This window comes from Podarcis bocagei (assembly GCF_964188305.1).
Source record: "Podarcis bocagei genome assembly, chromosome: 3".
NCBI classification, from domain to species: domain Eukaryota; kingdom Metazoa; phylum Chordata; class Lepidosauria; order Squamata; family Lacertidae; genus Podarcis; species Podarcis bocagei.
In genome coordinates, this window is record NC_138127.1 from 40,874,455 (window position 1) to 41,018,633 (window position 144,179).

Sequence of the window (144,179 nt, forward strand, 5' to 3'; positions counted from 1 at the left end):
ACTGGTCGTGGACTATCGCATTTTAAACAGTGTGACCAAGCCGTCGGACTTCCCCATGCCCCGAATCGACGACCTCCTGGCGAAGGTGCGGAAGGGAAAAGTGTTCACCAAATTAGACCTGCGAGGGGCGTACAACCTCATTCGCATGCGGGAGGGGGATGAGTGGAAGACGGCCATGTTCACGCCACTGGGTACCTACGAATACAGAGTTATGCCTTTTGGACTGCAAAATGGCTCCCACGTTTTTCAAGCTTTCATGCATCACGTGTTGGCGGGACTTCTCTACAAGACGTGCGTCTGTTTCTTAGATGACATCCTGATCTTTTCGGAATCGCAGCAGGAGCATGACAGGCACGTCAAGGAAGTGCTGACCAGACTAAAGCAACATAGGCTCTACGCCAAGCTGGAGAAGTGCCAATTCGACGTGACGGAGGTGGATTTTCTGGGCTACAAGTTGTCTGACAAGGGGCTCGCCATGGACAGCGCCAAGGTTCGAGCGGTATTGGACTGGAAGAGCCCACGCAACCGGAAAGAGGTCCAAAGGTTTGTCGGCTTTGCGAACTTCTATCGCAAGTTTATCAAGGGCTTCGCTATGCAGACAGCGGCCATCACAGACACGCTTAGCTCCAAGAAAAAGAAGTTCGTTTGGACGGAGGAGGCGGAGCAGTCCTTTCAGGCACTCAAGCGTCTCTTCGCGTCGGAAGAGCAGCTGCTTCACGTCAACCCCAGCAGGCCGATGAGGGTGGAGACAGACGCCTCGGACAGAGCCGTGGGGGCGGTCCTGCTGCAAAAGGACCAGCAGGGGGTGTGGCGACCGGGAGCGTTTTACTCCAGGAAGCTCAGCAAGTCCGAGCAGAACTACACCATCTGGGACAGGGAGTTGCTGGCCATTCATGCAGCGTTCAAAGCGTGGCGGCACTTCCTGATCGGCGCCAAGCACACGGTGCAGGTTTGCACGGACCACAAGAATCTGGAGCACTGGCGCACGGCACAGTTCCTAAACCAGAGGCAGATACGCTGGGCTGAGTTTTTTGCGAACTTCGACTTCCGCATAGAGTATGTCCCGGGGGACACTAACATCATGGCGGACGCCCTCTCCCGTAAGCCACAGTATCTGGAGGACGCAACGCCAGCGGCAGCCATGCACATCTTCGCACCAACAGTATGGGCGTGCGCCGCGGCCACCGTGGACCTGGAGGCGGTGCGACGAGCGTTGCAGGATGACTCCTTCGCGCAAGCAAAGATGGCAGAGGTGCAAAGGGGCAAGGCTGTGGCCGACGGTTTCCAGCTACGAGATGGATTGCTCATCCGTAAAGGGGCCATCTACGTGCCGGGAGACGACCTTCGCGCCAAGGTGCTGCAGCAGCTGCACGACGCGCCCACGGCCGGGCACTTTGGCAAGGAGAAGACGGTGGAATTAGTAGCCAGGGATTTCTGGTGGCCTGGAATGAGAGGGGAGGTCGCAGACTACGTGGCGAGGTGTGACACCTGCCAGAGGGCCAAACCAGTGCACAGACCGCCGGCCGGACTGTTGGAACCGCTGCAAACTCCAGTCGAACCTTGGGAAAGGGTGGCTCTGGACTTTGTCACAGATCTGCCCAGCTCGAGGGGCAAGACGGCAGTGCTGGTGGTGGTGGACCTGTTTTCCAAGATGGCCCATTTCATTCCGTGTGCTAAGGTGGCCACGGCGGAGCAAACCGCCAAACTGTTCATAGACCACGTGTTCAAGGTTCACGGTCTGCCACGGTCTATTCTGTCCGACCGCGGGCGGCAGTTCATCTCGAATTTCTGGCAGAAGCTGATGGGCTTCCTGAACGTCAAGATCAACCTGGCGTCGGCGAGACACCCGCAGACCAACGGGCAAGCGGAGCGGGTCAATGCCATCATGCAGCAGTACCTGAGATGCTATGCGAATCAACAGCCTGCGACGTGGGTGGATTACCTGCCGCTTGCCGAGTTTGCCTACAACAACACGAAGCACGTGTCCACGGGGGTCACGCCGTTCTTCGCCAACAACGGGAGGCACCCCAGAACCTTCCCGGGACTGGAAAGAATGGGGGAGGGGGAGCCGCAGACGGCAGATGCGTTCGCGTCGGAGCTGCAGGAAGTCCACGATCAGCTGAGGCGCCACCTGGAGCTGGCCAAACACGCATACAAGGTACAAGCGGACAGACACAGAAGGGTTGGCGAAGAGCTCCACGTGGGAGACTGGGTCTGGTTAGCAGCCCACGCAGTGCCGGCCAGGTCGTTGGCCAAGAAGAAACTAGGGCATAAACAACTGGGGCCCTACCAAGTCGAAGAGCAGGTCAACCCGGTAGCTTTCAGACTGGCACTTCCGGAGGGTTCCAGAATGCATCCGGTGTTCCACAGATCGGTGCTCACTCCCTACAAGGCACCGCACAGGTTCCAGGAACCCGGAACGGCGCCGAGTCCGGTCAGAGACAGAACAGGGCACGCGGGAGTGGCACAGAAGGAGCGCATCAACAAAGTCACGGAGATTTTGGACTCCAGATGGGGGGAAGAGGGGGTAGAATACTTTCTCGCCAAGGAGGGCACCCCGGCCAGTGCGAACAGCTGGGTGCCGGGCTACGCCTTGGACGAACCTCTACTCAAAGACGAGTTTCATGCCCTCTTCCCACATAGACCTATGCCAGCAGACTTTTTCGACGACTGGCTTTTCACGCCCACGCTTTCGGCCAGCACTTTCCGGGGGTTCGACTCGGAAGAGGACCCGACACAAGACGTCCGTTCCCCGGAGGGGTCACCCTCGGGATCTGCATCAGAACCCTCGTATTGGTGGGACGATAGACCAGAGGAGCAGTTCCGCAGAAGGTGGCTGGAAGGCCCAGGACGAGCAACGCCGCCAGGAGGAAGTGAGGGAGAAACGGACATGGACGTTTTCGGGGACGACCCTGGTTTCGAGCACGGCGGCACAGAGATGGAAGCGGAGGTGACCGTCGTCGACGAGAGCAGGGAGGAAGACCCGCGAGACTTCAGATGGAGGCCCGCCACGGGAAGCGAACGATATCCGACGTTCGTCCCTTTGCAACAGCAGCACCCAGCTCCAGCACCGGAAGGAGGGGAGGGGGGAATGGGGGGCTTCGAGGGGGGGATGGATGTCAGGGATTTAGGAGCAGAGGCAAGGCCAAGGGAGGAAACAGAGAGCGAAGGGGAGGAGGCAGAAGAAAAGATGAGTGATGACGACGACCCGAGATCTCCTAGTCTTTCCAGTGAATCAGAGGATTCACAGAAAGGAGCACCAGTGGCCAGGGCAAGGGGGGAGTCTAGGGGGGCACCCCAGGAAGATAGAGCCAGAGGGGACTCAGGGGAGAGCAGTTGGAAATCGGGACCAGCGTCACCGCCAGGGAGCAGGGAAGAAGAAGGGAGCCAGGGGGCAAGCGCTGGCAGCTCACCACAGGAGGGAGGGCATGAGTCAGGAGTGGCCACACCTCCATCGGGGAGCGAAGAAACGGTTAAGAGGAAAGTGGAAGGTTGGGCGCGCGCGCCAAGTTCAAATGCAGAGGAAGGCGGCGCAGTAAGCAGCCCGGAAAGGGAACCAGGTCCTAAAGCCCGGCGCAAGGAGGCAGGAGGGTCCGGGTCAGCGTCAGAAGAATCCAGGAAGGAAGAAACCCCGGGGGGTAGAGGGACCCAGAGGAGGACAGTCAGGCGGAAAAGGTGGAGCAGGGCTAGGATATTAAGTTGGTGCACAAGGGGCGGAGACTCAGACGGAGCTTCGCCGATCTAGCTACTAGACGTAGAGTTGCGCGCAGCAGCGTGAGAATGGAAACTGCAATTCAATAAAGACTTTTACTTAATGATCGCTGGCTAGCGTGATCCTCTGTGAGCTAGGATCTTCAAGCAGCTCTGACAATAACTTTTCCTCTTTACAGGAAATTTAACTCTTTCGGCACTTCAGTGCAAGGAAAAAAATCCACCAAAATAAGAGGCTGTATTAAAAGACTTTATTCACAATAGATTTTTTTTGTTTTGTTTTACAAATATAGTTCTTAAAAAGTAAGCATTTTGTTCTCTTATAACTTCAGAGATTTCTATAAAGGTGGAAGAAAACTAAGTGGGATATGCAGAAATAATAATTAAAAAAATACACAATATGACCACACAAGTTTACTGAATCAACAAGGTGTCACTGGGTATCATAGAGCTGTCATATAAACAAACATGGACTTTAAATTCGCATTTCAGGATTTAATATATATTTAAACAACTGCAGTGTGATATGCTGAAGAGCAATGTAAATTTAGACACTGTTGAGACAGGAAGAGACACTTTAAAAAAATTAAAAATTGCCTTAATTTACACATACAGTGGTCAGCATTAGCTCAGTCACCCATAGTTACTCCTACTGAATGTAAACACAGTGTTATTTCCAGCTTGATTGTGTGACAAATTCTAGGAAATACTAAAAGTTAATTCTGAAGCTATTTACACCACTGTAAATAATTTCAGGACTGTAGCTACAACTTTTTAAATGGTGATCACTCTGAAGTTTTATACTTTGGTGTTTTGTGTTAACATAAATTACTGCTTTGAAGATATAAAAACATGTTTCTCTTACACTTTGCAGTTCTACAGGGAGATACAATCTTCTTGTCTACTTACATCACTTTACAAAAAAGGTACATTATAGTGCAGCTTGTACATACAACCTGATTACTGTAAGTTATAGAAACATTGTGCTCTTTCAAATAATAAGACCAATGAACAAAAAACTACCATAATCACAACTTCCCATAAAGAGAAATATGTAACTGATCAAAACACTTGTGTCAAATACATTAGGGAAAATAAACCTGGTGAAATAATCACTAAAATGCCTGCAAGAGGAAAATAAGAAATATCCAGTACAATTCCTGCTGCATTTATAAATTTCTATTTCCACTCTGTTTATAGTGACTGACAAAATAAAGTTTCACAGAAGCACAGTAACCATTTCACACATTTGGCCAGATTCCTCCAAAATGGCACCAGTGGGTTTTGATGAGGTCCACACTGGAAGATTGGCAACAAATAGGGGAGAAATCTATGCATTAGGCCAGGCATAGCCAAACTTGGCCCTCCAGATGTTTTGGGACTACAACTCCCACCATCCCTTGCTAACAGGACCAGTGGTCAGGGATGATGGGAGTTGTAGTCCCAAAACAACTGGAGGGCCGAGTTTGCCTATGCCTGCATTAGGCAATAAAAGATGTCAACTGGACCTGAGCCACTGACAAAATACTACTGTTAAGAGAGTGTTGGAAAAATGATTCCCTTTAAAGGCTTCTATCAGGACATTTTTGAGAAACAGGATGCTTAAGGTGTGATGTATCCTGCCTAGAATATGGGGTTGGACTGAAAATTATTTTTAACAATTCACTACATATGGCATTACACAGTTTGAGGGCTATAGGGTTTACTGAGCTTTGCTTAACAACAAAGCTTTGCTTTGCTTACTTCTATGTATGAGCATCTGCTGAAAGCCCAGAAGAGCAAGTTACAAAGGGCTACTTATGTTCAATGATGCCATCTCTTGGAATGTTTAAAAGCCTGTTAAACTGAACAGAAAATACTATCTGGATTGTGGCCTTTGAAAATCAGGACAATTTGTCTTAGCTATACATAGCAGATTATATCTCTACAGAACATTTTTTAAACAAAATGTTCCAGATTTATACGTGAAGAGAAGCAATCGATTGGCACAAAAAAGGGTGTGGTAATTCTACAAGGCAGCCTGTTAAAAATGGAGCCTGGCAGGACTTCAGTCAGAAGGCAGAAATGGAATACTATATTAGAAAACTGAAAACCATACAAGGTAATCCAAGATCACTGCCATTTTTATTGGCTCAGTCTTAGAAGATGCCCTCTGCTTTTGGTTCTAACTTTTATTCCTCATATAGGATCTCAAATGGGATAATTCACATTCTACTACGATGCCTCTGTGGGAGAACTTGCTCAGAAGATGGATTCCCCCCACTGACACTAGTTTCCACAGAAAGTAAGAGGGGTTCTTTCGTTGAAGCTGTAACTTAAGCTTGGGAAATCATTTAAAAATAAAAAAACTTATACAGCTAGCAACTTTCAAAAATTTGGTGACTCTGCAGCCCTACATTTAATTGGTGTCTTGCATTTGCTTTTCCATTTTAGGTTTTGAAGAACCAATTAACCTTAAAAACAGAGGTCTGCCAGTCAACACCAGCAGACTTACATCATTCCAAGTTACCAGATGAGAATACCTGTATGGCTGAGTATATTTTGATCCTGTCCTCTCGCTTGTGTGTTGCATATATTTTCTTTATATGACAGAAGCCACCACTATTTGCTTAAAAAATTAGAGAATTTAATTCCATTCTGCATTTAGACTTTGAATATACACACAAAAGTGCTTTGGGTGATACAATAGGATGTTCTTTGTAGTTTGAAAAATGCATTATAGCCTGTGAGCTAGAAATAAACCAGAAGCTTCTTTCCCCTTCATTCCTTCAAGGGGGGGGGGGAGGATAAAATATGAAGTTTCTCATAACAGAAAGTAAAGGAATGTTTAGATTTACCACAGTATTGATTTTCTATACATCAGGCTATCCAACTATTTTCAAATAAAAATGTTTAAAGTGAATAACATCTGAATTAATGTTTCACATAAATGAGTAAAGAATGGAGCACACAGACACATAGCAGAAGAGCATAGCATATGAAAGGCTTCTTTTAATTTGTCTAACTGATTTTCTGGACTGTAAAGATGTTAGCAGAAGTCCAGAATCAGAAATGTGACACCGATTCTAGTTAAATAAAGAAAAAAAATGCTTGTATTTTCATTATTATACTTTATTATAGTGGTTCTTGTGATGGCTTAAAAATCCATATACCAACACCATATCCAATTACCTGAACATCAGTCTTGAATAATAATCAAGTTTTAGTTTAAGAAAATTTGCTAGGCAACTCATTTGTAATAACCAGAGATTCATGTGTGCCAGCAACTCGCATGGTTTCCTTTGATTCTTCAGCTGCCATGCCTGATCTTAGAATAATTTTTTTTTAAAAAAAATTGGGATGGGTGAGTAGGGAATGAATGTAGCACGGAGAGGCACAGAAAGAGGAATAATACATAAATTTGGGGGGGAATTATTGCTTGTGTTCTCTCACTATTCTACCAGATCGAAATATAAGAGATTTCATTCCTATGGCCTTCACAAATGCTGTGGCATAGCCCTGGGTAAGTCTATTATATTGAAAGTTAGAATTGTGTAAAGCTGTTCATCAGCACAGAAACTGATGCAGATCATCACCAGGTTTTTTTAAAAATCTGTGGATCACTCATTTTATGCACCATTCCAAAAAGTCCTTCAGCTACCAAGGAGTTACCTGTGTTGAATCAAATCTGTGGTTCTCATATTTCTTAGCATAAAAAGGTTTGTAATAGATTAGAATAACAGTGTGTGCCTGTTAAATCACAGGCACCTATGTGGCCAAGTAGCTTTACTATATTAATCACTAATTAAAGGCTATTCTGCTCAGAAAGGCATCCCAACTGGTAAACTGGAAAAAGCGGTGCTGTTTCATCCTCTGATTAGACTACTAACCACAGTTATTGAAAAAAATTGGGCTGTCTCAACCAACATTCAATTTCTGTCACTTTGATTAACACTGATTAATATGAGTACAGAGTAGAATCTTTTTTAAAGCAAAGCATTTAAAGCAGTAGTGGTTTTTTTCCATCTCTCAAATGTGAATGAAAGCTGAAATGTGGATTTCTAAAGCATAGCACCTTCTCTTCCTACTTCCACAGCATTGTTCCTGGTATCTACCAAGTGTCACACAGTGGAATGTCTGAAATGGCAATCAACATACTTGCAATACTAGCCAGTCCTAGTCTCTAAATGGGCAAAGGCTTAACACAAAGGATTTCACAGATCAACCCATTTCTCATAAGAAATTACAAGTTTCAGGAGAAACCAGGTTGTGCCTTCAAATGCAAATCATGCTGAAACTTTGCACTAACAGAAGGTTTTGAGATTTGCAAATTGTTGTAGATAAGGGTAAGTTCAGATGGCAGCTGCTATGCTCTTGGGTGTTGTGGCTGCTTGTGAAACCAAATACAGGAAAAGAAAAAAAGGGCCCTAAATTTACTTGTATTTAAGTTGATTTGCAGTTATGTTCTAAAATTGTTATTAGATAAGGGTTTCAACACCTGGACTTTGCCTATCAAGAAAAGCCACAGTTTAACATAATAGTGCACACAGATGAGATGAAACTATTCTTATGAACAGAACACCTTCTAAAGTATTCAAATTACCAATTAATGAGAGACCCGCATAAGAAGAGGCTGTCACAGTCAGATTTGTCTCTAGTAATAGACAAACCACATTAACATATATTAAAAAAGAAAAAGCTCTTCATACTTAATTCTTTATGGCTTTTTGCAACACAGCAAAGTATTACAGCTTAAAGCAGACATCTCCTCACAGAGGAGGAAAAGATTTTGCAGTCAAAAACAAAATGGAAAACAAGTAACATGCTGACCTCTGTATTCTATTTGGCCAGATGCACACTGCAGCCTAACAAAATCTAGAGATGACAAGTTACAATTCCTGTCAAAACATAAATTTGTTTAATTATAATTAATTACTTTAGGTCACTTGTTAAATATTGTACGGGTAGACACCAGACTGCAAATAATTGGTTCAAAACTAAAAAATGATGGAATTTTAATTACTACGTTGTGTGCCCCAAACAGAATTCAGCATTATTTTATTGGCTTTTTCTTTTTTCCTCCTCTTCTTTTTTCAGAACTGGTAGAGGGTGTGCCTCAGTGTTAAAGACCCAATGTTCAAACGGTAGAAGATCATCTTCAGAAAATAATAAATATAGATACCTGGCAAAAAAAAAGAGGATATTAACAAACTACAAAACTGGAAGGCTCACATAGGAATAATAATGGAATCATTTGTATCTCTCAAAACACCTAGATCAATAAAAGTACAATATATCTTCAATGTGGCATAGTGGTTAGTGTTGAACTAGGACCTGGGAGAACAGGGTTCAAGCTTATTATGTGACGTTGGGCCAGTCTGTGCCTAAACTACCCTACCGGGTTGTTGCGAGGATAAAATGGGGCAAGGAAAACCCATGTCTGCCACCTGAGCTCCTTGGACGAAAGGTGGGATATAAATAAAACAAAATATAAAGGAATAGCTAGGAAAATACCTGACTGCATCTAAATTTTAGTTCCTTTTCTAAGTTCACATTTGTGTGTGCGTGCAAAGCAGCTTAGCACTCAAAATGACACATAGGGAAAGAAGAGATTTCCTCGAAGGAAACATGGAAATGCAGCTATGGGACTTTTTTGCTCTTCAATATACAGATGCTCCAGAAGCTTAAATGGGGCTTAGAAAGCCCCTGTTGCCTCTGGAAGGGATGATATACAGAAGATCAGCCCTGATGGATCAGACCAAAGGCCCATCTAGTTTTCATAGTTTTCACGCAGATGCCAGATGATACTCAGTTGCTCAAGAGCCTCCCCTTTGAGAGCACACAGCCCTCTTCTGTCCCTTCACAAATTATCTATTGGGAACATAGTATTTGTAATAAAGTATTTGTCCAGGTAGTGTTAACTATTCGTTTTAGGTGGATAGCTTGCCAAATCCACTGCTCAATTTGTGCTGTAACACAGAAAGGAATGACTCCTTCATAAATCAAACCATGCTCAACTATGAAAACTAGATTACTTTGCTGCACAGAACTACATTTCAGATAGTATTTAAGAATTAATGCTTAGGTGTTCAAGCTTGCTTCGAGAGACTTTTGAAAGGGTCTCGCCTACCTGATTTGGAAGCACCTTTACTTCCTTAACATTTCCTTGAGAAGTTCAGACTTCTGGAGAAAAGCAACTGAAACAACTGCATGTAACTAAAGTTTGCCAACCTTCTCTTTCCATCAGCCCCCTCCATCTGCCTGGGCAACTGCTCCCTGCCAGGCTCCACAGATACTAAAGCTTATACAGTGGTACCTTGGGTTACATACACTTCAGGTTACATACGCTTCAGGTTACAGACTCCGCTAACCCAAAAATAGTGCTTCAGGTTAAGAACTTTGCTTCAGGATGAGAACAGAAATTGTGTTCTGGTGGCGTGGCAGCAGCAGGAGGACCCATTAGCTAAAGTGGTGCTTCAGGTTAAGAACAGTTTCAGGTTAAGAACGGACCTCCGGAACGAATTAAGTACTTAACCCGAGGTACCACTGTATAGCACATAGCCAGAGTTCAAAACACTTCATAAATTCTCACTAATAGTATTTATTATTCCCATGTTACAGAAAGTAGGGTTGGGTCAGAAAATGGAGAATTCAAGGTAACTAAGCAAATTTCTATATGATATGCAATGAATCACAGGACTTTCTAGAGACCTGCTCTGCCAGTATTTGTTTATATCTTGACTTTCTTTCAGTGAGCTCATAGCAGCATAAATGCTTCTCTCCTCCAGTCTATTCTCATAAAACACTGGGGGTAAGTGGAGAAACAGGGATGGGTTCAATGCTCAAGGTTGAGTGGGAATTTGACCATGGTTCTCCTAAGTCCTAGGTCCGACACTACCCACAGGTCAGTTTTCAGAGGCACAGAACCAAATGACTGCAGTCTCACCCTTACTTGGAACCAATCTGCCTGATCACAGCCCTGGCGTTCCTGGTCACAGTTACATTTCTTTGTCCTTGTCTGAACTGACATGCTTGCTGAAGACAACAGCAGTACCCCCTGAAGCCCCCTGCTTCTATTCTGGCCCCGAACAGCATTTCCACGCAATTCTTTGCCAAAAAAAGCAGAACTTGTTTTCTCTACCACACACCAAGATTATGTGCAAAACTCCCATCTGTTAAAATACTATGGAACTTCAGTAAACAGACCATCTTGTCTTTGAAAGACCACTAGAGATAACCTGCTTGCTTCTCCTGGTTCTGACTCCCCATATTCCCATACCCCTTTTTTGTTCTGCTGCCCTGTACGCCAGCCCATACAAAGATTAATGACTCTTAGCTCTTCAACTTTTAAACTGAAGGGTTTCAGCTGCTTACTTGAGTGTTTCTGAAAGGAAGAAACTCTGCTGCACATCATCATGGGTTTGACGGTTGCTGTAAACATCCCTAACACCAGAATAGCCGCCATCTACTCTGCAGTATTTTTCCAATGCCTGAATTCAAAGAAAGGAAAAGAGGAGTTTGATATTTTATAACTTACACCCTGCGCTTTAATGTAAAACATCTTCAGGGCACCTAATAGCACAAAGTTAAAAATTTAAACAATATAAAATAGCACAATTAAACACCAGCATCACAACAAATGTAAAACAACTGCCCAACTGAAGCCAACAAGACCAGTTAATGATTGCTATTTAAAGTCTCATTGATTTTGAGCCATTTAACACACAACTTCAAAATGGAGTTCTCAAATTCCCTACGCTGTAGTTTTTTCAAACAGATACAGTTCCTGAACTCAAAGGACATGCAGAGTAGAAAAACTACCATCTTTATTCCACACCTAGACAAAGCTCCTGTTGTACTGATGTGTTTCCCAGCTCACCAACCATTCTGATGGAAGTCGAAGATACTGAAAGATACTGGGCACAGTATGACTTGGGACCTAAATACTTGAAGTTATCCTGGTATCTGCTGATGGGGCCCTACTGGGAAGTGCACCAGTGAGTGATTGCAGCTGCTGTTACTATTATGGTTTTACCATTTCAATATTTGTCTGATGTTCATGTTTTGATATTTATGATTACAGTTGCATTGAAGTTTATATTTGGCTGTGGTATTTGCTCTGTAATTACTATATATTGCTTTGGGATCACTTTTGACATGACCGGCAGCCAATAAATCCAAGGAATTGGACACTGAATATATTCATGTTAAAATAGTTAGGTACTGATGGATACTAAAAAAGAATTAATAGTTATTTTTTCACACAAAAGGAAATAGGAGATTTGTGGAGAACTGTCTGGGATATTTTGTGGGAAACTGCAGTCAAACATAACTATGCATGAGTGCTGGTTAGTACATGAAGGGGTTAAGAACAGAGAAGTTTGTTCCTAGACTAAGGTCACACTTCTGTGATGTGGGAGGAGTGAAGCCTTCTCTTCCTGTTCCCTTTCTCTGAGCCATGTAACTGGTCAAGAAGATTTGTCTAAGCAAGCGCCAAGCTTAGAGCATGTGTTTGATGCTTTCTGTATTTTCTACCCAAGAGTGTTCTGCCAGTGTTCTCCTTGCTGCTGCTTGGACAAATGCATGAATCTTTGGAACCTCTGGAACATTTTGTAAATAAAGTATTTTAAACGTACTTACCAGTGTGTAGTCAGTTCATTGCAAGAGTGGTAGAAAAAGAGGAACACTGTAAAAGGGTCTACCAACCTATATTCCTATTGATATTGCTGCTAGACTTTTGTGTGTTTAAACTCTGCTATTGGGGGCTCTCTTCTGCTACAGAGTATGCAAAGCTCCACGTTTTGAATCTGGGCACCTAGCGGATTCTTTTGTTATTTACCCCCCACATTTGGGTCACAAGGATTAATATTTTCCTCCCGTATGTTTAAGACTCATAAACTGAGTATTTATCAGTATTTCCAGCTAATGCACAAGGTGGGAGGGCACTAAGGAACTAAAATCAAGGAGTTAGAAGGAATGAATAAGGACACTGTTAATGAGGAATTATTTAAGGAACTGGGTAATTATAAAATTCACATGAGGCAGAAAAATCATTAATTTTTACTAGGCAAGCTTATTTTGAGTGAAAATAAAACACATTATTCAAATTTAAGCCTTTAAAGAAACAAACAAATATATTACCTCTACAGCTTCCCAGCCCCACTGCCGGTACTTTGGATCATGAGTGAATCTCCACATATACATGTAGGTTTCGATAACTTCAGGCCGTAAGATGTAGTATTTTTCATTCTGTCTAGTAGCAATTGCCTCAACTCCACCATCAAACCTGAAGGCTTCTGGTCCCAGCTTCATGCCTACACAAACAATGTGCAATATCCAATTGAGTTGGCACATGAAAAACTTTCAACTCTGCTTGTGTCATTAATGCATGACATTTTAGTGTGGAGGGCACAAATATTTTGAAAACATCCCAATAAAACTTATAAAAACACACCTCTTCTATGACATTTATTGATATCCCTGTCCCTTCCAGGAAATAATGCAGAATAAAAAGGGCAAAATGGGGAAACAAAACTAGAAGAATGAATCTGCTTAAAAATTGTAGGCAACAATATTTCCAAGCTGAAAGTTGGGTCAAAGATAATGTTGGACTATGAATAGGCCTTATGTATGAACCACTCTAAGTTTTCTAGCCATATTGCTTTCTCTCACTCCAGGTTTTATTGGAAAAGGAAACATGTCCTTGATGAAACTTTAGCTTGAATATTTAAAATCTTATTATTTTTTGAGTACATAATGCCAATTGGTTGAAAGGGTTTATATGCCAACAGTTTAGCCTGTTTTAAATAGGCTCAACTGATCTCAACTAGAAGTCAGGTCAGGGAACACTCCTTCAGCCGAGATTCAGCAAGCACCCTCACTTTTGACTCTTAGGTGTCTCTTCAATATCTTTTTATACTGACAAGTCTTGCATTGGTTTGAGTTCTTTTAGTCTGGCCCGCCATTTTAATTATTGTTTTGTACTGTTTTTAATTATTTTTGTGTTTTATTGAAGTATGCCGCCAGAGACTGTAGCATATAAATACTTTAATAAATATTGATCTGTGCTTGTTTCAAGTTCTAGGCAATTCAAAATTAAGCTCTTGCATGCATTGATCATACTTTGCAGCCAAAGTTGATACAAAAGTCTGCTACTTTTCCCTTTACTGGACAGTTTGGTGTAACTTGGAAGTTCACAAGACAAGTGCCCGTTCCTCTGGAAGCAGAAGCAACTATTAACACGCTACTGAAATCTACAAAGTAGTCGTTAGTAAAGGCAGTTAAGTCCAAGACATAGGAATACATTTAAATCTGCTGGGAACATGTTGCATCTTTTTAGCTTTTTAAAAATACCTGTAAAAACAAACCCTTTAGAAGTTTTCCCATTGATGTACATGGATATTGGACAACTGTGTACATTATCTACTGAATGTGTTTTAACAGAGGCAAAATGATACATAATGCATGTGTGCTGAAATGGGGAAGCTTCCAAGTAAACTGAGTGGAACTGATTTCTAGCACAGGCTTCTCCAATGTAGCGCCCTCCAGATGTTTTGGACTATGTCTTCCATCACCCCATAACACTGGCCATGCTAGCTGGGGCTGATGAGGAGTTGGAAGTCAACAACATCTTGAAGGCACCAGGTTGGAAAAGCTAGTCTAGCTTTTTACACGTCTGTCAAACTAACACAGGCACTCACTGGCTGATAGCCCACTACAAAACTTGCTACCAGTGTTAAAAGAGAGAGCGAGAAACACTCTTTAGTCAATAAGAAAATAGATTACAGGTAGTGTCATCCTGTACCAATCATAGTTTCAGTGGTGTTGTCTAACTACTCCAAGGACAGAAGGTGGTTGTCAAAAGCAGTTCTACAGCTTATCTTTGAATGCATGAATATACCACTCTGGGTCTTAATATCAAGGGGAAACTCCCCCTCAAAAAACTTCCCTCCAAACAACATACAGTGGTACCTCGGTTTATGAACTTAATCCGTTCCGGAAGTCCGTTCTTAAACCGAAACCGTTTTTAAACCGAGGCATGCTTTCCCTCATGAGGCCTCCCGCCACCGGTGCCCTTTCACCATTCGGATTCCATTCCTAGACCAAGGTAAAGTTCTCAAACTTCTTCCAGTTTTGCGGAGTTTGTAATCGTTCGTAAGCAGGGCTGTTCTTAAACTGAGATACCACTGTACTCTGCTGACTGTAATTTATTTTAACTGTTTTTAATACTAAATTTTAAATTGCTGTAATATGTCATGTGACAAAGGTATTTGAGAGCAGAAGCAGTAAGGGAAGCAGTAAAGGAGTCTAGAAATGTTGTGAAGTGCTGAAAAGCTGCAGAATCACTTAGCATGCTGAATCACTGTGACTCATATTGAGGGTGACTCATTCTCTGTATACGTATTGTATCTGTCTGCAGGCAGACTCAGTCAGTCAGTCAGTCAGTCAGTGTGTGTGTCTGTGTGTATGGAGTCTGACTCAGAAGTGAAGCCTGTACTCTGTGTATGCTCTGAAGCTAGTTTAAATCTTCTGTTCACTATGCTGTTTATTTGCAAACAAGTTTTAACACGGTAAAGCTTTTATTCTTTTACTGAAGAAGACTCTGCATTATTAATTTATGCTGCACGTCAATCTGCTCTGGGATCTGGTGGTGAAGGGCATGTCAAAATAATAGATGACCCTCGTGGACCCTTCCAACTCTACAAGTCTGCGATTCTGTGGTGACAAGTAACACAAATTCAATGCAGAAAAAGTAAAATGTATTAACTATGTTGGGGTGGGGGAAAGCAAAATGCACAGCACTAACCATCAATATAGAATTGGGCAAGTTTTTTTTTTTTGGGGGGGGAACCCTCTGGAAAAGAGCTACTCCACAAAGTTTAATGCTTACTTGTGCGATCATAAGACTCGTGACATGTGCGAGCAATTTCAGCACCAAGTTCAATGTGACGTCCAGTTTTATCAGCAGGTGCTCCATCTGCACCCAGAACGAACATCCCTCCAGCAAAGCAAGTGAGGTGGCCCATTTTGTGTTCAAGCAGCCCACCCTTCCACTCAGCAATGTACATCAAACCAGTGCTAGATTTTCGGAGCAGATGGGTTTCGATAGACTAGAAAGATGCAAAAATATTTCTGTATTAGAAATAGACGCTCAGCTGGAAGGCATACTGCAGATCAGAAAGGGTACCAGAGGATGTTGTCATAGTTAACAAGAAGAATCAAGGAAGTTGTTTTGAGACAGGAAGGCTTCCCTCAGAAACTAGAAGCGTTGCCCAAATTAGAACAATATGAAAAACAAATTTGTACCAAAATGCTAGCAGACGGTAATGGTTGTAAAAAGGAAGCATGTTGCTAAAAACATTAAGACAAACAATAAAATAGTCTTTAAATACATCAGAAGCAGGAAACCAGCTAGGCAGGTGGCTGCATCAATAGAAAGCAGGGGAGGAAAAGGAGTGTACAAAGGAGCTGAATACATTTGTTGTGTCTGTCTTTACTGCCTGAAGTGACATTTTCCGGGAGCGACGTGAAGAACCGAGGCAAATAGTGACAAAGGACAAAATTCTAGGCCTTACTGACATATTTAAAATAAACAACTTGCCAGATCCAGATAGTATCTACTCTAGCATTCTTGAACTCTAATGTGAAAAGATTTAGAGGCTTCTTAGTCTGCCTGGCAGCAGTCCCCCTCCCCATAAGCGACTTCCATAGGTTGGTATAGTATTTCATGAAGAATGAGCAGCTGTCATGGCAAGGGCAGATTTCGGCACACACAGTATGTTACTAGTGTTTCACATATGCAGTGGCCTCTGTACAGCATAGGCTTAGTTGACATATCTGATTAAACTTTTTAAAAAGATGGAAACCCAACTTATTATGCTTCCCTTTACCTGAGTGAAAGGGCTACATTTAGTACAGGACTGCTTTTAAAAACCCACCATCTTTGAACAGTCACAAAGATACATTTTAGTCACAACAGCCAGTGAGGGCTTCATTCAGAAATAACAGATTTTCAATATTTAGTTATTGCTGTTCCTTGTAGCCATTGGGGGGGGGGGGGAAATCCTGCAAGGCCACTACATACATTCCGTCAACTAATGTTGTCAACATAAAAGCTATTGAAAAATGTGCTGTCATAATGTTTTGAAACAGAATTGACACATGTTTAATAACCATGTAGGTCTGGTTCAAGAGATGTTTTGTGTGAGCAGTCCTGCTTCCCTCATGCCCTATCACACACCATTCTGAAAGGACCCTCGATCCTGGGAGCAGCCTCTGAGGGGAGGAGTTTGGGAAATCATTGGCATGCGAGCAGAGTCTGTCTATGGGTCAAACCCATTACATTTACAAAAATTTTCTACTGCCAAGCATGGAGTAAATTATATGCTTTGTTAGTACTGTACCTCTTTTCACAGATAAATAGGCTTCGGCTAATCTTAAAACTAGAGGGAAACTGGGAATCTGACCACCAGACACAGGTACATAATCAGTACGATGTGAAGACAGATGTAGGAGGAAATCACGGTCTATTCATAAATTAGGAACAATGACATTCATGTAAAGTAGATGAATATACTTAAAAGTTTTGTTTAAAGGAATACATATTCAATCAAAATTTATTGTTGAAAACATTTAAACAATCCAGACACTTAACATATGCTGCAAAGCCCCTTTCTTTAGAAGGTGTTTCATATTAGAAAATCTTAAGTAGATTTATATATTTCATTTACCTGAACAGCATCATAATACATCTGCATGCCTTCTTCATCTGTCTTGTCTGACATTAGCCATGCCTTCAGCAAATATTCATAAAAGCTATCTCCAAGCCCTCCAATTGACACATGATCTGAAAAGAAACAAACAGAAAAGCACTCTAAACTAATTTCACCTTCAATTTAAGTGTCTGTACACTCCCCACCTAATTTTAAAGATGAACTGCAAAATAACTCTTTGCACAGTAAAGCCGGAAACCCAAGAACTTATTTTAATTTGTAACCCTGCGCACACTTATCTAGGTGTAATTGCCATTGAACAAAGTGAGGCTGACTTCCAAGTAGATATGCAAAGGATTGGGCTGCAAGCCATTATTCAGAATAAAAGTGCTCTACAAACAACACTTTTTGATAAGCTGATTATATATAAATCCAATCACTCTGTATTGTATTACTTCAAAATATAGTGCTCTGCGAGCATGAAAGAATGTCAAGCATTCGGCATATTTAGCTGAACTCTACCCCTAACAAAGTTAAAAAGTCCTCCCATTCAACCTGATTTGATGAACTCATTCTATTCTTTCTATTCTATAAGTGGGACTGACACATGGTTCAAATGCAATGCATACCGTCATCTGGGTTTAAAAAGGTGAACCAGTCTAATTTTAAGCTGACTCTTTAGGTTTGATTTTAAGTCATGTTGTTTGATTTTGCAAGTTGATTCTCCTTTAGGTTAAATAGGAGGCAATGCTACACTTAAGAGTTTTATTGAACCTTTTAAATGAATATTTCTAGGATGATGAGATACATTTTATGCTTTCTTTCTTTTTCCAGATCATAGTGCATCTACCTCTTCTAAGATGGCTAAATACTGTGCTGCTGCATGTAAATTAGTCACCAGGGACTAACTGTAGCAAACATCATTTTGTTTTCCATGTCTGGTGCTTTTATAGTATGATACAGTTACAGTGGTACCTCGGGTTACAGACGCATCAGGTTACAGACTCCGCTAACCCAGAAATAGTACCTCGGGTTAAGAACTTTGCTTCAGGATGAGAACAGAAATCGCGCAGCAGCAGTGCGGTGGTAGCGGGAGGCCCCATTAGCTAAAGTGGTGCTTCAGGTTAAGAACAGTTTCCAGTTTCCAGAACGAATTAAGTTCTTAACCCAAGGTACCACTGTACTAGTGATTTTATTGTTAGGGGTCTTTATTTTGTTTTCCTTGATATTTTATATATTTGCAAAAAAATTCTGGTCATTGACCATAATGGCAGATTTCCTAAATGTCAGTCATTGCTATGACTTCAATCACAGCAAAACAGTGAAAGGAAGAATAAAGTAAGTGTTTCACATAGCTAATGAGCAGAATACTGCTGGAGCAATGTGCCCCGTATGGACCAGAAATTTATTTATATTAAATGAAATCTGGAAAATTGAGGAGTATGTCTATTCTGGGAGGGATGGGGGGGGGCAGCTTTCCCTTTCCCACCTATACCAAATATCCTGAAAAGAAGTCTATTTAACTTCATGAAGTTCTTCCTTTCCAAATTATGCCTTCAAAATTGAAAGGACAGACATGCTTGTTTACTCTTTAAGGCTTAAAACCAAACAAGTAATATGGCCTACTTTTTCCTGTTAAAGGTTTCACCTTTACAGTGTGCATCTTTAACTATCAGCCTGTGACCTGGTATTTAGTTTTCTGAAATGTTACCTTTGCTCTCCATTTCCAAAGAATTGTTCTGTGATGGCAAGATAGAATTACGAAGAACTAACAAAACAGAACACTTTTTTAAAAGTAAAGAAATACCTCATTAATTACACGAGTGTCCACAATACAAAGAAGAAAGAAGCTTTTCTCAGAAGAATGAGTGCACTCTCTGTGATGGAAGGTTGATCTCTGAATAGCAGCATTTAAATGACCTTTGCAGTTTCCTAAATGAATTACCTCAGAAACTCTTGACATTTGCAGACTAAATAGCACAAGTAGAGTCTCATCAATAATAAGTCCTGCTATTATATCCATTATTGCTAGAGACAAATCTAATTGACCCATGACGCTGGAAATCACTTTCAATTTGCAACTGAAGTAAAAAAGGCTAAATAAATGTACAGGAACAATAGCAATAAAATAGTTCCAACATTCGGAACTATAGTACTGCTGGTCTAATTGTAGTAGAAAATATTTTGCCTCACAGTGGCTATTGTTGCAGTCTCAATATTCTCTAAGGCCCAGTGTCAACATTTTGGTGGTATTTAGTAAAAGGTAGGGTGTGCACCAGATTCAGCCAAAGCCCAAAGTCCAAACAGAATCAGGTTGATTTGTGTCCTGCCTAGAGTGGGTAGAAGCAGCAAATGGGCTTGTCCCAAATGGGCTTGTCCCAAAAATATTTGTACAGATCTAGGCCAATCTGTAGCTCCAAACAGTCTCACAGAAAGCCAGGCCAATGTTTCAATTATTAATTACAATACCATATAAGAATTCTAGTGTGGAGAGAAGGGGATCTGGAGGAAGGGTAGCATGATCTCCTCCTACCAAACATGTGCTAATCACAGGCTTACAGGGATGAGCTGGACTTTGCTTCATGCATGCTGCGGGGCTACCTAGAAGGCTTGTGGTGTGTATGAGAAGTCTTAAAATGAGAAACACTTTTGGAAGTCCTGTCTCTTATAAAGCGTTTGATGTGTTTGGTTGCATTTCTTCAGCTTGTGTTTGTTTGCTCTCATTTGTCAAACAACCCCAGTTCCCTCGTTTGTTTGTTTTGAAATGTTTGCTGTTTTATTTTTTATTTTATTATCTTCTCATTGCTAAGAATATTGCATTTTGATTATCCATTGCCAACCACAAACTACAAGAAGGATCTAGCTTGTGTTTTGTAGCTTAGAGGTGTTTTACCTTTTTATCTCTACAGTGGTACCTTGGTTCTCAAACGCCTTGGTTCTCAAACGCTGAAAACCTGGAAGTAAGTGTTCCTGTTTTCGAATGTTTTTCAGAAGCTGAATGTCTGATGCGGCTGTCAGCTATTGTTTCTGGTGCACCTGTACCAATCAGAAGCTGTGTCTTGGTTTTCGAACATTTCGAAAGTCAAATGGACTTTCGGAATGGATTAAATTTGGTTTTTTTTTGTTTTTGCTATTTATTTTGTGTTTTTGTTTTTAAGGCTTTTTCGGTTAATTTGTTTTTGTGACTGTGTGGAACCCAGTTCAGCTACTGATTGATTGTGTGACTGCGGAATGACTATAATCAGTGCAGGTAAGATTTTTTTAAATTTTTTTTTATCATCTACAATACTGTCTTATTTATTTTATAGTACAGTACATTGATTATTGCTTTCATTTTATAGATCAATGGTCTCGTTAGATAGTAAAATTCATGTTAAATTGCTGTTTTAGGGGTCGCTTTTAAAAGTCTGGAACAGATCAATCCGTTTTGCATTACTTTCTATGGGAAAGAGCACCTTGGTTTTGTAACGCTTTGGTTTTGTAAAGGACTTCCGGAACGGATTAAGTTGGAGAACCAAGGTACCACTGTATTTGCCATCCAGCCAAACCTTGTGGCCACAGCCTACTGAATGCAATATTATCATAATTTATCAGCAAACACAGGAGCGTGAGAAATGACATGATTGAGCACTGAGTCTATTTTTTTAAATTACTTTTTTTGAAAAGCAAATTTTAAAGGTGTACAGCACAAAAAGACCTACAGCTCTCTATCTACAACTAGGCAGTTACCCCCCTCTAGAGAGGTTACCATGCCCCCAAGTTTGCATGTTTCTATGTCAAAAAAGCAAGTTATTATAGCTTTTATTCTGCAATGCCTGTCAATGTGATTTTTGGAAATTTGTAAAATAAGACAGAGCCTGATCCAGATTTACAACCAGAGCAACAAATCAAATAAACGTGTCTGCAATAACACTTTATGAATTTTGAAATTTTGTATCGGTAAATCTTTTGTTAAATATTTATAATTAACAAGTAAAATAGATACATGTGCTCTCAAGATGACTGCTGCATTTGTAATGAACTGTGTCCAAAAGAATTGTCCCATTCACAAAACGAGTCCCACCTGCACAAGATAATTTCCCCCTTCTCTTCTCCCCCATGCAACCCCCATTCTTTTCTGAGTGTTCCCAAATCCCTCCAGAGGAGATGGGAGAGGGAGGGGAGACTTACTGTGCTTGCATGAACAGGACAACTTTGCTATGACCACTTATAAATCATGAAAATGCATTTCTATTTCCTGAAAACAAAACTATCACAATTATTTTGGTTCAGAGTATATTTAGTGTACATTTTATAAACAAACACAAATAATGAAGGGACAAAGAAAAGCCACATTGACAATATAGTTCAAGTAGCTTTTTAAGAAGTCTTTTAAACGTTTTGTTTTTAAACAAAATAACTGAAATGTGTGCATACCGCCAGTGAAAATGATATACTTACGTTGACCCCACTGACCACTACTCGGATTTAGGTAATTAGGATAAAGACCTTCTGGCTTATCCAATCGTTTTAAAACTTTTCTAATGTTCATAACCTATGTCAAATAACAAAAACAATTATGGTGTTTCATATGCACATTTTTTTGGTGTATTTTACATAAAGAATTTATTCTTTGCAAAAAGAAAAGAAATGTATGACTATTCAAACTTAAGGGAAGCAACTCTTTCAAGAGTACTGGATTATATTCTAGCTAAACTTCTGCTGACAGTCTCATGAGCAGAATTTTGCTTTTGGGACACATTCCACAGTGAAAAGGAAGGAGGAAAGAGGAAATGCTTTTTGCCTATCTTTCCTTCCCACTGCTGCCCCTTGAAAATCTGCTGGAAAATCATGAGAAGCAACAAAATGGGAAGAGGAGATTGACAAAAATGCTGCCCCGCCCGTACTCCAACCAGACCTTCTGCAGGATTCCAGTTGCCTATATAAACAGAAGCAACTCTTCCATTTACAGATGAGTTGTTAGGATTCAAGCCATCATTTTATACTGGCTTGCACTCTCCCCCTGTCCCACTCTCACACACAGCCCATACTGGGATGGACATCGTCCAGAGCTATTTTGTGTAGCTAATTAATGACTTCTTGCTAGATTAGTGTTGAACATTAGCTGAAAAGTAATCTGGTTCCATAACTCCTCAATATATGTTTGAGAACCTATGGCTGCATTTGAACTTGGGTATTCAGTAACTATAGTTAAAAAACGCAAATAACCTGTGCACAAGCTGCTTGCTGTCCTAGCAATCCTGTTTTGCTGCTCCTTGAGTTGAGCAAGGAAACAAACCACAAACTGGTTGGCTTAGCATTATATCCAAACCAGCCGTTTCTTTCACTCTCTAAACCCGAAGCCAAGGTTTGTTCTTAGTTGCAGATTGTGGTTTGGAGAGAGAGAGGGAGAGGGAGAGAGAGAGAGAGAAGCAAACCAAGAGTGCTGCTTTGGACTAAGCAGCCCTGTGTGGTTTGTTTCCTTGATCCTGAAGTGGAAGAGCCTGGGCTGGACAAACAGGCTAATTTGTTAACTGCTTATCATTATATACGAATGAAGCATAAGAATGCAGAATGTATTAGGGGCAATTTTGGGTTGTGTTCTATGTTGGGCTATTACAAATATTTCATCTGAGCAACTATATCAGCTTGCCAGGCGGAAGGGTGTCCATCCCCCCATGTGCTACTCTAGGGGATCATCCAACCACTTCAGAGCCAATTTCATGGGTGCAGGGGGCACACAAGGGGAGGCCTTACTGCAAAAGCAGCTACACAGGGCTTCCTCTGATGGGGTGAAATATACCTAATAAGCCCTATGTTTTTAATCCCACACTCAGGTTAGCTGGAAAACATTTCTTTTGAATCAGCACCCAAAACAGACTGTTGTGCCATAACAGGCAAGCACAACATGATTTAGGGATGATTACTACCTGTGAAACTACTAATAAGCTGGATACAAAAAAAACCTAATGCAGAGAAAATCCACACACACTTTCTCTCCCTTGTTTGCAGTACAAGGTCAACCTAAGATACTTAAAATGTGTACACTTCTACCATCCTACTATCATAAAACATTTGAAAGAAGTGCCGGAAACCAAATCATTTGTACTCAGAAAATAAGTTCAGAGGATCCAAAGAACAAAAATAGAGATATTCCCGACAACTGGCAATTGTCACACTTCCAAAAGTGTGATGCAACTACTGGCAAAAACTCTTAACTGACCTTTTCAGCAAACACTGGATTTCCAGATAAGTGGCTTAGATGCATAAATTCCAAATGCAGAGTTCCAAATTCCGCCAAAATACTGCTTCCTCCTGAAGCCCAGGGCCAGTTGCGACCAATGCCACTAAAAAGGGGAAAAAAGTGATGTGAGATTGAGAAATAAAAGTTACAACATCATAAACTACGTAGTAGCTTGACAAGAAACATAAAAGCCGCGAATACTAAATGCTAAACGCAATAAAAAGCCCCTAATACGGTCTCTTAGTTAATCACATTTGCATCTCTTCAATGTTCACATGTACTTTGCTTTTATTTCCTGTTAATGCTGTTAAGCAGTCAGAGCAGCACTTCCTTTGGAGTATGCCTAGTTCACAATACTTAGAAGAGCTGCATTACCAAATCATTTTTATGTGAACCTGAATACCCTCCAAAGAGTGCTGTTCACCTAAATTAGCTATTTGTAACTATAGGATGGAGCCAAAATAAAATGTATTATTCAGTTCCTTTTCAATATTAGCACATTTAACCTATCTGCACTGCTTTGGTACTATTGCAAGTTGAGAGGATGCCCAATTTAGCAATAAGCTTGTTATACACAGACCATGAAGGAGAAGGCTTAGGGATACTAGCCCTTCCCAAGCAGATCTTCTTTCCTCCAGAGTACCATACATTACTGTCACATGTTTCCTTGAGTGAACTTCTCTAACAGCCTCAATCCGATGAAATAAGCCCAAATTACAGTGGTGCCTCGCAAGACGAAATTAATCCGTTCTATGAGTCTCTTCGTCTAGCGGTTTTTTCGTCTTGCGAAGCAACCTTATTAGCGGCTTAGCGCTATTAGCGGTTTAGCGGCTATTAGCAGTTTAGCGGCTATTAAAGGCTTAGCGGATTAGCGGCTAAAAGGCTATTAGCGGCTTAGAAAAAGGGGGGGAGCGAAAAAAAATCGGAACACTTGCAAGACGTTTTCATCTTGCAAAGCAAGCCCATAGGGAAAATCGTCTTGCGAAGCAGCTCAAAAACGGAAAACCCTTTCGTCTAGCGGGTTTTTCGTCTTGCGAGGCATTCGTCTTGCGGGGCACCACTGTAGTTCAAAGGTGCTTATGCCCAATGGACATTGACTACTTGTCACACTTGGCCAGCTTTATTGTGATGAAAACTGAACCAGCATCCATCCTTGGTATTCTCTTCCAGCTCTTGCATGGAACTTACTAGTCTGTCATCTCAGGCTAGTTATGCTCATGAATCAGTTATCCACATGAGTGAACTCTTGACGTGACTATAACTGATGCGAAACCTGTATTTCTTTTCTTCAAAGGTGTCTAAAACCATTATGGCAAAAAATCCATGTAGTTTATTTTCAAAATAGAAAGTTGTATAAAAATGGAATCTCTTTTCAAAACTTTAAACTAGGATATTATACTTCATGCTATACCTGATACAAAGCATGGGCTGTTAAACAAAGCATTGACCTTCCAGTGAAATAGAAACCAAATATTACATTAAGCTTTCTGTGTGAATCTTCTGTTACTTATTTTACATTGTGGTTAACAATAAGAACTTCCAAAATAGAAAGCACCAAGGATTTCTAGGTCCACAAGTTCAATACACGATGCATTTACTTTGAAATTTCTGATGAAAGCAATAAGGCAACCTCTTTCAAGAATCAGCTGAACAAAATGGAATTCAGTTTTTGAGGCCTTGGGCAAAACTTGATATAAAAATGATCCTGGCCAAGACACTATTTTGCAACAAAACAAATATTCTCAATATGCTTATATTATTATGTACATCCTTGTATGAAAGTAAATCAGACCTGGCTATGGCAATGGACTCTATATGGGGGTACCTTTGCAGACTGCAGGAAGCTTCAACCAGTCCAAAATGGAGCAGCAAGAATGTTAGTGGGAGCTCACCCCTGGATCAGGCTACACCTATCCTGTGACAACTGCACTGGTTACATATTTATTTTCATGTACAAGTCAAAATATCAGAGATGGTTTTTAAAACCCCAAATGGCTCTGGCTTAAGATATCTGATGGAATGCCTTCGCCTGTGTGTTGCTAAGCTATGGGAGAGACTCCCATCCATCAGGGAGACTTATTTTACTGTGGAGATAGCAAGGCCTTCTCAGTGGGCAGCCCCCACATTGTGCAACATGTTGTCTGCTGAAGCCTAGGTTGTTCATTCTCTTGTTTTCCATGGGTTTGTGAAGATGCTTTTCTTTCAGCTGGCTTTTGCTGATGGACTATCTGAAGAGACAGTTTTATCTCTGCTTCCTGTTTCTTTTCAGCTGTTCTTGAATGCATTTTGCCTTTACTGGGGCTTTAATGTGAATCTGATCTATTTGTTGTAAACCATCTTAAATTATGTGTATAAGTGTTTTTAAAAATCTTATCTAAATAAATATAAATTACAGTAGAAGAACTGGTAGCAAGAGATTTAGTCTGCAATCCTGTGCATGTTTCCTAAGACTATGGCCCACTGAATACAGTAGGACAGCTAGGTAAAATATGCATGGGACTGAACTTTTAGCTATGTATATTTTCATAGCTGCTTATGATTTATTATTCTCTCTCAACAAAATGGAGATACATCAACACCGCTCAGTGCCTACTTGGAAACCCGAAGAAAAATGTGCAGCACTTCATGTCTGGGATTTATTTTACTTTCATCACCATGAGATAAGTTCAAGAAACTAATAACTATTTTTTATGCATAGGTTGAAATAAAGATAGCAAACTCAACTGTCAAAGAGATGAAAATACCAGAGGGACAGAAACAAAGATCTGCACTTTCTTCCTGCCAGAGGGGCATTCATTAAAATTCTTCAGGTATTTATGCTTTCAAAGTATGTGGGCTTAAATTCAGGGATTTTTTGTAACAAATTACAGGAATAGTGCTGCTGAAGAGTTTCAGATAATCAGTTGGAGCCAAGGTGTATGAAGCACGTCAAATGTGGGGCAGGCATGGGTAATTTCAGCCAGTAGCAGAAATATGCATTTAAAAAAATAAATAATACTGTATTTACATACATTTCATAAACATTTAGCTACTTTGGTGAAACAACTGAATGGAAAAGAATAATTATGGAGTTTCTCCAACATGGCTTTATTTGAATATTTCACCTGCAGTTGTAGGCAAATCTGCAGGAATCAACAGAAACTATAAGTTATTTCTTGCCCTACATATACATTTAGGTTGCAATTAAATGCACATTTACCTCAAGTAAGTTCCACTGAACTCAGTAAATGAGAACATCCAATCTTTGTTCCATGCATGAATGAGGAAATGCAGTAGTGGCAGTGGGGGGCGGGGGGAAGGAAGAGTGTAGCCCTGGGTACAAATTTCTGAGGGGGTGCAACCAGGCACCATCACCACCAGCTCCCTCATCAAGGCCAGAGCTGTGGGGAGGCAAACCGTGCACAGGGCGGGGCTTCAGGGCTGGGGCAGCACCTCCTTTTCCTCATGGCTGGCAAAAGGACACTTGTGCATGCTCCGCCCCTGGGATGGCCAAGAGGGAGGGATGAAGAAAGCACTGCCAGAGCCATGTGCGTTGCCCAGAGCACCTCGCTGCAGGGACAGGAGGACAAGGTTACACAGTGAAGCTCCTGGCTTCACGTTTCTCTGCCTTATCTCTGCCCTCAGGTTGGGGCTAGTTTGCAAGGAGAGATTCCCTTGATTGGATGCTGGCCGGCGAAGGGACTGACTGCTGCCCAGTCCACTAGGGGGCACAACACTTGCCCCGCCCAAGGCACCGGCAACCCATGCTACACCCCTGAAGAAATGTGCATGTGTTTGAGAAAGATAGGAGGAGCAAACCATAGCTTTTCCAATCTTTCTCATACACTTGCCCCAACACATCCCTTCAGTAAAAAGCCGTAAGCTGTTTGGTCTCTTACTGTGGCGTGAACCCAACTACCTCAGATGTACAGATGGCTGATTTAGATCTTTATAGTCATCCTTGGCTTACTGTTTTGTGTGTAATGCATCTGTTTATATATGAATGAATAAACATGTCGGACAAAAAAATGCTGCTTTTAAATATGATTAGTCAGTCTTTTCCTAGATTAGCACAATAGTCATTCCATTCAAGAAGCAGGTACATGAAGGCAATTTAATTATTGAAAAATCCAGATCCCAGTGCATTTTAAGTACGTACATACTTCTTTAGGTATTGAGTTTATAGCTTAGTTCCTCATTAGGAAGTACATTCCAGCTCCTGTAAATCTCAAACATACTTTTTATCATCTTTCAGAATACACTTATGTAGCACTGATTAATAAAGGCAAACAATACAAGTTTCCCATTGCTTTATGTGCTAAGGGTTTGATTAATCATTCTTCCTGGAGTTTCACACATAGCAGGGGGGAATAAAATATAAGAAAGCTGTAAGATTATATGTAACAGTGAGAGCCAGCCTTAAAGCAGTTCCCTAAAGCAAAAGCAAGCTGAACACTAAATCAGAGAACCATGAATATGAATCTATTATTCTATGAGCCATGTGATGATAATAAATTATCTCTGAAAAAGAAATCTGTTAGATCTAAATCCCCCTACAACAGCATCTTGTATAATAGGGAGATTCAGTACCAGAACCACTCCAAAGCCGCAGGGAAGTCAAATAGATTAAAAGGCAATTCATTCAACATAGCTGTTGGCATTGGGAAGACAGGTCAGTAACACAGCCCTACTGACTTCTACTGTCAACAGTTTGTACAACCCTTCCAAGTAGCAAAGAAACCTGAAAACAGACTGAATATAAGGGTGATCCCTAACAAAGTCACAGTGTGTAGTGTGTTCCCATTCAGTATTCCTGCTAGTGATTTCCTTTTCAGCATAAGCCATTCAATTCCCCTTCCTGTTTTGAATTCTACCCTCCACCCCTCAGTCAGTCACCATTCTGTGCCCTCTGAGCATCTCACTGAGTGGTTTGTGTTCTCTTCTGAAGGTTTTTTCTTAAAACAATAAATAAAAACAAATCTGGTACTTCAACAAGCCTTGAGTTCCCTCAAGTCTGTCTATTTTCGCCATGTCACACACTTTGAGAAGGAGGGTGCAATTAGTATATATTGATTTTAAAATTGCAATAAAAAGAAGAGTAAATATTTGCACTGTCCTTGCATCAAAAGCTGACTCTCATGCAGGTCACCTTTTTGTCTTTTGTACAATTTGCTATTGTATGATAGAATAAAAAGATGACCAACATAAGAGCATGGGTGTGCATAAAAAAATATACACTAGTTAGTTAGTTAATTTACCATTTGCCAGTTGAAGTAAATTAAGAAAGGAATTGAAATAATTAAGTTACACCAATTTTAGAAAGTCTCAATGTGAAATTCAGGCATATTAACTTTAAACTTAGAATACTGTGGCTTCACTACCTCCTTACAAATATCCAGAGTAGACTTTGAGAAGACTGGACTTCTATTCAACTGAGACCACAAAAGTTGTTTCAGTTTGCAGAATGTCTGCAAATTGCAACAAATGAGGAAAATGAGAGAGCAATTATGTGTCATCTCATGTTATGTATTCACGTAAGCCAGGAGCCTAAAAGGTAAGATAATACAGAAAATTGTCACCTGATTGTCCATCCCAATAAATAAAGGGCAAACAGAAGCTATTCCTTGTTTTTACCTTTTGATATTTAACAATGCCCAAGGAATTCCTGTTGGCGTGTTAAAGGCTGGAAGCAGTTTCTCTCCTAGTTCTACTGCTTTCTTCCGAAATACCTGCAAAATTAAAATCAGCAATAGTCAGACAAATCAAGAAACAATAAACTCTAATTCACCTGGAGCTGTGGAACTCTCCCAGGTCAGAGTCCAACACATGGTAAGTAGGATTTGGAATACTTCATGGACACTTTCCCATAACAAAATGAGTTAGAAGCTTTGTTCTAATTTTTAAGTGAAAGCTGAACATTTTTGGAAAGGATCCTGGAAAATCCATTCATTTATGAGACTTGTGGTCCCCAGAACAGATTACATATATGAAAAACAAAATAGAATAAAAACTGAACATAAAAAATCCATAACTCCAACAAAGAAAAAATAATTTCACACTTCCTCTTTTCATCAAGCCATAAAATTTATGTCTAACATACAACTCTATTCTTCATTCAGACAATCATGCATTTTATTATTTAGTTCCCAATTTATAAACCCACCCTTCACATAGTGATCCCTGGGAGGCATACAACATAAAATCAAACTTAATCAAGCTAATGTGATTTACCACTAATGATTCACACATTTATTTGCATGTGCTCTAGTGGCCATCCTTCAAACCCATCCAATAGACAAGTGGCAGTCTATCACCACATCAGGGTACTGGTTCTAGACAAGACTTGCCAATTTCATTCATGTGCACAGGTAGGTTTTTCAAGAATGCTGGTAACTAAACTGAGTGGATCTGACAGTTCACCCACTTGAATCCGTTGCCTCTAATCTATGCCTCTGTTCACCAGCACTTAAAGATGAAAGGAGAACAATGAATAACATTGGCACAAAGCAGAGTTAGGAACAGAAAACACTTCATATGTCCAGATTTTGCTCGCATTACAAAAAATGACTATTGCAATTTGCTAATTAGGTTTTGTTATCTTATGAAAAGAGGAGAAAAAACGCAGTGGAAAAAAGTTTAATTCAGCTAACAGTAAAACTTCTGTTAGCAGAATGGGGAAGGAAACACTTTTCAGCTACTCCCTCTCTCTCTGCAATCCACCATGCCTCCCTAAATCTGCTCTGAAGGACTGGGAGGACAATCTGGAGTAAATTTAGAGAGAGGCTGATGAAAGGGGGAATAGCTGAAAACTGCTTCCTTCCCCATTATGCTAACAGACGCCTTACCTATCTGAATGACACAAACGGATTATAAACCTAAGGAAAGATTTTTTTTTTTTTAATGTAACTAAAATTCCCTGTAAAAATACAGAGAAGAAAAATGAAAAATGTAGACAGGGCACAGAGTTTGCAGATAACTCAATGCACATGAAAGTCATTGCTCTAAATAAAATTCTTATCTCCTCAGTCTGGAGGAGACACTGAAAGTTCCAGGAAGTGCCCTGTAAGTTTTCCTACTCGGTTACATACACAATCTTTTGCCTGATCAACCTTTAATCTCTTAGCAGAACAAAACTCTACATCTAATTGGTCAATACTTGTTTTGTTGGCTTTAGAACATCAGGGACTGCAATCTTTAGCTGATCTAAGGTCAATTCATGACAAACAGAAAAACATTTATTCCAACGAAACAAAAATGCAGGTTCAGTGTCACAAAAATTGAATTATCTAGGACTGCACAAACAATTGACAAATCCTGAATCAAGAACCGAAGCAGAGTCACTTCAAGAAGGTTTGTCTGAAGTGGATCTCTACAAAGCACTATGGGAATTCAGATGTTTAATCACAGCAAACTGAGTCTCCAAAAAATTCTCCTCTAGTTTGTCGTAGAAGAAAAATGCCAGAGCTGGGAGAGGGACATGTCTTTTGTGACAGACAGGTCTAGCTTTTAATCAGAGGACATCATTTTACCAGGGCTCCCAATCACACTGCTTTGGGAGACGGGATGCTGAATACATCACCTAGTTTTTGTCGTTTCTGTGCTTTGTCAATTCTTTGTGCTCTGCCAGTGGTGACTGCTTGGAAAACACTGAACATTAAAGCCCTTCTGCCTTTGTGCCACATGCCAAAAATATCCACTCCTATCAAATCAGCTTTGTGCTTAGTTTCTGTGACTTTTGGTGCCAACTGAGCACAACACAAGCCTGAAGCTGTTTCTTTCATTCATCATAACTCCCTAGCCACGGCACTCAACGTCCTGAAATTTTGCAAGTTACTTTCCTAGGGAAACCTCTACAATGTACAACATCTTCATAATAAAATTGTTGCCCTACAGTAAAGTGCCCGCCAGCTCAGGTGTAACACCCACCCACCAAGAATATAGCTGTGGTTAATCCAACAGGCTATATGGGTGAATACCCAGGCGATGGTGATGCCCCAAAGTGGTATCAGACGCAAAGTCTGGCAAATCACTTCAATCTCTTCTCCCAAAGCAGTAGAAGACAGAAGGGAAGGGGGAAAGGGAACACACAATAGGGATTCACACACACGCCAGGCAAAGGAAAAGCGGGCAAGAAAGGAAAGGAACAAGCCAGCAGTAAAGATGGTGGACAGGGAAACCAAACAAAATGGTGACTGGTAAAAGACAAAGCTGAGGAGGAAAAAACAACAACCAGCCCTCAATCATACCAACCAAACAGACAAAAACACTCTGGAAAACACATCATGCCACACGCCACTCATATAAAGAATAATTAGAAAAAATGAGCTTTAAAGAGACAGAGGAAACACCTGAGGAGAAATCAGTAACAGGAGCCAGAGAAGATGTGTACAGCTTTCGCCGAAGGCATATTGGGCACGATCTACATCCCAATATGTTGTCCTGCCTTTCAACCACTAGGTGGGGCCATAGACCCAACCCAATAGCCTTGTTACCACAATGTGAAATCTGTAAAGGCTGTCTTGCAGAACTGCTACAGCTTTCCTTCTGAAATTTTGCAGGGTTCATCCACTTAGAAGGGATCAAATGTTGCTCTTTTCCAAACCAATGAAGTGGGGTCCAAACCGAATTTTGTGGTTTATACACACCCCTAGCATTTTCTTCAGTTTCAATAAGCTAGTATTGACCTTAAGTAAATAATGTCCAAATTCAATGCTCTGAACTGTTGCATCTTTTAAGTAGCAATCCAATTTTGTATGCAGGTGTTAAAAGTTAATTGGAATGTCATTTTCCTACTGTTTTATCTATTAAGTAGTTGAAGTAATTTATTCTTTCAGGGAGACACATGAAAAGGTCTCCATTCTTATAAGCCAAATTACATTTAGGATAAGTCAAATTACTTCGCAATCTCAGAGATCCTAATAAAATATGGCTATAATACTGATAACCACAAAATGGTGTAATGTATGGGACAGAAGCAAAGTTTGCTGTGGGACCAGAAAACTGTGGATGTAAAGCGGAGGCTATCAGACAAAGTTGCCTGATGGTGTAAAGTTGGTGTAAGTGTTACCACAAGTAAGATGGAGTCTACAGCACAGTATCAAGAAAGAAATTCAGAGAAACTGAACACCACATTTGCTGCATGGGAAGATTTCCTCTCTCCTGTTGTGTGCTGTTCCATTGGTTCTCCCAAGTCCCCACCGAGCAAATTTTGGAGGTGGGGAGCAGTGTGGGGAGTTGACCAGGGAGAAGCCCCATTGTGCAAATAGAAGTCTTTGCACAAGGTCTCTGCTGACAGGACTCATAAGCTGAATCCTGCTGTCAGTGTCTCTCTGCTGCCACCCTACACTTAAGTAAAGGTAAAGGGACCCCTGACCATTAGGTCCAGTCGTGGCCGACTCTGGGGTTGCGGCGCACATCTCGCTTTATTGGCCGAGAGAGCCGGCGTACAGCTTCCGGGTCATGTGGCCAGCATGACTAAGCTGCTTCTGGCGAACCAGAGCAGCGCACGGAAATGCCGTTTACCTTCCCACCGGAGCGGTACCTATTTATCTACTTGCACTTTGACGTGCTTTCGAACTGCTAGGTTGGCAGGAGCTGGGACTGAGCAACGGGAGCTCACCCCGTCGCGGGGATTCGAACCGCCGACCTTCTGATCAGCAAGTCCTAGGCTCTGCGGTCTAACCCACAGCGCCACCCACATCAGGCACCCTAAGAACTATGTCCCAAGACTTCTCAAAGAAAAGCAAAAGAATTCACATTTTTGTTTTTTCAACTACTGTGTATGTAAGAAAGAAAAAGGGGACACCCACCTTTCCAGACTCTCAAAGTTATTTGCACACTTGTTATGGGGGATGAACTCCTCATTTGGAGTATGTACATACAGGGTAGTTTACAGGAAGTTTGGGAGTGAGAGTCTGGGAGTGGCACAGACTCCCACAAGAGATGATGAACTCTCCTTCCTTGGAGGTTTTTAAGCAGAGGTTGGATGGTCATCTGTCATGGATGCTTTAGCTGAAGTTCCTGCATTGAGGGGTTGGACTAGATGTCCCTTGGGTCCCTTCCAACTCTATGATTCTATGACTCTCTTGAAGAGCTCAGCGATTAGGTCTTCCCATTCTTGAGACATCCCAGACCCAAGTTGTTAATGGCTTTGAACCCAGCCTGGTAGTGTATGAGGAGGTAGTGCAAGCTTTTGAGCACTAGAGTTATGTGCTTGCAGCATTTCTCCAATTAGCCAGTCCCTGGTGTGTTGTTGGCTAACTTCCAGTACCCTAAGCCAAACTTTGGGCTTTAACCTGTTACTCAGTATTATAGATTTAGAGCTACTATTGAAGAACATAAATGATCTTACCTCTTCTCCAGAAAGGTAGTATGCTGAAAGCAGCCCACCAACAAAGCGAATGTTCACTTCAAAAACGGAAACTTCTGCATTCTATGAATACAAATACAATACATTTTTAGGTAAATTATAGTGAATTTTCAACATGAAAAGGAAATACAATGTCTGCAGTAGTCTCCAGTTGTTTCTAGGGTCTGGTTTGCATGACATGGTAAGCCAATTTTGGCAGGCACCTCGAGAGGAGCTTGCAGCTGCTTTGCTCCTCCTGGTGCTTTTAACTCCTGTGCTGCACTGAGCTAAGTCAAGGTTTGGCTGAGCACGTTGTTTGAACCCAAGCTCACGGTGAGGTTCTCTCCTCACTAAACACAAAATGTATCCATGATTTTTTACAAACTTGGCTCCATATCACAGACAGGGAAGTCACTATGAACTCTTTGCCTCCAGGAGGATACACTATCCAAAGATTTAAGCATAATTCTTGCCCAATTTGCATTCAGTGTTTATGCCAGTTTTAAGCTTCAAAATGCAGTATGAAAAAGTTTATATCCAGAAGCAGAAATAAAACGATGCCTCACAAAGACAGAAACATCAGTTAAATTCTAAGAAAATGTATTTGTTTCCACAATGAAGGAAATAGTTCACCTAAGGAAGAGTTTAACAGACTACTAAAATCATTTGAACCTCACACCCTTACCATGTCCACAGCACTACGTTGTTTTTTTTAAAAACCTCCTAAGAATAGGATTATTGGCAAAAGCTCTTTGGGAATCATATCTCTATGGGACAAACACATTTTCAGGATGTTGTTATTATTCCCTGTCTTTCCAGAGAAGACAGTTCTTCCTAGATTCTTTATGCCCATTTCTTTGTTGCAAATATTTACACCATTTTACAACAATTAATACTGTATATCATGTATCGCTTGTTATTCACATGATCTTGATCTTGACTGGGACTCTGCAGTGGTTTCTCATCCAAATTCCCCCATCTCCTATTTGCCTCTGAATGGACTGTCTGCTATAAACAGCACTGCCAGGAGCAGGAGCAGCCACAGAATAACTTCTTGGTGGAGAACTAGCAGCTGTAGGCGATTCTTCTGTTTAGTACTCTATGGAGCTGATTTTCATCCAGAAATCAAAATTAAGCACTTAAAAACAACAGCCTGTGCTTAACATGTAGTTAGGCCATTAATTACTGCCTAGCTTATGCCAATTTTTTTATAACAAGGCAAAAACTTTGCATACAGCTACAGCTCTCTTTATTAGCATATTAATTCCATAACATGATAAATTTTGTTTTAAATGTGGAGAAAAGAGATATCACAAAAACTTAAAACTTTTTATCATATATTACTCAACTTTCTCTCATACAATCTAAGGATACTATCATTTTAAATTATAGCCCTAAATAAACCTTGCAGATTTGCTGAAGCTAACAACTGTACAAACCATAGCATTTCTAGAGTACGTTACACAATCCACTGAGGCATGTGGAACAAATGAAGCAAGAGATTGTAGTCAACGTAGACATGAAAGCTCTGTATTTAATAGGAGAGCTATCCTTAAGCTCATTATGGCAAGCTAGCATCACCCTGGGAAAACATGTGGATGAGAGAGATTTGAAGAGAAGCTGAAGAGGCTTTACTTAACTTCTAGGAAACCAGTCTGCATTTGAATGGGAATGTGGGGGAGAAGACAATGAGGAGTCTTATTCAAGCCTGTATCAGATTTCCCTATGAGCAGATAATGAAGTCTCAAATCAAAGATGGTGGGGGGCACTTAAAATATTCTCTCCCCTCTCGCAAGCTTCAGAAAACTATCAAGATATATCATGTGTAAATGTAAGAAATAAAATATCTGATGAATGCAGTTGAAAATCAGTATGCCATATGTGATGATGAAGATGAAAAATGTAACACAGGGATCATGGATTTTAACACTAATTGTCTGTCAGCAACCTATTTCTATAGCAAGTATACCATAAAGGTCAGGAAAGAGAAATAATGCACTGTATTCTTCCATGTATAACACGCCTCCATGTATAAGATGCCCCCTATTTTGGGAGACTCCAAAATGAGAAAGTGGTGGTGGGGATATTGTATCCGTGTACAAGATGGCCCACAATTTTGAACATGATTTTTGAACATAATTTGTATAAAAGTTGGGAGGAGCAGATCTAGAATCAGGAAGTGGCAGGGGAATATGAAGACCTCCTTCCAATATGTCTTTTTAGTGGGGGAAGGGGGAAGAATATGTACTTGCTCACTGAACTGTAAAGTTGCAGAGCAAGCCTTTTCTAAAAGTTGCTGGGTCAGATGTGGATTTTCAACTCCAGTCAAGTCAGCACTGGCTATTACCAGGGTCAGATTTGGTAATATGGCCCCCTGATTGAATAGTTGCCCAGATGTTGGCAAACTACCAGCTGTAAGGTCTGTTTATGCTATACTAAGATCACCTTTGTTCTTTTAAAATCAGATAATTCAGGAGTGAACTTATTTACTCTCTACCTTCTGCAGAACTCTAAGTTCAGAATTTGAAAGCTCTGCCATCACACATTCTTCATCTCCCTTAATCAGGCTTCCTCAACCTCAGCCCTCCAGATATTTTGAGACTACAATTCCCATCATCCCTGACCACTGGTCTTGCTAGCTAGGGATCATGGGAGTTGTAGGCCAAAAACATCTGGGGGACCGAGTTTGAGGAAGCCTGTCCTTAATCATTGGATTCTTCCACCCATTTGTCTATTTTGTTGTTCATTAGAAGTTTCTTTCTTTGAGTAAGCCCATTTACTATCATTATTATCAATTACATTTATTAGATGCTATTTGTTGCCGCAGGCGACTCAAAGTAACCTTACATAAAAAAGAAATAATAAATTTAAAGTTTATCACAAAGGAAGTTAGAATTCTATGTCCCAAACTGCATCACTTTGTGTTTACACAGAACTACATTTTCCCTGGTACTGCTTTTGGAGCTCTTCATGGTCTGCATGGAATTTTCTATCCTGTATACTGTCTTCCACAAGTTTTGCTATCTCACCAATTACCCTTGTCTCCAGTTTTCACACTAAATGCTGTTAGTCTTAGTACAGAACATTGAAGCACTCAATTTTTATGACTTTATTCCATTTTTAGCTATCCTCTGGTTCCTGTTTATTAACTAGTTGATCCCTATTTATAACATAGGCATGCCACTGTTTGTGAATTAATTTCATTAAATCTTGCATGAAATTACTCCCATTTATTAGGAAGGATTAAAACTAAAAATGTATTTAGTTAGATATTCCTTTGGTAACATCATCACAATATGCAGCAAAGGCTAGATTTAAATACATAAAGACTTCTGGGAAACATCAAGGTGATTATAAATACCAATTCCACAGTGACCTGACAAACAATACCTTGGCAGAAAGATTTTTATTTCAGTGAGACATGGAGGAAACAGATAAATGGAAAGGTGATGCTGCTTATAATTTTGTGTTTGAACGGGATTTCCTGAAATTTTAATTGCTATATGCTGAGAAAAATTGAGGTGAGACAGCCTCTTTTCAACTTTAAGAATAGGGGGCAGATCATTAATTGCTGCCTAGGTCTAACAAAATATTGTTCACATTCTAGCATTACATTCAGATCCTCTCTAGAACAGCCCCATGGGGTGGGAAAACACAATTACTACAGAAATATGACACCCAGGTTTGCAGCTCTTGGGACAGAGGTACTTATGAAGGTCTTTTAAAGTAACTGTCTACCTAACATATGTTTTCTAAGTAAGAACACAGTTTAACTAGCATTTAAATTTTATTTTATAATATACACCTCCCACAATTACCTTTTAAAAAGATTCTTACTAAAGGATTTTACATTTTAAATAGGTAGTAAAGCAAAATGACATACTGGAAGTCCCATTTGAATTGTGCTAATTAGCTAAAGATTTAAAGTTTAAAGCTCTGTCTCATTTGAAGAGAAAAAGAACTGTCATAAGGGTGAGATAAGTAACTTGCTTAGAATGAAACTTGCCTAGGCCTGTTCTGGGTTTGAAACCCATGTTGGGCAAAAGATTCCTGGACTGCAAGGGGCTGGACTAGATGACCCTTGTGGTCTCCTCCATCTCTACAGTACTATGATTCTCTTCTGAAGACTGCTAAAAAAAACCAGTATCTCTGAACATTATTTAAGTCAGGGTTGTTGCTATGTGTGCAAGCAGTAGAAAAAGAACACAATACTCACCACATTGAAATCTAGATTTTTCTCTACCCATTCTTTAGCTTCTTTAAATTCATCTTTCATTTCCATGATGTACAGTGTATCCAAGGCATCGACAATTGTTGCTCCTTGAATATTACCTGAAAAGGGCCAGCATTGTAATTAATGATAAGCTTTTTTTGCTGCTCTATCAATACAGTAAATATTTATAAAGCAGACAAAGATCGTAATAACTTTCATGGATCTCAGTCTACACGAACTACAGTAGAGTTGCAGATATTATGAAGGGAAAATCCTTACAGTAACTGGATTTTTAAATTTGCTTTAGTGTCCTATTCTATGGCACTGAAAATCTGATGCACACTTGTGCACTATGGTCTAGTTGTCTGCATTTGTGAAACTGAGTTTCTTGTCAACAGGCCTACAAATCAAATATCAGTCCATAAATAATAAAATACTTCATTTTGTAGAAAGCTTATGATTGAAACAGAATACCTTGAATAATAACTATGATCCCTGCATTAAGAGCACTATTTGGGATTCTTTCCTATCCTGCTATACTACCTGAACACCACCCTTTTGTTCGCACAGCCCCCTGCAAGCATGCAACATTTCTTCACACTCCATATTCCTCCAATAATACATTTTGGATTCTGTGCCTCAGTTCTATTATCCTCCAGACCCTGTCTATAAGATGCTCTTATTCTGTTACAGAATATAATGATATTGCATCTCACCTTGATGAGAAGGTTGGGTGCAAGAAAGGTGGTAGTTTGTTAGGTTTTTATTTTTTTTAAAAATCTCAGCATTTCTATTCTGAATCACATCATTTTAGCTATTTCTCCTCTACCTGACCCCTCAGTTAACACAAGTCTTTCTTGTAACAGTGCATTTGTTATTCATTAACTATTGAAATGTTATAGCTGTGTACAACGACAAATATTTTACAGAAAAAATATGAGATATCTTGCAAACAATGCAAGAACATTAGCATGTAAAGAAAATGTAAGCAATTCTTTTGGCGAACAACTTCTGAATGGGCCTCAACTGGCAATTGCAAAATCATATAAGTGTCTTGAAACAACACACATCAGTGCGAATGTCCTTTCTGTAAAACCAGCAATAAAAGCACAAATAATAAGCTGAACCACACGTCCCACACCAACATATGACTCTCCATTCACTAAGAACAGTAAGAGAAAGTGAAAGGCATACCTCATCTTTTAAAAGGTTTGAATACATGAACTTGAAAACTGGCTGAATTCTCAAGTGCTCAATTCTAAACTAGAAAGAAAGCATAACACTTGCCTACAGGGAGATTGCATGCTCTGATTCATGAGTCAACCAATGTGGCACCAGGAAGCACCCATAGAGGCCTTCCCTGCCACCTGCAGCATCCCTGCCCCACTGCTGAAATTTGGCTTGAAAGAATATGCTGCTCTATGATGAAGCTGGAAACAACTGCTGATCTGAATTGTCTGCTTTCAGCATAACGTTAGTTGTATCTTCATGGCCATCAAAGAAAATGCAGTGAATTTCACCCATCTAACAAAGAACATCAAATTCCTGAGCCAGGGATTTCAGAACTTTTTCTTAGGCCCTCTTGACTGCAAGTCTCTTTTCTTCAGTGATCAAGCTGGCATCCATAAAGGCAGCCGTAGCAAGCAGGCCAATACCATATCTGATGCTCTGCATACCAACATTATGCATTTCTATTATGTTGCACTCTGCCTTTTTATTAGAAGTGGAAGGTGTATTTGGTTTTTCTAACGTCAATTCATAACTTCCATCATTTCCATCTTGGTCATCATCTATGTGTTATTCATTTTCATCAGCACAGAAAATTATTTCGTTTGATGGTATTGAATCATCCAATCTACCGTATTTTTCGCCCTATAGGACACACTTTTTCGCCTCCAAAAATGAAGGGGAAATGTGTGTGCGTCCTATGGGGCGAATGCAGGCTTTCGCTGAAGCCTGGAGAGCTAGAGGGGTCGGTGCGCACCGACCCCTCTCACTCTCCAGGCTTCAGGAAGCTATCTGCAAGCCTTGCAAGCCCGGCGGGAGGTCCCGCGGGTGTCGCAAGGCTTGCGGGCAGCAGCCTGCAGCCCACAAGCTCGGGGGACAATGGGGAGGCGCAGCGCCGCCACTTCGCTATTCCCCGACCTGGTTTGGAGGCGGGCGGTAGGGAGAAGCAAGCTTGCTTCTTCCCATCGCCAGCCCCACAAGCTCTGGGGACAGCGGGGAGGCGGAGCGCCGCCACCCCGCTATTCCCGGACCTGGTCTGGAGGCTGGCGGGGGGGATAAGCAAGCTTGCTTCTCCCCATTGCCAGCCCCACAAGCTGGGGGACAGCGGGGCAAGCCGCTGCCCCACGGAGGCTAGAGAGGCTGTCCCTGAAGGCAGAAGAGGGAGACGGAGCGCTCCGTCTCCCTCTTCTAGCTTGGGGATGGTTGTGCAAAGCCTCTGCAGTGTAGTGCCCTTGATATAAGGAAGGAGGGCCATGCCATTGTTTTCTTCTGTGTCTTGCTTTTTGGGGGGTGTTTCTTTTTGGATTAGCTTCGTAACCTTGTTTTGCTGGTATCCGTTGGATACAAACAGATAGAAGGAGCACCTATGGGATCACCCCTCTCACCGGTCATCGCAAATCTGTACATGGAACACTTTGAAACCAATGCTTTAGACAAGTCAGAACACAAACCCAAACTTTGGCTCAGGTATGTTGACGACACCTTTGTAATTTGGCCACACGGGAAGAAAAAACTAGATAGCTTCCTCACACATCTCAACAGCCTACACCCCAAAATACAATTCACTATGGAAATAGAAGCCAACAACCAACTTCCCTTCCTTGACGTCCTAATCTACAAAAAACCTGATGGCTCCCTAGGACACACTATCTACCGGAAAAAAACACACACCAACCGCTACTTACATGCACAATCACACCACCACCCTGCACAAATAAACTCCGTAGCCAAGACTCTCATCTCCAGAACCAAACGCCTGGCTGACAAAGACCACTTGACAACTGAGTTACAGAATCTTTCAAATGTGTTAATCGCCAACGGATACCAGCAAAACAGGGTTACGAAGCTAATCCAAAAAGAAACACCCCCCAAAAAGCAAGACACAGAAGAAAACAATGGCATGGCCCTCCTTCCTTATATCAAGGGCACTACAGATAAAATTAGCAAAATCCTCCATAAACACAATATCAAAACAGCCTTTTGCACCAACCAAAAAATAGCCAATATCCTCAGAAACCCCAAAGATAAAATCCAGTTAGAAAACCAAGGGGTCTATGAAATACCCTGCAAAGTCTGCCCAGCCACGTACATTGGACAAACAAACAGACGAATAAATGCACGTATCGCAGAACACAAGAATGCCGTCAAAAAAGAAGAAAAAACTTCCTCTCTTTACCAACACATGAAAGAAACAGGACACGAAATTAATTTTTCAGATTCCAAATTGCTCTTTAACATGGAACACCACCACAAGAGAATAATCATGGAAGCCATCGAGATAGAGAAACACCCTCACAACATGAACAAGCGTGACGATACGTCCCGCCTGCCAGACATCTGGAAAATAGCCCTCCCCACAAAAACCGACACCAGAACCAGAGGCACACAGAACGCCATCTCCAATCAACCACACCAGACCCAAACCCAGACCCTCTCCACAGATAAATTACAGACACCATCCAGTAGCCAAACCATAGTGGCACCTCCGGATGCTGCACCCCCCTGCAATCCCTACACAGATCTGGCTGGCACAGGGCACAAAACCACAGCTCGCCCCTATACACGAAGCCAAGCCAGAGCACAACTAAGTGCAGTACAGCCATCTTCTCAGAAAAAACTCTTCACAAGCTCAAGAGGTCAAGACACGAAAGCTTTAGCAACTAATCCACACCTAATGACCCTCCTAAGTGGTACTCAGAATATCACTCAAGAAATCACTCAAGATATCCCTCAAGTAATTAATGAACAAAAGAAGAAAAGGCACAATAACCTGGGAACTTCCTCTCTGCCCAGAACGTTGGAGGCTATACACCACACCCCCTCAACAGTATTTATAGGAACTCAAACACTGAGATCCTGCTCTGTTCTAGTAACAAGAAGCCGAAAGCACCAGCCTGAAGATGACGAGTGAGACCTCGTCGAAACGTCGCCTAGACACCCCAACTCTTACACGGGAAGACACCCGAAGACACCAAAACCTGCATTCCTGTACCCGTGAAAATCTACGAAAGCATATATATATATATATATATATATATGAATACGAGCTTAGCCTTTGAAATAAGTATGTTGTAAGTAGTCATCCTGCCTCATTCCTGACTAGCTGCCACTACAACGTCCTGTAAACACTTCCCTGAATTCTGGAAGACATGAACTTGTACTTGCCTGGCTGCATGTGAACTACACACAAAGGAGCTTAGCTGAAATGAAAGAAAGAGAAGGGACAACACCAGCAAAACAAAGTACTGCACAATATAATGAAGCAGGTAGACATCAAGGGGAGGGGAGGGTAGGTTAGCATTCCTCACAAGGATGTTTGCCTGACCTGTGATTTGCAACAGACTAGCAACAAAATGTCAGAGTAAAAGCATTACATTTCATGGCATTATAGGAAGGTACTAAGAGATAGGCTGTATTCAATGCCTGCAGCTTGAGCCTCCAATATAAAAAGAACTTTAATCTAAATTCTCAAATCTGCTTATATTTCAGAAAGAACTTCTTTGTTGCTGCCTTTTTTTCTGCTATTGTTTTATATCCAGTACCTCATCACTTAAGCCATTAGGACCTGAAACAAATTAGCTCAGACAGGGTCTGCTATACATTTGCTACTTACTATAACCCAAACTAAACTTGTAAAAAAATGTTTGTTCATACCAGTGGTACTAGATTTACCTATACAGTCATACCTTGGTTTTCGAACAGAATGCATTCCGGAAGTCCGCCGGACGTTCAGCTTCCAAGGCAAAGTTCGCAAACCAGAACACCTACTTCTGGCTTTGCGACATTCGAGTTCCAAGTTGTTCGTGAACTAAGCTGTTCGAAAACCAAGGTACGACAGTAGTTTTTTTCTTTGTATGAAGAAGTTGTATGCAATGTGAACTAAGGCTAAGTTTAAAACTTTGTTTTTCAAGAGCAGACAGTCTCACAGAGTGCATTGCAGTGATCTTCATGTCTGCATGCACACAGAAGTAAATCAATTTATACATATACCACATGTAGATCTAAACTGTAATAAAAATTAAGGTTATAAAAAGAGAAAGACCAGCAAAAATAAGTTTAGAAGTAAAAATATCATAGTCATATCTCGTAACTCTGACAAAGGATTTAAAAATTCTCATCTGCTTGCTATTTCATTGTTCTATACACTGTGCCCACTCATGTTTGAACCTGTTCATTCTGTAACTTGTTGAACCCAGATACACCAAGTAATTTTACTCAAAACTGTTTTTTCCTATGATTTACCGTATTTTTCGCCCTATAGGACGCACCGGCCCATAGGACGCACTTATTTTTTTGGGGGGGGGGGGAAATAAAGGGGGAAAAATTATTTCCCCCCTGAGCCCCAAAGAGCAAAGAAGACATGACAGCAAGTGGGATGGATCCCGCTCGCTGTCCTGGCTTCGTTTTTAGCCTCAGGGCTGGGGGTCCGGGAGCGAAGGCGAGGTTGCGCAACCTCATCATCGCTCCCGGAGCTTGCGGGGCTGGGGGCAGGGGAAGCCCGAACTTCCCCGACCCCAGCCCCCAGAACAGGTCCGAGAGCGATGGCGAAGTTGTGCAACCTCGCCATCGCTCCCGGAGCTTGCTTGCGGGGTGGGGGGCTGGGGGCCCCGAGACTAGTAATGGTCAAGATAATCTGCGTCATACAAGAGTGAATGTACTTGAACTGTCACTACCTTCTCTCAAGAACCTTCCCCAAAATGGGGGTATTGATGATTTATCCCAATTATCATTGGATCAAGGATTTAACAGATGCTCCTAAAGGTGATGGTGACGTATACACCCATTACCATACCCTACAGATAACACAGCCACTATGACCGCTGTGGTGCTCACAACGTAACAGAGCCTCTTCAATTACACCAGGCTAAACCATTGAGTCAGCAAGAATGTGGTGTTACACCTGCTCTCTGTGCTATTAGACCTTTCCTTGACAGTATTTGTTTAGTTTGCAATCTATGTTGCCAGAAGTGAATAATTATTAACATGTGCCAAGGTCAATATATGTAAAGCCCCATAGAAAAGCTGTTATTTCCTTTCCAACCTTGGCATTTTAGACCACAATTTTAAAAGAAGCAGCAACAAACTTGAACTGTTAATCAAAAGAGCCAGCTACAAAGATTGCTCTCCACTATATTTAACTATTCTTCCAAGAGTGGAAATATAAATTTAATGGCCTTTTGGTTGAAGAAAAAAGTGTCAGTAAAGAGTATATTCTAAGTACTGTGGCATAAAAAATATTCAGCTTCTCATAACATTTGCCATAATGCACATGGGTGTACACTATGGCAGCTAAGACATAATCTATACAACAAGTCTTTCATCTAGATTTTTCCCAGAGTAGAAAACTTCATGCAGAATTGCAGCAAGCAAAAGGTTGTCACTAAGAACAACCTCATATTTCATTTTCTCCATCTCATTCCTATGTGAGGTAATATTTAACAGATTTCCCCCTCTCTCATCATGAATGAAGTGGAACACGTTGCCTTGATACAGTGTTATAGAAGGCAATAAATAATTCCATGATCATAGTAAAAAGAGCATGAACTGGGAAATCTGGATGGTGATTGCATGTACTGTTCCCTCAACATTATAGGGAAGGAGATACAGGGCTGCTGTTTTTGATGGCAGCTATGACTTTCATATTTTGCCTTTCCTCCAAGGAGCTCAAAGGTAGTCCTGCCCCCCTTCCATTTCATATCACAACCCTGTGATTTTAGCTAGGCTCCAAGTGCACAAGGCCACTTAGTAAACTTTATATTCTAGTGGGAATTTGAACCTGGTGTCCCTGCCCTTAGTCTGACTCTCTAAGCACTACTGCACTTTAGGCTCTTTTACTTCACTACTGAGCAGCTAAAGAGAAATTTCCAAACATGAGATGGAGATTACCATGAACATGCAACCCCAAAGACAACTGAATTTATCACTTTAGAGTTCTGGCTGGCTAAAGCACATTAAATGAAACAAAAGCTTGGATTCCACTATTTTAAGCACAAAATAGAAGCAGCTAAAGGAGAAAAGATCTACAGGACAAGGAGGCTATTTTTGTTGCTGTTATGGAAGTTCTTAAACTAAGAAACAAGGCTCCCTCAAATATTCCAGAAATATTCCTATTGTAACTATAATCTATTAATAAAGGATATAGATGTTCCAAGCTGATAATACAACAAGAAAAAACTGAATGATTCTAATTGCCATTTTATGTAGTTAGCATGCCTATTTTGAAGAGTGCTTAAAATCTTTATCAGTTTGGCCAGGTTCCATGGTCAACATATGATAACCTTACCATTTAAAATTATTATTTTTTTATACTTGAAGCCACTCAAGGGCCCTATGGAGTCATGCTGGTGGGCTAAAAATCCCCATATAAGGAGTGCAACACTGTAGTATACCTTGTATGATCTTCCTTGTAAGTGGGGAACAAACTAATAAGACAATGCTGCTTTGGTTATTTTCAATAATCAACCATTTACAGATAACCAGCTGTTGTGACATGTGCTAAGAGCCCACATGCTTCTAATGTAATCTCTAACTTCAGAGCAGTAAATCAGATGATGTCACTAAGTACAAAAGCACATATTACTTACCAAATAAATTGCTTGAGTGTCCTTGTTTCGATATGGGTTTCAGTTCATTTAATCCCCATGCGTAATGTTTATAATTATCCCAGGCATGTTTCATCATCTGGTGGGAAATGAAAGCAGGATTATAATGTTGATTTAGCAAGAAACCATTGCAGTAAATGCTAGCAGAAAATATACTGTACACTGAGAATCAATGTGTTGAATTCAGTGGTTAATTAAATCCATATTGTATTGTAGACATACCACTTTAACATAAAGCATTATTAACATTAAGTTGCTGTTGTGGTGTTTTAGTTATAGTAGGGAGTCTTTTATTCAATTCCATTCTCTATTGTTAATTAGGAATTTGTAATGCGCACCCATTAATTCTCATTAAGAAGTTTAGCTAAAAGACTATTAATCCAATTAAGAATTTCCCTCTAAGACAACAGTCTTCTGAAGCTGGGAACTACAGAAAAGATATTTTATTCCCCCACAACATATGCTTAAAAAGTTATGAAAGATAAATCATATGTCTGGTAGAAACTGCAGTTTGGTTACAAGCTAGCAGACTGAAACAACTTGAAAGAAAACAAAACAAAACAAAACAAAAGAAAAGAAAAGAGAAAACAAAAGAATGTACCAAATCAATGACGGCAGAATACATTCTAGCAAGCAGTGGAGTTTTATGGAATACAGCAAGACGAATGCCTCACAAGACGAAAAACCCGCTAGACGAAAGGGTTTTCCGTTTTTCGATGCGCTTCGCAAGACGAATTTCCCTATGGGCTTGCTTCGCAAAACGAAAAAGTCTTGCGAGTCTTGTGATTTTTTTCGCTCCCCCCCTTTTTCTAAGCCGCTAAGCCGCTAATAGCCTTTTAGCCACTAAGCCTTTAATAGCCGCTAAACCGCTAATAGTGCTAATCCGCTAAGAGGGTTGCTTCGCAAGACGAAAAAACCGCTAGACGAAGGGACTCGCGGAACGGATTATTTTCGTCTTGCAAGGCACCACTGTATGCTAAATGATCAAATCCTGTAATAGGAGTAGCAAAGAACTAGATGCTTTCCCATATTTACTAGATGAAAGACTGGTGTTCTAATATTTCACAGGACTCCCACAGCAGCACAGTCTTTGTTCCATCCCCATGCCATGGTTGCCACTAAGCAACAGCTGAGTAAACACAGTGGTACCTTGGTTTAAGAACATCTTAGTTTATGAACAACTTGGATTAAGAACTCTGGAAACCTGGAAGAAAGTGTTTTGATTTGTGAACCTTGCCTTGGAAGCAGAACATGTTTCGCTTCCTGTTGAGTGTGTTCCATTTGTAAATTGAGTCCCCCGCTGCTATGGGAAAGAACGCTTTGGTTTAAGAACGGACTTCCGGAACGGATTAAGTACGTAAACCAAGGTACGACTGTAACTTCCATTCAAATAGACTTCCTAAAAGTTTAGGCAGCTTTTCTTAAACGATTCAAGAAGACAACTTCACAGAAAATGACTCTTCCTTCACATGATTGGTCTAATTGCCACTGATCACATCAAACAAAAATGTCAAGAATATAATTTATAAAGCTACAGTGGTGCCTCGCAAGACGAAAAGAATCCGTTCTGTGATTCTCTTCGTCTAGCGGTTTTTTCGTCTTGCGAAGCAAGCCCACTGAAGGATTAGCGGATTAGCGCTATTAGCGGCTTATCTGCTGATCGGATCAGCTGATAAGCGGCATAGAAAAAGGGGGGGAGGAAAAAAACCCAGCAGGAACTCGCAAGACATTGTCGTCTTGCGAAGCAAGCCCATAGGAAATTCGTTTTGCGAAGCACCTCCAAAACGGAAAACTCTTTCGTCTAGCGAGTTTTCCGTCTTGCGAGGCATTCGTCTTGTGGGGCACCACTGTACTACATTTTGGTTGGTGTATATACTTGTATCACAGCCCAGTTTTTGAAAGCAATACAATAGCCAATCCATATGTTGAGGGAGAGAGCAGACAGATCTTTGGGGAGGAAGCATTATTCTTGACATTTTTGTTTGATGTGATCAGTGGTGCTTAGACCAATCATGTGAAGGAAAGGTTATAAAAGGAGGAAAGGCAGTAGAATTAGAAATAGATTTCCTACTTTCCTCTGCCCCTTGATATTTTTAAATGTGGATGTTCCTTGGTATGGCTAATTTTAACACTATGAGTGCCATCTTATGAAAATAGTGGAACATATGCTTCTAATATGTCTGGTCTGACAAATCTGATAATGGGGAAGGCAGGAACAACTGTGTGTTCCCTCAGACTGTGCTCACATTCCCATTTACAGTGCACTCAATGCATTTCTAGTGCTGCGTTTTTCATCCCTGTTCATTTGATGTTATCCAAAATGCAGATCAAGTCTGTACTTTGCTATAATATACTACAGCCTGATGAGTTGTTAGAAAACAATGGCATGGCCCTCCTTCCTTATATCAAGGGCACCACAGATAAAATTAGCAAAATCCTCCATAAACACAATATCAAAACAGCCTTTTGCACCAACCAAAAAATAGCCAATATCCTCAGAAACCCAAAAGATAAAATCCAGTTAGAAAACCAAGGGGTCTATGAAATACCCTGCAAAGTCTGCCCAGCCACGTACATTGGACAAACAAACAGACGAATAAATGCACGTATCGCAGAACACAAGAATGCCGTCAAAAAAGAAGAAAAAACTTCCTCTCTTTACCAACACATGAAAGAAACAGGACACGAAATTAATTTTGCAGATTCCAAATTGCTCTTTAACATGGAACATCACCACAAGAGAATAATCATGGAAGCCATCGAGATAGAGAAACACCCTCACAACATGAACAAGCGTGACGACACGTCCCGCCTGCCAGACATCTGGAAATTAGCCCTCCCCACAAAAACCGACACCAGAACCAGAGGCACACAGAACGCCATCTCCAATCAACCACACCAGACCCAAACCCAGACCCTCTCCACAGATAAATTACAGATACCATCCAGTAGCCAAACCATAGGCGGCATAGAAAATATATAATATAATCAGTAATTTTAAAACATAGTAGTGTTGCTCCTCATCTTGGTTGAGATTTCATATTTCAAGTGTTCTGACTATTTAGGGTTCTCTCATCTCAGAATTGTATGTCAGTAAAACACCTGAAATACTTTAATAAAGTGCTGCTAATCTACAGTACACATTCCAATGCCGATCTTCCATCATAAGCCCTTGAAACAAAACCCAAAACTGGACCTGGACCACATGTGAGGTGAGCACCCCCATGTTAACAGAATTATTGGTCCTTATTAGTGTACCAGCTGTTCATAGCCAAGTGCCAAATTTATACCTGTCAAACATGAAACAACCGGCTTTCCACATATGCTAATAGTCAAGTACTAGATAGTAAGAAGAGAAACCATTCTGGTGTGTGTTTTATAGATTATGATGTGATCCACAAACCAATTAAACTTTGACCTAAGTCTATTCTCCATTTTCAAGATAAGCACAAATACAACCAGGGTTGCTCAACTGTACTGAGGAAAGTTCACATGTACACACACTCACACTCTTCTTATATATACACATACATACACTCTTCTATATTGCATTTATAGTCTGATCTGCAATCCCAGGAGGCAAGACAGTAGTGTTTCACCTGCATCAGTCTGAGAGTTTCCTTCTTGGTGTGATTCCTGCCTGCAAGAGGTTTTTTTGGCTGACAGCAGAGTGCAGTGTTGTTTGGTTGCTGACTGACTAGATGAGCTGGGATGTGACCCAGAGCACATCTTATCACAAAGGCAAATCGTGCTGTGGGCAGCAGGATTAACACCAAAGGGGATTTCCACTTGCAGGAGGTATAGGAGTATGGGTGCGTCAGGATACAGAATTTTAGGCCAAGTACAGTGGGTGACAGGCCTCTGAGACCCTGGGAGAGGGGAAGTTTGGTTTGGTGTTGTTTCCCTTGAGTGAGAAACAGGGGAACAAATGCTGTAGTTGTGTTCTGACTGACAACGTGGGATTTGTCCACTACTGGGCCTTACTTAGTCTACTATCTGTGGCCCTATCAACTACAGTGGTACCTCGGGTTACATACGCTTCAGGTTACAGACTCTGCTAACCCAGAAATAGTACCTCGGATTAAGAACTTTGCTTCAGGATGAGAACAGAAATCGTGCTCTGGCAGCGTGGCGGCAGCAGGAGGCCCCATTAGCTAAAGTGGTGCTTCAGGTTAAGAACGGACTTCTGGAACGAATTAAGTACTTAACCTGAGGTACCACTGTATATGATGATGGTGCTAAGATGTGTCTAGGTGAGCAGGTAGCAGCGAGTTAAGAAGATGCTACCTTGATGTCAGTGTTAGTGAGTAGGGTAAGGTACAGTCTGAATGGAGGAGCTGACCATCTGGGGCAGAGGTCTAGAATGCATACCCCATCTCCCATTTCAGCCCTCCCACTTTTCCAGAAGTTACGGGTAGATTATCCACTGAGTCTTCTGGTCTGACCTACCATGTATTACTGAAACTTGGACGCGTAAGCTGGGTGGACCTAACCTAACTCAGCTGTGCCTCTCTCTTCTTCACCACAAAACCTCTTGATGTTGGGATAAACTTCAAGAGTCTGCCCCTGGTATTTGGACAGAGAGACAGATTGAGGATGTTCCTCCTCTATCAAATACACTGTTGTCCAGCAGTGGCTATTCTGTTTCGGCATTTTATTTCTGTGTCTTGCTATCACCACATAATAAAGCTGCTCCTGCAACTTCTACCTACTTGAAGAAAGTGCATTTATTTCAGAACAGCACTGCATGGCCCCAACACTTTCCATATCTTTACTGAACAACCCATACTCACAACCCTTAATGCTTCTTTTTCTGCATGTTCACACACACACTTTTTTTCCAGCTCTGCAAGTCCATCTGGTAAAACCACAAACTCTTTCAGCTGTGCTACTGCAGTGGTGTGAAACCCTACACTAAGACCATAAATATAAACATACTCAGGTCTTTTTGCAATAATTTCTTGAATATCCCAGCAATAAGTTGAATTCTAGCTAGAAAAATCAAAAAGGAAAAAAAATCACAACCATGGTCTGAATTATAATTAGGACTGCACTATATGCAAGCAAACATTCTTTTTTAAAGAAAGGGGAACTTGAGGTCCACTCCCAAATGTTCCTAAAGATACAATTTCAAATTCCTGCCTTTTCCAAGTCATTTTTGGGATGTCTTTGCAGCCCAGGTAGGCTGATGCAATTACACCATTTAATAATGCCTCCCCAGGCATTATTAAAGTCAGCAAGTTATCAAAATTATTAAAGTCAGCAAGTTATCAAAACTAGCTCAAATGTGAATGCAGTACTTTATTAAGATGGAAAACATCCTGGGAACTATATTTACCTCTCACAGAGCTACAATTCTGGCCGAACTACTGAACACAGCTATGAGAATACTGGTTTGGGAGTAGACCTATGATATAATAGGAAACATATGGAGGTCGTCTATAGCTGAGAAAGCAACCAATAATGTAATAGAGATGAAAGGAAGGAGGGGTGAACTGACTCCTTTTATGCTATTTGATGGTTGTTTATTTTGTATACGAATGAAGTTTACAAAATACATTATCAGCCACATCACTACAAATTTGGATGTTGTGACCATCTATACTTGTTGATACTTTAAGTTGGAGAAGATGACATTGTAAGCGATTGTGTTTCTATAGAACCCTGATGGAATAACATAAGTCCTGTAGAATAACTAAATAAAAAAATATTAAATATCCTCTATGCACCTCCTTTTTAAATCTTGCCACATGCAATTTTGTTTATGTTTAGATTTTTTGTATATTATTTTGATAAGGCACAAAGATCAATAGCAATTCCATGCTCATATCCAAATGGGAAGAATATTTTTGTGGAGCGAGACATGAGTAAACTGAGTAGTCAGCATCTTGGGATCATCAGATTTTGCACTGTCACAGGTAGAAGAAAGGACATATGGGTAGTTTCCCCACAAGCAGCAAAAGACATGCCTTGTGGAAGAAAGTGAATAGGTTCCAGGTGTCCTTCACAAAGTTTATTAAAAACAATTATGACTAAAAAAACCCACATTTTAAAAACTAAATTTTGTTATAGTATAGTAACCATGGATTTATTTTATGTGAAAAACTAAAGCTCTGTCAGCATAGTTATGTCATGCATTTGACTTGGGAGATTTCTGCTAAGTTCCAATGATAGTACTCTTACTGAAACTTTAGTTGGTCCAGCACAATTTGCAAACTATTCATAATTACTTTAGCAGGTGCAAATAGATCTAAGTTTCAAAGATGGAACATGTTTTACCAAGAGAAATCTATTAATTATAATGTCAAACTAACAGTGATATTCATAGTGAAACTTTTACTTTTAATCTTGAAAGGCTACATATGGAGTGCATTTCTCAGAGCTACAGATGGGTGGAGAACGAGAACCACATAAGCCAGCCGTACTCTTCTTTTTATACAACAGAACTAGCAAAGCTATATTTTAATAATTATTCAGCAATTATCAAAGGTAGAGCTAAAAAAGCAGTGTCAGGAAAGTTTAATCACATGTCTCCATGTGAATTTTAGTCAGTGAAATACTAAACCACTGTCAATTGCCTCCAATGCAAAGTTTTGCTTTCTTTAATTAAGGGCCCTAAGGCTGCTAGATTCAAGGTAAGATACAGTTCTTATGCCTTACATAAATAGTTTAACACTTTTATTCAACCCTTAAAGACACTAGACCTCTGTCCTAAACTGTGTTGCAATTTTGGACCATACAACTTATTTATTGTTTGGAGGGGGTAAACAAACAATCTTGAGAACACATAAAATTCAGGAAACAAGTACAGTTCATTCCTATGCTTACCTACTCAAAAGTAAGTCCCTGCAAGTACAATGGAACTTGCTTCCAATGAACTGTAATAGGATTTTAGTCTTGTTCTATAAGAGCCGTGATATTCCTCAACGCTAATGAGATTAAAAGCAATGTGAAGTGTTTAGATATTATTCCTGGTGATCTGCAATGGGCCATTGTTGTTGGAACAGCCTAACCAAAATATAATTTATCTTACAGGTTACGATACCAAACCTACTCAAACAACACTGAATCCATTTTGCTCTGATCACAACACATCAGCTCTCATTACAAAGTTAGGAGAGCTGTGTTATTGTTGCTCAAATTCCATTTACTTTTATTTCCTCTAGAATAAGCTACAATTTACTTCCATTTGTAATTCCAAGCACATTAAATGAACAGCCCATTAAAATCAAGTTGTGAGTTGCCAAAACTGTAATCCTTAAAAAGCAAGTTTAAAAAGATTTGCTTTGCTGTTATGAAGCAGCTGCATGCACCACATACATATGGCATTAACACACATTACTTGTGGAAGCCAGCCTACCAACCTCACTAAGACTTTCCATCAGCATTTATCAGTGTGTTTGCCATACATGTAACCAAAGAATACTTGTCTAGTAAGTTTTGCTGCCAACACCACTTATCTATTATTTCAATGGTGCAATTTACAACACTGCACTTTGGCTACATTCTAACACACTTACAAGGAAGACCCATTGAAATCCATGAGTATTGCCAAGCAAACACAGACAAAGTAAGGCTGTCATGATACTTTCATTTTGGCTTGAGTCAAGATATAGTTTCAAGTGCTAACACCATGTATTTGGGAAAGTAGCAGTCGTCACCAACAAAGTCAATATATAGCAGCACTAGTAGATGCAACTATATGTACACAAATTTCATACCACTGAATCATAAAACCAGTTTGCAATATTCAAAAGAAAGGTGAAAAGTTGCAGATGTCCACGTCAGCCTGCATGAATCGTGCATCATGCCCGACCAGGGTTTTGCCTGCAGCACACTATACAAATCCCAGAAACTTATGTAATTCTTGGACAGATATAAATCCAACAAAGCATCTTAATATTGTAGTAGGCACAAGAGAAAAGCTTTAATACATTAACAGCCAGGTTCTAAAAAGAAAGGAAAAAATGAATCTGAAGGCCTCCTCTGCAAATATGATGTTAGCTTTGAGGCAACAGGAAGGGGTTATACAGGATACAAAAATAGAGTTTCCTGTTTCTAGATAAGAGGACTGTGATGCACGTAAATATGAACAGTTGATAATAACCAATGAAAGAAATTCTAATGAGGGGAACTGCAGTTTACTAGACTAACAAGACAATGCTACTTATGATTGCTGCAAGTAAGATACACACAAAAATTCAGCCTAGGCAGATATACTTAGAAATATTCCATTGAACTCAGTATGACTGAACTTGAAGCCTTCTGAATCCAAAACATGATCCCTTTCCATACATAGCCCTTACTTTCAGACTTAGGACTGACCAATAAAGAAGTTCTCCTGTGGAAGCAGCCGACTATGTACCATAGCCTACCCTACACGTGACAGAATCCTTGTTTTACATTTACTAGGAAGCCTCATTGAAATTCAGTGGTGATTGACCTGAAAAGGTGCATAGAACATTGTAAGCTGAACTACCTAAGAAAGCTAGCAGGCAAATTAACTGCTTTCCCAGGTAGCGTACACCTGGGAAGCTACTGTCACTTTAAAAGGACAGACATGGTTCTGTCACAATCCATGGTCAACAATGTGATTTTGTACCACTGCTGCCTTTCTCCCTACTGTTTTTCACTTACTGCAAATATGACAATGACCATACCACTTGCCCACACAGTATCTAATTGAATACATGATCCTAGTAGTTCCTGGGAAAATGCTTGATAAAGAAATATTACAGTAGCTTCTTAAGATGCAGGCCAGAGCATCAAAAGATTTGTTAACACATTCCTAAGATGGTGATGGCTTGTTTTGCTTAACTGCCATCTGTTCATAAGATTTAGTGTAAAAGGTGTACAAAACTTTAAACAGAAACCAAGGGAACCACAACAGATATGACAATGTATCACTGTGTGTCCCCTTTTTATTGAAACAAAAAACTTCTGAAACAAACTTAAGCTTATTTCACCAAACATTTGATATAGGAACTTGAACTACCACTTTGCCCTTATCATAGAAACACGCAGCACAGGTAAAAATCACAGACCCACAAAATCAGACTCCTGTAATTACAAGCCTGATGTGTCAGCCAAATAGTCACTGATAACAGTAGCAGCTTTGATCTTAAATTTAATTAGATGATTTACTGAGTAATTCAACCTGGAATTTAGACTGGGAATTCAAGCAATTCAACATTGTAAAAAAAATAATTCTTAGCAGGCATACACACAATTACAGTTGGTCTGTAGCAATCAGTATTGGTACAGCCATCAGAACATTTTCAGAGTTGTCTATTTCAAAAGTCTCATACTGCACCAAGTCAAAAGCAATGTACATAGCCACTCATTAGCAATCAGTTACTGTATTGATGTTAGGTATGCCTACCCAAGATTTTCACCCAAGTCTTCTCTGATACCAGCTTTTTATTATTGGTAGTAGCAGTAGCAGTAGTACTACTAAGACTTTCACCAGGAATAGGGCAGTTACTTAAAAGCACACATGGACACACACTTAGTAACTTAGGTGTTCAATAAAGTGTCTGTGTATGTGGGTTTTTTAAACTTGTTTGTGCACTAATCAAAAGTTTGGGCAAGAACATGAAAGACATAATGTGGGCCACTTCACATATTAAACAGTTCTTATGGGCAAGTTAGTCCCATGAAGAATTAGGGTGCAAGAAAATGTATGCCATTTTGCCCACAGGGTATGCATAGGATTGCTACATCTCTGTGTGTTTCATGATTAATAGAAGTGCCTCACAAGCAGGACCACTTTTCAACTGTTACTATGTTTTAAAAGTTTAACAAGATCCAAGTGAACAATGAAGTATATTATCCATAAAGCATGATGTTTAAGAAGTGGTATCAATATAATCCTATAATTTCTCCAACATATGGCCTCAATTACAGTAATAGTACAATTCCTCCCAACTTTCCCCAAATAGTAGGAAAATATTGCACATGTGGAAAACTTCCAGTAACACTGACAAAGCAGACGAGCAGGGAGAAAACTGAACATTGTAAAATCGGCAGATGGATGAAGACAAAATTGCACATTTAACCAGGCTATCACTAATATATTGACAGTTAAGGACGTCCATCAGTCATTAAAACGCTTTATGACAGTTACTTCTGCTACTAAGCAAAATACTGGAGTTAACTTTTAAGCCCTCTTAGCAATCTGACTTGAAAAGTTAGACAAATTTAGTTGAGGAAGTTACGTAACACAGATGTATTTAGTTTAGAAAATTACATAATATCGTCAGGATTTGTTATGTTGTCCAGCACGCCTGCTAGATTTTTCTTTTGAACGCTGAAATCTCAAGTAGCACTTAAGCAGAAATGTACTCTGGCACAAAATACACCCCTACAAGCAAACACACACACACACACACACACACACACACACACACCTCGAGACAAGACATAAGATTCAAGCCAACACAAGAGAAAGCTGAGCTTCAGATAAGATCGGAGAGCTGACGTAGCCTATTTAAATCATCATCCCGTGAGCTCGAAGGAAACCAGAAGCGCTTAAACTATTTTGAATGAAACGTGTCTTTTCCCCATTAGAAGTTCCTCCTCACGTCAAAAGCCCTCCTCCTCCTCCTCACACAGGACCGTGCCCGACAACGACAACAGTGGAATTATTGCAGGAAAGAATGGGAGGGAGGGTCGCCAAGGTGGCGGCAAGAGTACTCAAGAAGAACACAAGACCGAGCCACACAAAAGCGAGAGGGTGACTTTTCGGGAAGTTAATTTCTGTATTATCATTGTTATTATTTGCGGGGGGGGGGAGCTGCTTTGAAGGAGTCACCTACCTCTTTGATCTTCTCCCTTTTCTTCCGGATGGCGGGGTCTGTCGGTTCCCCTCCCACGGCCCCGACGGGTTTGCGGAACGGCAAGTCCGGCAGCCCGGCGGCCCCCGCCTCCCTCCTGCCCAACTTGTCCTGCAGCAGAAACTTCGCCTTGTCCTGGTGGATGTCCCTGCGGATCTCGTCGGGCAGCTTCTGGAGGGTTTCTTTCGCCTCCCGCAAAGCTCGCTCGTGGTCCTCGCGGATCTTGGCCAAGTTCTCCGCGGCTTCCTCTGCAACAGCAGCGGCGGCGCCGGCCCCATAGCCGCTGCTACTACTCCCGGCTCCGGGCGGCTGCGGCGGGCGCTGGTGTTCCCCGTGCGCCGGTGGCGGCGGCGGCTGCTGCTGGAGGTTGCTGCTGGAGTGGAAGAAGACGCCGCTGAGCAGCTTGGGGGAGTCCGGCAGGAAGAAGATGGCCCCGAAGCAGAGCGTGATGAAGGCGCTGAAGACCAGCAGCAGCACGAACTTCTCAGTCAGGCGGAACGCGCCGCTGGGGCCGGGGGCTTTCCTGCCTCCGGGCCCGCCCAAGGGACCTCCGCCCAGAGGGCCGCCCAGGGCGCCCGGGCCGGCGGGGCTGCCGAAGAGCGGCAACAGGCTGACGGCGGGCATCGCGCGGGGCTCCGGGACTCAGCGCCCCCTGTAGGCCGGCGGCGCCCGCGGGGCAACCCGTCGTCACCAAACCGCCACAGCCGCGGCGGGCGCCGTCACAGCCAGAGCGGGCCGGCGGGACCAGCCCGCGCTTCCTGCCCTCGGCTGCCGGCGGCAACTTTCTTCGTCCTCTTCGGCGGCAGGAAGTTTTGCTCGGCCGCCTCCTCCTCCGCGAGTTCTCCCCTCACGGGAAGCGGCTGCCTTTTGCCCGGCGAGGGAAGTTCGGACCCGAGGTGTGTTTGCGGCTCTGTCAGCTCCTGCCGCCGCCGCCCCCTCGGCTGGTGCGGCTGCTGTCGCCGCTGCCCATTTGACGCCGGCGCTGCCGCCTGCCCTCAGGTATCCGGCGAGAGGAAGGCGGAGCGGCGCTGCTGTTATCGCTGTGGCCGCCCAGCCAATTCATAGGAATGATGACACTTCGCTCCCTCTCTCCCCTCCTCCCTCCCTCCCTCTCTCCCCTCAGAGGCGGCGGCGGCGGCGCCTGGCACTCGGAAGCGGAGGACAACTGCTTACTCGAGCACGGAGCGCGGAACTGAGGCAGCCGCGAGAGGGAGGCCCCTGCTTCTCGGCGAAGGAGCGCGCTGGACCAATCACAGAGTAGGCGGGGCTGGGTGGTGGCGGGCGAGAGGAGGAGGCGGTTACGGGAAGAGAAGGGGCGGGGCATTCCAAGGAGCGAGGGGCGTGGCGTGTGGGTTTGTGGTTTTTTTACAGTTGAGAAATAGAGCGTCCCGGGCGGAGGGGGGCGTTGCCCGTGCAGCGCGCATGGGGTGCCAGAGCCGCTGGTTGCAAACGTGCGCGGGCGGGCGCGCGATCACACTCGCACACAAACACACAGACAGATGATGACTTGGCTTGCTATGCATCGTCGTCGCCTTCACCTGCTCGGGCGTACGTGACGCCACGCAGGAGGTTAGGCGAAATCCTCGTGCCTGGCCCACCTCCCTGCCTAGGGATCATTAACCCCGGGTCCGTTCATGCATGCACACGTGCAGTAGTAGTTGCGTTTCTTGATCAATCAGTCCTGCTGCAATAAGTGGGGCTTTGATTCTAGCGCGAGGTTGCAGCGTGACGCGCACCGTCCCGTCCCCCCACTACAAAACTCAAGTTTTAACACTTGTTGACAAAGGATCTTCCTATGGACGGCCGGCTGCGTGCATTTTTTGTTTGTTTGTTTTGTTTACTTATTATGTGGCGACAGTTTATGGGAAGGGAGGAATTGAGGCCGAAATCTGACACCGGCTGTAAATATACAGACCGATCGATACATTGCTAAGGCAATAACGGGCGCGCTGGGCTTCCTGTGCCGCTTACTTGATTGACTAAGCGAGACTGGGTAAACGTGCACAGCCTCCCCCCGAACTTTTCTGGAATTAAACAATGCATTGGCTGAAGTGACCAACTGGGTTTTCCACCACAATAATCCAGCGGGGCTTCCAGACTCTGCTGCCCATGCACAAAAGTTTTGCACGGTGTCCTGAGGACAACCTGATCAAATGGAGCTGTCAACTTTTTCCTTTTCTTGCGAGGAGTCTTATTCGGAATAAGGGAATTTCCCTTAAAAAAAGGGGAAGGTTGACAGTTATGACTCCGATTTAAATCACGTTGCCTCCCCCAAAGAATGCTGGAAACTGTAGTTTGTTAAAGGTTCTGGGACTAATAGCTCTGTGGAGGGTAAGATACTGTTCCCAGGATTCTTTGGGGGAAGCCATGTGCTTTAAATGTACTATGTTGATGGTGCACGACTGTGGTAATGTAGCTGGAGTCTGGCTGTTGTTTATTTACTGGACTTGTAGCCTGCCCTGTCCCAAAGACTTGGGACTGTTAGCAGTGTACTAATTATTCTGCCTTATACTCCACACCACTCCATCCGTGCAACCAAAAACATCCACAGTAGACTTCCATCCCTACAACCTTGGGCAAGTCTTCTTAAGAAAGTAATTCTAGAGTTTAGGTGCAGCCACCCATGACACTTGTTTATATTCCCTTGCAGGCATTATTTGGTTCATAGTGGTGGTATGCTTAAACGTTATGATAGACATGCTCTCATAGCTACAGGGTAGTTCATAGCCACCAGTAGCTTGAATTCAGCTTGGAAGGTAATGCAGGGTCAGTGCAAATACTGGGAGAATAATGGTGAGTCACTATTAGAAGGTGGGTTGCAATATTTTGCATTGGCTAATACTTGTGAATTATTGCCAAGGAGAGCCTTGCATAAAGATTTGGCTATCCTTATTTAGCAACATAAAGGCTCACCTGGGCCTCTGCATGTTATACTTTGCTGCACAGCTGTTGTGTTGCTGTGGTGCACTCGACAGATAAAACATATGCTCATTTAGGGTCCATGGTACTCTGGGAGCTCTAGGTGGGAATTGTGCTAGGCAAAAGGGTTTGTGTGTGGTTGTGAAGGGGATTGAAAATGGTGATTGTGGACTTTCACCAGAACATTCTTAAATTCAGAATAATACTGTATACAACATCAAAGTCTCACATTGAACAAAATGATCCATAGAAAGTACTTTACGATCTGAAAATAGAAACGATGTATGTACTTTTGTAACCCCAGAAAATCTTTAATAAAAACAATTAAAAAGAAGAAGGGGGGGTGGCCTTCCTGGGTAGAAAAAGTTTGCAAGTGCTTGAAGTAAAGGGAAAACAATCATCTGATAGGTTGCAAAAGAAAAATAAATTGAATGTTTTGTTTAATTAAAAGTTTGCAATGAACAATGACTCAACGCTTTACCAAACTTACAAAGCTAATTTTTTCTATAAGAAGTTATGTAAAGCTACACATTTATTGTACATGGCTCTATGCCCAAAGCCCTTGCCAAGCAGTAAATTATACAGTGGTGTTGTAATGAACATAGAAATGAAAGGAACAGCTATAAAATGGTTTAACAATAGCCTGTGAAGTCTTTGACATTAAAAAGCACATTTATAGTATGTACAGTACCCCAGAGCATCTCCAGTGACCATGCAGCTACACTTCACCTTATGGTTAAGAAAAATGTGGTGAAGAAACAAACCAAATCAGTACCCTATAATTACCATCTTTTTATTTATTTTTTAAGGGAAGGGATTGGAATTTTTCATGGAAGATTTATTTTACTTGTGACTATAATTTTAGCAGACAACAGAAAATCTTTGTCAACTCTTAACACAATCATTTATGTGACTATATTCCTCTTAGGCTAGTGCAACATTGTACTGCAGACCACTGCTTTAGTTTGTTCGTTCTTTGTGCACCAGCACATTGTATTATGTTATGGCCACAACATAAGAGGCTGCTAGAAATTGAATTAAAACTCAGTTTGTTGGCACTCAAATGCAACTGGGGATATGAAGTGAAGAGAAAGGGAAAGTATTGCATGGTTGGATTGCACGTGCTCAGTTCCTCTTGAGTTGGGATGGAGGAGAAATTCAAGTCTGTTTGTATTTAAAGGCAGATTTATCAAATTTTCACTTCTATCCTTTGCAATTCATACTTATCTGAATTTTGTGATGCAACTCTCTTACCAACCAATGATAACAAAAATGCATATATTATGTAAAATGTGCAGACGAATGAATGTATTAGTGAACATAACGTGAGAAAGGCATTCTGTTAGGAGAAAATGCTTACAAAATGAAACTTGCACTAAAACGCAGAAGTGTTTTTTTAATCACAAATTGCTGCAGAAATGTGGAGAACCGAATTGAAGGTTGGAAAAATAAGAAAGTGGGAGAACTTAAACTGACAGATCCTTACATTGCAATCTGTAAAGCGCTATGTATGTCTTAGGTTCAAACTATATGAAAGACCGTGTTCCTCTGGTTTTGAGATCTTTGGGGGAGGCCTCTCAGTCCCACCACCCTCAGAGGCACACTTGGTGGGATGTGGGAAAGGGCTTTTTTAGTACCTGCTCCCAGACTGGAACTCCCTCCCCGGAGAAGATAGACTGGTTCCCTCCTTGTCCTTTTGCCAGCAGGTGAAGATCTTCTTGTTCCAGCAGGTTTTGGGGAGCTGACTGCTTTTAATAAAAGGGATGGTGCAGTGCTGCTTTTATTGCAATTATTTGTATGTTTGAAACACACACACACACACACACACACACACACACACACACACATATTTGTTGCTTTTAATAAAGAAACAATGAGAAACTGAGTGTTAATTCATCATTTATCACTGCTTGGTCTGGAAAGGCCTTCAGTACTTTGCTGTGTTATTTCTTCGTGTCCATGGAACTTTACCTGCAAACACCCTGTGGACCACAAGCAGTCCTTACACCACAGTTTAGGAATTACTGCCAAGGATATTTAGGAAATTAAGATGACTACGTTTTAAAGATATTCAAGCTAACCACAATTGTGTTAATTATACTATCTGCAGGAGGTGTACTGTATTATGTCTTGTGAAAGGTTATGTGGATATTGCCTAAGTTTTAACAATCTTGTGCCCTCAATTATCCCTTTGTTGTTATTGCCCATTTCCTTCCTTCTCTTAGCAAATATGCAGTGTATGCCTGATGTTTTTTCTTTTTTGATGATTCCCAATATGGCTCCACCAATTAAACACTATGGAAATTGCTTGCTGAGGGTTCAGATGATCTTATCCTCACCAACTGGAAGGGCATTTACAGATCATAATTTCTGTTGCTAGCTGCAATGCTTTAAATTCAAATGCCATTGCTGCACGGAATACAGCTATGTACATATTTTGGTGCATTCATTTATGATATATGGTTTTAAAGGGCCTGATGAAACTTGTAGTGACAGAGTTCTGTAATGGAGGCTCTAAGCAGTTTGCAAAATATGGAAATTAGTTACACAAGACAGACATGATTAAAATACACAATAGTTAAAAGAAAACTGTAATTAAAATAAAAAAAAATAAAATACCCAATCATGTTAAAACATTACAATATAAAATGTACAATAAAAGAATCCAATTAAAAGTGATAAAAAACGAGTCTTGTGTCAAGAGATCAAGGGAATGCCTTTGTGAACAGGTGCATCTTCAAGAACTGGCGGGATGCCAGTATAGATGGGGCCTCATATTTCTGCAGGAAATGCCTACCACAACACCAGTACTACCAGTGAAAAACCCCACCTCTGTCTCACCATAAATCATCAGGCTATCATAGGACTAACCAGGTTCCTGTTGTAGATATCAATGCCCTTACTGAGCAATGGGGTGGAGAGTTGATCTTCCATGTATTCTTATTCTTCTTATTCATTTCATGTTTATACCACTTTATATTTTTATTTTAAAAAATCCTCAAAGCGGTTAATAAGACATAAAAACATCAAAGTATGCATTTAAGGCAACATAATTGACAGGAAACTAAAATATTAAAGATTTCAAAATAAAACATTGCAAAGGAGGTCAACTACAGAATGCACATTTAACACAGCAAAATTAACAAAAAAATCATATCAAAACAAAGCCTTACTATAGGAAGTCAAGTATAAAAATGCACATTTAAAAGAGCGTAGTTAGCAAGAGAATAAAATATTATCATAAGCATAGAACATCTGCTGGGCAGTGGCTGTGGAAGCTCAGGTTCAATGACCCGGATCTGCACTAGAGACAGCCAAGACAGCTCCCTTAGCTTTTGTAGCTGGAGTGATTCCTGGGCCCCATCCTCCCAGGCCAGTGGAAAAAGGCCTGTAAGGCAGGAAACAGGTCTTCCAGGACTTACAGCCAAGATGACAACCTGCTCTAGAGTTGCTTAGGGCTTTATATGTAAGAATACTGTAAAACTGGCTCAGTGGCTCATAGGCAGTCATCCCTTCGCACTGGTTTTGCACTTTCTCCATACCAAGCTTTTAGTACTTAAGGCAGTCTTCCCATTTCTTCCTTCTCATCTTTTCCTGCATTCTTCATTCTGTACCAACTCATCTGCTATTAATGCTTTTCTTTTCCAACTCCTGTCTCAGTGGCTTCTGATAGAATTCTTCCTATGGTGTGGCATCCTCCCCTTCTCTGTTCATGAAGGTGCTTGCCTTTCTTATTCTATACATGACATTGTGGCTGAATCAAAACAAATCTCTAGACTTCACAGCCCTGTTCACAGACATTGAAAAACCCCTCTCCATGGGTGATGGTTCGGGGAGGGTAGTAGCAGGTCTGATGATTGTTGCCCATCTTATATTGTAAGCTGCAACATTTGTACGCACACTGCCCTTTTCCACCACTCATTATGTGTTCCTTCCCACTCATCCATGCAGTGTGAAGCAACTGAGTAAAAGAATGACCCCCACAATGAATTAGCTATGTTTGTAATATTGCGACAATGTGAAATCTGATTGGCAGTATGGAATTGTAACATACAGTAATCACATTCACCATGTGATCCCTGATTGGCTAGTTAATACAGTGTGCAAAATAAGGAGAAGTGGAATAAAAAAAGTGCCTAAACGGCTGTCCAAAGTGAAAATGAACATGGGCAAACGGCTGTGTGAAAAAGTCAACATTTGATGGTCTTTGGAGAGACATTTTTGGACATCCCACCTCTCATTACACCCCTCATTTCATATCAAAAATGTTCACTCCTGAATATTCATTGCAACCTTACACAAAATCCATTTCTTCAGCAAAGCCTCTACCTGCAACTTTACTTTTAACAGTGGACTCTGTATCCTTTCCCCGTTGTTCATTCATCACACTGTGACCTCTCCCTATACTCCCCCTGTGCTTACTTATTTTCTGTCCAGTGCCTAAGAAACTGTTGACAATAAAACATGTTAAATGGTAGTGGTACCCGATGCAGCAAGATTCTAAAAGTAGAGTTTTAGTAGTGCCTTCTACCTTTGTGATTTATCCGAGTTGTAAGAACTATTTCCCAACAACCTCCTGTAATGTTCTTCAACAATACCAAGTTGCACTCTCATACTCTGTGTGGTAGTGATCTGAAAGCATTGCAGTCTTTACACCTATTGCAGCTTTTATACTTGGATGCACACACAATTCACTCTCTTTCTTTGATCTCTGGCCTTTAATCATTGTAGGTCCCCCCCTTTCAAATCTTGGTGCTGCATTTCAGAATAGATTCAACTTCATAGGCAAATAAAAGCACAATAAGAGGGAACAGTAGTAGTAAATGTGTTAGATTTCTTTCTAGTCCAATAAGGAAATATGACATTAGGGTATATTTCCAGATTACAACTCAACATTGATGCCTATAAATAAAACATTAAGATACTAGGTTTGGTTAACAATTTCTCTGTTTTCCTTCTGTTGTGTTCCTTAAAAAATAACTTTAAAACTTATGCTGCAAGCCCTTTTTATATTTCTTTTATATCAATAAAAATGCTATCCAGAAAGTAAGTGGAAATATTTATTTATTTACTTATTTTGTGTCTTATGTTTCCTCCACCATTTAGAGTACTTATTCTGTTCTTTGAACATAAGATTTTGGGAAGAGAAAAAAAAAAGATACCTTGAAAAAAATAAAGTAAAGGGCCAGATTAGCCCATTGGCAATGCCTCGAGACATACCTCAATTTCTTTTTAGCATGTGTCATCTGAACAGGCACACTGTTCCCATGGGCAAGTAATATAATGGTGGAGAAAAGGGTTTTCTAATATGAATCAACACTGTACTTTTAAAGAATGGTTGGTGCCTGTTGACCACTGCTGCCCAAGTGCTTATATTTGATGGCTTTAATTTTATTGTCCGTAATGGTTGTATTCTAAGACTTTAATTATTATGCCTTCCCAATGATTTAGAAAGCCTTCATTTTAAGAGCCCTTGCAACCTGTCTCACTTTTGCTGCTGTGTTATAACAGGCCAGTTTTGTTCCGCCATTCTCAGCTTAGCCCCATGAATTTCATTTCGTGCAATCACTCAGAAGATGGCAGTTCTCAGGGGGATGGACTGCCATGTGTTGATTAATGCAGCTGGGATGCCTGTGTTCAGGCCATACCACTATGAATATTTGTCTTTTTCCAAATGAAATCAAGGACTTTCTCCTTAGTTTTCTAGCCTTAGGGTGCTTATTCCATTGATTTACTCGGTTGGCTTACTTTTTAATAGGGGAAAGACTAATCAGGAACAAAAATCCAAACTTGTCTGCTCTCCAGACTTCTTCTGGGTTATCTGGTATAGCTAAGCCCAAACTTTGGAAAAGGGGTAGTTGTGTTAGTGTGTTGTAGCAAAAACAACCATGATTTATTTGGCACTTAGAAGATGGACAGATTTATGGTGGTATATATTTCCATTGGCCAGAGAGACCATTTTGTCAGTTCATAATCACCTAAGTGCATAGTAGGTACACATATATAACCATAGAGAGAAGTGTTATTTATTGTCGAGGGCCTGAGCACCGAGTCGTCGCTTACATGGTGACCAGGATGGCTACAAAGCCGAGTGCTAGTGAGACCCCAGACACTCACCCTCTTAATTTCCCCAGAGATGTTTGTTACATTTTGCTAAGCATCAGTTTTTGCCAGTAGATTTTGGGTGGGGAGAGAGCCCAAATCATGTGCCATGTACTGGGCAGAGAAAATCCTCTTGGTACCACTTAGCTCAGCGAAATACCTGACAGCTAGATTTTTGGTGGTGGGTGGGGAGAGGGTCCTCTTTCTCTGTAAGTCAGCCTAAATTTGCATCTATACAACTTAGTTAGAATATACAAATGTTACATCAATATGTATCACGGGCCTCTGCCCTTTTAGATATCTATCAATGCCCCTTTTTGCTGTCATTGGTTTTAACAAAGTAGACCAAAAGGGCATGCACTGTAAGAGGATGCAGCATGTGTTTCACACTGCTATGCAAACAGGTGATTTGGTTGATTTACAGGGCCTGTGATCTCAGTTTCTCTGTGTTTATGGCATTGGTTGTGATGCATCCTGGGAAAAGACAGATACCTCTTGGACACTCCTCAAGGGGTGCAGAGCCCAGGCTGGTCTTGTGCCTGTACACTCCAGACATACCAACAGATAAGGACCAGGACAACCACTCCGAAACATGCATGTAAGAAACCTAACACAACAATTCTAGGCATGTTTACTCAGAAGTAAGTCCTATTCCAATAAGACTAATCCCAAACTTGCCTGGACATCAGTGGGGTGTGTAGAAGTGGCATAGCCATTGCTGCATCTGCAGCCTTGCCATTCACGCCAGCAGGGACACAAGGCAGGCAAAATCCTGCTCGGTGTTACGCCAGCCTGGAGCTGATATAGCAACTTAGCCTAGATCAGGCTCACTATCTTCAAATGATGGCAGTCAGCCTGGCTTGGAAACTAGTGTACAGTGGTACCTCGGGTTACAGAAGCTTCAGGTTACAGACGCTTCAAGTTACAAACTCCACTAACCAGGAAGTGGTTGCTCCAGGTTAAGAACTTTGCCGCAGGATAAGAATAGAAATCGCGCGGCAGCAGCAGGAGGCCCATTAGCGAAAGCACGCCTCGGGTTAAGAACCGTTTCAGGTTAAGAATGGACCTCTGGAACAAATTAAGTTCTTAACCTGAGGTACCACTGTATTTCAGGTCTGTGCAGCCCTTCTCTGCACCTGGAATGCTTTGTTTGGGAGTTTTCCATGGGCTACTGCTGGTGGGATTCCTGCTGCCAGTAATTTTTCCAGGCAGAATGGGGAGCTCTGCAATGGAGAAGAGATGTCAGCATCAGTCTATGGACAGAGACTAGTGGTACTGCTTTAGGATGCGCACAGAGAGAGACACCTGCCCCATCCAACACCTCCTTCCCCAGTATTTCAAATTGTGGGGTTTAGATTGCAGCCTTATTTTCTAAGGCACGTTCAGAATTGTAGATTAAATCTGAAGCTTTTAAGAGGACACTGTACCCAGGGAGTTAGGCTACAAAATGGCACAAAGCAGATTTATTTAAAGTAATAATACACTGTTAAAATATATTTTGAAATATGAAGCACCTGTTAAATGCAATGTGCATATTGGTGCAAGATATTCAGACTGAAAGAGCTTAAGGTATTCAGTTCAGGTCTCTAGCAATGCAGAAGTAATTAAATGCACATATATCACTTTACGAACACATACCGGGAAAATTGTCAATATACAACTTTCAACATCCATTGGTAAAATGCAGCCCCAGCAGTGAACATCACCTTAATGAAAATCTGTGAAATACACAACTGTACAGTGCTCGGCAATAGATAACAAATTGGAAATAAGGGAAATATTATGGAGACACAAAAATGGAACATTGTATTTAATTTATGCTTTATATTTCAAAGGGTATTTTAATAATATGTTGTAACTTTTAATAAGCCTCTTCTGTGCAATTTTGTGCTCTAACTTTTGAGTGTAGCAGAGAACTTTTTCTTAGAATTTATTACCCTTCCCTTTTGTATGTGAGGGTCTTGTACAGCCTTTAAGAGGATTGCAGTGTAGGATCATTTGAATCACGGGGGACCTTGAGCTGCACAAATATGAGGCTCCCTACCAACAATTGATTGAGTGAGGGTTTAATAGCCATTTATGCTAAAACATCTGCAGTGGGAATAATTTTACTCAAGTGTACAATATGCTAATATGACAGCATAGGATCAAAGTACCGTAACAATTCCTTCATTGAAACTTCCTTGGTAGCAACTGCAGGGAACGCTCTCTAAAAGGCCTTTATTGGTCTTTGGTATCTTCAGTGCTGAACAAGCAGGGTCCCGTGGACACTGGGAAATGTAGTTCTTCTGGTTGCATGAGTTTTGAATATAGATAGCAGGCAACCTGGAATTTCTTTATTGTTGTTGTTGTGGTTGCTGCTGTTGTTCTATAATTGCTCCCCTCCCCAAATGAAACTAACTCACACCATTTACAATGGATTCATGTTACATTGAAGGCATTAAAGACAGGTATACATTGAATGACTATATTGTAGAAAGGTAAAGGCACTTTATAAAGAAAAGTAATAGAGGTACAGAGATATAGAAATTTGACTGGGGGCATTACAGGTCTCTTATGAATGAAGAACAGACGGGACACAGAACATACCTACATCATAAAAAAATCCAAGTTATTAATATGTGTAGTGTAGGACCTACTCTAAGGAAAATTGCATAGCATTTCAGTCTGTTGTATTTCATGGAATCTAGAGCAGCATTTTAGCCCCATGACAACTCTGTGAGCTAGTTCAGGCTTAGAGAGAGTGGCTTGTTCAGTGAGCAAATATCTGAATTGGGATTTGAACCTTGTTTCCCACATCCAAATATTGCATTGCCGCAACAGATTACATTCCAGCCACCTCTCAGTTTCTCAATTTCTCTAGAGGCATCTACTAACTTCCCTAGTAGTACTAACTTCACTTAGATTGAGAGACAAAACTTCATCCCAACACAGTGTTGATGAGCAACTATAATGGAAGTTAATCATTAATTGTACATGGACTCAGAAAGACTATTTTAACTGGAGCAGAACCAGGGATTGCACTGTTGTTCTTAATAAGGATGCCCATTAAATCCTAGATTTACCTTTTCATCTATCCATGGAATAAATGCACTCTGAAGATCTTGCTATAAAAGTGATTTGCATACTTACTTTTCTTCTGAAGTTTTTTTTTTAAAGACACTTTATTTGTGAGAGGCCATATGGTGTATCTTATCTTTTTTTGCTCACTAGGTAGAACAATAAATCTATTGTGCCTGATGCATAACAATAGGAATCTGTAAGACCTTGCTGTCCTATCATTTGGATGATGATTCAGTTTATATTTACATCCCATCCTTCTTCCCAAAGAAGCTTAGGATGGCATGCCTTTGTTGGTAATGTGCAAGAAAATATAGAAAGTTTTTATTTTCAACTTGGCCAAGAAGATGGGATGCTCTGTAGCCTGTCCCAAACATATCCTGTTCTCTCTATGAAAATGTTGTGTTTCTCTACAGTTTGCCATTCTTTTGGTGTTTCCCATTGCTTTGGAGAAACATCAGCTGCCTTACAAATCCTTCCTATTCAGACACATTTAAAAGAAGAAAACATGCATCAAAAGCATTCAAAAAGTAACTGAAGTGCATTGTACAAGCAAGACAGAAGTATCAAAGTATAATAGAATCAAATCATAGAATCACAGAATTGTAGAGTTGTAAGGGACCCTGAGGATCATCTAGTCCAACTCCCTGCAATGCAGGAATATGCAGCTATCCCATAGGGGTATCGAACCTGCAACCTTGGCTATATCAGCACCACACTCTAACCAACTGAGCATTGCTAGCTTGCTACATTTCCCTCTGACTTGCAACAAGTTAGACAAGATAAATACAATAAATCCATAGGTTACTCTACTGACAATAAGACTGCCGTCAGTGGAACATGGAGTGAAGTAATATTTGGCAATACACTTTATCTCATTCAGCTCCTGCCTCAAATCTGCTCCAGAGTATTGTACAAGTCATATATTGTCAAATGAAGTTATATGGCCATTGATCATTTATATTTATTTATTTTTCTGCCATACCAGATAGTCTCCCATTGATTGAAATTGTATTTCCATTTGCTCATCATATACTAGAGATGTGATAATATAGAATTGGCTGAAATTTACACGAAGCTTTGTTGATAGAATTTGTTGATAACCACAATAAGGTACAGTATTAGGAGATTGGGAATGGAATTATTAGAGGATTCTGAATTCCAAAATCTTGTTTGAGATAGGAAGGCTATTGATATGGAAATGTTGTGTTAAGGAATGGAAACTGCCAAGCAGCATCCTTAATATTCCAGAGCACAATCCACTAAGAACTTGGATTGCATATACTCAACATAATTCCCACTGGAACGGGTGGAAAATATGTGGCAACAGTCCTTATGGAGCATACCTCTTTCCCTTGTGAGAAAGATTTGTTTTCAGAATCGGGGAATCTGACTTGAGCTGTCAGTAATGAACATAATTCACTATGGAATCTGAAACAATGTCCATGCTAGAGAATTTGAGGTATTCCCCAGTTGCAGATGAAATAAAATATTCACCACAGAAAATATAATGAAAAGGCTGCATAATTTTACATAATCATAGCACAAAAAATAATACAAACTTGCCTAATTCACGAAGTTTTGCTATTTCTTCTACATGAACATTGCCATTTAATTGCAAATTCTTTTTTTTTTTTGCCGTGTAATTTTTATTGCCTTGTCTAGGTAAGTGTCTCTTGAGCCTGAAGCTGGCCAGTAGCTCACATCTCTCACTTGCAACATCTGTGCAACCAGACAGAAACAATGAGTCCTGCTAAATAATTCCCATGGGGATAGGGGACAACCACAGCAAACCTTGCTTGTATGAAATATTTACCCAGCATGTTCTTTCTATAGAGGAGCAAAGAGGTTCTTGTTAAGTTAATACCCTTTGTGTGTGTGTGTGGGGGGGGATGATTTACTGATTTCAAAAGGCTTCCTCTACAAATGTTTGTTGATCACACTGACAACCTTTCCAGTATGTAATGTTGACTGCCCATGTCCCTTTATCACCTTTTGCCAGACCTGGGTCCAGGAATGGAACAAGGCACTGAACAGGATAACCCCAAGGTGGACCTCTTGTTCAGTGATGGAGGCTGCACTGGAGCCCTAATGTATATCAAAGATTGCTCTTCTGGATATCCCATCATAATAAATTATATGTCATTATGCAGTGCCAGAGGAGGAAGGCTCCTATGTAGCTCAGTGGTAGAGCATCTGCTTTGCATGCAGAAGGTCTCAGGTTCAGTCCACAGCATCTCTGGGTAGGACTGGGAGGGAACCCAACCTGAAATCCTAGAGGGCTGCTGCTAGTCCATATAAACTATTCTGAGCTGGATGGACCAGTGGTCTGACTCAGTAGGAGGAAGCATCCTACGTGTCTAGAAAAGGGCCTTCTCTGGGATGGTGCTCCATTTATGAGGTGTGTCTGGTGCCTACTTTGGGTTTTGTTTGTTTCAGTGCCAACTTAAAATATACCAATTTGTCCAGGCATATGTGAGGAGGCTAACTAAGGTCACAGTCCTCACTTGCCTGGCAGTAAGTTGCAATGGATTCAACAGAACTGAATAGAAATGATGAGGATTGTACTGCTAGTTCAGTGCTGGAAGGATGGAGCCAGCTGCAGTATTACAGGTTGTTTCAGAGTGCACTTATGGCTGTTATTTAAATTACTTTTTAATTGCTTTTGTTTGTTTGCATTGTCTTTTGTTGATATTTTGTTTTCTATAATCTGCCCTGGGATCAATACTGATGAAGAATGGGCTAAAATTTTTCAAAACAAATAAACACAATTGCCTAGCATAGTTGTATTGGGTTAATTTACATACCTATAATATTTTTTTTAAAAAAATGTTTATTTTCTTTCAGCATGTGTGGACAGCTGCCTAGCTATAGTCAAAGGCTCAGTCCAATACGAAAGTAACAACAGAATGAACGATTGAGCGCTAAGAGCATAGTGACAACTTATGAGAAACTCCTCTCCTTATTCTGTCACTCAGAGCTGGCGCCACCCTCTTCAGGACTTCTTATTTAGCCTTCCTGATAACATCTTGTGCACTGGAATATGGAGGTAGCCTGAGCTTTGGGGACATAAATGGACAAAACATTGTTGTCAAGAGGAGACAAAGGAGAAACTCCACTGGTGGGCAGTTCAAAGCTCCTGATTGTTCTATTGTCATTGAAATGTATTGTTTTAAGGAGCTCCAAAGAACGCACAAGTCTGGACTTATTTCTGCAGGCGCAGAAGGGAACAAATTTGCTTTTTCCAGTTGGCATAAATAGTCTGCTGCCATCCACCTGATTTTGCTTTCCACCCAGCTCCCTCAGTGGTTAAAATGCCAGCACAGTACATTTTCCTAATGTGTTTTGTCAAAGTAGCAATTTTCTAATAGTGTCGTATGAAAAGTAGAAAATGACACAAAATGTTTGTGTTTTCTATTGATCTTTAAAATGACCCCGCTCCTTTTCAGCATAAGTGACTGACAATTACTTGGCAGATAACCCATGCAGACACCGACCTTGAAGAATTAGAGGAAATCTGTTCCACGGATGAAGTGTTCTTGAACAATTTCTCTGAAGGATTGCACACAAAAGTGCTTTCCTCCGGCATCATTCATGCATGCCCTCTTGTTCCACTCTCTGACTGTGGTACAAACGTGATGCTGTAGTCAATGTAAGGAAGAAGAAGAAGAAAAATAAACAAACTACCTTACACCTCAGTTCCCACCCACATCATTTTATAGAATGCTACAGTATAATGTACACACAAGTTGGATGCGGGTGGTGCTGTGCTCTAAACCAATGAGCCTCTTGGGCTTGCTGATTGGAAGGTTGGCGGTTCGAATCCCTGCGACGGAATGAGCTCCCATTGCTCTGTTCCAGCTCCTGCCAATCTAGCAGTTTGAAAGCACACCAGTGCAAGTAGATGAATAGGCATTGCTGTGGCGGGAAGGTAAATGACGTTTCCATGCGCTCTGGCTTCTATTACTGTGTTCTGTTGTGCCAGAAGCAGCTTAGTCATGCTGGCCACATGACCTGGAACGCTGTCTGTGGGCAAATGCCAGCTCCCTTGGCCTGAAAGTGAGATGAGCACTGCAACCCCATAGCTGCTTTTGAGTGGACTTAACCGTCCAGGGTTCCTTTACCTTTACCTTTCCACAAGTGCACCTGTCTTTAATTCTTATTTTGTTCAAGCTTTACGACAACACCAAATTGCAGACCACGTAGCCATGCATCATGGCCTTGCAAGTGCTTGACAACCCACTTCCCACGTGTTTGCAAAGCTAAGTTAGCATTTAGCCCCTACACAGCACAAAAGTGCTTCACGCAGATGACCTGGTGAGGAGTATTATCCCCATAACATAGGTCAAGGGCTAAGACCAAGAGGCCTGCTTGGGGTTGCCTAGTGAGCTGTGTGGCAGAAGCAAAACTCAAAGCAGCTATTGTGTTTTTATTTTCCCTAGGTCTCTGTTGCTATGCTACACCAGCTCTCTGAAGCAGCTGGGCAACAAAGGCAGGAGTTTTATTGAGCCCTGGTGGGCTAAATAAAATTCGGAGGCTATCTACCTGGCAGCGTAGTTGACAAGATCTTCACATCCATGCTCATCAGTGAAATGAGCAGGCTACAGGTGCAGTGCTGGGCATCTTTGCATGGTTTGGAGTAGCAGTAATGTCATCTTCATGCAAGCTAGCAGGTCAGCAATCAGTGTGTTTCCCTCCACAACACCAACAAGCAAGGGAACAATAGACCTTTTTGCAGGTTGGGAAGGTGTACGATGACACAGAGGAGCTGCCAGAGAACCGCAGAAAATATGCCCCATTTAAAATATCTTTTTATTTTATTTATTTATTTATTTACGGCTATTAGCCCATAAAATATGTACAAACATAAAAAAGCACAAAGGTTTAAAAACCAAAATATCTGACAACAGAAGGTGAACACTGCGATGCAAGGGTGGGTCATTGGGCAGAGCCAAATAACAGGATGTGGCCCGGAGAGCTCCAAGAAAAGTTCACAGAAAAAGGAAAACTGAAGACGAGATCCGACATGCACTCTCATCATAACTGTCCGATTAGATTTTGATGTTGTTGTTGTTTTTTGGTGGTTTTTGCGTGTGAGATAACCGCATTCAGGAATCTCGCCACCTGCAGAGTAACAGAAGGATCTGTATCCTGCAAAAGCAGTGCGACGTGTGACTCAACAGGCCTGCTAACCAAGCGCAGTAAAGCAGGGCCCAGGAATTTAGTCCTGGCTATGCTATGTAGGGGACAGTTGAACATTATATGTGGAAGAGATTCAACAGTTTTCCCATCACACACGCATAGCGGAGACACCAAACCCTTGGAAAATCTGTGGCTCAGCAGGTTCGATGGAAGGACATTGAACCTTGCACGAATAAATGCAAGTCGGTGTGGTACTGATGAAAGAGATGACATGTATGATGGAAGGTCAAGTGGTGGGGTTATTCCGTGATACCTGGGGGAGCAGACACCCCCACCTCTGGCAAGGTTGTGTTGATTTTCAATGTCTGCTAATCTTTGCTCAATGAGGCTTTTAGCTGAGCGTAAGTTCATCTTTAGGGAGTCCGCTGGGGAAATTCCGATGCTCAGAAGTTTGGCATGGATTTTTCCTACCCACGGATTAACAAATTCGTCCCGCCAGAGGCACTGAAAAAGGTAATGGTCGGGAAGCCTATGCCAGCTGGACAGCCAATAGCTAAAGACTCGCTTCCAGATGACAGTCTCCAATGTTGCAATCCTTAACTCCAGACGTATGGCTGCGTTGCTCACACACATGGGGAGTTTCAGGAGGCGACGGAGAAACTGATTCTGCAATGTCTCCAGCGATGTTAAATTGGACCCAGGGGCCCAGAGTGGGGCAGCATAGCAGAGGGTGGAAACCACTTTTGCGTGGTATACCTTCAATGCAGAGGGGATGTGGGAGGCTCCGTCAGCCACAAAAAATTGGAGTAGAGCGTAAAGTATTGTTTTCCCTTTGTTTAGTAAATACTCTATCTGTGGCTTCCAGCTTAGGTTGTAGTGAAAAAAGACTCCCAGGTATTTAAACTTGAAAACCTGTTCTAATTGGACTCCATCTAACTTCCAGCTGTAAGTTTTCCGAGACCTGGTAAAGACCAGGACTTTAGATTTCCCATGATTAATTGTCAGATGGTTGAGTTTGCAATAAGCCGCAAAAATCTTTAGAGCTCTGCATAAACCGACTCTAGAGTAGGAAAGGATTGCTGCATCATCGGCGTATAGGAGCAAAGGGCAGCGAAAATCGGCTAGGCGGGGGGCATGAATGTTGGCTTGAGACTCATTCAGAAAGAGCTTCATATCGCTAATAAACAGGTTGAAGAGGAGTGGAGCCAAAATGCAGCCTTGGCGCACACCTCTATTTATTGGGACCTCGTTGGATAGGTTTCCCGCAGGTGTGAGTCTCACTCTAGCCGACGACCCGTGGTGTAATTGGGTTATAAGCCATAACAGTCTTCTATCTATGCCCCATCTCTCTAGTTTCTTCCATAGACAGTTTCTTGGGATACTGTCGAAGGCGGCCTTTAGGTCTATGAAAGCGACGCATAGGCGCCCCCGCCTCGGGGCAGAATATTTTCTGGCAAGATGATACATAATTACCATATGGTCAGAGGTCGAGTAATTGTTCCTAAAGCCCGCTTGCTCATGGCCAATCAGATTTGAGTCGTTTGCCCAATGAGACAGCTTAGACAGCAAAAATTTTGCATAGATTTTCCCGATGATAGACAGAAGGCTGATGTTCCGATAGTTCTCCGGGTCAGCAGGGGGACCCTTTTTATGGACTGGCACGATCACGGCCTCCTTCCATGACCTAGGGATAAGCCCCGTAGAATTAATTGCGTCAAAGACTTTGGCCAGAATTTCAGCCCACCACCTCGGTTGCGCAACAATAGCCTCAGCAGGGACTAGATCCGGCCCGGGGGCTTTGCCCGTTTTCAGATCTAATATCAAGTCCATTATCAGGTCTGGGTCGGTAGAGGGCCACAAAGGTAGATGGTCGGCTCGGAATTCCGTGGATGAGTTGGATTCCTCTGCCAAGGAGAAGTATTTACTCAAGAATTTTTCCCATGTGGGCGCAGGGATAATCGTCAGTGGGTACTTCCTTCCTCTTATGTTTATCAGAGCCCAAAATTCCTGTGGTCTGCGGGATCTAGAGGCCGCTATCAAGGCTCGCCAACGCTTTTGATGCCACTCGCGTTTGGCCAGCTTTAAAGTCTGTTTGTATGCTCTTTTGGCTTGTAAATAGGAGGATGGTAGAGCTTGGGCATTAGAGTTTTTGTGTTCATTATAGATGGAGCGAAGAAGGGATCTTGCTTGTTTGCAAGAGGTGTTAAACCAAGGGGCCCCAGCACTGCAATGCACCACTTTCGCCTTTTGAGGAGGTGATGTAAAAAAAGTGGTAAGGTTTGTTGTAAGAAGGTTAAAAAGTTTCAAAACCGAATTGGAATCTTGTAAATCAGTAGTTATTTGAGGTAGATAGGCAGTGATTTCCCTATGGAAAAAATCCTGGTATTTTTGGGCCACAGCCTCCGACCATTTGATCCCTCTTATTTGGACCGATGATGAGGTTTCCAGAAGGACTGAGTGTTTGTAGTCCTTCTGGTGCCGGAACAATGACAAAGTGGTCACTACTGGGAGGTGATCACTGAAATGTTGATTTTCTACTTGGAAGGAAAGTACATTAACGGCCAAATTTGCGGAGATCAAGACGTAATCGATAACACTGTTAGATGTTGGTCCCAGGTGAGTGAACTCCCCCGGTATATCGGGGGGGAAGGTGCCGTTCAAGAATACTAGATTCAAACGAATGGCCATTTGGTAAAGGGTCACTCCTGCTTTGTTTACTCTGTTGTCCTTTGAAGTTCTAATTCTGGTATGTTCCAAGTCAAAGTTGTCCAAACATGGGGGAGTCCACCATTTGGACTTGGTTAGTAGGTCCCAATTAGTGGCAATACGAGCATTAAAATCTCCCCCTATTAAGGAATACGAATTAGGGCATTTGGTATGACATGATAATAGGTGATTTTCAAATGATTCCCATCTCCAATCAAGATCAGGTGCTGAGCCTTCGGGGGGGAGATAAACATTAGTAATTAGTAATGAGGACTTCCCTTCTGTGATCAGTCCAGATAGAGCAAAAGGCGGGGAAGCCCGTACCAGAGTGAATTTGGCACGGAGTTGGAGTGAGATCCCAATCAAAAGACCCCCTTTGGGGCGACCTCCTTTCAAGGAAGGGGAGGCCGGAAGTGTTAGAAGATCGAAGCCATCTATGATAATCTCTTCCTCATCCCACGTTTCTTGGAATAGAATGATATTAAATGAGTTTATGTACTTCCTGAATTCGGGGTCTGATTTTTTGGTTCTCCAACCAGCGATGTTCCAGCTAAGTATTGATAATGTCGGGTCCTTGTGCTGTCCCGGTAATTGTCACTTTGAGTTGTTTAATGGGTTCTTGGAGGTAGAACGAGGACCTATAAGAAAATCGGTAATTTTAGTTTGTGTGGGTAAGGTCTTCTTCTGTGTTGATTGAATCCATGATTTGGTAACATTAACAGGCAGGAAGGGTTTTGCCGGGGAGGAAGAATTAGGCAAAGTTGGTGAGGTTGGATGCTGTTCATTGAGGTGAGTAGTAGCAAGTCTTTGATGGGCTATACTAGTAGATCCGTCGGAGTTGTCAGTCTTAACCAGGGTAGCGCTAATAGGTGTTCCAGCCATCACTTGTAGTTGCTGCGCAAATGGGGAAGAATTATCACGCAGATGTATAGAAGGGCGTGAACGTGGGGATGGTGCATGCGTAGTCATTTCCTGGTGATCTTCAGGCAGGGATGATTCTAGCTCAGGCATTGAGGCAAAGGAATCATCAACCTCCATATTTTGATTGGACATAAGGTCTGAAACGGGAGTATTGAGTTTATCAACTTCCTCCACGATAGAATGGTGCTGTTGTTCAACAGGTGACTGCTGATTCAGATCAGTAGGGGATAACAAAGTAACAGGTTGAGAGATTATCAAGGTATTTGATGGAGACGCCTTGTGGGACGTGGAGCACCTGCTCTCCTCTCTCATCGGCATAGAGGGGTCCCCTTGCGATAGGAGTCTTAGTTTGAGTAGATCCAATCTATCGAGAATAGCCTGCTGTTCTTCCGAAGGGAGTTTTCCATAAGAGGAGATAAGATTTCTCTCTTCAGGGATATTCCAATCTCCGCTTGCAATTGGATCACTCCTCAGCTTAGCTAGATGGTCACTTGCGGTCGCAGGTGGAACAGGGGGTACCCGGCTAGGTGTTTTTCCCTTTATTATAGGGACAGAGGAAGGAAACAGGCATTCATTGCCTGTTAAAATGTTGGGAAAAAGAGGTTTAACACTCGCGTCCTTAAAGACTCTTGTTGTTACAATCTCCCAGGGTGCCAGCCGATCTTTTTGTCTTGCAAGAAGATGTGGGATCCTTGCAGACTGGAAGGAGAGCATAAATTTCCTTGGCCAGGGCGTGGCATTTAGGGGTACTACAGATAGAAGATCTATCCGGGAAAAAGGAATATTTAACAAATCACGTAGGTACCCTTTAGCCATCATCAGGTTATTCCACCTAAGTCTGGGGGCGTCACGGGAAAAAAGGGATAGACATATTTTATTAGGTTGAAAAATCAAGGATTGCTTATTCCTTTGGGGCAGTGGTAGCCTGCATCTTGAGCCCTTAAGGAGAGATTTCTGGTCAAGTTGTCTCTTTAAGGTACTCACAAGCTGCACAGGAGATTGATGCAAATTAGATAGCTCAGTAGAGGAAGGTAGATGAGCTAGAAAGGCCCGTGTAAGTTTATTCAATGACGAAGAAATCCCCTCCAATTTCTTGAAGATGAAGCTTAAAGTCCTGATTACCAGTTGTATTTGATCAGGTACTAATTCATGGGCAGTTTGCCCTAATGCTTCCCGTTTCAGTGACGGAGGTGTAATTAAGGTATCAGGGAGGAGGGTTTCCCTATGGCTTCCATCCCCCGCTGGATCAGCTAGCTTTTCCAACTCTCCTTGATCATGCAGAGGCCAAAAGCGGTTGTATGTTTCGACCGCAGAAACAGTTACTTGCTCCGTTTTGCTGTTATTGTTAGTAGATGGTGGGGGAGATTCAAACTTTGGCTGCTTTACTCTTGGAGATGAACAACTTTTCTCAGCAGATCTTGGTCGCTTGCCATGACCCATTTGTCGCTGACTCACTGACTACGAAGGTTCAAAGTAGAGGTAAACGGAGATAAAAGAGATAAAAGAGAACTTATCTTTGTGGACGCAACTCCTCTGCTACTCCTCGTCCACTGCTCAATATAACCCAGTCTTCAAGGCGGCGTTACTAATCAGCAGCAGGCTTTCTCAGCAGGGGGTTTGAATATCCTTGTTGATACGTATATGGCCCCGACAGGCCAACCATAGAAGTAAAACGATTAAAAACTTCCAACAGAGGTAAAATAATTTAAAAGTCAAATAAAAACAGCTATAAAGACGGCTGTAAAAGGCTATAAAAGGCAATAAAAGGTTTGTAATCCGGAGGGTTCACGAAGGAGAAGTTGTTACAGCCGCCATCTTCTTTGGCTCCTCCCCAAAAGTCCAATCTATTATTTCTTTAGCTCCTCTCTTAGCCTCTGCCTGTTTTTGCATCTCCCCAATGGTAAGAGAATTGGTAGTAACAGACCTTGGAGGCCACAAAAAGTGTCAGTATTGCAACCAGCTATTCACAGAGAAGGTGGAGAGGGGGGACAGAACATTTATTAAGTGAAATAAATGGTGGCTTGCTTGAACATTTATGAACCTGGTCTTGATTTAGGCTGTGTGCACAGGATACCCTTAAAACACATTCGAAACACATTCTTTCACACAAGGAATTCTGGCCACCTTGGTCTGTCTCTCACAGAGTTACAATTCCCAAGAACCCTTAATAAACTACAGTACCCAGAATTCTTTGAGGGAAAGAATGTGTTCCAGATGTGCTATAAATATTTAGTGTGCATGCAGCCTTACTCAACAAACCATAGTTGATGTAGAGCAGAGGTAGGGAACCTTTCTCAGCTCATGGACCAGGTTCCTTCCTCAGCAACCTTGTAGCTGGTGATGGGTGGAGCCAAAAGCAAAAGTGGTTAGAGCAACCACTTTGTTGCTTTGGCCTTTGTACAGCAGGCTTCTTTCTGCACACACTTGCACAACCCTCTCTATCCTCCATCCAGGTAAGAAAGAAGCCTCATCAGTCAGGCAAAAAAGAAAAGAAAGAAAACAAAAGAAAAACTTTCAAGGAGGGTGCACAGCAGGGCTGATGAGGGATGTTGTCTGAGGAAGAAGGGGCGTGGCCTGGAAAGAATCCTGAGGGTCAAAGAGAGAAGGGCCCCATTCAAACCTCAGAGCTCAGGTTCCTCATCCCTGGTTTGGTGCTACATCTGAACCACTCCAATGGGCTTACAGAGACATGGAAAACCACACACACAAGATGACCAAGTTGGACAACTGCACTTCTTTGGGCATTCATAATGACTGAAAATAGTGATTTCTAAAATGCCGCATTGGCCATATCCTGATGTTCCAAACACTCATCTCCCCTGTGTTAGAACAAAAAGGAATTTGTTAGCATCACTTAGTGAAAAAGCAGCCACAGACTTATTTGCTGCTCACTGTATGACAGCACTGGTGCTAAGTGGTTTCAGAATTATGGTCTCAGTGGCTTAGTACACATAACTTCATTAGGTTACAACAGGTTATTTTCAGAAAGGCAGATACATATGGAATAAATATTATACACATAGACACACACACAGTTAAAACAAACTGACATAGATATTCTTCTTTCATTTGTGTTTGTTTCTGAGACACTAAAATGCTGGATGTTATGTTATGCTAATATTCTCATTTATGTCTACGGAATTGCCTGTAGGTGTTAACATTTTTGATAGCATGTCATATTATTTTTTGCCACCCAGCTGACTGATTCATGCCACCTAGTAAAGCTTCATGTAACTTTCAAGTATGAAACTATGCCTGAGTTGGAGGCGGTGGAGGGGGGAGGGAGAACCATCTTAAGACAAGGCAAATTTTAAAAATAAAATATAAAAGCTTTGCAAATGTCAACATGGCTATGTAATGATATATGAACCGGAAACATTTTAATTTGTATTTCACCATGTTCAGAGTCACCATTATTTCATCAATAAAGTGAACCATCACCTTAACTTGTTACACAGTAGACCCAAAATGTGAAGTTATTATTAATGAAGCCATGAATTCATGAAAAAGGAGAGGTAGTTGTAATACTACTGTGCTTCATTTCAAAGAGACATCTGGTGATACACTGAGACAATCAAGATGCCACATTAATAGTTAACAAATTTCATGGCAAGCCAATCTTTGATAGCCCATTGATGACTGTACCTGAGGTATAATATTGGAAAGGGGCATCAACACAAAAGGATTGCCTCCGAAAGGCACAGCAAATTGATAACTGCAATTGTTATCTGAAAACTGCATCTGAATGATGACTATATTGTTACAAATCAGCAGAAATACACTGTAAACCATATGACACAGAGATGGTTCAAAAGTCATGAAAATAAAGAGCACAGTTTTAACTGTGGAAATGTGGCATACAAATAAAATTATGTAAGTATGTATGTATGTATGTAACCCATGTTTTATTGTGATGGGAATGAGCCACTGTAAGCATCTAGCCCTTTCACTCCTCTCCTCCCCTCTTCCACCACAGCCCCAAGGAGGAGATTTAGCTCCTGTTTTTGATTAACCACAGCTTGTCATTTCATCTAAATCAACAAACTGTTGATTGTTTGAAGCAAGTCAACTTCAAACCATGAATTATGCAGCTAGCTTGTTTCAACAAATCATAGTTAAGATTTCCCACAGTTTAGGGTTTGATTGTAAGGCTAAACTGTAGCTAATCTACAATGGAAGTGAAAAGGTTCAGATTTTCTCTTCAGGAACACATCGGATACCAAGCAGCATGCAAACACAAAGCTTGATAAACTGTGGTTTATCACGATGACTGAATTGTCCCAAAGAGAAAATGAACCATACAGTACTTGGTCTGATTTATGACCTTTTCAGTATTGCAGGATGTGTGGTACAGTGAACACCGAATCTGTGCCAAAGCAATTATTGGATGGCCTTACTCTACATCAGATCATCGATCACTTCTCAACCACTTTCAGAAGTTTTGCATAGATATGTGCAGAATCTGGAGGAGAGTTTTGTTTTTAAAATGGTAATACCAACTCCAAGCAGGGATTTCTGGGGTGGGGGGAAACTTTCTGGCTTTTCAGATTTCAGCTGCTTCTTGTTGCTCAGATGTACTTGACAGTATTGTAAACTCCTTGCTCAAAATTATAGAGTCCTCAGATGTTTTCAACCATGCATATTTCATACAATGACAATGCATCATGGGTTTTATAGCCTTATGTCTGCATAAAGAGTTAGTTGTTCTTGTCCATGCATGGAATGGTATAGTTTAGTTTGAAAGAGAATACAACTGCTGTGGAAGTAACAAAATGTTCATTGGTCTGGTGCTGGTGCGAAAACAAATGAGAGCAGTTCCTGGGTGAATGTGAATGCAGTCAGTCCTTCAAAAGCAGCACAGTTTCAATACTCTTTTCTACTTTGAAAGAAATTCAAATTTCAGCATGGATTTAAATAGGCTTGGCATTTGCAATGTAGTATTTGTTTTGTTTCTGTGCAAATGACCTTATCATAAGAAGGAATTATTCTACTGGGTGCAACATCTTCCTTTCCTTAGTAAACACACAGGGTAGCTTAATAAACAAGTTTGGCTATATGCAATTACTCAAACTAGCCAAGTTATCAAATAAAGCAATATGTTTCTTGCTGTGCGTACAATATGCCAGGCACATTGCAAACAAAACTGATAGACCAAATCTAGTTCTGAAGAGCTCAGAAATGATACTGTTCATTTCTATCTCACCATGCTGGAGGAAAGCAATTGTGTTACGGCTTTCAGTTGTTTCTGCAAAATTATTAAGCCATTTGTAACATAGCCATTACTGCAGCTTCAGAACACTGTGGCTTTTTCCAAGCTAAGTCCTTTTATTGGCTTTCTGTCAACCCTTCTTTCAAAAACATGCTTTCATACTGCTTGACAAATCTCAAAGGGAAAGTGGAGGAAACTAAATTAGAAAGTCAGATATTTTTGAATTGGAAACGTGATGGTTTCCCATGTGTTGCTATTCCCCACCCCATATATTTATGTAAAAGCAGTTAGTTGGGTTCACTCTAAATGGCCAGAGTGTGTTCTGTTCTAAAGGCAAGGGCACTGACTATCAGTTGGAGCAACAGGGAATAATTGGCTTCTATTTTCCCTTGACTTTGTTATTTCAGAAGCTTGGGATAAATTAAGTGAGGTTTTAGAAATGGGAATGATTCACCGGTTAAGAAGATCGTTGAATAAGAACATAAGAGCCTTGTTGAATGAGGCCAAAACCCCATTTAGTCTAGCATCTTGTTCTCACAGTGGTTGCCTATATGGGATGTCCACAAGCAGGACATGAACACAATAGGGCCTCTCCTCACAGTTATTCCCAACAAGTGGTATCAGGGGATAGGATTATTAGTCAGGCCACTCAAGCCCCTCTTTAGCCATCTCCCTTGTGTGGCTTATTGTTAAGAAAGATGCATATTACTGGCTTTTTGGTGACATAAGCATTGTGAATACAAAGTAAGCAGGTGGAATTTCATCCCAGTGCAGCCTTCCAAAATCAGAGAGTAGGTCTCTGCTGACTTTTTCAGCAGGAAAAAAAAAGCATATTCCTGAGTTGTAGCTGTCATTCAGCGACAAAAAAGAGAGACAAATTATACAGCTACAAGAGCGGCTGAATATAATTAAGGCAGCCAGCTTTTTCAGTGCTCTACCATTATAACACTTGAAAAGTCTATTCATCATAAAAAATCAAGACAATTTGTCCTAGGAAAGTAAAAGCTGGGATGAAGCGTCTTCCCACCAAGCTGTACAATCTGGCCAAATTTCAAGACACCCCAGACCAGGATCAAGCAGATAATTCTCAATCACTGGTTGTACTCCTGTCCCCTGATTATTAATATAGGACATGCTAAGCACTTTCAAGGCATAGTGGATCTCAATGTGCAGTCCCTATGGGCTTTCTTGGGAGGTGCACATTAAATCTTAGTACAGGGAGGCCACATAGCCTTGGCTAAGGCACAGGACCAGCCACTGGTGACGTGGCCACAACGTTAATTAGGTGCAAGCAGTCCCTTTCTTCAGTTTACTTTTCTATCTGCATCCTCCTTGGATCTGGACTTTTCTCATTTGCTTCTTCTGAGGTCTGATTGATGCATGCAGACACCAGGTGGGCAAATGTTTTGAATGCAACTGCATGTTATCAACCACTTGCGGGAAGTGCAGTTAAGGCCATTTTTAAACAAACCACTACAAAACATCTGTCTTGGGGTTTTTGTAATAGCACAATAGAAATAATCTCAGCTACTCACACAAATCACTTGCCATATGGAGCACCTTCCAGATTCCCCCCCCCCTTTCAAATGGCTTCCTATACAGATCTGAATCATCCATGGGGGATCTAGTTGGCTTGCTTTGCTTTACTGAACAAATGGAGATGGATTTTGCTGAAATGGAATCTATCACTTTGCCATCACACCATTTCTGTTTGCACTCGCATTTATTCTTAACAATTGCACACCTGGTTTCCACCTTGTTCCAGCTGGTTAAAAAGTGACCAGGTGGGAACTCTGCATCATGGAACTCTGTATGATGAGCCACCAGCAGTGGTTCATGAAGAAGGGGAGAGTTTGACAGTGGCGCCTTCCCAGTAGGGCATTCACTGGAATGGGGCAGGTCAGGCAGTGGTAAGGTTGAGGAAGATTTGGGTTGGCATTGGTGGCAGCCTACAGGTGCACATGCACTTGTGAGGCTGCCAACACCAACCCAGAGCTGGTCTTGCCATCTCACCTCACCCTTTCACTGTCCCAGTAATGGCATGCCTGAGGGCCACATTGTGCATTAGACAGCAGCAGATACTTATTTTCTGCTTCCTGTCTATTCAGCAAGGTTTTGTGACCAAACCACACTCCCAGGATTATGTGACTACATTCTGCACATGACACACTGATTAAGGTTTAAAACAGAAAATGCTTTTAATGGATGCTTTAATGTGTGGAGTGGACCATGGTAGAACTCAATGGGGCACACCCATTGGGGAGCACACCTGGTATTGAACAAATCTGTAACGTCTCCTGCACAAGGAAAGTGGAAACTCAAAAGACTAACATTGTGCAATGTTACAATGCTTGACATGTTATATTAATCACAGGCTCACTGGCTGATGTTGAGAAGCAAAAGTTCTGTCTGTTTAATCTTCCTTATGTCTCCAAGATGTTGAGTAGACATGCTTTTAGATCATTTTCACATTCATGAATAAAGACTCCTAAGTAAAAGTAATGTACCATTATGGAATGGAACAAGCCGATGCAAAAAAAATTAAAAAAAAAATAAAAATAAAAAAATACTGCAAAGTGGTTTCAACAAAATTTCATATTAATCACCAGCAACACAGGACCCGATTAAGAACATAGCAATTCGATGCTGCTGCTTGCTGCCAGGTCAAAGGTGGTTTTAGAAATAAGAATTCCTTTTCCAGAATTGCTCTGAAGTCACTTGGCCAAGGATATTTGGTGCTGATAAGTGAAATGCAAACTGTATCTTAGTCTTAGGGATGCTTGACAAATTTGATTTCTTGTGAATTCCAATGTGAATTAACCTGATCCACACTTCCTGCACTAATGTGTAGATTTTGAGCTTTTGAGATACAGGTGTCAGCTTGAAAAACAAACCAAAGTGTGTTGATAATTCACATGTCTAGAAATGTGTATATTGAGATAAATATGTTTTAAAATACACCTTTGTTTAAAAAAAAAGGAATGAAATGAATTTATGAATGACCACATGAAAAACCATCATGAACTGGAAATAGACCAATCTGTCCATTCTTACATAGACTTTCGTAAGCCTCATAACTAAAACGTTTTCCCAACCTGAAGATGCCACCTAGCTATTAATAGCATTTCTAGTATATTCTTTTTCTACTTCACAATGTGCGTCAGATAACAGTAGTTAAAAGTTATCAACTTTCCAATTAGTGTGCTCATTAATACTACAAGCAGCGCAGTGAGTGAAGAAGCCATACAACTTCATCTGGCTTTGCCTTCCAAGTCACTGCTTTAAAGATAGATTTGTCAGAAATTTACGAAAACACTGTTCTCTTGAGTTGACGTCAAATCATTGTACTTACATTTACTCCCAAGTTCAGCGCAATGTTAATGCAATGTTTTCAAAGTGTCATTCTGTTCTGAAAGGTAGCTATTAAAAGAATAGTCACCATCCTGCTCTGATAATATCTGTTCCCTATTTACATTAAGTGCCAGGTTTGCTTATTTTTTGTATGTGACAACCTCCCGCCTCCCACTTTTATTGCTTTTTAATTCAGCTAGTGATGCAAAGCCAAATACAGCAAAGAGAATGAGCAAGATTCTATTAGCAGTTGTGCATCCATAAAGTTGATTAAGCCTCAATCACATTTATGCAGGCACACAACCAGTTGTAAATGAGGGCCAAATGCTGCCTGCAGAGGCTTAGCTACTGGCAGTGATGTGCAAAAAAGGAGAACAGAAATTGAACATAGTTCTCAGAAGGATTGTGCAAGGCTATCTGCAACTCCCCCTTGCCTTGGTTTCCATTTTTTTCTGCCCACTCTTTGCCAGTAAACTGATCGCAATGTCATCTCTTACATGGTAGGAAAATGTGTGTTTTCTGCCATTCATACATGTGGTGGGAGCTACAGCCATTCCTGATTCCATGACACACATAACTCATATAGAATGTTGGACACCTGCATTTCTCATAAACCCCACTGCGTTATTGAAAACACAGGGCATGATTGAGCCAAGAAACAAGAGCTTCTGAGTCCTATTGATTTGGATGGGAGAGTTAAGCATGTACTTAAAGCTTGTCCCATTGAGCCTGGATTTAAAAATGTATAACTTTGCAAGGGCCATGCATGTAATGTGTGATTCAGCTGTGAAAGTACATCTAGTTTCTAAAGGCAGATTCACAAACTACTCCCCCCCCCCCAGTGTGTACCTAGATAGTTTTGAGTATATACTTGGGCAGGGGAGAGGTGAAAAACAGAGGCAGGCGTGTGTTGCAAACATGTGTTGGATCATGTACATCAGGGAGCCAGAATAAATCCTTTCTGAGGCCCAAACTTATTACTATTGTGCCCATTGTATTTCCATGTGAACCTACAATAGTCAATATGAAGGTGAAGCATTAACAGAAGGTTTGGGAAAATGTCTGACCTCAAAGTTTTATGCTTGGGTACTTTTGTCATTGAGTATACCTAGCTGACACAATTGGTTACAGAATTAAACACTACCACCTGTCGGAATTGTTGAACCTTGAATAAGATTTATAATGGCCTGTTACAATGATAGCACTGAAATACTGATTGACTTGGGAAAGTTTTCAAACTGGCTGATAATGATCAACTGTAAAAACAGAGTAGCCAATATAGTCAGTGTAAATGACCAGAGGAATTTATAAAATATTTTTTAAAAAAATAGCAATACTGAATATTCTCCACTTTTGATTTTTGGGTTAAAACAAGAAATTTAGGTGGGGTTGATATTTCTCCTGAAAAATAATACAATGAAGAGTGAGGGTATTTCATGGAGGATAAGGCCATAAATGGCCATATTACCTCTAGCACCAGATGCAAGAATGCTTCTGAATAACAATTGCTGGGGATCATGGTTGGGAGAATGCCATTTGTCCTTAGGTCTTGCTTAGGTCCCATAGACATCTGGTTGTCCACTGTGAAAACGGGATGTTGGAAAAGATAGATCTTTAGTCTGGCCCAGCAGGGATCTTCCTATGTTTTTATGTTAAGTTAGATTTCCAATACTGTTCAATGTTAATGTTTCCAGTGGCTGCTTTTCCTTTTTCCTTCCTGGATTAGTCACATGGACAATTCCTCCCCATCAAGGCTCACTTCATGAACTGGATAACGTAACAATGCTGTGTATCCAAACAGATTTGGCTTGGAAATATCACCAAATGCATTAAATGAGTAATTGAGCCATTTTTTTTTCATGGCAAGGACTGCAAAAATCGTCAAAGTGAGAGACATTAACATTGCTAAAATTGTTTCCAAAACCTTGAAAAGTTTCAGCTCAGCCCAAATTTCTAATAATAATGCATGTTGTAGTTGTTACAGTTTATTATTGCCTGCCCTTCACCATAAGGTCCCAGGGTGGGTTACTGGAATTAAAACCCAAGATTAATATTAAAATCCAGTATCACACAATATTAAAAAAACAGCTCAGAACAATTAACAATTACAGAAATAAGGAGGTTCCTAAAAATATACACCTTAAGTGTCAAAAACCAGGGGAAAGAAGCACACCTTCAGCATACTATGAATTCATATAAATGTTAACTAGCATTTGGGGCTGGGGGGCATCACATGACATTGTCCATGGTGCTGAACCGTAGCCTCTCAGGACTATTTTCTGGAAATGACCCTGGGGGTAGGAGCAGAGCCACTAAAACACAGCTCCCCCAACCTACTGCTCCTGCTAGCTAGAGATGATGGGAGTTGTAGTCCAAAAACAGCTGGAGACCCAACTTTGGGAAACACTGCTCTAGAAGAATACCATGGTCAACAGTATCAAAAGCCGCTGAGAGATCAAGGAGAACAATCAGGGTCCCTGCCTCTCTCTCTTGATAAATGTCATCAACGAGGGTGACCAAGGCAGCTTCTGTGCCATGACCAGGCCTGAAGCCAGACTGGAATGGATCCAAGTAATATAGGCAATGGTCTGTTGTTTCTTTATGGGTCTTAAGTCTAATTACTTTTAAAAATAAGAATTACATTGGCTGTGATAGACTTTGATAGCAGCAGCTTATTAGATGAAATCAATGGGTGTAGTCCATAGGTTAAAAGACACACCAGCCACGGGAGCCTCCCAGCACTGATAAGCTAGCTAGAGTGTGATGGGTAATGCACCTTCTGACCCCTAGAAAAGTTGTGGGTCAAGGCTTGCTTACGGATCAGAGCAGCTGGGAGAACAGCTCTTTGTCCCCTCAGTTACACAGAAGCTGGACCTAACAGCAACCCAGGATGACATGGGTGGCTGCTGTTAGCATAGAAGGGAATGGATGGAATACAGCAGTGGAAGAAGTGTTGCCTCCATAGGAGGGCACCTTGACATCCTTCTTTGCTGTGATACATTCAAATGAACACGGCGGTTGCTAGTCATCAAGATAAAAATCTCCTCCTATTTGGCTGAAGGAAAATGACAGATCAATATGAAAACAATGCCCTTTGCAGTAGACACAGCAGATGCTCTCAATTACAGGCAGCAATTACCATACAGAGGGAATGGGAAAGCTCCAGTACCACTTAACAAACACCAAATAAGCTGTAAAAACTCCATGACCCTAATAGTGCTCTCTTATAAGCCTGGAAATGATTTCCTCAGCCTAGCATAATGTACTTATAAATATGTATGTAATCTCAAAGGGAGCCTTAATAATGATAGTCATTTAAAATAAAATAATAAAATAAACCCCTGACAGTGATAAATCAGCCTATTACAGTCTAGAGGCAGTTGTTGCTTTGTGCAACAGAGGCGACAGATACCCATGACCAAGGCTTACACAGCGGAGAGATGACAGCCATTCTTGGAGGGTGGGATAACAGTTTGCAGAAATCAGCAACTGTCTGCCTGTGGCAGCTGAAATTAAATAGGCCATTTGCAACCTGCTTTGGTTTAATTTTTACCAATTCCCATAATTCTGGGTCCATAGGAATTGTAGCAATAGTATCACAATAAGTAATTTCTGTAGGGGCTGGCGTACTGATGGGGCACAGAAAACTCAGAGCCCAGAGAATGAGCCAAGGCAATTCTGGAAGGCGACAATCACAGGGGGCTCAGTCATTTAAAAACTGGTCCTAGGTTGGCCAATAATTTTTGAAAACTGAATATCCCTGTTTCTGTTTTGATATCCCTTTGAGCTGTATATACAAGCTTTGGCCCTAATGTTTGCAACTCTCACTAAAGAAGAAAGTGCTTCCTCCTCCATGGCTGATGTTCTCTCTCTCTCTCTCTCTCTCTCTCTCTCTCTCTCTCTGTGTGTGTGCGTACACACACAGAGAGAGACACACATACAGTGTGTGTGTGTTCAGTTTGGCTATGCCTTTAGGAATTTTGATTTTTTTTTAAGCTACATATCAGGAGGTAAATATCAAAGGAAATAATTTACAACTACCAAGTGTTGCTTTGTACAACATGCTGAACACCCTATTTTTAATACTGAGGGTTCATTTCATGCAAAGGCATTATTGTACCCACCCACACCCAACAAAACGCTGTCCTGTGATTTGTCTTGCTTACTTTTAAGGGTGTTGTAGCTAAAAGCTGGAAACGAGACCTTTAGTGAGATGTTTGCTTGTGTGGAACTGAGCATCAGAGAAACCATGACACCCAGCATATTACATACGTGCTGAGGCAGACCTAACACAGCACCTGTTTCCACAAATATTTGTAGCACCCAGTGACTGTAGGTAAAGGTTTGTATAGGCCCACCTCCGTATAATTTAGCCCATGCAAGGTGACTATGTGAAGCTACCATCCTACACAGAGTGTAGCATTTGGCACCCCTTTGCAGTGGCATGCTAATATTAGATCATGTGCATGTTAGTAGGTATAGGTAGCTGGCTTGCCATGGGCTGATGCAGCTGGAGACTTGGGGAGGGTCGTCCTCCCCAGCCATAATACATATTATAAATAAATAGGAAATATATTGTGAATTTTAGAATACGGAAATATGTAGTGGTCAGAGAAGGTGTGGGAAGACTCAGGTTCAAATCCTAACTCTGCCACAAATCTCACTGGGTGATCTTGGGCCAAGTCAAATTCTCTCAGCCCAACCTACTGTAGAGGTTAGTTGTTAGGACAAAACAAAATGGGAAGAGACACATATGCCACTCTGAGCTCCTAGGGCAAAAGCAGGGTTATAAGTACAGGGTGTGCCCTTTAAAAGTGGCCCCGTGGATACAGTGTACACATGTTCCATGGGGCCTCTTATAAGAGACTCACCCTTGTACATTAACAGTATTATGGTAACATATGGAATGTGTTTGTATAGTACAGTGGTGCCCCGCAAGATGAATGCCTCGCAAGACGGAAAACTCGCTAGACGAAAGAGTTTTCCGTTTTGGAGGTGCTTCGCAAAACGAATTTCCTATGGGCTTGCTTCGCAAGACGACAATGTCTTGCGAGTTCCTGCTGGTTTTTTCCCTTCCCCCCTTTTTTCTAAGCCGCTAAGCTGCTTATCAGCTGATCCGATCAGCTGATAAGCCGCTAAAAGCCGCTAATAGCGCTAATAGCGCTAATCTGCTAATCCTTCAATGGGCTTGCTTCGCAAGACAAAAAAACCGCTAGACAAAGAGAATCACAGAACGGATTCTTTTCGTCTTGCGAGGCACCACTGTAATCTGTGATCCTAACAAACGGACATACTTTTGTAAAGCCTCTTTGCCATTTTCTCTTCAGAAATGATCGTGTGATTTATGAAATGGGGTCCTCAGAGTGGGTTGGGAAACTTGTTCCTTGCTATTGCTGTCCCATAAATGACTGAAAAAGAAATGTACAATTAAAGAGAAACAAACAAGAGCATAAGAATGAAAAGTCTGCTGCAATTGAAAAGAAATGTGTGTTATTAAGAAGAAAAGTATAGATATGATTAGACCAGCTTCATAGAGAGATGAAAACTAGAGGAAAAACCAAGCACAAACCTGAACTAAGTTTCTTTCTTTCTTTCTATCTGCTTAAGTGCACCAGTTCTGTGACCTTCAACAGATCCATCTCTTGGTAACCTTATGGGAAAGTGCCCTGTTTAAATTCATTTTGCAGATCTCATTACCTTGCCTATTATTATTAATTTGTATAATAATGAGAGTTCTTAGAGGCCACTGTCAGAGTCTCTGTAGGTTAGCAGCTGTGAGTAGACAGAAGCTGGTCACTTTGCCCCAAGAACAAAAATGTTTATTAATTTAAGGAAGAACAACGAAGGTAAACAGATGGAAAAGAGAGGAAGAAAAAAATTCTCTTCCCTCCAGTTTGGTAGAATCCTAATAGCCACATTTTTCATTTTGTGTTTCTCTCTCAAAGCAACTTCCCTGTCTTTCCTAGTCCCTCAAAAATATGGTGACATTTTTTTTAGTTAGCTTTTCAGAAATCCAAAATAGTCAAGGTTTGATATTGTGACATCTGTGGGCAGACCCTCTGGAGCACCGTCCCCCTGTCCCTTTGATGACAACTGGCAGTGGAAGTCTGAGAAGTGAAATAAAAGGAATGACTATAAATTTCAGAATATTCTCTCAGGCTACCAGAGAGGGCAATAGAGTGCACACTATGCTGTTGTTAAAAGAAAAAGTACCAAATGAAAGTTGTTCTTGTTACAAAGACAGGATAGTATCTGTCTATTTGTGAGAAAACAGGGATCTAACAAGAGGCCAGAGAAAAGCAGAGCTACAAGATGAAAACACCACAGCAAATATCAAAGATGGCCTCCAGCACCTGGCAACCATCTCCTATGGACTTTGATAATGGAGATATGGCTGAAAATTGGGCCCAGTGGAAGTAGCTCATGGAACTAATCTGTTGCAGGCCCAGAAGCGGACATATAATCTGCAGAGCAAAAGGCAGTTCCAGTTCAGCATTGGACAGAAGCACAGACATACCTGCAGGGCCTGGGGAGCAAGTGGCAAACTATTTGTACTGGAGAGAAAGAAACACAGTACTGTCTGTATTGTTTGAAACATAGGCTGCATTTACACAGAAGTAGATTCCGTTTCCATGACATTTCCCTAACTGCTAATTTCTGCACCTTATTTGAGCTTTCGCGTGACATAAAAGCCACTACTGGAAACCTTTAGGGGAAATGTTGAATGTTTGGTGGTAATTTCTGTGTTAATTGCTTCAAAAAATAAAAAAAAATTAAAATCCGTTTGCAACCACTTTAACCCAGAAAATTGTGGGAGTAAAGTGATGAAATTTGAGGCAGGTTAATGGCATGCAGTTATTTCCTGCTGAATTCATAAGAGAAACAAGGGGTGGGGTGGGGCAGAGAATAAGATAGTAGTGACGCTGTCCAATGATGTTCACTTCCCCCCCTTTTTTTGGGTTCTTTCAAGATATAACAACATCGTGCACACGTAAAATAAAATGTTCAGCTCTAATCCAGAATAAGGACTTTAGGCAATACACACAAAATATCAACCGAATAACAAGATCACATAAATTCTGCACTGCATTAAAGAATTCAAAAACTGGCTAATATTTCCTGAATTTTTAGTTTGCTCCTATGTTAGATGTACATGAGGAATGTTCTGATTATTTTACCACAAAAAGCACCAACCAAACCTTTTAAAAGACATTTAAAGAGGGTGCAATTCTACACCATCTTACTGCAAGGAATCCATCAGCCTCATGCGAATTACTTCTGAGTAGACATGTATAAGAAAGTCTGAAGTTTTCAATTTATCTCTTCACTGATAATAGAACTCCAGCATTCTTGCAGCCTACCTCATAAATGTGCCTCATCTCTGACTTGAAAGTGATTTCCATGGTATGAGAAGCTTAGTTCATATTCTGCATCCATGCAGCTGTTCACTTGCATGCTGAGGTTGTTGTGAAGGATGCCAGTTATGGAAAGGGCTTCCCCCTCTCTCTCCTTTAATTTAAAAAGAGCCTAACCACAGAATCTGCCATATATTTTTCAGAGTCGTTTCTGCTGTTAATCCCTGTCCTGCTGACCTGCACCAGTAGGCAACTTGCTTGCTGTATTTTGGAAAACCACAGGGAATTTAGTTAGTGCCCCCTGGGAACTTACAAGGATTAAAAGATCTGTTCCTTTATTTTACACTTCTTTCTTCTGTTGCATCATGAAATGGCTGTGTTAAACTGCTTCTGCTACGTATTTGGATTAGGCTGCCATTCAAGTCTGTCCTGATGAATATTTGTTGTTCTAAGTGAATAAATATCAGTTTTTGTCTTTTAAAAGTGATAATTTAGAAGATAATTAAACGAGTTTCTTTCTTTATAGCTGGGAATTTTGTCAAATGAGAAGACTAGTGTGCAAATCAGCTGGAGCTGAGTGGGAAATATAATTTCTTGGCGATTTTCCTGGTAATTAAAATTTCAATGCAAGCTATGGACATGATGCTCTTGAAATATTAAAAACCCTTTTTTGTTTTTTATTTTGACAGATTCATGATGTTAATGTTGATGAATGTTCCACATCAAACAAACACAGAACACCTCCGTGACTATTTCCCCAGACTTTGAAAGAAAATCTTACATTTTCAAAGGAAAAATATGCTGTGTGTATCGCAATGTGTTATTAAACATCTGCAGTTACATGTTACTTAAAAGCAGTGCAGTTTATATATATTTAAAAAGAGGTGCTGGAAATCACCATGAACACCTCTCATTCTCTTAGAATGGAAATGTTGCCCACCTGAGAGGAGCCGGAACTGAGTTCCCGTGAGTTCCCCTGAAAAAACAACAACCTTGCTTAAAAGGGAAAACAAGTATCAGTTCTGAAAATGGGTTTGTCACTCTATAACTTGTAAATGTCTTCCCACTGCAGTATCACAAAGTCAAGCCCAGGGCCCTCTATCCCTTAAAAACAATCCCTTGTCTGCTGTGGACTCTTTCCCTTCAGTAAGGCCGAGAAAGTAATTGTTGTCCATGATCCCCAAAGTGAGCCAACACATAGACACACCTAGTTGTGTTTTTATGTTACCTGACTTTCTTTAGACCTGCTTTCCTCCCATCTGCCAAGGAGGAAGGGAGAAAACTCCTCAAATTCACACCTTTTCCGGCTATTTCCCTTGGCTAACTAGTCCCAAAGGAGAAGTGGAGGAGACTCTTGAGAGTCCCATGGACTGCAAGAAGCTCAAACCTATCCGTTCTGAAGGAAATCAGCCCTGAGTGCTCACTGGAAGGACAGATCGTGGAGCTGAGACTCCAATACTTTGGCCACCTCAAGAGAAGAGAAGACTTCTTGGAAAAGACCCTGATGCTGGGAAAGGTTGAGGGCACAAGGAGAAGGGGACAACAGAGGAAGAGATGGTTGGACAGTGTTCTCGAAGCTACCAGCATGAGTTTGACCAAACTGTGGGAGGCAGTGGAAGACAGGATGGCCTGGCGTGCTCTGGTCCATGGGGTCATGTAGAGTTGGACACGACTAAATGACTAAACAACAACAAGCTAGTTCCAAAGTACTATTCCCAATCCAGTTGAGATTCCTGCATTGCAGAGGGTTGAACTAGCTGACCCTTGGAGTCCCTTCCAACTCTATGATTCTATTATCTCCAAGATGGACAAAAAGGGCCATCACCCACCTACACCCTGGTAGATTTGACATACTTCAAAACCAGGGGTATTTCAAAATGGTGTCAGCAACCCCTTTAAGAACTTGCTAAGTGTGTGCTCCCATCTGCCACACACTGTAAGAACATTCACTTCTATTAAGTCCATGAGTGGAGCGTCTCCTGCCCTTCTTAGCTGCCAAGTTTCCTTCTCTCAGCTAAAGGGTCCTAACTATGGAACTCTACGATGGTTCCCCATTTATTATTTCATTGCAAAATTGTGTTAGGGGAGACCCTGATCCAACGCCTCCTCTTCTCAAAAGCCTTTGGTTTTTTTTTAATGATATTTATTAAAGTTTCCAATTTTTAACAAACAAAAAGAAAAAACCAACATAAAAATATTAAAAACACATAAATTTCACAACTTATTTTCTTGTAACTTGTTTCCCCGACCTCCTCGTACCTCCCCTTCTTGTATACCCAGTTTGAGTTGTTTATACAGCAAATCCTTATCTCAACCTCTTAAATTGTTGTAGCTTTAAATTCTTACTTACAAAAAGAAAATCATTTTATCATAATTACAGATTGAAACCCCTTAAGTTCAATCCAACATCATTCAACATTCCTTAATTTTACAATATTTTTGTAGATTCTCAAAAGCCTTTGAGGTGATATAGTTGCATCAGATGGGGTTGGTTCAGTCTGTAGCACCGAGGCAAGAAAACAAAGTATGCTCAGTATATCAGGGAATCCATGGTACAAAACCCACACTCCTGCAATTTTTCACTAGGAAGTTTCCATTGATTTCATAGTTACAACAAAGGAGCAATTGTATTGGTGTTCTCATGATATCATAATACTTTTTGAACAACTGTGGCATGCAATTTCACAGCCCTGTCTCTCTCTTTCTCAATTTGTTAAACTTTTTTTTAAAAAATCACCCTACCAAAATACTAACTATATAACTAAGCACATAGCGAAACACACAGTAAAGCCTTTAACTACTCTTCATGCATAACCTTGCAATTTGTAGTCTATTACATTTTCATTCTCTTCTAGTAGTTCCTAGCCCTCAACCACACCAATGATGTATTCAAAATCTTGGGTCTCAGCAAATTCTGTTAATGTTTTCCTTATTCCATTGTCAGAGAGATACAGGGGTGGAAATGTTGAATAGAGTGGCCTCTTATCATGGAGTTACGATCCTCTCTTGGTTCAGACATTTGCTTGTCAGTCTGTTTTTCCTTCTCACCTTTATCTAACAGCATGCTTATCTTCCAGTACCTGTATTAATCCACATCTTCTCCAGTGTAACTATTAATTTCCCATGTGGTGGTGTATCAAATGGGGTACTGAAATCCAAATAGACTGGATCATCAGCATTTCCACTGTCTAGAAACCCATTATCTTACAAAAAAGGAATCAGATTAAACAGCAAGGATCCATAGCAGACCCCAACCCCCCTTCTTTGCTGCTCCAGCAGAGTTTGTTTTATCAGTGTTGCCCAAGGTGATCTTAGTCCGCACACTGATACTGTTTCTTCCACATTGTCACTCTTTGTTTCTTCACTATCAATCATATTGATATATAATGCTCTTCTGCATTCCCTACACACACACCTCTGAAAGATAACAGATTCTCTTTGGTGCTGTCATTCCAATAAAACCCCTTGTTTACAAGTTATATACATACAATATTTAAATTTCACACCCTATTCTAGCAATTTAACTCTCTCTCCCATTAAAAAAAGCCAACTGGACTGTTCACATATGTGCATGCTGATTCCCTACATTTCATATTCTGCATTTTGCTGCTACTTGGAAATTAGTCCAATTATTTCAATAGAATATATTTCCAAGTTAAGTATGATTAGGCCAAGATGACTGTGGGCTATATCTATCATTATTATTTATTGAATTTATATACCACCCTATACCTGGAGGTCTCATTATGTACCATCTTTATGTACCATCTTTGAATCCCAAAACACCACATCCAGTATTTTTTTTTTTTAAGCTCTCATCTTCTGCTATAGTGTCCTGTCCCCCATGCCAAACAAACAAACATTTCTCTGAAAGGCTGTGGAACTTTTCAGAACAGCATCTTTGAGGCCTGATGGGCTGTTGTGCGTCGAGGTCCCCAAGACACCCCCCCCCCCAAGAAAAACACAATTGACACTTAATTTTTGTTTAAGGTTTTTGGCATAATTTTGGCCACAACTTTATTCAAATTACAGCAATGTGAGTGGTTGCTTAGGCATTGGTAGCACTAACTGACCCCGCACGGGGACAGCTCTGACATTCGCACCCCCCGTGAAGTCAGCAAGGGTAAGTCACCTGGGGAGAGAGACGGGACTGGGAACCATGCCTCACCTCTCCCCAGAATGCTCCCAGGGGCTTGCGTGGCCCTAGCCCCTTGCCAGGGGGTCTCGGACAAAAGCATGGGGAGCCCCTGGGTTCCTTTAATGGAAAACCCTTGAAGCAGCAGCAGCAGCATTTTGGAGGGGCAGACACAGCCGAATCCATACCCCTCCACCAGCAGCAGCATTTTGGGGGGCAGGCACAGCTGAATCCATACCCCTCCAGCAACCAATTCCAAGACCAATGCCTAACCGCAAACCTTACAAGTAGTGACGATTTGCTACGCAGTAGGCAAAAACCAAGTGGCACACACTAATCAGCCAAATGGACAAAATTCCTACCAGGCCCCTGACCCAAAGCAGACGACCCCATGACAGGCATAGCAAGGTCAAGCAAACAGCCTAAAATTAGGGAAGGGAGGGCGGGTATTCCGAAGTAAGCAGCGAAAAGAGGAAGTTCCTCGCTGCGAGCATTGTATTTAACAAATAGGGCTGTCAATCAACAAATGGCAACATCTAGATTTCCCCAGTAACAGCCCGCCCCTGCTTAAAGGATGGCCAAACCATTTGCCTAGTAACAGTGAGGTGTCTTGTCAGCCCCGCCCGCAACCTGTGCTCTCCATGAGGGAGAACACACTTTACCGAATGACAAATTTGGCCCATCCACAGTGTGTACTAGGGGCTTGTGGTGACCACAAGATTCACCTTGAATCTGTAGCATTTGAAAACAGACCAATCTGTTTCAGATCTGCTCTGTGTCATTGTGATTCATGTAGTTATTTGGATCTGGATCTCATCTGTTAAATCCAAAACTGTGTCTTGCCCCATATGTTTTTAGAGAAACCTAAAAACAGTTTCTTTGTTGTTGGTGTTTTAGACTGTGGGAAATTTAAATTGTTTTTCAGGGTGTGGGGTGCAAACTTATGCATGTTTGCTTACTCAGAAGTAAGTCCTATTATGTTCAATAGGGCATGTTCCCAGGAACGTCTGGGAACAATTGTATAATTGTTGTAAAAATTGTTTATTATGACAGCAATGGAGGACTGACACAGGCAAAGGAATATACCCTAATGGTAAGCATCTGTTTTGCATGTGGAAAATACCAGTTCAATCCTCAGTTTAGATTTGGGAGAGAATTTTGTCTGAAATCCCAGAGAGGTGCTGTTGGTCAGTATGGACAATACTGAACTAGGTAGAACAATGGTCCGAGCCAGTATATGGTGGGTTCCTGTGTTCCTATGTTGCATCAATAGAGCTCCACTCATGCAAGCTTCCTCTATCCAATTTTGAGAAATATTCTTGTGACTTGTCTCAATACAGCCCTACGTGCTGCAGCCCACAATGTTCATAGATCCCTCCAACCCTCTGGAGATTATGGGGCTGTGGCGATGGGAAGGGAAAGATCAATTGCACAAACTTGATTTCCACTTGTGAAACTCTGTATACAACCCATAATGCTTCTACTGCTACTGTTTTGCAGAGGGAGAAGTGAAAATGTAAGCAAATCTGTTGCAAAATTAGAATTTGAACTGAATCCCCTCAGGTCTATATCACAGCCAAGCTGTATCTACCAGGTCAAGGCAGCCGCCTAAAAACTATTTCTTAGGCCAGATTTTGTGCATAATTTTCCCATCAGCATTCTTTTGTTGCTTTAATGCCAGAGATTGAATAGCGAAGAGATTTAAAGACCACATTTTGTTGAATTCTGTAATTTCAGGTCCAGCACAGTGAAGCTGCGGAGTGGTGGAGCCAAGGCATGGTGAAGTTGCAATAAACACAGTACAACCATTTTTTTGCGGGTGGGGGGGGGAATTAAAAACAGGCAACAACTTTATTGATTACAGATGTCAGCAGGCATTGGCTGTTTATCCTGAATCGCTCAACTTGTCTGCAGGTTGATTAGTCAGCAGGGTTACCCAAGGTTAAGGATCACCCTCCAAGATCGCCATTTTGGGAGTGCTATGGCCCATCATCCGGCATCTGGGCATCAGGACAAATGCATCTTCCCTTGGATCCCTTACCAGGAAAACCTGATACCTTGGAGTGGGGAGTGGAGCTCCCAACCACCCCCGCCATCCATCTAGGCTATGGATGCAATCCAATGCCTTATCTGCCATTGAGTAGTCACAATTGGTATAAGGTAGGTGAAAGCCCTAGGCAGGCCCAAATGGTCTGAAAGCAAATTCCTCCCTGGTCACAAATATGGTGGCTGAAGACTTCCAAAGCAAGTAATAATAATGTTTTTATTATTTCTATGCCACCCATCTGACTGAGTTGCCCAAGCCACTCTCTATGGTCTTATGCAGGGCCTGCCTGCTTACCCATGGGCAGTCACGCACCATAAATATTAGGGTGGTGGTGGGGAATCCAGTGCTGCTTGAAGCTGAGTCCTAGGCTCCTAAGACTGTGCCCCTCTAGCTCGCCCACAATGGGCTGCTATTGGTGTGGCTGGTGCAGGAGCAAGTGACAACCTCCCTTGGTTGTGCTGAAGCAAAAATACCGACCAGCTCCACTGTGACTGCGCCAGCCCACAACTGCTGCTTCCCTCCAGCTGGCGGTAAGTGCTCTTTGTCAGACCTTTTAATTTTATAAGAGACTTTCAGCATCCAAAAGTTCCAGGAATACCAGACCTCTGTGCCAGCAGGGCCAGCTGCCACCTCTAATGATTTACTGAGCTTTCCTCCCTGTGCGTGTCTGAGGCAAGAGTTCAGAGTGGATTTTATTTTTCTTTTCATAGCCATTCAGTTAGGGCTTATAGTGCAAATTGAGTATTAGGAAAACAAATGAGCGTTGTGTGGAAGCACAGGCATCCCACATCCCAGAGGCCTCAGGCAGTACTTGGGCAGCAGATGTGAGCTAGTGGGAGCTTCCTACAAGGATGCTGTCTGATGAAGAGCATGTTGCAGGCTACTCAGAGGAAGAGAATTTAACACCCAATCTGGCTCTGCGGCCGAAGCCAGGAGTTCACGCGCCTCAAGAAGAGAATCTGAATCTCTAGAGCATCATCACCTCTCCAACTGGTCAAGACCCTTCAGTCCTCAGTAAACTCCAGACCAAAATCACAGAGGATGCTATGCTGGAGTGCACACTAGGGTTTTGCGTCTCTAAATTCTTACTCAATGGCCTGGTTTGCACCACATAATAAGCCAAATTATGTTTTAGGAAGACTGTGCAGCATCTTTGTTCCTCAATAGTCCTTTTGAATGCCACACTAAACTAAGCCACTAGATGCTAGGACTGGACACCAACCCTTCTGTCTGCTCTGAACTGAAGAGAGGTGCAAAAGCTTCTTTCTGTAAGGGAGCACGTCCATGCCTTTCCCCTGTTGATCGGAGGAGGTACCTGCATCTTTTTGTCTTCCCGTCTCTTTTACTGCTCCTTTTAAAAATGTGACAGTGTATCATATCCCCACAGAAGTCATTTTATGTTGTGATTAAGTTCCATTGGAAGCAGTGGAACTGCCTACTTCAATACATTCTTCCCAATGTGCTCCCATCATTATCTGAGGCCCTGCTTTAGATCCCTTGACCTTGTGAAGAAGCAGAGTGGGTGCCAACAATGGCTAGATCATTTTCTGTGGGCAACCCATGGAATGCCTGGTCAAGCAAGTGACACAATGCCCCATCACTCTATGGTTTGAAGTAGCAGAAACAGATGTGCTTTTGACTGATCTTTCTGCTTGGTGCTTGGCAGTGCTAGAACTATTACTGAGCTTCATTTTGTTTTCAATTGGAAGATAGTTTGTAGTGGAGATACTGTTTTGGTATTGTGACTTGTTACCTGCCTTGAGTTCCTTTGAAAGTAGGTGGGATATATGCTAAAAACAAATAATATAAGTGGAAGGTGACTTGATTGTGGCTTGATTAAATTCTATTGATTTCAATGGGATTAATAATGATAAAGGTCTGCTGGATTTTGCCCTCTGTAGACAGAACAAAAATTGTCTGGTTTGGGTGCTACTAACCGCTTCATTAACATCTGATCATCATACTACCTTTTGTTGGCATATTATTTTTATATGCCCCCCTCCCCAAAGCACAGTGTGTTTCTAGATGGGAGCTTAAATAATGCAGATTGTTCATTCAGATATCATAATTTATGTTTTTAAGAAGGGGGGAGTGAAATCTGAATTAAATGGGGGGAAATATGGGCCAGTGTTTTGATGCCAATTATGTTGGGTGAATCTCATGAAAAATTTGCATGTGTGAATAGTACCTACCCCTCAGTAAGAGCCCATTTGGAAGCACTCCTAGAGTGCACTGGTAAAGCAATGGAATAATAGTAATTCTTTCAGTGAGCCAGTGGTTAAAACTATGCTTACGTGCAGCTCTTTGCTTGCTCACTCTTTCTCTTTGTCAACAATTATTCATTTCAGTTGCTTGTTTAATGCTGCTCTTGGGCCACACACCGAAAGTTCAGAAAACTATTGCATAATCTATGTACGAGTCAAAGGAAACTCCTGCAGAGTTTAATAGATGAGGAGATTGTGCCCTGCAAATGTAAACTGTGTGAGGGGAGACTTTTTATCTCATAAGCCCAAGGGCACAATTTCTTTTTACAGCTCCTCCTATTCTCTCAAAATATAGATCTACCACCACATTGTACACAAATGCTAAGAGAATGAACACATTTGCCACTTATTAATTCAAGCACAAAAGAAAACAAGCAGAGTTCAACTTCGTGGGGGGTTGAAGGGAGGGGGCAGACTCTGAACTTACTGCATTAAAGCTTGGTGTCGCACTAATCTAATGAGTTTTCCAACAAATGAGGCATGAAATATAATGCTGGAATATATACTCAGTAAAATATCCAAATTACTGCATAATGCCGCTGTGTGTTTTATCTTGTTGGAGGACCTAGTAACAAATGCGTTATTCTTAAATTTGCACTACCAGCAGAATAAAAGGGGGTTGGCACATGGTAACACCTTAATTCAGTGTTTCCCAACCTTTTTTGGGCAAAGGCACACTTGTTTCATGAAAAAAATCTCGAGGCACACCACCATGCCAGATGGGGAAAGGTCACTTTTTACTTATGTAAAAAAAAATAAAAAAATAGTAACAGCATAGAAGGTAATGGTTAGGCTAGCATCCTTCTTCCAAATATGCTAGGTTTTTATTTGCAGGGACTGTTCTACATGGGAAAGCATTCAGCACTGTCATTCTCCCATCTGCCATCTGAATTGGTACTATTCTGGGTCAACTTACTCTGCTGCATGTGTAGATGAAAATGGCACCAAGTGTGGGGGAGGGGGCAGAACAGGTTTCAGATACAGGATATTAAGCATACACGTACTTCAGATTGAACTGGTTGCTTGCTTTGCAAGTTTTCATTTCCCAAATGACAGCCTTGGCAAGCGCAATACCTACCAGGCTCAACGCCGGTCTCGCGCTGCCGCTTCCCGCGCTCTCAAGGACCCGGGAGGAGGAAGGCGTGAAGGGAATCCCGAAGGCGCGGAAACCTCGCGCATGCGCAGGCCTTCTGCCTGCGACAGCCCAGTAGGCCGGCCGAAGTGAGCGGCGATGGGATGTGGGAGGGAGCTCGCTCGCCGTCCCGCGTGTGCCTATGTGGGGCACGTTACAGCCCCGTGACGTCAGCGCCACGCAGGCAGCCAGGCAGGCAGACGGCGAGAGCCCCGCGCTGGGCGGCCTCTCCTCGTCGTCGCCGCCCCGCCTCTCGCCGCCCGACTCGCCCGCCTCCCTCCCACGGCACACCAGGCAATGTCTCGCACCGGTTGGGAAACACTGGTTTATCTCTTTGATGTCTGATGGGAGGGCATTCCACAGGGCGGGCGCCACTACCGAGAAGGCCCTCTGCCTGGTTCCCTGTAACCTCACTTTTCACAGTGAGGGAATTGCCAGAAGGCCCTTGGCACTGGATCTCAGTGTCTGGGCTGAACGATGGTGGCGGAGACGCTACTTCAGGTATACTGGACCGAAACCGCTTAGGGCTTTAAAGGTCAGCACCAACACTTTGAATTGTGCTCGGAAAGGTACTGGGAGCCAATGTAGGTCTTTCAAGACTGTCGTTACGTGGTCTCGGCGGCAGGTAGCAGCGCTCACAGCTTACGGACTGCACCGTGTAACAGGTGTCTGGCCCAGCAGCCTAAGGCGGACAAGCCACTGAAACAGGCATTCAGAATCCATTCATTTCATAAAACCTGCAGGGCTCAATCTCTGTGTTTGTGTATGTGTGTGTTTCTGTTTTGCCCAAGGGTCTGGGGGTGGGAGAGAGCTCTTTAGCATGATGCTTTTTAAACAATTAAATTATCAACAAACAAACCTGATGATACGAATAGCAACGTCAGGTGCTACCGGGGGTGGGGGGGTGGGAGAAGGGGGCCTACTCGGAAGTAAATACTGCGTCCAGGCGCAATTAGCGCTGATTTAAGGTGCACCAAGACTGCCTAAAAACCTCACCAAAGATATGCAACAAAGCGCTTCGTTGCAGAGGGGAGAGTTTGTGCACCGTGGAGGCTGGAGGGCTTCTATTCTACATGCGGGGGTTGGGGGGGCGAGGAAAATGTGCTCCGTGGGGGGGCGGGGAAGGCAAGAAAAGGAGCTGAGCTCTAACTATAGGCTCCCACGCTTGAGCAGGCCCGACTCGGTGGGGCGGACCACCCTCTCTCCTGGAGGAGGAGGAGGAAGAGGAGGAGGAGATTCCCATCCACGGCGTGGCCTCCCGCGCTCCTGAACGGGAAATCTCTGCAGCCCAAGACTCTCCGCGAGGCAGCTCATCCCTTCCTGCCTTGAGCCGCCACCAGCCGCGCCCCCCTCCCCAGTTATCTGCTGCCTGCCAAGCCCCGCCCCTCTTCATTGTCCTCCCCTTCTGTTTATACACAAAGACCCCCCCATCTTCTTCCCCCTTCCCCTTCCTCCATCCCTCACTTTTTCCCCTCTCTTTCCTTTTTTTTAAAAAAATATTTTCTCTTCCCCTTCTTTTTTTCCACCCTTTCTTTTTTCTCTTTCTCCCCCCCCCTCCCCGCCCTCCTGCCTTCCTGGGTTAAAGGATTTGAGCAATGGGTCTGGAGGTGGAGCTCGTCGGAGGATTAGCCCGCCTCGCCCGCCTCCCTCCCACGGCACACCAGGCAACGTCTGGCGGCACACTAGTGTGCCGCGGAACACCGGTTGGGAAACACTGCCTTAATTTATGAAGTAGTTTGCTATTCATATATGTTGCTAATAAATGCACATTACAAGCTATCCCTATGCGAGAAATATACCTGCACCCATTTTCAGGAACAGCATTTAAGACTTCAGTTTGGTAATTTATTTACAATTCTTGTTTACTTTTCTATGTCATCAGATAACCTTCTCTAACAGAGAACAAAAAGTACTTGTTTTCTCAGATTGCCTCATGCAAATAGGAACTTTTGCAATGCACACTGCTAGCATTTTTGTGAAAAAAAGATCCCAGATGATCAGTGCATTCCTTCTGCTCCCCTATATTCTGTGGTTGCTAATTCAGCCTCACAAAGAAATAAACTGGTCCTCTAGTAATATAACATGGGTTTCATTTATGCAACCCTTAGACTGGGAATGGGTATCCTGTGGCTCTCCAGATGTGTCATACTATAACTCCCATCATCCCTTACCGATGGTCATGTTAGCTGAATCTGATGGAATAATGTATGGAGGGCCACAGATTCCACATTCTCAGTCTAGATCACAAGAAGGGATCGGTGGGCTTCCAAACTCTAGCACTGAGAAAAAAGAAATTAGCCAACTCTGCCCAAACTCTAGAATAGATCAAGGAAAGGATTTCACAGTTTGCTCCTTACCTAGGGAACAGTGTTGTGGTGGCCTCTTGTTGCGTCAGAGTCCTTGGATTGTGAAGCAATTCCTATCCTGGTAGCTCTGTTGCACTGTGATGAGAGGAGGATTTTGGTTTTTTAAAATCTCCATTTCCTTGCTGCATGGTAAATGGACTCTCTTGTATAGTGGACAGCACTCCACATGCTAGGAGGGCATGGCTCCAGAACGCTAATGTAGGGATGGGTAACTTTTTTTCAGGAACAAGGGCTGCATTCCCTTCTGGGTATGCCAAAAAGTGGATGGAGAATTTAATATGAACTTTACCTTTATACAGCAGGCTGCTTTCTACACACACCTCTCAATCCTCCATCCATCCAGGCAAAAGGCATATTCAAGGTTCAAGGACATATTCTAGGAGGATGTGAAGCAGGGATAGTTGGAAGTGTGGCTAGGGAGAGGGTATGTCCTGGGGAGAGTCTTAGGGCGTCAGAAAGAGAGGTCTTAGGAGGTTCCCCATACTTGCAGTAAGGGTTAAGTAATTAATATCCTCCATTGACGTCCAAATCAGTGGTGTTGAGAAGACAGGATGGGCTTAAACACAGCCAACTATCTTTGTCTTGATTGTTTGAGGAGCACTTAAGAGCTTGTGTGGACAATTCTCCATAGAATGCAAGGACAAAAGCTTTAATTTGAGTGTGCGTTTGATTAGAATGTCAAAAGCAGATAAGCTCTTCAACAATAGTGCTGATGTCAAGATGGAACTTGTAAGATAAACAGAATCAGTTGCAAGAGTGTTGGGAGATCTTGTAGAAAAACCAGTCAAGGTTAATGCTGGAGCATATGGATTGTTAGGGGGGGATGGTACCTCTGGTGGGGGACATGTCATGCTCCTTCTGGGGTAGTTTGTCTACCTTTGGTCCCCACCCTGCACCCAGCTCTCATCTGTGGCTCCTGGAAGCTGTCAGACTGCAACAGTGGCCACACCCCAGGAAACAGCTTCGACTGGCTGGCTAAATTAGGTGAGGGGAGCAGATGGGTCTCAGGAACTTTTTCTGCATGTGAAAACAGGCTCTGCTGCCTTGCATGATATCTTCAGGAGAAGAAAGGCCAAGGAGTAAACCCCACACTAATCCAGTGGAGTCTCTAAGATGGTTGGATGGCACCTTGTATGCTTCCTTCTAGCAACTCCTGCAGTCAAGCTGGTGCCAAACACATATTGTTCTGCTTTCCTTTGAACCATATCAGCAAGGCCAAGAGGGGGTCTTGTCATCTGGGCAGCCCAGGACCTCCACACACACTGCCCAGGCTTGTGTCCCAGGGAGGTCACTTTGGTGCTGCTAATGCAGAAGTTTGACTTCCCTCCTAGAGCCGCACTCCATTGTCTTTTGAGACAGACAGATGCCATCAACAACAATGCTGAACGATATAATACACATTCAATTCAGATAATTAATATTCCATTGCAATGGGATTGAGTTAAAGAGAATGGTGGTAGGATGAGGTGTATCTAAGAAATAAAGGTCAACTGCATAGTGTTAAAAAAAGATTGAACTAGAATATTCATAGTTTTTAAGAAAGACTGACTGAAGCAATGGTTACAGGAAGGTTTCTCTGAGTCTGGAAGCCCCCCCCCCAAAGATAGCAGTTCCAGCTGCAGTTCCAGCCCATCTAAATGGGATGCTTTTGGTAGATTGTAGCAAATTCATCTAGCTAAAAGAGTGCCAAACCAACTGCAATCATATATAGTCAGTTTGGAAATGTACTTTATGTACTGCTGTTTAACTGTTTAACTTTAACCAGTGCCACTCTGAGATCTTCCAAAGAAAAAAGAAAGACCACTTTCCCAGGAAGATAGATCACTGAACGCAGTGGGCTTGACCTCTGCGTAAATATGGACATCAAAAATATTATTGTTTTAATGGATAAAAATATGCTGAAACTCCTATGGAAGCAGAATTGGAAAGTTAGGGCTCAAGCTTAAAAAATGCAATCTCTGCATCAGTTTTACTTTGGGAACAAACAAGAAGCAGGGACAAAGTGATTTGAGACAAGGTATGCACCAGAACCCCTTCATGGATCACTGCCTTGTCATGGTGAAGGGCCTTGAATAACTCCAAGAAGCTCTGAGCTATGCTGTGCAGGGCCACCCAAGATGGACAGGACATAGCTGAGAGTTTAGACTCAATGTGATCCACCTGGAAAAGGAACTGGCAAACCACTCCAGTATTTTGCCAAGAAAACTCCATGGACATAAAAAAAGGAGAAGCTTTGAGAAGAAAGTGAGAGTTTCCAAGGTATGCTCTGGTTCATGGGGTCACGGAGAGTCGAACACGACTAAGATGACTAAACAACAACAACATGCACCAGGAGCAGGAGTGGAGGAGAAGCAGAGCAGCCATGATCTCCAAGACCCAGCACATTTGCTCATTTGTGCTAAGCTACGTCTTAAGTATGAATTGGGCCTATGGTATGAATTCCTTAAATGATGAATAAGATGGCAAACATGCCGTAATGGTGATGCTGCTGTTTCCCACCTGGGTTGTTGCAGAGCAAGCTTAATCATGTACTCCAATTCTTTCCCTTCATTCTCTACAATTAAAACCATTGTACTACTTTTATTGGAAGGATACACAATCAAACGGACCCTGGGCGACCCTGAACGGGAGTCCACCCAGGCTTAGACTCATGCTGTGCAAGCGTGTGATAAAGGAATAATTGCCTTGGAACAACATCCTTAGTTCTGTCTTTGAACAGTAGGCATGATCATATCCAGTCCAGCATCAAAACAAATAGATTTTCTGTATAACCTGCTAATTGAAAACAGAGTTTTAAATGTTGTTCCCCTGCAGTGAAGCATTTCATGCCAGTTTCATATAAAAGCCTCTTAAGTAGCGCCATCTCACAGCTAGCTTTGTTCAACATTTCTATGCGGGGAAACTATATATATGAATATTAGCTCCTTTAGCAGAATAAATGGTTCATGGACTTTTATACTTGGAACAATCACTGGTGTGGGTACAGAATTCGAGACTAGCTAGTTGGAATCCTTGTACAAATCAACCTAGTTCAAACAGAACATCAGAAATGTAGAATGCGTAGAGCCTTATTGGCTTATCCTGTGATTTAGAATTTTATTTTCATAGAGAAGTTAGGTTTGTTCTTTCCTGCTCAGCACAATGAAAATTGTATTTTGCAGTAACAGTAATTGCCTTTGTGAGCATTCTGCTTCATCTGGCATGATATCATGCATTCCAATGAGATTATTTGAAACACAGGCATTTTCCTTGTTTTTTATATGACGATGGTTGCATTTATAGGCACCCCACCACAAACAATACTGTACGTGGCTGTAGGCGCTACATTCATATAAGGAGAATGTTGGACAATTTTGAAAGAATTCATTGGAGACATAAAAGGATGATGAATGATGTGGGTAGAAAGTTATTTCGAGAAAGGCTGGAATTACAGAGTATGTATTTTAGTTTGAAGAAAATGCTGTGTGGGTCAAGAACACAATTGTTATCCACATGCAACAACGAGTAGGATAAAAGTGCTGGGCTTGAATTACAGAATGTTTCTCAACCATTCAGCAATAGAACAAGCTGGATTCAAATGCTCCGCTGTGGACCTCATAGGGCAACTTTGAAGCAATCTCTCATAAAGCCTATTCTACCTCACAAGGTTATTGTGAGGATGAGAGCAGGGGAGACGATGAGCCCTGAACTTTTCCAAGACTGAAAATTAATCAATTGATTAATCAATTAATCAATTGACTTGGAAATGAAGTGCAATCCTAAGGTTATTTATTGAAGTCCCCTTGAGTTAGATGAACCCTATTAAGGTATTGTTGTTTTTTGAGTTTGTAGTCTTCAATGCTTATTTGGCAGAGCAATGCTCTCTAATTTCTCTGCAAAGTCCTTAACTGCAAGGTGGCCACTCTCTGCAGTGAGTTACACCACAAAAGGGGGTATTGTGCTGCATAATCAGTCCCTGGGTACCAAGACTGGCCTTTGCCGGGAGCATACTGGATCAGGATGCATGGCCCATTATCTCCCCTTTACAGAAGTTCCCCTGAAGCTTTATGAAAGATGCTTGCTTTGTATTTATAGATCAAAAAGCCATTGTGCTAAATGAACCTCACAAAAACATTTCCCCTGCACTTGAGTATTCAGTACGTTGTTCTGAAGGTCAGCCCCATCACTGACATTTAGCTAAATGCATGGCAGACTCATATTTCATAAACAAATTACCTTTGGACAGCAGAGGTGGGCACAATTGGCAAAGCACATTGCCCTGCGTCTCTTGTTGCAACATCATGCTGATGTGTATAAAGCAGATCAGGCCTCACAACATAGGGTTCCCTAAATGATGTTTCCTGCTCGCCCCCACCCCAGTCCCAAGGTGAGGTGCATAGATCCCAAAGCCAGTTAAGTAATTTTGGCACCTGAGGCAGAAAATCCCACATTCAACCACCCCCCCCCCGGCAGTGAATACAATAGCAATGAATTAAACAACTCACAGTTTGTTGCTCTTTCATAAAGTCAGCTGCCTAGGTTGGCTGACTGCCTCATGATATGGTCGATCAAGAGGCTGCTATGGAGTGCAGAGAGGGATAACAGTTAATAGACAGAAAAACAAATGCTGGGTTAAAATGGGAAAACAAATATACTCCAGGTACTGATGTGGCCCTCCATAAATACATTAAAATGGCCCTCAGAGTGCTCTGAATTGTCCACCCAGAAAGTAGATCAACAGGAATTCTCCATCTTCCAACACAGCTCAATCAATAGTCTATTTTTGCAGTTCGAGTCTTGCTGCTAACGTGTGTAGTTCATTAGTGTTTAAATTAGGCATGCGAGGAGCAAGAACTAAGTGTTTATATCTGTTTTTTATGTATAGGACACACACACATATATAGGCCATATTCTCAGAAAGGCAGGCTGCCAAACCATTGTCTCTTACTGGAGCTTAACGTTGCTAACGAAGATTTGGGGGAAACAATGTTGCTGTTGTTTTGGTGTTTGGTTTGACCGTTTGCTTTTCTTGTAAGAAACCATTTCATTCCTGTGCCTTATTTATGTTGCATTGTCTTTCAACACTGGCACAAGTGCCTAGTGCTTAGGATAAACCTGGCAGTGCGTTGGTGATGCAGCCTAGCGTTCTGTTCCCAGGAAACATCTGCAGCAAATCTGAGGAAGTTAGATAAGAATTTCCAAAATACTAGTAATTTTTTGGAAGGGTGGTGGTGATGGGTGACCTGTTTGAATTTCTCTAGGTAAAGTTCAGTAAACAAGCCATACAGATAATGTTTGTGCAAGCTAGACTGAGATGCTCCATTATATATGGATGCTCTTAATTATACAGTGCAATTATTGTAGGGAAAGATGAGGATTTTTTTTTAAAGTTAGGTGTTTATGTGTAAACTTCCAATTCCTGGTAAGAAAAGCTTCCAGAAGTTCAAGCTCTGAGGGGTGGAAATGTTCATTATGCTTGTCAGTCAGTAATTTCTTACTAGAGTGAATAATGTCATGACAAGTTGTTCATTAACAGAGAGAAACAAAAAGGAGAGACGTCAAGGAAGCAAAATGTACCGTATTTTTCGCTCTATAACACGCAACCGACCATAACACGCACGTAGTTTTTAGAGGAGGAAAATCCGTAGGCATGCCACCCGTAGGCATTTCCTTCATAACACGCACAGACATTTCCCCTTACTTTCTAGGAGGAAAAAAGTGAGTGTTATGGTGCAAAAAATACGGTACATTGTGAGCAATATATTGTTTGAATATTGGGGGTGGGGTGCATGTCATCCACCTGCTTTGTGGAAACACAGCTTCTTTGTCATCACCCCTGGCACAACAAAGCCTAAGTGGCATCAATTTGTGGATATTGTTATAAGTTTGTGTGTGCTAAATGCCTGGGCTCAGTAAACGTTAGAATTTAATTACAGTTTGTGTGTTAAAATGGGATGTCAAACCTGTGTGTCTTAAGATGTGTGTTAAACGCTTTAATCCTTTGATTACATTCAGCAAACTTACAGTATTACATTGTGTATTAGACCTTTTCTAATCCTAGGGAATCAACATGTGAAAGGCTAATTAAGCCAGGACTAGCCTCCTGCAGAGGTGTTAGCATGAGGGTGCTGTGTCCTTAGCAGGACACAGGAGCAAAGCAAGTTCGCAAGCAGTGAGCTGACTGGGGAGGCAGAGAAATGGCTGGTGTCTATTGAAACCTAAAGCTGCATTTATGGAGGAGGCGAAATCCTTGTGTAATGCTGGGTACCCCCCCCCCCCCGGCTCAGGTGTGTGTGTGTGTGTGTAGATAAACCACATATCATATAGCCATATATCACAATCCTCTCCAACTGCCCCCAAAATGCTGGGACCATCACAAAAACCATTAAGCCACCATGGCTTCTCACTTTGTCACACAGAATCCTGAATTTCCATCTTTGTTGAGGTACACTAACTGGAAATGGCTTCATGTGGGGGGAAGCGGAGGGAAGAGGTACTTGCTGTCTGAGGCAACCTCCTCCTCCTTTGCCACCTCCGTTGCTGCCTCTCCCGGGAGTCGGAGAAGGTGGGGTTGGGGGAAGAGAGAAGAGTCTTACTCTGGGTCTGAAGGAGGGAACCAGGGAGGCAGCAGCAGCACCAGTAGTGGGAGAAGGAGGAAGGGGGAGCAAGGCAACAGGGACGCCACCAATATCTCCACCATCCCTGATGTAGGAGGCTCTGGCCTTGCAGGCCCCCAGCCACCCATCTAGCTGGCCATGCCAAATAAAAACAAGGAGGAGAAAGTGAGCCAGGTCAAGCCTGCAGAGAGGGCGTCAGCTGGAGGAGACCCTGGGGAGGAGCGGGCCCTGGGGTTGGGGGTGATGTGGAAGGGTGTAGCTGGCAGAGGGCAGGCAGGCCTGACAGGGGCTCGAGTTTGAGGGGTGGGGGCAAGGTAGTTATAGGGGTGGAGGGTGGGTGAGGAAGCTAACTGGGCTTCGGTGAGGGTATTGTTTGTATCATGAAAAACTTTATTAAAACTTAGCCTGCAACTCCCCCCCCCCCCAAGCAGTGATACTGTTGTAGAATAGAATGTCCCTATTTTCATCTGAGGAATGTTAGTGGATATGATATCATAATAAATGTATCGTAAAGAAACCACAGTCTTGACTGTGCCTCATTGTTCAAATGGAAACATGGACCCTGGATAAGTGTGCCTGGAATCTCACACTGTTTGGATATTGGGTTGGCATGTAACCATTTTATCGTCTGTTATAGTTGCCCTTTCTCCCTCCCTGCCTCTCCTGCTGAAGAAGGGAAGGGATTTCTCTCTCCCCATCCTCAGTTTGGTTTCATGCTTTGATTTCATGCTTTGAGGTGCCGTGTGAATTGATGGTTCTCTAATGCAGTTGGAGCAGGGAGGCTTCAGGGCTGGAATTATGGAGCTGGATGGAAGGAGCAACTGAAAACATGATAATAAACAACCAGGGACCAAATTGGGAATCAGCCAGTTGAGATGATGTTCACAAATTATGTCACAGTGAGTCTTTCTCAAATGAAAGAAAACAGCTGGAGTGGGACCTCTTCAGATGTAGCTAATAAAAAACAAGCACACCGATGACTCATTGACTGGCAGTGCTCATTCTCATTGTAGAACCGTAGCCTGGTAGCGCAAAGGATCTAGGCCTTGAGTTTTGTCCTCAGTGTCAGAGTAATAACATCTGCTATATCTTATCAGCCAATGTATCAACTTACAGCATTGCATTCATGGTGTATATTGTGAAGCTAGTCTTAGTGCTTTTTCCGACCGACATACAGTTTCAGTTCCTGCTCCCTGGTGGAATCTAAAAAACGCTGTGAAAATGTTTTTTTAAAAAACGTTTTGAAAAATATATTGAATTTGCCATAAGCTCACCTTCACCATCTAGTGTCAAATTTGTATAATGCACTTAAAACATTATACTTGCAGCTGTAAAGCTGAGTCCCTAGTTGTGGTGCACTTGACAGTGGATTGTGTTGGACCCCTTGTTATCTGGTAGGCTATGGCATTGGGCTACCCTAATCTGCCCCATCCACTCTCGCACAAGAATATTCTATTTCCCTCTGTGGAATACTGCAGGATATGATACCTTGACTGCTCTAGAAGGTAAGAAGCACGCTCCCTCCTTTCCTGCTTCAGTCAGGTGCAGACAGGAATGTGAGCTGTATTGCTCTATTAAGTTCAAAGTGCGGGCTGCTGTCATTCACCACTGAGTCACTTTCTGTGTAGAGACATATAAGCAAACTAATTCCAAAGTCCATTAACTTACTGGAAAGCACTAAAGCTTTTTATAATAGGCAGATTATCTCACCTTCAGAATGCAGAAATAAACCATTTCAAACCTATTGCCATCATATATAAAAAGCATCCAGAATTCAAGATCCAGGAGAACAGTCCTTAGGTAGAAGCTGCCTTAAAACTTTGGGTTGAAGATCTTCCACAATTTTTAGTATAGGGAACAGTTAGGTACTTTATAATGTATAGAAGACAATATGATGATTTCTCTACCTTTCAATTTGTCCCTAGCAGATTATTAACTCATGCTTGATTTGTTACATATTATTCATTTCTTTCAAATATTTATGCATCACCCTGTAGCAATGTATCCAGAGTGGTTTGCAAAGACATGATTTTTAAATATCAAACAAAAAATGTAGTTAATTGTAGGATGTTAAAATGATAATACATAAAGAAGCTTGGGAATACAAAGCATCTTTCTTTGGCGCTGGCAATACTGTAGTACTGGTGCCAAGCAAATTTATTGGGGAGGGAATTCCATAAATGAGGTGCCACCACCAATAAGGCCTTCTCTCTAGTTGCCACCTGCCTCACCTGAGATGCTTGGGACATCTGGAGGAGAGCCTCTGCAGATGACCTCAAGATTTGGGAGCATCTGTCTCTTCAGGTACTTTTTCCCTAAGGAATTCAAGGCAATGTACACATTTTTCCTCCTTTTTATCCTCGTAGCAACTCTGTGAAGTAAGGTGGGCTGAGAGATATAAGTATCTCAAGGTCACCCAGTGAGCTAAATGACTGACTGGGGATCTGAATCTGGACAGTCTCAGTCCTATATAGCAATCTCACTACACTGATGGCCAAATTTATTCTCCGTGTCTTAGAGATCAGCTACACTCTGAGCATGAGGAAAATCCACAGTTTATTCAAAACAATTGTATTGGGTACAGCCTCTGCTTTAGAGAATCCCTCAGCCTTTTAGAAGTGCAAAGGAGAGAGGAAAGGAAGGCAGTGTTCTGTTGCACAAATGCAAGTCCCTTCTGCTGGAAGATGGATACAACTGGCTGTCATTCAGAAACTGGTTTGGTGCAAAAAATTGTGCATGTTTATTTGGAAGAAAATCCCATTGAGTTTAATGTGACTGACTCTAGTTAAATGTGCAGAGGACTGCTAACTTAGTGGATTCCATCAAAGCAGTTCTCACTATGCAAAAGAGCTCCACCCACTGCCAGTTCTATTTATCTGAAATATTATTGTTCCCGAAAACACAAGTTAAATGCACCACTGACCAGTTGAGAAGGGGGAAAAATGCTTGGGGTATACATTAATATAGAAAACAGCCCTCCAAAGGGTATTTTGTACATCCCAGTTCATATTTGTGCATCTCTGGGCATATTCTGGTGCTCTGAGAGTGCTTGCAATTGAGTTGTTTTAGCTGTTTTCAGAACTACATCTGGAGATTAACCCACTCTAATCCTCCTTTGTCCTTGAATATATTCACTCCACATTAATACTATATGTATGCATGCAGGGTTCCATAAAAAGATAGCAAAGAAAATAACTGGAGACTCTATATATGTTAAAATACAAAACAGGAAAGATATGCTATTAGGATAAGAAGCTGAAAATCCGTTAGGCGGGATAACTTTGATAATGTAATACAGACAGACAGGAATAGGATGCCATGATTATGTGCTAAGAAGGTAAAAATGTTTTGAGAGGTGGTATGTGAGCAATGAGGCAGGGCATCTGAGTTTGCAAAATAATAGGATAGGGCAGTGGGAGGAGAAAATCAGTCAGGATTGTAAGTAAACGAAAGCTTACAAAATAGCAAGAGTTGGTTTAAATTCTGCATTGTTCTGCTAATAGTCTTTGACAAAAGTGGCTTGGAGGCACCTGAGGGTTTCATAAAATCCTTTCCGCCATTACCCAAGGGCTTGAAAGAATCTCTCTTTTGTTCAGAACAAAGGTATTTTGTCACACTAAAAATAGTACAGAATAATGAATTAAGCAAAGGTAGGATGCTCTGGCACAATTTAAAGCATTTGGGCCTTCCTGTTTTTCTCGTGGAAAAATAAGATCCAGAGGAGTGTTAAAATGATATGCAGACAACATTATATGTGTGTAGCATTATAAGAGATTATTAAATGTGACTAATGGTAGTCGCAGAGGTAAGCCAACTGGTGCCTTCTGGGTATTGTAGGATTCCACCTTCCACTATCCCTGACTATTAGCCATGCTGGTTGAGCATGATGGGAGTTGGAGTCCAAGACAATCTGGAGGGCACCGTGTTGGCTATCCCATAATATAGGTAATATTATCATCATAATTGGCAGGGTGGGTTTCCTTTGCCCTATGTCACCATTACCACTACCCTTGTAAAATCACAATGCTCATTTCTGGAGCAGGAAGCCTTCCCTACTCATGTACGCGCCCAGCACTGTTTAGAACTCTGGAAAACCAGGAGTCTAAATCATGCAGGAAGCCTATGAGATCAGGCTTCCCACTTTAGACGTTCTCTCTCCAAGAAATGGAGGGCACCAGGGGGCAGAGCTAACATCACATGGCAGATCTAGAATGCCTGAATTAAACTTGAATGTGGCATTTGAGCCACAGACTGATCCTTTCCTTGTCTACTCACGAGTAGATCACATCATGGTTCTTATTCCCATGTAGGTATGCACATAATTATATATGTTAATGTTCTGAAAGAGTGAAAGGCAAAACCCTGTTGTTGCTGCTTTTTTTAAAGGAGTGACAGAAATAAACACTTGACCCTATTAATAGCTTGGTAATAGATTGATCTCCATCACTGCAGAGTTACTTTATGGAAGAGATCCAGAAGAAAGCATTTAATAGTTGGAACATTATGTGTAAAAGAAAAAGGTAGGTTACATTGCCTGGGGATTTAGTATAACATAAAATAATATATTTTCAACAAAAATGTACATAGAAAACATTCCAATAGTCTATGCTTAGGGTCTCGAAGAGACAGATATTAAAACTGAGTTGGGGATGTCAAAAGTCCAAGCATTCCTTCTCAATTAAAATGCTGAGATGAGCATTCCTGTGTGAAGAGCACAACTGGAACTTACTTATGCTATTGTTTGGGTTGGGAACCTCAGGCCTGTGGCCTGGAATAGATCCCAGTTTTGCCTGTGATGCCCTTTCAACCAAACCATGCCCACTTGCCCAACACCAGATGCCATATGCACAGGTATGAAGTTTACGGCATGTAATGCCTTAAGAGAGAATATTATGAAAATGATATACAGGTGGTACATGACCCTAGTCAAGCTTGCAAAAATCTATCATTTGCCCGATAATAAATGTTGGAAATGTAAAGAAACTGAAGGTACATTCTTTCACCTTTGGTGGACATGCCCAAGGATTAAGGCTTTCTGGGAGATGATATATAATGAAATGAAAAAGGTATTTAAATATACCTTCCTGAAGAAACCAGAGGCCTTTCTCCTGGGCATAGTCGGCCAATTGGTGCCAAAGAAAGATAGAACTTTTTTTATGTACACCACAACAGCAGCAAGAATACTTATTGCAAAGTATTGGAAGACACAAGATCTACCCACCCTGGAAGAATGGCAGATGAAGGCGATGGACTACATGGAATTGGCTGAAATGACTGGCAGAATCCGAGACCAGGGAGAAGAGTCGGTGGAAGAAGATTGGAAGAAATTCAAACCTCTCCATTCTGAAGGAAATCAGCCCTGAGCGCTCACTGGAAGGACAGATCGTGAAGCTGAGGCTCCAATACTTTGGCCACCTCATGAGAAGAGAAGACTCCCTGGAAAAGACCCTGATGTTGGGAAAGATGGAGGGCACAAGGAGAAGGGGACGACAGAGAATGAGATGGTTGGATGGTGTTCTTGAAGCTACCAGCATGAGTTTGATCAAACTGCGGGAGGCAGTGGAGGACAGAAGTGCCTGGCGTGCTCTGGTCCATGGGGTCACGAAGAGTCGGACACGACTAAACGACTAAACAACAACAACATTTACAGAAATACTGCAAAATTAATGAATGTTAGAATGATGTCGGAATGAAGTTAAGTGGTTTTAGCAGCAATGTTATAAAGGAGTATGTAAAAATGGATTGTTAACAGGTGAGAATCTAAAGTTATAATTTATTAAGATAAAGGATTAAGTTAAAATCAAAGAGGGAAAGGATTTGCTGAATTAACTAACTGAAGTGGAATACAAAAAAGGGAGGTGTGAGGAGGTCAGGGAAACAAGTAAATGAAAGACAAGACATGGAAAGATTGATTGTTTTTAATTGTTTTCATTTTTCTGTATTTTGTATTTCTTCTTCTTTTTTCTTTTCTTTTTCTTATTTTTGTAATCTTTTCTGAAACTTTAATAAATATCATTAAAAAAAAACAAAAAACACCAGATGCCATATGTCTGGATGGCTACAGGGTCTCTGGGCCTAAACTCTGACACCTGTTTTTAGTGCCAGGGCATGGGGAACCTTGCAACCAGGGATTAGAGGGGAAGCATCCAGATCAACAGGTGCTGTTTCAGACAAAACAAACTTGTGTCCTGCCATCTTCCCTGCACCCTATCACATAAACCAAACCTTGACAACAAGCTTAGAAATACAACTGTGGTCTACCCCAAAAACTCACAACCTGCTCAAAGTCATTGTGTTAATGACATTTGCTAAGGAAGAGCTTTTTCTTTCTTTCTTTCTTTCAAATAACCTTTTCAGCACAGAAGGGGGCCTTGTTGGGGTCCAATGCAAATGTCATGAAAGCACTCTCTTGCTCAACTTATCTGCCTCTTCTTTCTTGTCTGTTCATGGCCTTGGCAGCAACAGTGACTGTAGTCCTGAAAACTTTAGGTTGCCAGGTTTTTCTTCTTTTATTCACAAAATGTGTGGACAGGAACCATTGTTTTCCATCTAGTTTAGCTTCAGGGAGCATCATGTAGCCAAATAAATTAGCTGTGTGAGGCAATCAGAGTGAGGCAATGTTTTTTGTCTTCACTCTGATTTGGCTTCATTCACAACCCTATATAGCCAATGAGATTTGGCTTGGTGATGACAAAACAAAACTGTAAACAGCAGGAGCAGAGAACATTTCCAGTCCTCCAAATTCCATTTTGCAAACAGGAGAGCAAAGCTCTCTCTCTCTCTCTCTCTCTCTCTCTCTCTCTCTCTCTCTGGTATATTTTGACAACCCCCAATTTAAGGCAATCCTTGTGCAACTCCTTTTCGTGGGGGAAGTTTCATTGTAATTAATGGGACATGCAGGATCAGGCTTAATGGTTCTCAATTAAAAATAATTCTTACAGAAATAGTTTTTGCAAACCTGTATAAATATTTCATTCCTGACCTAAAATTTAGATTTCTGATCTTTTGGATACAAAGATTTTAGAAGAGAGACCAAATGCAAGGTGGGGTTGGAACCACTGATCTGCACTGCATAAAGTTCATTTTGGAGCAAGAAGCTGCAAAGGTTGCAAATGCTTAGATCTGTAACTTCTTTCACAATCTTGTCCCCTTGACCCTTACCTTGTTTTCTAACCATGTACCTCTTTACAGCCTTGTACTCAAAGTTACCACCTTATCCTTTCTGGCAACTGTCAGAAACATTTCCCTTACAACTAAGTGCTAGCCACTTAACTAGTGTGTTCGTTGTATTGTGTCTACCTTTTCCTTGAAAGGTTTTCTTCAGTGCCTGAATATGCTCCATCTTCTTCTGCACAATGCTGAGCTTATGAGATCACCAACCTTTCACATAAGCAATTGCCCTATTTCAGAAACAAGACTTTTATTGAACTCATGAGTATACATCCAAGGCTTAGTACACAGATGATACACATAACCGTCATGGACTGGTTGGGCACAGAGGAATGGTGGGAGGAACGAGCTGGAGAACCCAGCTCCTGACCAACAGGGTGGGAGCCAGTTCCTCATGCAATAATCTCTCTTGCATAAGGCTACTCCAGTTGCATAGGAGTCACATGTGTCTTGCCAACCAGGTGGGAAAGATCCATGTAATTGACTGAGATATTGGTCTGAATATTGGTTGCCAATTCATTTCTGGGCCCAATTCAAGGTGTTCACATTAGTGTTTAAAGGCCCCAATGTCTTATGCTTCAAATATCTGAAAGACTACTTCCTTTGCTACAGACACTCTTGGGTGTTGGGATTATTCACGGGGGCCCTCTTTGTAGTTCTACCACCTTCAAAAGCTAAAGGAATGGCTGCCTGGTAGAGGCCATTCTCTGTTCCAAGTTCCAAGGCTGTGGTAGTCCCTCCCCACCAATATGGCACTTTCAGTATATAGTTTCTGCTGTATGCTGGAGATGAACCTCATTACCCTAGCGTCTGACACCCAAAATCTGTTTTTTCAGAACTCACCATATTCCTGTAATTGCAATTTGTTCAAACCGCTTTTAATTTTCAATTTTACATGGTTGTAACCTGCCACAGTTAACTGTTGTTTAGGGTTGCCATATTTCAAAAAGTAAAATTCCTATCACACACAAAAGACCCCAAGATTGTTGAGTTTTATTTGGGAACAAACCCAAATTGTTGAGCTTCTTTGGGGAAACCCCAAATTAGTGATTTTAAGCTTTTAGAGCTGTTTCTGCTGCTTTTTTCATTGCCATACATCTGGGTTTCCCCTGGCATTTTACCATTTCGGCAAAATCCCCCCACCCCGACACCATTTGTACAACTGAAAACCAGGACATGTCAGGATTTTTCCTGACATATGGCAAGCCTGCTGTGGTTACCTGATGATAACCCACTTTGGGACCTGATGATGAAGGGTGGGTAATTAATTGAAATAACAACAACAACACAAATTCTCCAGTAGTGTAGGGCTGCGTGAGGAGGAAGTGACTCTGTGTGTATCTAGGTGTTGAAATATGTCTTTAGTTGTGGATATCTGGGTAAATGAGTAGAATTAATGAGAGAAAGGTTGTCATTCTTCCCATTTTACCCATTCCCCCCCCCGAGTAAACATGCCTAAGATTGTGCTGCAAGTTCACAGCTTTATGTCGCTCACACACAATAACTTTCCTAGGCAATACGCAAACCGAAACAAGTCATTCTTTGAAATACGAACTTCACTGACTTTTGCAACAAAGTTCTCCAGTCGCATAATGGACACATATATGCATATACTTTAGGAAGGTATATTGATGAAAATAACATACAGATATGCATTGTATTAGGGGAAATTGCTTTTCAGAAATGTGTATATTAGTCAAAGTTGCCCACAAACAACAGGTGCATATTGTGAGAAATCAGCACTGATGAAATTTCACGAGGACTTCTTTTAATTGCAAATAGATGAGGAAATATGGAGAACTGAACTTAAGACTGGAACAATGAGAACTGGAGAGAAGCCTAAATCTATGAGTACAGGTAAGAGTCGACCTTGAACCTGGGTAGGGCCACAAAGGAGTGTGGAGCTAACATATCCATACATGCTCTTCCCTCCCCTTCTGTTTCTTTAGCCCCAACTATGAATCCGTGAATAAGGCTATTTCCTGATTTTTGTTATATTAACCATTGATGGTCAGAGAAATAAATGGGAGAATTAACAAACTGAGTGAAAAGCACCCAGATACTAGGGCTGTGCATGCGGGCTAGTTTTTGTATGAGAATTGAGCTGAGAAAGTGGAGAGCTCTCAGGGGACTGAGTATAAACCTTAAGAAAGATCAAAGGATTTGAAAATGTGAATCCACTTCATGAACATGAAAACGGCTGTTCATTATTTCACATCTACTTTTACCCTTCAATTACGAGTCCTAGGCTGAGGACCATGGCAAAAACTCTGCTATGCTATGTCTCCTTTGTTTGAGTGTGTTAGAGAAGAAAACTCGCCATTTCTTCTTCTTCCAGAATGCATATTAAAGATGTATCAGGAGTCATGTGAGGGAAAACTGATTAGAAATCCTGTCAGCCGATAACTCTCCATCTTCCCTTCAGCGATATGTATCTCCGAATGTGTTTGATGTTATGAAATGCATTTTGGTTAAATGCTGGAATGCCGAATGGGCTGTCAATAGCCTGAAGGGATGCTACATTTAAGGCATGAATCAATTCCTAGAATCTTTAAAAGTGGAAGTGTAGGGAATTAAAGTGCCTAAGGGCACAATCCTAAACATTCTTACCAGGAAGGGAGCCTCATTGAACTCGGCAGGGCTTACTTCTGTGTAAACATGTCTAGGGCTGGGCTGTAAATATGTTATTGGATAGAACAGAAGATTTTTAAGGTCACTTTAACTCTCTTGTTGAGATTTCTCTCTCTCTCTCTTTTTTTAAGAGCGGCCTGCAGGTACAGCACGTTCTACATCAGCCAGCTAGGATGAAGCAATATTGTAAAAATAGTCCAGAAGCTCTAATAGTGCAGCATTTCGCCACTGGAGACATGCCTCATACCCATTAGCCAATCCTAGCATCACAGGGATGTAGAACTGGTGCGAAGTGAAAACAGGGTCAGTCTGAAATGTCAGGGTTGAAAAATTCGGATCCAAATAGCTTTGAACTTTGGGGATTAGGAGAGGTCGTGGAGATGTTAAGAAACAGCACATTATTGAAGGAAAAGGTGATAATTGCGATCCCTGGTTTGTTTCAAGGGCTACGTCTTACAAGTAGTTTTTCAGTCTTCTATTTTCCTGAAGTCTGTTCATCACTGGGATTTGGGTTTTCATTGTGTAAGGTGCCATAATATTCCAGGGAGCCACAGAAGCACAGTTAGGAATCTATTTTCTATCACCTCACAAGAACTCTGTATTAGTATCTATAACAGCACTGGATTGTTTGCTATTTGATGAGGGTTAGGAAATGTCACAGCTATGGCAATACTGTACTTCTTGGAGCTGTTGTTGTTTTTCAATGCTCTGATGTCGGCCAATTTCTCTTCATGCAGGATGGGTCACAATGACTATACAAAACAACTTCAGTAGGTTCATAGGCAACATGTCAGTGAATACTAGCTGATGGAAAACAACCATTGGTGTAGGCTGTTGCTTTCAAACTGCCACTCGTGGGCTTCCCCAATGCATCTGGGTGGCCACTGTAGGAAGCAGCATGCTGAACCTTGATGGCCCTGTGTTCTGTCATTCTTATTCTTACATTTTTATGTAGATACCTGCATGAATGTGTTGCACCATCTGTAAACAGAGGCACAACGCATGCTTTAGATTTGAGGACTGGCTAATGTGGGTGTGAAGCTGTACCTAAAACACATTGCAGTCACTCACACCAGCAAGCTCTTTCCCCACCAGATCCATCCAATGCACAACAGGGGGTGTGAGGTCGGATTGTGCCACTCTAACTGCTCCTTCTGTTCCTCCCTCCATGTTTCTACACTAACATGGATCTGAATCAAAGCTCAGAATTTGCTTTCTTATCATGTACTTTGCAAGGACCCTTTGTGTGTGTGCTGGGTGGGTAGGAGGGCTTGAACCTTTTGGTCCTCACCTGGGTCAGCATCCCTGCCTTCTATTTGCAAAGGAAGGAAAGTCTCCATTCACTTCAATGGAAGTTCTCCACAAACAGCCCCCCCCTACTGCAGTTATAAGGGGTCTGATTTGGATCGAGACCACAGCTGAGGGCAAAGTGTTAAAGCCCCACCCCCAACCTCCACACCAGGGTCCTGATTTGCACAGCCCCCTGTCCCAGGCTGGAAATTTATGAAACAGAAAGCTTGCAAACGGCATAATAAATGTCAAGTGTCATTTGGCTTTAAAATACCCAAAAAAGTAGAAGCTTGCACTCAATGGCAAACTGTGTGATTTATGCTGCCTAGTTTTATGGATGTTGATGTTTTACAATGTTTTATCTGCTGTTTTAGAGTTTTATACCTCGTACATTATTTAACTGTTTTCTGATTTTTTTTCTGCCTGCAAAACTGTTTCGAGAGCTTCATGATGAAAAGTGGCAAATAAAAAATATAAACAAACAAACAAACAAACAAACAAACAAACAAACAAACAAACACCATGCATGGTTTGGCTGCTAGCATGCTGGCTGGTGATGGCCCTGCACCATAAGTAATAAAAATATGGCTCTCTAGTGTCATTGTGTACAAAAACCGGCAGAAAGGATGGTCATTTCTGGGTTTTTTTGTACCCCATGTAATATGTCCATAGGAAATCCATCTATTGATTTCAATCCGTGGCAGATTTGTTTGAGTTTTCCTTTTCTTTTCTCTCTCTTTAAGAATCCCTGCAGAGCCAGATCCCAGTTTCTGCTCCTTCCCAGTGGGTGGAAGCCCTTAAAGGAGAAGTCCAGCCTGGAACTTCACACTCTACTTTCTCTGTTAGGTTTCTCCAGGCTATTTGCCAGTGTTGATGGAAAGTTGTGTGTGAGAGAGACCCTGTTGTAGGTGTTCCAGTTATGAGGCCCCTGGTTTTATGAGCCCCTAACTGTCATGTTGTGGCAGGATGTTGGGCTCCGGGTTGGTATCTAACACCTCTGTCCATGGTGGCTGGTGTTCCTTGGGACTGAAGAGGTGGAAGGCAGCCAGAGCCAATACAGGCTGAGCCAACAGACTCTAGTTTTGCCCTTTTCCTGTTCTCTCTTGCTGAGCTCTACAAGGACAAAACTGAGACTAAGGAGAAGGAAGCTGAAAGGCTAGCCCCTTGTTGCAAGTCAGATAGTAGTCAGGCAGATCCTGGCTAAGCGTGGGTGTGAGGTTGATGGGAGAGTATCTCAGTTGCTCTAATGGACCAGCCACCACTGTTGCCTCTGGTATCACTATCCTGATTGGCCCCTACTAATGCGGCTCAGAGTTCTAGGGGCCGTTCAGAGTGGGGGCTCATGGTGACAAGATGGGGGTACCAAATCCACCCTTCTAGGCTAGTCTTCTACTTTCGTCTTCCTGGCAAAGTGCAAGGGGAAACGCACTCCTGGTAATCTATTTTGACATCTTTCGAAAGCTTGCTCATAATTAAATGGGAGAAATGGTGATTAAAAATTGTGACCATAAGGTTGTTATAAATTGCTTGGTAAACAAATTAATAACAAACTGTCAAACAGGGAGGAGGCAGTTAAAAGTAGTGTGATGCCACATTTATCATTTCCCCCCAATTATTTCCATGACAAATTTTTGCATTTTTTATAAAAAAAACTTTCTTTTATCGACAGCTCCCCTTACAGTTCAGGTTGGCCATTTCCCTTCCCATATACTGCCTCCCTTTTCATAAAATTCAGACTTGTCTGTTGGACACAGGCAGCCCACCACCCTCAGGGTGGGGCTTCCAGAGCATATTTATTTATTGCATTGCATTGCATTGCATTTATATCCCACCTTTCCCCCAAGGAGCATATGGTGGGCATATCCAGGTTCTGGACCTGCTGGTCACTTTGCCACACTGGGCTTGCATGGATTTGATGTTGAGAGAGGGCTGCTTGCTTGTGCTGGACGAGTTGCTGGCATAAGTGCTAGTCTCCTTCGACTGAGCTGAAAATTCTACTGCCATCACAATGCATATAGACCCAAAGCATCAGCATGCTTAGATAATACGTGAAACAGTGGCATGCATTGTGCAAATTTGATATTAATAGGAAGGTACCTTTTATGCACAGCCCTTTTTCAAAAGGGAACAGTGTTTCCAAGAAGAAAGGCACGCCTGCAATATGTATTCTTAACTAAACTGCTTTTGTCTCTCCTATATCTATATATGTATTGCTTGCACAGCCCCAGGTGTGCTTTCTTGTTCTTCCTGCTTGCCGTGTTTCTCCTATTTGTGTTGATCGACTCCCCCTCCCTCCTTTTTCGGTATGTGCCTCCAGGGCTTCTAACCTTGTCATGAAAATGCTCCCTTATTGTTTAATGCACTCTGCTTCCCTTGCTTCCTGCCTTTTGTCTTTACAAACCCCTCTGCGATCTGTGCCTTTGTAAGAAAATGCACGGCGTGTGCGTACAACCTCTCTGCTCCTTGACAATGCACGTCAGCGCTGTACATTTTGCTCTCCCATTTAAAAATAACCCTCCTTATATAGCATATAGCACATTAACCCAGTATGGTAAAAGGGAGGATTGTGGTAGAGAAGAGAGGCCAATGTATATGCTGCTTTGGTGACATGGCAATAGAGAGCCTTAAAAAATGATCAAATTCATCACGTGAGCAGGCTCTTCTTTGTTGTTTTTGCTGCAACCAACTAACACAATGACTTCCTCTGGAACTTGGTAACATGGTAGCTGCTTAAAAAACAACAAAGTTCTGTTCCGCTCAACTCCCATATGCAAGTATGAGTCCATTCTTTGACATCTTCTCCACCCATGGTGTGCCATGCATCAGAATCCCCCCATTGTTTTCCATAAAGCTTATTCCCAGGTAAGTCAGTTTAGATGGGACCTTTGGATCCCTTCCAGGACTTTGATCCTGTGTCCAGGATTAGACAATGGCTTTAGCTGGCCCCTTACGCGAGTGTCCTCATCAACATCTCAAAGAAAAAGCTAGGTTGCAATAGCTGTCAGCATCGCCCTAGAGCCAGTGCGCCAACTGGACTCATGTACCTCAACCCCGACTGGGCTAGGCGAGCTGGGAAGCACCGCCAGAGACCTCCTTCTCACAGGAAACGGTCACAGTGCTGTGGACTCACAGCTCAGAGCTGAGAGCACCGGATTCACTGTCTCAATAATGCAGTCGTTGCGCAGCAGAGTTTTGCAGAGTCTTGCAGAGTATAAACCACTCGGAGAGCAGCTCTGTAGAATATCTTCCTTTTATTCTGTAACTACAACTATGATACAAAACTATATACAGAGCTGAATATTCTAAGCACAAATCAATGCTACACTGAGAGTCTGCAGCTGCACTTAGCAGCAATCTTATCTCTAGAATCTCTAACACTCTCACTTTCTCCGATACACTGGCTGACTGTCTCTCACTCACACACACAGATATGTTGCTGGGCAGAATAAGTAGATAGGCAGGACACGCCTCCTCCTCTCTGGAGAGTCAGCAGAGACCATCAGGAGATCATCAGGAGATTCTTGGGTATGGGAGGGGTGAAATCTCCTCAATAGCTACAATTAAATGATGGAGAACAATAAGCCAGAGTTGTGTGTGAGCTGAAAGCAGGCTAGAAGCTGCTCTGTGCTGGATTCGTAAGCATTCCTGGAAACCAAAAGGCACAGCAAGATATATTGGGGCTTTAATGCTGTGAGCCCCTCCATCCTATGCTCAGGTTGTATATATGTGTAAATAACACCTTATATCCAAGGACACCACAGTCTCTGCTCACCTTCATTCCAAAGAAAACAGAATCCTGGGTAAAGTACTTGGAACCCCTAGAGTCTCTCAGCACTTGGAGATTGGGGTGGAGTGCAACGATATAAATACAATTTATATTATTTATCACATTTTTATCTCACCCTTTCTCCAAGTTGCTCAGAGTGGTATGTATGCATGCAGATGTGATGTGTTGTTCACTCCACGAGGCAGGCTAGCCTGCAGCCTATCCATCATTTGTATTTTGCATCTGAGGGGGGATTTGAACCTAGCTAACCCTGGCTGCCATCCAGCATTCTAGCAACTGTGCTTATGTTGGTTATCATTGTGGTGAAAGGAAATCTCCATCAAGGGGATTGACTGATATTACTGACTTCCTTCAGAACGAGAGAATAAAGAGCAGCTCCTGGTTGCTGATCTCCCACAGCCAACATGGGCAGATGGGCTTCCCACTTTGGTCTGGCCTTCTGCCAAATTGCCTAGACCTTTGGACAGGTGCAGCAGTAAATCCTGGCCTCCCAAGGAGCAGACCAATTACATGGGATACAAAAAAAGAAAGGGCAAACACTACGTTATGTAAAAGGAAAAATAATAACCCTTTTAGGAGAGCACGGATTTTAGAAGCTGATTTTGTCGGATAATTTTGTCTCAGTCCACCATTCTGTGGTGATTTCCAGATGGGTGGCCACTATCCCATCTGTCTCTTTGAAGGCGATTCCAAAATGCTTCTCTTTCAGGTAATTAAGAGGACCAGGGATTAATGAGCAACTTTCTTCTATCCTCTGGCTCACTGAAAAGTGGCTTTGCTCTGAAGAAATGCCTTAGGGAATTGATGTAGCAATCAACACCAGACTGGCTGGTAAGGCTACATTTCAAGAAGGCATGATAGGCTTTCCAGAGCCTTGTGGGGCAAGAAGGGACCTGCAGGGCATTTCCCTCACTGCACAACCCACATTCATCCACAAGACAGTGGTGCCAAAAGCAGGTAATAGGTGCAGCCACGAGGCAGAAAGCCAACAGGCCCTTTAGGGTAAGAATCAGTTGAGGCAAAACAAGCAAGGGAAATGTGTTGCTGTATATAGCTAACCTGCCAATTATAAAATAAACCAAAGTGCCAGGTAGACACACATATTCCTGGCCAATAATGAGTTGTAGTTGTTGAGGGATGCCACCATGCACATTACCTCCTTGCAACAGCTATGCTACAGTTTCCTGGGAGGGGCGAGGTGGCAAGGATGGTATTGTGCGCATTCACTGGTGGGAGCATTGGATTTGCTCTGTTACCGCCTCCATACACGCTGACATCTTCAGTTTTCTCGCCCCCTAGAAGCTGCAGTGATGCTGCGGCCAGGAGGTCAGGTGCGTGATAGTACCCCTTCCTGCTGGCCATTAGTGATAGTGTGGCAAAATTCTACTCTAGGGAGAATTAAGAAATAGACCTTATTTTTCTGGGACATTGTCATTAATGTTGTCAACAATGTTGTCAACATTGTTCCCAAATTTCAGTCATTTACCATTTTCAGTTTTATTTTTGTATACAAAGAGTGCCTAGGAAATAAGAATAAGAATATCCTATGAATCCTGGCAGATTCTTATGTTTGGGTTGATTTTTTGTCCCTGGTCAGGGAAGTGCCCATATATGGAGATTTCTTCCCCAAAACAAAACAAAACAGCTTAGGGGGGGAAAGATCCTAAGAAGTCTATTGATTGTTGCCACTGGGATGATTTCTGACACAATCAATGGCATTGGGTTAAAAATACCCCCATTGGTTGTTTTGAAACAAAAAGTGATCCAGGGAAACAGCCTTAAGTGTCCATAGATTTCTATTCTACATGCACTGACATTTGGCTTGGGGAGGTAAAATACCCTAAAATTATTTGTGCACTTTTTATAATTTTGGTTTATGAATTAAGAAAAAAGGCAAAATAGTCAAAAGTGCCTAGGTAAGGACAGAATGTTGGGTTGTGCCAGCTAATATGTGTGCTTAGGTCCGCATCCTTTGAGATGATGTGAATTCAAGGGTTTGGGGATAGAATGATTGGGCTGGGGGAAGAGGGTGTTTTAACCCCCACTCCCAAGGTCATTTTCCTCTCCAGAAAGGCTCATTTCCACTCTTGGACTCTTGTTGGGAAGGCAGGGAAGAAACAGACTAAAAACAGCCTGGGAGGGTTTTGCAGGGAGTGAATTTTCAGCAAATTCTCCTCTGTTTTTGTCCTTCCCCGCTGCCCCTATATCAGTGTTAGGAAGAACATATGGATGCTTCCTAGTGCATTCCTAGTGTTCCTAGTCTTCCACCTAAAGACTTGCATGCAGTCAAAATTCCTTTTCAGATGGGTGCATTATCACTCATTTGCCATTGCCATTCATTTGCCATTTTAATGCTCTGCTGCATCCATCATGGATGTTGGCAGCATAGCACCACCATAGCATCAATCTGTCCTTTTTACCAGCATGATGTTCTGTTGAGTAGTGGAGCCAATGCAATGCAATATAGACCATAATGTTTAATTGGCCAAGCATTATTGTGGTCCACTCCCCCCGCACACCCTTACTATGCCTTTGGCTGAATGACCAATTGGATTAGGCCGTAGGTTTCCCTGTAGAAAGAGACTGTAGCTCTGCAAAACTACTTTCCCCAGTGCAGCTCTGGGGCATCCTTAATAGGCATGGTTATGAGTCATCTACTGAGCAAAGAGGTTGGGAACTGTAGATTTCAGTAGTTAAGCTGGTATCTAAGTTGCTTTTATGGTTATTGAAAGGAGTGATAAAATCCTCTTAGCAGATCATGAATTTTATATACTGAATCTGTTTGATGGATGGAAATAATCATCTTATCTCAGTTCAATCTAGCTATAAACTGGCTACCGTCCCATTTGTCTCTTGGGATATGTCTCCAAGCTCACTCAGTGCATCCAGTGCCTTTGAGGCACATGTGTCCTCCTCAGCTGAGCCTCCACAGACCTCTCCTCATAGCAGATGAAAGCAGCCTGAGTGTGGATATCCTTGTCCACACAGCTGTGGGTAAGATGTGGAAACGAAATTCTCTGTGACCTCTGCTTTGAGGATGGGCACGTGAAGGACTGCTGACTGCCTATTCTTTTACTGAAATGTGAGTATGAGAGATGCATGGCCTGCCCTCCTGGGTGTTTCTGTATGAGTCACTGTTCTCAGCATGCCTGTCTGAAGGCAGGAAGTTCTGCAGTGTCTTTGCCCTGGGAGTGACTGAATGATACAGAGATGCAGCAAAATTACCTCATGGAGCTCAGGGGAGTCTGATTGGATGGCAACAGTGCCAGAACTGTGATTCATGCAGGGATGAAACAGGCAGCCTCTTTGGACTTGCAGGTATCTTTATTGAATGCATTCATTGCACACTTAGGAGATTTTGTAATGGTGCGCAGATTAGCAACAACAACTGTTGCTGTTTATTTCATATATGCTTTCTAGGCAAGAACAATCCACCTAGAGTCTAGGCTAAAAAGGACATGGCCCTGGCCTCCATGCCTCCAGTAGTGATCCCTCAGTTATGGTGGCTATCCAAAATATGCCCTAACCACTCCTGAATTACTGGTCTAGACAATATCAAATTACTGAGCTGCCATGTGAAAACATTCCTCTTCAACCAGGCCTTTGCCTGATTAAGCAATCTATGGCCTTTTAAATGTGTTATGTGTGTGTTATTTTTTGTTATTATTATGTTATGTATTTTGTGTTTTTATGTTGTAAACCACCCAATGATCTTTGGATGGAGGGAGGTATAACTATTTAATAACTATAACAACAACAACAACAACAACAACAACAACAACAACAACAACAACAACAACAACAACAACAGGAGGAGGAGGAGGAGGAGGAGGAGGAAATCATCATTGATACTGGATATGTCAGGCTCTGGTTGGTTTGTACATGCATATGGGAATACTCTGCTGAGTGCTTGTGGCATATTTGTGTAACCCCTAAAACTGTATTTAAACTGGACTATAGTCCCTATGGTCAAAAAGACGTAGTAATAATACCTCTAATAATAATAATAGGCGGGTCATTATTTTGAAACTATGACCATGATATTCACATACATTCAAGCCCTAAACCTATTCATATAAGCTACCTGGCCTTCAACCATATGTTTTAAGCTATTAGGTAAACCCACTTTGATTCACACTTGAAGACATTTTTTTTTAAGAAAAGGATGAGTGCTGCTATTATAATGACATCAGTACTTTCACTTTGCAGTGTATTGCAAAAAGAAAGAAAGAGAAGTTAGGTTTATCAAGGGAATCTGAAGGGACAACCCACTTCATGATATATTTGATGCTATAATATAAAGCATTTTTAGTAGTGACACTTGTCCACAAAAGACTTGGAGAACTCACTTGTGGTTCCACCACTTGCAACCAATACACTCATCTAAAATGCACAGCAATAAAAATTTTTTATTGCACCTCACAAAGTATGGCGAGCTATAAAGATTTTATCACTATGCATTTGGGACAGCCATATTACATCACCACATATCCCCTCCATAAACATTCTGGCTCGCTATCTCTGCTAGCTGAGTAATCTTGTTCCATACAGATGGCTTCTGAAGTTAGCTGTAGCATTTAACTTATCATTGCAATATGGTTTGCTCTGCATTGTGAATTCAGCTTTATTTATTTTTTATGCAGTGCTGGGAAGGTCTATCATAATATAGGAGAAGGACTTGCAACCAAACTTTGCACTGAGGAGTGCTTGGGTTCCAGCCCTCCATTCCAATAGTCCTCAGGCTTCCATCCACCCAAATCCCTCCTGAACACTTTTATAACCTCTATCTGTAAGGGCCCTGTGGGATGAACCTTGGGGGGGGGGGAATCAAAGTGAAGAACATTTCTTTAGTTGGAACCACCATTATACAGACAAGTACAAAGTTGCCCACAAATAAATGAATGCATAAGCAATCTGGATGAACCAAAGCGATGCCACAAATAGTTCCTCTGAGCCCAGGGAGAAGGTCTGGTAACATTTGTTTGCCAACTTTGTAGTCAGCCAGTCCAAATGATCATCTAATCAACCAAAGTTCTGGTCACTACACAATTGCTCTCTCTGCAAACAGCTTTACTCCCAAAGCAGTGGGACAAAATGACAAATAGCAACTTGGACATTGCAACTCGAAGGATGGGGCTGTAGTTCATTGGCAGAGCACCTGTTTTGCATGCAGAAGGTCCCTGGTTCAATCCCTGGCATCTCTAGGAAGGACTGGGAAGAGACTGCTGCCAGTCATAGTAGGCCTGGACCAATGGTCTGACTCAGGATGAGGTAGTTTCCTGTGATCCTTTGGCATAGCCCTGCACTCACAATACAAATATAACCAAGAATGCTAGATATACAAGAGCTGATTCCCATCTCTTTGCATGCATAAACACATATTCAATAATGCATGCCAATGAATTCAATTTACCTTATACAAGGCACGAGTCCAGAAATAGAGTTTGCTTCTCCAGCGGAACAAGCTGACTTCCATCACTTTCCAGACCTTTCCTCCAGGACTTTGCCCCTACAGAGCCTAACCGTGCAGGGGTGCCTGTTGAGCCCACTTTTATATACGCTTTATACAGCTGACTGTGCCCCCAAATACCCCAGTAATAAGATCATTAAGTTTGCAGATGATACAACGGTGGTTGGTTGAATCACGGCTGGAGGGGGGAGGCGGCCTATAGGAAGGAAGTTGAACAGTTGGGGGAGTGGTGCAGGAAAAACAACTTACTCCTTAACTTAAAGAAAACAAAAGAGATCATTGTGGACTTTAGGAAACGTAAATTGAATATTCAGCCACTTGTTATTGAAGGGAAGTGTGTGGAACAGGTCTCGGTGTTTCGATTCCTGGGAATGGAGTTGAGAGATGACCTAACCTGGGGAGAAAACAGCAAAGACCTGATGAAGAGAGCACAGCAGAGGTTATATTTTCTGAGAATCCTCCGGAAAAGCAATCTCTCAAAGGACCTGTTGATGGCATTTTACCATTGCACTGTGGAGAGTGTATTAACTTATGGTCTCTGTGTGTGGTTTGGGAGCTGCACGGCCAGGGAAAAAAGCAATGCTGTCCAGGGTTGTAAAGACTGCAGAGAGAATAATTGGGTGCACTCTTCCCACCTTAGATGAAATCTATGCGGTCAGGTGCCATAAGAAAGCTGCAGAGATAGCGCAGGATAGGACGCACCCCGGAAATGATCTCTTTCAGCTTCTGCCTTCTGGAAGAAGGTATAGGGTTATAAAGACCAGGACTAGCCGCCTGAGAAACAGTTTCTACGCAAATGCAATTCTGGTTCTAAACGCAGCACAAGGAGTCTCTATAGCATATTGTATTTTAAAATGGGGTTTCAGAGTTTTTAGGGGTTTTTGAATGTTTTATGTAGATTTTCAATTTCATTGTTCCGTATGGGACAATGACAGTAAAGATATTGTATTGTACCATTTAGTTCATGGTGATATACATGCTCTGTTCTCACTGGCTTGGCGCTTGTACTCCTGAGTTACCAATTATGGCTGCGGATACGCTATAACTTAAAGTCATAGTCTTTCCCTCACAGAATTCTGGGAACTGTAATTTATACCTCACAGAGTTACAATTCCCAGCAACCTTTAACAAACTACAGTGCCCACAATTCTTTGAGGGAAAGAATATGATTTGATATATATGAGCAACAAGGAACCATGTGCCCCATTTCTAATCCTTCCTTAGTTATTTTTATTAGTTCATGCAAGATCCAATAATAATAATAATAATAATAATAATAATAATAATAATAATAATAATAATTTATTACTTATACCCCACCCATCTGGCCAGGCCTCCCCAGCCACTCTGGGCAGCTCCCAACACAACATTAAAAACACAATAAAACTTCAAACATTAAAAACTTCCCTAAACAGGGCTCCTGTCCCAGAGCTCCTATTTGATGCTGAAGCCATATAGTACTAATCTATTTAAAATACCTCTTCAGAAATAGTTCCTTTCTTTCAGCCTTAGGATTTGCACCCACTTGGAAAAAGATCTTCAACATTAAAATATATTCCATGTTATAATACTGTTTTAAAATTAACCACTGTATCACTAATCATTTTGCTATAAAGTGTTAATTTGGAAAAAGATAAAATATCAGAAGCATGATGAAGAGCAGGTGAAATTATTTCCCATCCTTAATCCAATAAAATACAGTGAATTATTGAGCACTTCACAGAAATTTCATTTTGTCTGATATGAACGATAGACTGTATATTTCCCCCCAATACCGAATATAGTTACCACTTTTGTCTCTTATAAGCATTTGTCTCTCATAAATACAGTATCAGATGAGTGGACTAAAATTACAAAATGTGCTTGCATAAAATTTCAAGTGCTACATATTTTCAAAAATGTATAAATGAAATGAGCTATGTTTTCCCAAATCCAGTTACTAGAGAAAAGGAGCTCTGGTTGGGCTTTAACCAGGAACATTTCAGGAATATTTCAGGTGAGGAACCTCCAGATGTCATTGAACTCCAACTCCCATCGTGCCCAGCCAGCACAGCCAATGGTCAGGAATGATGGAAGTCATAGTCCAGCAACATCTGGAAGGTCACATTCCCATCTGGAAGTTCCCATCCCTGGAATATTCCAACAAATAGGAGGACAGACACTTTTATGAATTTGAGGCTGAGGTGGACATGAGTGACAAACATCAGAGGTGAATCAGGCCTACTCCCTGGGTGTTTTTATGGTAATAATTGTCCTTGAAAATGACATTCATCCAGGAAGGCTCTTTTAAAAGGAAAATATGTTGATAAACTAGTTGTCAGTATAGAGTGCAGAATCCAGCCCAGCTAACATTTAGGGAGAGCTGTAGACAAGGAGTCAAACACAAAGGTCAGCTACTCAGAGGGTTAAATCTGGCATTTTCAGTCCAAAGCCAACAAGCTAGGAGGCATGGTGTACAAAAGCCAAAACTGCTGTTTACTGAATTAAGGTCAGAGTATTGGTCCATTGAGTTCGTCACTGTCTACTCTGTATTGACTATCATAGGTTGTCAGGGTTACACACAGGTGTATTTCCCAGAATTACTTGGAGTTGCCTATGATTGAAATGGGGGCTTTTTGCATGCAAAACACATTCTCTTACTGCTGAGCTACAGCCCTTCCACTTGAATGAGACTGAATTTGTGGTAAGGAACTAGAGAAATAGGAAGAGGGAGCAAGAGTAATCATGAGACTAGGCAAGCCTGGGCAAGAGAGAACACACCACAGGGAGCAACAGCCTCTCTCTCTTTAAAATGGGGAATAGCATTGCATCAGTCTCTTTGCTGACAATACCCTGTTTATGTTAGACAATTCTGACAAAGCTATCCAGTGTTGTAAGAGCAATTACATGACTTCAAAGAGATAGCAGGTCTTGAGGTGAACTATGAGAAATTTGGACTTACATGCGTACCTATCCTTTTGGACACCCAGAAAGAACTCTCTGGGCTAACCTTGAAATTTGGGTGCCTTAGATAGCCTGGGGTTCTTATTGTGAAAGAGATGTAGCAATTGCAAAAGAGAAACATTGTCCTTTTATTGCAAACTGTTTATTGATGTGAATGCTTGAAAATTTCTTGGTTGGGAAAGAATGTGTCACTTCAAATGGCATTGCTCCCCAAGTTCTCATTCTTATTTCAAACCCTCCCTATTCCTCTGAGTGAGCTTCAAAAGTAGCAGCACTTATTTGATATATTTTAATGGAAGAGGTAACAGACATAGAGTACAGAAGGTCTGCTGAGGGTGGTTGCAGTGTGCTTCATCTACATATTATGAGACATTTCAGGTGAGACAGCTCATTAGGTTTATTTAGAATGGAAATGACATATCATGTGTATAAACAGAAGCTAAGCCTTGGTTTTGTAAATACTGGAGAACCATCCTTTCGCTTCTCCCAGAGTAGAAGACTTTGCTTTATTTCCTATCCATTTTTACGGTAAGTTTTGGGTGCAGTGGGCAAAACAGTTTGCTCATGATTTGTCCCTTCTGCTACCCTTTTTGAACCTCCTGAAATTTAAAGATTCTTTCAGTATCAGGGATTGAAGGCAAAGGGGGCTTCAAAGGATACTGTGGGATAATCAGCCTCATATAACCAACATGCTTAAACCTAATTACTACATGAAGGGGTTAATACCATAGAGTAAGCTGTCCTGCCAGGCTTAGTTGTCCACTTTCTCTCAGCTTGGGAGCAACTATGTAATCAAGCCTTTATTTAACCCCATAGTCTACCTGAGAAGCTCAACATGTGAAGAGGTTTGAGGTACCGGTAATTGCTGCAACTCAGACTGCATGGCTCGCACAAGCCACCCTTGAGTTTCTGGATCTATACCAATAATTTAGGAACTCTGATCACTTTGTAACTAAGCTACGTTTTACTGCCTGTGTAATCTTTTCTGAAGCACATGAATCTGACCTTTGGAGAGTTTGTAAGTCTGTAAGTAAACCATTTCAATTTCAAACTTACCAAACATGTGCTCTTTTCTATGCTGGGAGAAGTATGAAACTTTGGAAAGAATTTTGGAGACATTTTGGAACTCACTTTAAAGGGCACATTTTAAGGTTTTGCAGCCTATATTTTCATGCTTTACTTTGCTGCATGTTTTGTGTTTTTAAATCTCCGCAGGGGTTTTCTCACCAAAGAGTACTTGCCCCAAACTTGGATCTCAGCATCTAGAAATTCTCCTTTCTCTATATATATTGCAGGACTTCTTTATTAGGGGCAGACCTTTAATATTGCAAGAGCTGGAGATTTAGCTGGGGGATCTCAATCAGGATTGGTTTCAGAAGGTGTAAACACAGTCTTTCATGACCATGTTGTCTCAAGCATATGGTACACTGTGCTCACTAATCCTATTGGAGAAACTGTGTGAGACTAGCTCTGGAATGACAAAAGGAGTGGTAACAGATGTGTATAAAATGATGACTGACCACCTGTATGGTGAGGGGGCAGTTTAAAGCAGCTGTGGAAAACAGACTTTAGGGGTGCAATTCTAGATGGAGATTGAAAGGCAATGTGGAAAGTTCTATGTAATAAATCTTTGTCAGCTGAGATGGAAGAATCCATGCTCAAGCTGGTGCATAGATGGCACTGGTCTGATTTTGCTGTCACAATAATGCTGGAGGGGGAGTCCAACCCCAGGTATGCTTATTCACCTCAGGTGGGAATGCCCAGGAGTGAACCAGTTCTGGTGATGTGTCTTTGCAGGTATTTCAGATATTTTTCATTGGGAGCTGGAGGCTGAACCAACTTTGGCCTTGCTATCTTTATTTTGAGGGCAAAACAAGTCCGTAGCATATAAAAGCTTGATAACTTACTTACTAGCAGCTGCCCAAATGGAGATCACTCGCCACTGGGAAGCTGCAGGGGAGTGCACATTAAGATGTGGTAGAGTTTGGGATTTGGCATTAGTTGATAAGCTCACACAAGAGATGTAAACGTCTCAGAGGTGACATAACACAAGGTACTTTTGACACTGATTGGTTTCCTTTTATTTCGTATATGAACTCCAGTGCAGGAGAACGTAAACCGGCTAATCTTCAGAGATCTTTTTGGAGGGATTATCTGTCCTGATGCGTTTGATATGCTTTGTCTGCCTCCTTGTAAACTGCTCTGACTACTCTATATACAGCCTCACATGTAGTGGCTTGTTATTGACCTATTGATCTGTTACTGTGGTCATAGACTGCTGTGTGGTATACAACCTGTAAACTGTGTTGTAAGTTTCTTATGCTGGGTTGTTGTCTTATGCGATTATTAATTTCAAAAAATTAAAAAGAAAAGAAGAAGAAAACAGACTATCAAGAAAATTTCCTTCTGCTTGCCGATTGCAGCATAGACACCTGCTATGAAAGCTGTTAGTCTTAGTTCTCTGTAGATAGCTTAAAAAAAAAATCATGCAAATTTTTATATGTAAATAGATATGTAAACTGCTTTGCAATGACTGCTCACTAGTCACATTGGTGGGTGGCTTTTGTGACCCAGCGCGGGCACCGCCAGCCTCTGAAGCCATGCCATGGCTGCTGGTCATTTGCTCCATCTCCTGGGCTGGCTGCCGAGGCTGCAAGGCTCCCACCAAGCACCTGTTTAAATCAGCCAATCGGTGGCGGGCGGGGGTGCGGAGCAATGGCCATGTAAGGAGGCTCCAGCCAATGTTGTTAACATATTCACTGATGTACAGAGGGGCCTCTTTTCTTTTTCTTTTTTGAAGTTTTCGCACCCTCACCGTCCTCTTTCAGAATTGGGGGAAGAAGTGATCAATATAGTTGTTCTGAGAACAGTCAGCCATCGCATTCCCCATGGGTGAGCTTTGGATGGCTCCGGACCTCTTGTTGGATACAATAGGACCACTAGTAAAGGTAAAGGGACCCTTGACCATTAGGTCCATTCATGGCCGACTCTGGGGTTGCGGCGCTCATCTCGCTTTATTGGCTGAGGGAGCCAGCGTACAGCTTCCGAGGCATGTGGCCAGCATGACTAAGCCACTTCTGGTGAACCAGAGCAGCACATGGAAACGCTTTATTGGCTGAGGGAGCCAGCGTACAGCTTCCGAGTCATGTGGCCAGCATGACTAAGCCACTTCTGGTGAACCAGAGCAGCACATGGAAACGCTGTTTACCTTCCCGCCAGAGCGGTACCTATTTATCTACTTGCACTTTGACGTGCTTTCGAACTGCTAGGTGGGCAGGAGCTGGGACCGAGCAACAGGAGCTCACCCCATCACAGGGATTTGAACCACTGACCTCCTGATCGGCAAGTCCTAGGCCCTGTGGTTTAACCCACAGTGCCACCCGCGTCCCAGAATAGGACCACTAGGGATACAATAAACCTAGCTTTTCCGGTTTCTGAAATGTTGTGCAGCCTATATGCCCTAAATGTGCAATCCTAACCATATCTGCTCAAGTAAATCCCAATGAATTCAGTGAAATAAATTTCTGGTAAGTGGGTTAGGGTTTTAACCTCAGTCTGCTTCATATTGTAAATTCACAGCAACAATGGAATGCATTACAGATTTAGGGTGGAATTCAATGGTTGCGCTCATCCAATTGTTTCATATGCACAAGCATTCCAACATGTCAGATGGAATGATATCCCCTGTTGCTTTTCTGGAGGTTTTCCTAACCTTCTCCCCATAAGACAATTTCAGGTGTATGGGAGTATGTGGGGGAGGAGAAAGGGAAAAGTCCCAATGCGGAAGCAGAAATTATTGTGCAGGGCTGCCACTGACAGGCCTGAGGAGGTGAATTTGACTATCCATTTATGACCACCCTAAATATTCATTTTAAAGATAAGATTAAATTTAACATTCATTTCCACCACCCCACTCCACTGGTGGTTTCTTCCGTCCTTCCCTGATGTCTGAGTGAAGGAAATGAGATAGGATGACAGCTTTACCCTGAATGTGAAATCAAGGGTATGTTCACATTACCATTTACTGCAGCTCCAGTGTGTACACAACAAAAGAGGTTTAAAGACTCAAAGCAAATCTAAAAAAATGTAGTATAAACACTGACATTTGGGAAACACTGGCCTGCGAGTGCTCCAGTTGGAGAACAGCCTTTACCAAAGGTGTCATGGATTTTGAAGACACTCAAACTCAGAATGCAAGGGAAGAGGAAGGCACGTTTGGCAAACCCTCACCATGATCACCTCCTGCCTGGAAACCTATGTCCCCACTGTGGCAGGATGTTTGGATCCAGAACTGGCCTCCACAGTCACCTATGGACACACCGTTAAGACCGTGTTCATGGAAGACAATTAACTTCTGATTGTCAAAGAAGAAGGAGGAGGAGGAGGAGGAGGAGGAGGATACACAGTTCCAGCTGTGTCCCATAGCTTTAAGGGAAATACTCCTCTTTGATGCATTTTTTCTTGAAACCAACTTTCATCTGATTTGAAAACAGAAGCCATGATTCTGCAGTGTCCTGAACAGATCAGGCAGATTTTGTGCATGCTCAAATTGGGGCACGTGCACAGATCAAAGCTTTACTCAGTGTGATGAAAGAAATTATTGAGTAAAGGCATCATTAGACCATTGAATACACGTCTACTCCATCTGTTTCCCTCCCTCCCATCCACCACCTCCACACGGCCCTGGTTGCTATCAACCCATGCTATACCGCTGCCAGGGAGTAAGCCTAAATTCAACAGAACTTGAATTCCCGTTGATGTTTGCAGCCCAGAGGTGGCTTTGGGACAGGCCACTGGCCACTTCATTAACTTCGTCTTTAAAGTGTCACAGTGTTGTTGGTTGTTTTGCTGCAAAAGACTAGCAGGGCTACCCCTCTGGAAATCCATTAACTTTGAAAAGGAGCACACAGGGAGGGTAATTGATTTATAAGTATCTGTTGATGCCCGAGATATGCAGGTCTATTGTCTACTAGTAAAAAATAAGTTACAGTATGCATATTTCTGCATCTGTGGATGGCAAAACAGGACACAGAGCTGTGCAAAAGCAATCTATTGCAGCAGAACAGAAAATACAACATGAACGTGCAAATGAATATAAGAACAGATTGAGACATGTTTGTAGATCCCTGGTTAGGAGTCACGCCAAGGAGCTGAATAAAATCTTGTAGAACACCGCTCAAGTCACTGTATGGAGTCTGAATGCTATAATTAAGGTTCAACAAAGACCACAGAGAAAATCTCCTAGCTCCACGGCATTCCAACAAAATTAACAGAACCCTCTGACTATCACGTTTCTTCTTTTCCTCTCGCTGTTCCTTATTTTCACAGATTCTAGTACAAAGATGCAGTAGGGTGCGGCAGGAAGGTATTACCAGCTAGGATACACTTTTCACCTATCCAAATGTCTCCTATTATGGAAGCAGGAGAGGTGGAAGCTGAAGGTTACTGGGGATGTCCTCCCTCCCTCTGAGAAGCTGTGTGTTGGACCACACAACTGCTGATGGAAAAATCAATTGGACACCTTCCCTCACTGGCAAGATCGAGCCTAAAAGATACAGGGGAAGCTGGAAACTAACAGCTCCTCTGTGCTTCTCTTGTTACTACTCAGGCTGTGGTTGGGAATGCTGGGTAATAAGGGAGCATGTCTCAGGAGGTTGCACCCACAGGAAGTTAGGGAGAGAGAGAGAGATTGTGGTGGGCTTGGTGGGTGTCAACACCTAAGGCATAGCCAGGATATATTTTAGGGGGAGCAGGCTTTATGGGGGGGCAGAACCAATGCGATTGGTCAGTTAGTTAAGTATTTTTTTTATTTCTTTGATGGGGGGCAGCTTCCTCCTGCACCCCCCTGACTATGCCCATGCTATACATGCATAATGGAAGATACCACATGCAATTTTCGGAAGAGTGATGTAGCACTGTGATTGCAAGATATGGTGTGTAGCTTTGCTGTGTGTGTGCATATGTAGACCACCCAGTTCTAGGCCTTTTAAAACTTGTAAGTATGGATATGACCACAGGAAGGAAAACTCCAGTACATGGTCAGAATAAAGCCACAGAACTATCAACAGTACTGTGATTTTCTGTAATCGCACCCACAACATTCATTTAAAGTAATCATACTACTTTAATAGTCATGGCTGCCCCCAAAGTATCTTGTTAAGCATCGTGAAAGGAGTTAGGAGACCTGTCACAGAACTACAATTCCCAGGGTGCTTTGTGTGTGTGTGTGTGTGTGTGTGTGTGTGTTTGTGTCACGACTTTTAAAGTGGTATAAGAGTGCTTTAAATATATGGTGTGCATGTGATGTACAATGATAGGGAAAAGCCACCTGAGCTCACTGTATCTTCAAAACTATGGAAAACAACCTCTACTTTGGAGGCATCATAAATTAAAAGAAAACCAGAAAACATCAGCATAAAGTGATGCATGAGCTTCATATCTCCAGTACTGTTAGCCAATAAATCATTTGTATACTGGCTTACAATTGCCAGGCAAAATCACAAAGGGCAAAGAATGAGTCCTAGTGAACTAAAGATTTATTAAAAATACAGCCATCTGACCTAAGCCCTGACAGTGCTATTGCTATGTCCAAATGGGTAATGACAATGGAGATCTCCAGTGACACCCGTTGTCTCTCAGTCCTCTGATTCAGACTCAGCAGATGTCAAGAAAGCCTCTGCATTGTTGAGCCTGATATTCTATTGGTGGAATCTTACTCACAACAAAGAATAAATTCATTTGAACGAGCTCAGAAAAGAATGGTGTGGTGTTCTTTACAATGTTAAAAGAGAGTACACACACAAAATTTGACAGCATAGCAATAAACAATATATAGAGCAAGACAACATGGAACCGAACAGCATTAATTTGTGTTGATTATAAGGCATCTTAACCATAGCAACAAAGCCTGAAACTATTCCAGCAAGCTTGTTCAGAATACCAAGCAAGATTGCTAAGCTGTTAAAATTCCAATGTATATGAAATGCTTCCTGCAAAAATATTATAAACATTTTGGGTACTGTTGTTAACCCTGTCATCAGATATCCATACAACCCAAACTTGAAGATATAGTTTTGGTGAAACTTCTCTCACTTAGGCTAGTGAGCATGAAGCTCTGAAAGCAACCTGTGACTCTCCAGATGTTGTTGGACTCCAGCTCCAAATGTTGGATTTGACCTATCAGGTCCTAAATGGCTTAAGACTGCAATACCTCAAGGACTGCCATGCTCCATATGAACCTACGCAGACCCTGAGATCACCCTCTGAAGCCCTTCTATGTGTGCCTCCTCCATGAGAGGTCTGGAGAGTGGCAATGGAAGAATGGGCCGTTTCTGCAGTGGCTTCCTGTTTCTTGAATGCTACCCTCAGGCAGGTTTGGCTGGTGCCCTCATTATACACCTGTAGGCTCCAGGCAAAAATGTTCCTCTTCAACCAGGCCTTTGGCTGATTGACATCCGATGTCCTTTAAAATGTGTTGTGGGAAGGGGAATTTTTAGTTTGTTTTCTTCTTATTTTTATTATGTATTTTGCGTTTTTTACATTGTAATTTTATGTACAGATGTAGGGCGGTATACAAATTTAATACCAAACAACAGCAACTCCCAACATCTCTGATCATGGGCCATGCTGCCTGGAGCTGATAAGGTCCCAATTCCCGACAGCATCTAGAAGGTCAGACATGTTTCATTGCTGCTCTAGATGACGGAGAGCTTCAGAAATATGAGATGACAATTACAACACATAGAATCAAAATTTCTTTCTTTCTTTCTTTCTTTCTTTCTTTCTTTCTTTCTTTCTTTCTTTCTTTCTTTCTTTCTTTCTTTCTTGTGTTTACTTGGTGTACATCATCTTCCAGCTATGATTAGTGATTTCCCCCCCCTTTAGGGAATTAAAAAGAAGCATCTACAATAGTTAAATGGGCAGCAGTTATGGGAGAAACTTATGTCTGGGATACATTTAATAGCTTTCAAAGCAGAGCAAAGACCATGTGGCTCCACGTGTTTGCTTTAGCCTCAGCCACAAGCAGATAAAATTAATTCTCACACATCTTCCATAAAGCAGAACTTAGCTGGGGCCTGAGATTCCCATATGTGCTCAACAACTGGATGAGTGAAAAAATTTGATTGAATGATGCGGTTTTAACATTTTCAAGATTGGAAGGATTCCCCTCACCCCGTTCACCATGGTCTGCTAGGCACAGCAGAGTGATTTATTTGAAAATGATATATTAAATGATTGCTGCCATCCAATAAGGAAGATATGGTCAGTCATATTGTGGGTTGATTTTCTATCCTATTCGCTTATGAGTCAAGCGGGAATTAAATAGATTCTGGCAAGATTCTCAACCTGAGTAAAAATGTGTCTTTGTGCTTGTTATGGGACTGGGATTAGATTTCTATAAGGGAAGTATAGATTGGCTATCTCAGGCACACTTGGAAATACATCCCTGTAAAATCAATGGTACTTTAGGTGGCTCATCTTTAACAATGGTCTCCATGATAATACCTATAGAGTCCACAGGGACAAGTGCTTATTTCAGGTTTGAAGTGGATGGGTTTCTGTCTGAATGGTCCCACCACCTCATCCCTGTTGTTGGCTGCCAATCTGCTTGCTTCTCCCTCTGGGCTCAGTTGTACCATATTTCAGAGGGAGTGATGTCATGAGGTGTGAATTTTACTGCTCCTCTTGCTCCTCACTCACATGAAAAATAGGTAGCAAGGAAGAAGAGGAGCAGGGTTAGGAGCCGCCAGGGAT

The 144,179-nt window shown here is 41.9% G+C and overlaps 1 protein-coding gene and 1 long non-coding RNA gene across 2 annotated transcripts; one reads left to right on the top strand and one right to left on the bottom strand.

The window, feature by feature from the left end:
• Positions 1 to 3,948: 3,948 nt before the first annotated feature.
• On the bottom strand, positions 3,949 to 57,905 carry MAN1A1 (mannosidase alpha class 1A member 1). Its single transcript, XM_081187695.1, has 12 exons — positions 56,812 to 57,905; positions 45,977 to 46,073; positions 38,169 to 38,284; positions 33,956 to 34,036; positions 29,239 to 29,333; positions 23,605 to 23,728; positions 21,843 to 21,936; positions 17,421 to 17,536; positions 15,581 to 15,800; positions 12,832 to 13,004; positions 11,065 to 11,180; positions 3,949 to 8,872 (listed from the first exon to the last, which is right to left on the bottom strand). The coding sequence occupies exons 1-12, from the start codon at positions 57,451 to 57,453 to the stop codon at positions 8,749 to 8,751; spliced, it is 1,998 nt and encodes a 665-aa protein (XP_081043821.1). The 5' UTR covers positions 57,454 to 57,905; the 3' UTR covers positions 3,949 to 8,748.
• A 67-nt stretch (positions 57,906 to 57,972) lies between these two features.
• LOC308583649 lies at positions 57,973 to 72,603 on the top strand. Its single transcript, XR_014006310.1, has 2 exons — positions 57,973 to 58,086; positions 71,758 to 72,603. It is a non-coding gene; the product is annotated as an uncharacterized lncRNA (long non-coding RNA).
• Positions 72,604 to 144,179: the final 71,576 nt, after the last annotated feature.

Coding starts and splice junctions, on each gene's coding strand:
- MAN1A1 (XM_081187695.1), bottom strand. CDS start 57,453: ATGCCCGCCGTCAGCCTGTTGCCGCTCTTCGGCAGCCCCGCCGGCCCG. Junction 23,729..29,238: donor GCATTGTTAAATATCAAAAG/GTAAAAACAAGG, acceptor TCCCCTTTTTAG/TGGCATTGGTCGCAACTGGC. Junction 8,873..11,064: donor TTCCTTTCAGAAACACTCAA/GTAAGCAGCTGA, acceptor TTTTTTTGCCAG/GTATCTATATTTATTATTTT.